The 138441-nt window shown below is 33.6% G+C and overlaps 5 protein-coding genes across 14 annotated transcripts; 4 read left to right on the forward strand and 1 right to left on the reverse strand.

The window, feature by feature from the left end:
* Positions 1–36267: 36267 nt before the first annotated feature.
* On the forward strand, positions 36268–38003 carry LOC122307020 (transcription factor MYB4-like). The gene is made up of 2 exons (XM_043119623.1): positions 36268–36624; positions 36908–38003. Exons 1-2 carry the CDS (start codon positions 36362–36364, stop codon positions 37716–37718), a joined length of 1074 nt encoding a protein of 357 aa, XP_042975557.1. The 5' UTR covers positions 36268–36361; the 3' UTR covers positions 37719–38003.
* A 37265-nt stretch (positions 38004–75268) lies between these two features.
* Positions 75269–77732, reverse strand: LOC122306823 (putative cyclin-D6-1). The gene is made up of 6 exons (XM_043119343.1): positions 77233–77732; positions 76956–77036; positions 76547–76642; positions 76240–76441; positions 76004–76134; positions 75269–75803 (listed from the first exon to the last, which is right to left on the reverse strand). Exons 1-6 carry the CDS (start codon positions 77407–77409, stop codon positions 75516–75518), a joined length of 975 nt encoding a protein of 324 aa, XP_042975277.1. The 5' UTR covers positions 77410–77732; the 3' UTR covers positions 75269–75515.
* A 28082-nt stretch (positions 77733–105814) lies between these two features.
* Positions 105815–106252, forward strand: LOC122306302 (uncharacterized mitochondrial protein AtMg00820-like). Its single transcript, XM_043118732.1, has one exon. It carries the CDS (start codon positions 105815–105817, stop codon positions 106250–106252), a length of 438 nt encoding a protein of 145 aa, XP_042974666.1.
* Positions 106253–106577: 325 nt separating this feature from the next.
* On the forward strand, positions 106578–107060 carry LOC122306303 (uncharacterized mitochondrial protein AtMg00810-like). The gene has a single exon (XM_043118733.1). The coding sequence runs from the start codon at positions 106578–106580 to the stop codon at positions 107058–107060; it is 483 nt and encodes a 160-aa protein (XP_042974667.1).
* Positions 107061–110497: 3437 nt separating this feature from the next.
* On the forward strand, positions 110498–121649 carry LOC122306792. Of its 10 annotated transcripts, none has more exons than XR_006241516.1 (5): positions 110508–110595; positions 110757–110805; positions 113176–113341; positions 119615–119698; positions 121370–121649. XR_006241516.1 is itself a non-coding variant. In XM_043119306.1 (4 exons), the coding sequence occupies exons 1-4, from the start codon at positions 110512–110514 to the stop codon at positions 119631–119633; spliced, it is 318 nt and encodes a 105-aa protein (XP_042975240.1). In that variant the 5' UTR covers positions 110508–110511; the 3' UTR covers positions 119634–120247. The 10 variants fall into 10 exon arrangements, 3 of the variants coding, with proteins under 3 accessions (XP_042975240.1, XP_042975239.1, XP_042975241.1); XR_006241517.1 differs by lacking the exon at positions 121370–121649 and adding an exon at positions 119852–120247; XR_006241518.1 differs by lacking the exon at positions 121370–121649 and having other exon boundaries at positions 110498–110611; positions 113107–113341; positions 119615–120247.
* Positions 121650–138441: the final 16792 nt, after the last annotated feature.

Raw genomic sequence — 138441 nt, forward strand, 5'->3', positions numbered from 1 at the left:
AAAAGAGGTTTTATGAAATGAGTTGATGCACCTAAGGAATAAAATGAAAGAATGAAAGTAAAGGACTAAAACGAAATAAATGTTTTGAGGTATGAATTTTCATAATGGCCATGATTGATGAATGATGATACCAAAGAACCGGACAGATTGCAATACTGAGTAAGTAGTGCTAGTAGTACACCCAGTGCTACCCCCTGATTGAGAGATTCCCAACCCACAATCATTGGTGGAATTAGGTCCAAAACACCACTAACCTCAACACACTGGGCGTAATTGTGTGTACTGGTAAGTAAGTGATAAGGGTAATTGTATGCATAAAGGTCTTAGTTTTTATGAAGAAAAGTACAAGGTCGAAAATGTTTTAAGAAATGAAAATCCTTTTTAAAAGAAAAACTCCACCTTGTAAGTTTCAAAGAAAAGAAAATGTTTTATGTAAAGTATGTAAGCGAATAAGAATGTATGAAAGAAAATGTATGTTCTTATATTTTTACGGCATGAAGTAGTACTTACTGAGTACTCAATTCATTTTAATTTTACGTATGCCCCACTCAGGGATGAAATGAGGACGAAACTTCAAGACAGACATGGCCCAAGGAAAAAATGACAGAAGCCTAGACCGTTGAGTGTAATTTTTATGAAAAATATTTATTTATTTATTTATTTATTTGTAAATGATTTCCACTGCAAAACTCTCTCTTAGCTTTGTAAATGAAAATTTTAAATCCTAACTTTAAAATCTTTTATATCTTGGGAAGGGAAAGGAAACTTTTAAAAAGTTAGTAATTCTCGTCTTATTTTCTAAAAACTATTTTTCTAAATTCTCACCACAAGGACGAGCATTATAGAGTGTTATCAGAGCAAAACCCAAGTTATAAGAGATTCTATAAATTTTCTAAAATAAGAGAGGAATTTTCTTTTCAAAGAAACAAAATTTTTTGAATGAAAATAGAAAAGTGAATGGAAAACCTAGGCTAAAGTCTTCCCGAAGCCTGTCTTGTCTTGTAGTAAGTTATGAAAAGATATATGTTTTATGATATGATGTTTAATAGTATGAAAGTGTCAATGTATGCATGTTAGGATGGCACCTACTTGTAGAAGTGAGGTTAAGTTTATGAAGTGAGGAACATTATGTGGAATGTAGGAGGTTAGAAATAGAAGGAATGAGCTATGGAATGCTAGGAATGTATAGAAGTAGTTATGTATTTATGAGAGGAATAGAGTAGAAACGATAGATAAGCTATGATAGTATGAAGTGCATGGACGATCAAAACCTAAGTTAGAACCAAGTTTGAGGTTGCGATGGCGATTTTGAACATCATTAGTGAGGATTGCAGTTTGTAAGGTACAGGTGCTATACAACTGATGGGATTAAAGAACTGAAGACCACGCGAGCATGTCGACAGAGGATTTCCAAGGCTCGAGTATGCGAGTGCTACACAAGGAGTGATGGAAGCAATGAATGTGTATGAGGGCATGAAGACGATGTGGGGATCAGCATCAAAATAGGTTCGAATCAAGCGTAAGTAAATTTCGAGGATGGAATATTTAGAAAGAGGGGAGATTGTGACCAACTGCTCTTTTTTCTCTTGATTGGTCACGAGTCTCGTCTATGCATTTTAAATATTCCATTGCATATGTGACCTCGCCTGACTCACCTTCATGATTGCGTTCGAATGGTTCAATATTCCATTCAAATGACGAAAGTTTCCATTAAATAATGACTTATGGAATCAATGGATGGCTGCAATTTTTCCCGTCAATCCTTACAAAAAAACCCTTTCGTTCGAATGCTCCTAGTATAAGATCCATTCAAATAGATCCATGCACCGTTTGAATAGTATAATATATCGTTCGAATGTAATATTTCTTCTTTCATTTTATTTTATATGCAAAATATAGTATATGCAAAATGTATATTATAAGTAGTATGTTATTATTAATATAATATAACTTATAAGTAGTATAATTTAACTAGTATAAGATTACTAGTGTAATATAACTAGTATAAATATAATATAACTATACTTTACCCTATTATTTGTAATTAGAGTATAATATAAATATACTACACTATATAACTAGTATATTATGTTATAGTATATATGCTTAAATATACTATACTATAAATTAAAATATATGCAATTAGAGTATAAACTATTCGAACAAAGTATGAGCCTATTATGGCAGAAATTACCTCCTGCTGTACGTAGATCTAAATCAAAGACTTTCTCTGAAATAAAGCAAAAGGTATGGTAGAGAGGAATCTTGACCAAAGTAGTGGCCCTTTCAATTCCCACATACTCAATGAGTTGTTTCCTTTTACCTCTAGTCTATGTTCAGAATTGGAAGTCATGATGGAAAAGTTTTGGTGGGGCCAAAGAAAGGAAGAAAGAAGGATTCACTAGAGAAGTTGGCAAAAAATGTGATTAAAAGGAGAAAGGGGGACTAGGTTTTAAAGATTTGCGTGTATTCAACTTGGCTTTGTTAGCCCAAGTTGTTAGCCAAGTAAGGATGGAGGATATTGCAACAAACAGATTCATTGCTACATAAAGTGTACAAGGCCAAATATTTTCCTAATGGAGTCTTTTTGGAAGCTAGTCTAAGCAAAAGACCATCTTTTGCTTGGCAAGGCATTTGGAAGGCTAAGAAATTGTTGAGTCAAGCTTGTACATGGAGGATAGGGGATGGTAAGACTGCTAAGCTATGGAAGGACCCTTGGATCCCAGGTCACCAATCTTTAATGCAGGAAGACATTATTATTAGGGACGAGTTCAGAGAAGCCTCTGTGGACAGCTTAATAGATACTACTACCAAAGGATGGCAAGTGGAACAGCTTCGAGCTCTCTTAAATCAAAGTCTGGTTGTTGACATCTTGAAAGTAATGATCTATCCTGCTGAGCAATTTGATAAGATGATTTGGTCCTAAGAAATGAGTGGCAAGTTCAGTGTCAGAAGATTCTACAGGTTTTTTAAGGAGAAGCTAAAGGGTGGTATAGGAGAATGTTCAAATGCTAGTAAAAAAAAATTACTTTGGAAGGCACTATGGAAAATGAAAGTTCCAAATAAAATAAAGGTATTTGCGTGGAGGGCCTACAAAGAGGGATTACCTTCACAGTAGAATCTGCACAAGAGGAATGTTAAAATTGAAGGTTCCTACTTTTTTTGCAAGCAAGGGATTGAAGACATTGCACATGCATTATTTTACTGTCAATCTATACATTCTAGCTGGTTTACATATGTTCCTTTGATGAAAAATCTAGAAAGGGATTTGTCTATAATGCAGGTATCTTTGAAGGTTTTAGAGAGGAGCAAAGAAGGGGAGCTATCTTTATTCTTTTTTCTTGCATGGGGCTTTTGGTGGAGAAGGAACCAAATGATTCATGATCAAAAGAGTATCATGGTACAATAGGTTATTTATTATGTTTTTTCTGTTCAAAGGTCATTCATCGAACTGAAGCAATTACCTAAGACCATGGTTCGAGCTTACTATGACTGGAAGCCTCTACCTACAGATTGGTTGAAATTGAATGTGGATGGAGCTATTTTTCTTGAAATTAATAGAGCAGGGGTGGGCCTGGTGCTTAGAGATGGGAAGGGTGAAGTTATGTTGGTAGCGAGCAAGGTTAAGAATGATGTAAGAGATGCTAAAGCTATTGAATTACTAGCTATCCAACGAGCTTTATAGTTGTGTGCTAACATGGGAATCCAAAGGTTACTGATTAAGTCAAATTGCTTGATGGTTGTGCAAATGCTTAATAAAGAACTCAAAGTTGCTACTATGTTAGATCCTTTGGTGCATGAAATTAGAAAGACTCAAGGGTTATATGCAGAGTGCCAAATGCAACATGTTTATAAAGAAGGAAATTGGGTTGTTGACAGGCTTGCCCATTTTGCTTGGAATGTTGAGGATATCTCAATATGGTGGAATTATTTTCCAGACTTTCTTTCTCAAGCTATTTGGTTTGACAAATATCTATAAACAACCTTTCTATTAATGAAATGTTTTTATTCCTATATATATAATATTTATATATATATATATATACTCCTTTTCACACATACTTGGTCCTCTACTGTTCAAATGCTCATAGTTTGTTTGAAATTCTAAAATCCCAATATAGACTATTCGAAGGTAATTCGTTACAAATTTGAACAACTTATACGCCTATTCGAATGTACTTGGGTCCTCGATAGAAATAAATCGTCATAGTTTATTTTCGAAGTTTCAAGCATCAATGGTTTGAACAGGATATTTTTTGTTCAAACTAATAAAACACTTCTATATCACATTTAAACATTATAAAATCAGGTTCAAGAGTAACTAGGTCCTTGAAAGATGAATCGTCTTAAGTTTGTAACGTATTCAACAAGCTTCATCAATCAACTATTTGAACAGTCACATTTGGTTCAAAAAACTAAAATAATTATAATAAACTGTTCGAATTGAAAAATATTAGTTCAAACCTGACTGTTTCGATACATAAGACCCATTTTTTTATTTTAACAGTTCATTTTCATATAAACCGCTTGAAGCCACTACCGTGTTCGCCACCACTCTTTGCTGTAGACTGACCATTGGCTATTGACTAAGAGGTATGGCCCACCATCCTTGTATCTATACTCTTCAAACTAGGGCTATTGTGTTTTGGAAATGGGGATTGGATTCTAAATTGGATTCAAACTATTTTTGTCATTTTTTGGTCGCCACACAAGGCTTTTGTCCTTAGAAATGATGAAGTAAGGTCTAAGTTTCACTCCATGTTGATTTGTATGCTTGAAACCAACGATTCTTGATGAGTTTTTAGTTTTTACATATGACTAAGTTGAATCAACCATTGATGTTCATGATTGAGATACAATCATTCGAATGGATTCAAAAATGTTCGAGTAGTATTTTGCCAAATATCATTTCCAGTTCAAACTTGTGACCATACGTTTGAATGTGAAGAACTGAGTCAAATATTTGTTTGAATCAATTTGACTCAGTTCAAACAAATAAACAATTTTTTGAAAGGTATCTCATACATGGTTCATGGCATACAATGATGCTGTTCAAACTATATATTTACTTGTTCGAATGACCATAAACCTTTCGAACAAGACCTCGTAGTTGTTTGAACGCTTTTATTTAATGTTCAAATAGGCTAAATGTTAGTTCAAACAATACTCAGTATAACATAATTACAACTTTCTATTTTATTTATATTCCTTGTTTGTTTGTTTTATGAATAGTGAATTTCTGGCATATGTTGGATTAAAATGTGGGAGGGAGGGGCAACTTAGTGGTGAAGCTAGTGAGCCAAAAAGGCCGATGTTGGTTAAGCGAGAGATCATTATAGAAGACTTTTGCAATTTTTTCTAGATGGAAAGAGCCAGTCTTCCATAATCACCGATAGAGGATAGAGCCTGATTTATGAGCAGAGGGGGGTGGCCTATCTTGATATAGTTAGTGAGTTTTATCGGGCCATATTGGAGATGTGGGCTAATGAGGACTCCTTCACGTTTGGTATTTGGAGAGTCAGTATTACTATCTCATAATACAATACCGTTGAGTTTCTAGGGGTCCCACATGTGGTGGATGCATACCTGCACAACAATAGACTATAGGGATATACGGTGAAGACGCCATCGAGGATGAGGCTTTAGCTGATGACGGTCCAGGGCATGATGAGATTCGTCTATTAATTCATGAATATTCAACTCCTCCATATAAAGGCAAAAAGGTGATCAAACAAGTTGCTTGTTGAGCATTTTTTCAAATGCTGAATTTGATTGCCTTACATAATATCAATATAAGGAAACACAAGATGAATTTTAGCATCGAACGAGCTCTATTTATGTTACGGATAGCATGAGGAGAGCCAATTGATTGCCTCTATACTACCTCATCTACATCTAGTCTGAGTCACGGTGTTTGAATAGAGGTAGTCTACTGTGTGCATTGATGATCTCCAACCTCCTAGTTAATTTAGGTGTTGATGTGCTATTGAGAGGGCGGCGGCAATCACAGATCAGGCTCCTTAACACTATCACTTTTAGCAAGAGCGAGGGTCACTTACGAAAGGCTCGCATTAATATTGCAGTGCCATGCGATACTGGCACGAAGCATGATCCAGATTCTACAGATGCTGATGCTGATACAAAGGCTATAGGGACTACTACCAGGGAGATGCGCTCCCTACTTAAGAAGCATCACAGACTTTTGATCCAGGACATGGAGAGAATCATTGCGCCTATCATGGTTTGACTGTAAGAGATTGACGAACACAATACTGTGATGTAGGACCTGGATAATCTTACATTGTAATGTTAGTTTGTATCAAACATTTTCACTTTAATTTCTATATCGTTTTTCATTTTTATATATAGGTAGCTTGTTTGTTATAGTTTTCTTATTTTCCTTACCATTTGGCAATATAAACAATGACTTTCCTTGAAAGGAAAACTTTTTTTAATTGTAATTTTTTATTTACCATAAAAAAATGTTAATTAATGTTTAAATTAATTATATAAATTTTCTAGGATGGCATATATGGTATATTTTAATTTTCCATAAATCATAAATTTGTATAGGTAGATTTTTTATCTTTTAAAAATTATAATTAATAGACTCAAACAATAATTATTTTTAAAATATTTGAATGTGTTTTAATAAATTTTTGTAACTAAATTTATATTGATTGTCTATATCATAGTTTGAACTAATCTTATAAGCATTCGAACGGTTGTACCGCTCAAACGAGATAGCAAGCATCCCCTGCCAAATTTATTTATAACTTCTCACAAAAAAAAAAAAAAATCGTTCCAAAAACTCTAGTTCGAACAACTATTTGTCTATTTGAATGCGTAAAAAATTGATTACATGTTTTGGGATGAAACTTAATTTTTGTCCCAAATAACTATTTGGATGAAATTTAATTTGTCTCTAAAATATTTCATCCCTAAAAATTAAATTTCTTATAGTGCATACTCAATAGCTTTTCCTCATTTTAGTTTGCCTTTGATCTTAATGAAATCTTGCTAGTTACATACATTGATTCAACAAACTCATATTCGTTTGTTGTCGCTACCAATGGCTTGCATCACCTTTCTCTCAGACTTTTGGCTGAAGAACACTAAACCATATCTTATTAGTATGTTCAACATTTTATTCTAAAAATTGTAGGAATTGGTTTGGGGAGATTTTGAAGGATATGCACGTCTCCATATTCTAATTATTGAGTACGGAATAAAAAAGGAAAGATTTTCTAAAAAATAATCGATTCCTTGACCCCATAAATAAGATTAGAACTTATTGGTTGGTGAGAATTAGAACCTATCCAAAAAATGCATAAAATTTTTTACCTAACCTCTTAACATCAAATTACAGCCCAATTTATTGAGTTTAACGAGATCTTCTCTCGCAGGTTCTCCTTGATATATAGGCTCTCTCCCTATCCATGTACAGGATTTCTTCTCTATACTATCTTTGAGATTTCATCTAGTGCGTGTGAGATTTAGTTGGGTGGTGTGAATGGATTTGAAGGGCCTGTTGAACCCAAGGTTTCAAGTTTCATATGATTATAAATCTACACATAGATTTTGATGATAACAAATGAATTCAAAGAATAAAGGAATTTCAAGCTCAAGTTGTTCATACAATGGAATCAAGCACATCAAATAACCAAGCATGAGCAAGAAGGAAACAAGTTCACATTAAAGTCATAGAGTAATGTTGTAAATCTCTTAAAATTCGAAATTAGGATTAATGCTCAAAATTAATATTTTATCATAAAGCATTAAAATGCATTTTCCACATGTGCATGAATATTTTTGAAAATTAAATTTGAATATTTTGAAAGATGATTGATTGTCATCTTTTGCATGTGCATGCCTTGATTAAAGGGTTGAAATTTGAAAATTTTGAAAGATGATTGATTGTCATCTTTCACATGTGCATGTTTTATTTGAATATTTTCAAAAGTGATTGATACTTTTTTAGACTTATACAAAAGGTAGATGATTTTGTTTGAAAATTTTGAAAAGTAAAGTGTGCTCATTTTGTCATATACAAAAAGTAAAAGATTAGGTTTGAATTTTTTGAAAAGGAAAGTGTGCTCATTTTGTCATATGCCAAAAGTAAAAGATTAGGTTTGATTTTTTTGAAAAAGTGAATGATGTTGTCTTTGACAATTGAAAAAGAAGAACCTTTTATTTGAATTTTTTGAAAAAGTGAATGATGTTGTCTTTGACATTTGAATCTTTTTAAATTTGAATATGAAATCTCATATGTCTATAAATAGATCATTTGAGAGCTTCACATTCACAACACCAAGAGCATACAACATTCATTCCAAGCTTTCATTCTCTCTTTTCTAAGCATTGAGCCTTAATCCTTGTTCATTTTGAGAGATATAGTTTGCGCTGTATTGTTCTTATTTCACTCATTGAGGAGTGTTTTCTGATAACCTACCCACTATCAGCTTTTGTATCAGAAAAAGGGTGTGTATTACCCTTGTGCGTGTAGAAAGTATTCTACACGGGGAATAGTTGAATCACCACGTGTAAGGTGATTGCAAGTGTAGAGGGTGTTCTACACGGATCCTTTGTAGCGGTGTTGTTCAAATGTGTAATAGGTTTCTATCTCCACCTGAAAGAGGTTGAATAGTGAATTTGGGAATCCTCAAGGGGTAGCTTGAGGCGAGGACGTAGGCAGTGGGGCCGAACCTCGTTAACATACTGAGTTTGCTTCTCTCTTACCCTTACTCTTTATATTTATTGTTATTTCATATTTTGTTTATATTTTATATTATATATTTGATTTATAATTATTATTTTTTTAATACAACTCAATTCACCCCCCCTCTTGTGTTAGTCATCTGGGCAACAGGGCCTTTACCAACACCTCTCCCTTACGGAAAAAGAGAGATGGGTCTTGGACGATTGTCAAACATCTTGTATTCTGTGAGTGAAGTGGAAGGCTTTCAACAAGTTCATCAGATTAAGATGGTTGAAGCTCCCTTTTGGGTGAGAATCCATAACCTACCCTTAATGGCTAGAAATGATTATATGGGCAATGTTATTGGGAAAGCCATACGAAGGGTAGAGGAAGTTTATCTGGAGATGAGGGAGATGGCATGGGGGAAGTTTATGCATGTCCGGGTCCATGTATATATTATTAAGTCTCTTTTACGGGGGAAGAAGATAAATATTGGCTTAGCTCAATCGGTGTGGGTTAGTTTTATGTATGGGAGACTTCAAAATTTCTGTTATGCATGCGGGATGCTAGACCATGTTCATCGTGATTGTGAATTATGGTCAAGCGGATGGATTCGTATGATACTAATATGCTCTCATATGTCCCTTGATTACGTGCTACGTTTAACAATGGTGTTCACAGAGGAAGACAAGATAATCAAAAGTAGAGGATGCAACCTCCTGTTACGGCGGATCCCGCAATGGCTGGTAGTCAAAGAGCTAATGTTGATAGTCCGAGGGAGGGCAGTCAAGGAAGGGATGAGAATCTTTTTCAATTGGCTAATTTTTAGGCTGAAAATACGAATGGGTTCAATATGGAAAGTCTTGCCTTATCGCAACTGTTACAAGAGGTAAATGGGAAGGAAACTAAAAATGGAAAGTAAGGGGTTTAAAATATGGTTATTAATTAGCCTTTGAATTTAGTAGGGAGGGAAAGCTTTGAGGATGGGCCTCACATGGACAAGTTGGTGATGGATGGCCCTCAAAGAGAAGGACTGGCCCAAGGTAATGTGGAGAGCACTAATAGTCCAATAGAGTTAGCTCCTCATAGGCAAGTTGGCACCCATAGATGGAAAAGAAAATAGCCGTTTGGTGAAGCTCATGAACAAACAATTCATACTTTGAAAGCAATGTGAAAATAGAAGTTAGTTATGGGGGCAAAAGAGTTGAGCAGATCTTCTAATCGTTTGAAGGCACAACATAGGGGAGTGAGTGGTAAGATTGATGACAAACAACCTTTATCAGTGGAGGCTAGTTCTAGCCACGCTGAGACCCATGAACCTCTTAAACTAGAATACATGTGGGCTTTAGAACCCACGTGGTATTAGAACCCTTCGTGATCTAATCAGGAAGGAAGATCTCGATGTTTTGTTTCTTCAAGAAACAAAACTGGCTACTCAGGCTATGGGGAGGTGCAAGTTTAACTTAGGGTTTGAGAATTACTTGTCAATTGATTGAATTGGATGTGGAGGAGGTAGCCAACAATTACAATTGTGGAACAAGCACAAATTTGGCAGGGTACATACATAACTTCATAAGGCAAAGCATAAGCTCCAATTGCTAAAAAAATGTAATCCAATGGAGGTTAACAGAGAAGCTCTTAACTCAGCTAGGGATGAGGTTCATAAATGGTTGGAGAGAGAAGAACTTAAGTGGAAATAGAGATCAAGAGCTATGTGGCTGCAGAAGGTGATCAAAATACAAAGTTCTTTCATGCAAAAGCTTCACAAAGGAGGAAAAAGAATAGTATCCTCAAGCTGCAAGATGACAGTGGTGTATGGCAAGTAGGGGTGGATTGAGACAGACTTATTTTGAATTATTTCATTAATCTCTTCTTTGGTTCAGTTCAGAGCGACCCTATGGATATCATTCAAAATGTAGAAAGAAGGGTAATTAGCACTATGAACAAGGACCTAACTAAGGCCTACACTGAGGAAGAAGTCTACAAGGTACTAATGCAAATGTATCCCACCAAAGCCCCTGGCCTAGACAGAATGTCACCTATGTTCTTTCAGAAATATTGGTAGACCATTGGAAAGACTTTCTCAGCTACTGTACTAAAGGCTCTAAACTCTACTGAGTTCCCTCATAAAATAAATCATACATTTATCACCTTAATTAAAGAAGAAAACACCATTGAAAGTTATTGATTACAGACTCATCTCAAAGATGTAATGTCATCTATAAAATCATCTCAAAGATTATTGCAAACCGATTGAAAATGGTTTTACCCCATGTGATTTCTGATTCTCAAAGTACTTTTGTGCATAATAGATTGATTTCTGACAATGTATTGATCTCTTATTAATTGATCCATTATCTAAGGAACAAAAGAAAGGGTAAGAAGGATTTCATATCCTTTCCATGCTGAGAGGTTTACAGATTTGTGCAAATATGAGAATGAACAATCTTATCCCTGAAAATGATTGTTTGGTGATGGTTTTTGAGATCAAACAAAGTAGTGATTCTTTCATGGACCAACGAGTACTGGTGCAGGAGACTAGGAGATTAATACAAATGTTTTAGATTTGTAATGTTCAACATGTAAATCGCGTTGGTCATGAAGCTGCTCATAGTCTCAACATAGTGGCAACATGTCTAGGTAACCAAAGTGAATATAGAATTTTCTTCCTTGCGGAGAATGGGTGGGAACCAATTTCTTGGTCTTGAAAACCGATCTGTTTTTCACTTTTGCACTGTATTTATTGTAATGGAGTGTTTCTTACTCCTCATATGTCTTGAGCTATTTATGTTAATGAAATAATTACTTTAGAAAACTAAAAAATAAAACAAGCCCACATCATACTGCGAACATTCATGTTACCAAACAGAGTTTCAGCCTATCCGCCAAATTGACTTCTTGACCGACATAGTGAAAAATCTAATCCAGTATCTCCCTAGCTCCAAGGCTTATCAACCAAGACCACATCCTAACCACTTGTAAATTTTTAAGTCAACCTATTGAGGGCATGTTTCACACCATGTTCGACAAACTCAATTAACCTGCAATACAAGAAATGTTAGGGCTCGGTGGGTGAGAATTCTTCATCAATACTTTTCTCTTAGTCTTAACTGTACTTTGGGTTTTATATCCCCCTCTCCAGCTTGGGCCCCTATTGCCTCTATGTCTGGGGTTTCATTTAATTACACTTGGAGTCATGCAACCACATTTAATTTAGCGGCTTCTGTCAGACCCTTGGGTCATGTAGCCCATAACTGGCGGTGAGGCATTGCCTTTCTCTGGGTGCTAATCCTTCGGAAGGATTTCTTGCCTGTGACCCATATTAGGTCATTTAATGACTTCTCATGAATTATCTAGACACTAAGTGTGTTCGTGTGAATGTTATCCCATCTTTCCATGCTGGTCTAGGCCTTCCTTTTCTTTACTATTGTTGGGCTACTAATACTTGGTCTTTGGGCCTTTCGTGAGGTGGATCGGGCCCACCTTGGTGGGGGATGAATATGCCCCTCTAAATACCCCACAAATTCCTACCATATAAGTGTAGTGAGAATTTCATTCTTTACCCCGCAGTGCTTTAGTGTGTTGCGTTCATTGCCTGCAAAGGTACACGTTCCCATGCCTGAGGGGTAACATGTGATGGCTCAATTTCTACATCTCATTGTGGGGATCGTGGGATTTGTTTCTGACATTTCCTTTCCAGTGACACTTGTCACCCATCTACTAAGAGTTGTTCAATCAACACTAACCTTGTATTTAAACCCCAAGTCTTGGCCTTTACTACTTCTTTTCCATTGCTCTCTACCAATTCTTGCTTTTTCTTCAAAAATCCCTAGCTTCTCTTTCTTCATCCTTTCCTCTCCCTCGAAAAACCCTCTGGCACTTATCAAGCCCTAAGGGGTCTTCCTGATACCCTAGGATAGCCCTTAGTATTTTGACGAAAACCACTGGTCCACAATCACCACCTCACTAGATCTAGATATGGTGAGAAGTACATACAGAGTGCCTAACTCCATTGTCTTGGAAGTTTTAAAGGCTTGCTACGAGGCTATAGACTCAAAGTGGTTCCTCGAGAAGGTCACATTGTACCCTTCCATGTTTTTTAATGGTCTGTGAATTTCCATTTCTAGTCCTATAGCAGCTTTATCCCAATGCGTGGAGGATTTTATTATTGTGATGCACTGTTTGGCGCATGGTTATGGGAGCTGAGGGGAAAGATTATCCCAGCCTGACTGCCAAAGATTTCTTTTTTACACATAAGGTACGACGCCACAATGGAAACCTATATAGCTTTCATGCTTGCAACAAGTACAAGGTTACCCATCTAAAACCTCGCTTTTCCCGTGTTAAGGATTGATTCAAAAGGTTCTTTTTCATGTGGTTGGAAATTTCTTGCTAATGAGATCGTCCGTCAAGAGTTTCTTATTCGAGCTGTGTGGGGACTCATTCCTAACAACAAGGAGTTTTCTCTTAACTTGTCTAATATGGAAAAGGATCATTTGAGGACTATCTATTCCTAGGTTAAGGGGCACCAAAAGGAAGTTTGGACTAATGCTATGTTGACTAGAGCCAACATTAACTTGTTTTGGTGATGCCAGACCAATCTTGCTTTAGTGGCTCTGAAGGGTTCCCATGAACCTAGTGTGCCCTTTAAGGATGCTATGGAGGTGCCCACTTCCCAAGATGATGATGTTGAGGCATGCATAACCACCTTCGAGCCAACCTTTAACTCGGCCGTGGACATATCCCCAGGCAATGCAGACGGGGTCATCCTTTCTCCTTTCTATGTTCCTTTTACAATCTCTATTGGAAGTTGGCAAGATGTCCACTCTTCCTTTTGACCCTAAAGTTTTTTCCCAAGACACCCCCTTAGTTGTGGATCTATGCGATAATAGGGTCTCTATATCTTCTTTGCCTTTCAGCAACTCGTTCGAGCTGGAGGTCATTTCGTTGGTGGCTCTAGAGGAGCCCATGCCACTAACTCCTCCTGCGTGCGATGCAGACTCTGGGTGAGAAACTGACTGAAGCGGGTGCCATAGAGACCTCGGTTAAGCAAGTGACTAGAGAGGGTGCTTGTGGAGGCCTCTAGTGAGCAAGGGATTGATGCATGTGTTGCAGTGGCCCTGGGTGAGTAGGTGACCAATTTAGGTGCTGCGGTGATCCCGGATGAGTAGGCGACTGAAGCGGGTGCTGTGGAGGCCCCAAGTAAGCAAGTGACCCAAGTAAGCAAGTGACCGATGCGGCTGGGGTTGCTGACTTCCCTTCCTAAGCCCCTTCTCCCCCTTCCAACTACCCAAGTCTCCCCCTTCTTCCTATCCCCTTGGGTAGTTGGAAGGCTTGAAGCAGCCCTTTGGATCCCAACCTTCTGGAACCGGTCCAAGCATTGACAAAGCTCGGGTTGAGTTTGTGAGTGACACAGCCAATAAGTTCAAAAAATTATTGACCACGGTAAGTTCTTGCTCTGCTTGTCCTTAATCTTTTTCCTTTATTGTTCCTCCATTCACCAATATGTATTAGGCTGTTAAGGAGTTGACTTGTTGGCTACTTGGACTGTCGTTGGGACTGGTGAGTTAGAAGAGGAGGTTTGTGTGCTATCATCTTTCATTGTTGAAGCTCATCGAGTGGTTGTCATGGTGCAAATCGAGAAGGATGAGACAGAGGTCACCTTTGCCTATGCACACGCCCATTCCTGACATTTAAAGAAAGAGGCCTTTGCTCTCCGTAATGATGTGGCATACCTCTCAGTAATGATGTGGCATACCTCCAAGTCAGCCTAGTAAAACCATAGGATGAGGTAGCTCGCTATTATCTTGAGGCCAAACTGTTGGAGGAGGAGCGAGATACTAGGTAGGATTTGCTAGCCCAAGTAGTTCTACCGGGACCTGAGCCTGAATTTTGATCACCTTAGAGGCGAGAAGGAAAAGTTGGACAACCAACATGAATTGGTCCTAAGGGAAAACAGCAGGTTGTAGGAGAAGTATGTGAAGCTTAGCTACTCCTGGTTACGTAAACTGGACGATATTAGATACCGAGACTAGAAAATTTTCTCTAAGTCCGAGTTGGCCTCTGTAAGTGGAGAAATGATTTCTTGGGATTGATTGATATACACTTTGGAATCTGAGCTGATTTCTTTCAAGGAAGACCTGGTTTGGACTTCAACTCAGTTGACGGCAGCCAAGGTGCTCCTCAACAAGGCTTAGGGCTACGGTTATAAGGAGGACTTGGAGTGGTTAGGGGACCATTTGATGGAAAATCCACAAACTAACTTGAATACCCTTGTCTTGAAGACCCTTAAGCCCAACCACCAATCCCTCCAATTCCTTACCACTTTGGGCAAATATCTGATCCTTGACACCTTCCCTAATCTAGCCTTGAATCCTTGACTTGCACATATATAGTTATTTATACATTTTTATTTTTTTTATTTTTTTTATGGAAATGCATTAATGCCATGAACAAGACCATAATAGATATGATTTTATTAATTTCTATGTGCTTGTGACTCGCTTTATTTGTTTACTCAATCTTTATTGATTTTGAGTGCCCTGGATGATTCTGCTTGTTCCTTGTCTTTTTTGTTTTCTTGTTTTGCTTGCTCAGGTACACTGTGCTAGGAGGCGAAGAGGAAAAAGTTTTAAGAAAGCTATTTCCTCATTTACCGTTGGGCAAGTGAGGAGCTCGGCTTTCAGAGTTAGGCAAGAGAAGGACTCGACTGCTCTAGGGGACAAGGAATGAAATACTTGAGGAAGCTTTTTCTTCCTTTATTGACAAGTGTGCTCGGAGCTCAACTTTGAGAGCTAGGCGAGAGATGGACTCGACTGCACTAGGGAGTGAGGAGTGAGGAAGGAAATGTTTAAGGAATGTGCTTCTTTCCTTTTCTTCCGGCAAACGAAGAGCTTGGCTTTGAGAGCTAGGTTGGAGACGGATTTGACCATGCTAGGGGTAGATGAAGGAAACGCTTAAGGAAGATGTTTCCTCCTTTATTGTCGAGTGCACGTAGAGCTCGGGCTTTATGCGTGCTATTTTAATGTTGTAATAATTATTGAGATATAATCCAAACACAAAATAACTTTATTGAAAATGTGGGCTTACATGGTCACCTGAAACATTTTTTCATGAAATAAAATATTTCTTGAGATGCTCTACATTTCACAGGCGTTGCAACTCTTTTCCCTTTGCATCTGTTAGGCACTAGGCTCCTGGTTGATGGCAGATTGTAACCACGTACGGTCCTTCCCATATTGGCCCAAGTTTCATTTCCTCTTGGGAGGTTACTCCGGTTTCCTTTGGCACTACATCTCCCTCTTTGAATGGCTTGGGTCTCACTCTCTAGTTGAAATATTGCTTCGTTTTCCTCTTGTTGACTGACGTCTTTGCTTGCTTCATCTCACCTCCCCTTCACCAAGTCCAGGTTCTTCCATAGCACATCTTCATTTGGTCATTTGTTGAAAAGTTAGAATCTGTAGCTAGGTATCCCTATCTCCACTAGGATCACCACTTCATTTCCATAAGCTAGTGTGAATGGGGTTTCCTCGGTTGGGTTTTAACGGTGGTTCGATATGCCCACAAAACTTCTTGTTGTTCTTTTGTCCATGTTCCCGTTTTGGCCGCCAACCTCTTCTTTAAGATCTCTACCAAGGTCTAATTGCTCGCTTCAACTTAACCGTTGGCTTCTAGTGCCTCGGGGGTGGAATATCTGGCCTTTATGCCTAACTCTACTCACCAACTCACTAGTGGTCGGAGTCAAAATGTTGCCCGTTATCCACAATGATGATCCTAGGTATGCCAAACCAACATACTATCACCTTCCACATATAAATCTATTGATGCTAGCGGCTGTTATCGTTGTGATGGGCCCAACTTCCAGCCTCTTTGTGAAGTATAGGGATGTAAACAAAATTTGAGAAACCGATAAACTGGACTAGACCAAACCAAACCAGCGAAGTCGATCTGGTACCTGTTCCTATTTAGCAAAACCAGTTGAAAATCAATCCAATTCTAATTTTGGTATTTATAACATCAGTTCAAACTAAACTAAACTGGTACATATATATTTTATTTTTAATTTTTATATGATTTTTCTATTATATTTAATTTTTTTATATTACACGCTAAATTGCTAGTTGATATAACATGAAATTTTAAAATCTTATTATTCACGTTTATTAATTTTATAACATAAAATTAATCTTATAAATCTTAATATAACATTTGATATAATATAAATTAACCTGATAATTTTTAATATAATATTTGAATATTGATATAATATATAAATTTTAACTTTATAATATAAAATTAATATAACATAAAATGAGGGATATGGGTCAATCACTTGCTAAAATTTTGTTAGAGTATGATTTTGTTTATCCTTAAAATCTTAAAAACTAGACCAGACCAAAACTGGAAAGGCTAGAAGTTCTAGTTTCAGTGGTGAATTGATCCAATATCAATTCTTAAAATTTCAAAACCGGTGTCTATTTGTTCGGTTCTAAAATATATTCAAAACGAACCAAATCAGATCAATTACACTTCAAGTGAAGTAGTCCATTACTACTATGATGAACTTCACTCCTCATTTTTCTAGGGGCATGGGTCCTATGATGTCCAATCCCCATTATGCGAAGGGCCACGTGAAAGTGATCGACAATATTTTTTCAGGCGGACAATGTGGAATTGGTGCATCTATTTGGTACTTCACACCTTGAGGAATTGCTCCACATCTTTGAGGGCTTGGAGCCAATAATAACTAGTGCTTATCACCTTTCCCACCAAAGGTTCTTCTGCCTGAGTGGTTCCCACATATCCCTCGTGCATCTTTTTCATAACATATTGTGCTTCTTTCGGGGAGATACACCTAAGGAGGGAAGAGGAGAATTCTCATTTCTATAGTTTTCCATCCAAGAAGATGAATTGAGTAGTCTTATTCTTCACCTTCCTTTCCTTTTCTTTTTCACTCGATAGCTCCTTGATGGTTAAGAACCAGGTTATCCCACGTGCCCACTTGGGTACTCCTTTCCCCACCTTTAAGGCTTCAAGCCCATCGGCAGGAGTCTCTAATGTTTTGGTGACCATAGCCCACAATAATGTCGTGTTGTCGATGCCTGATGTGGCTCGTGCTAGTTGGCTTTCCTTTCAATTTTCATTCTGGGTTATTTGTCTGATGGTGAAGCTTTAGAAACACTCAAGTTCTTCCCATACTCGCAGTAGATGGAGCTTGGGTATTTTACTTTTCACCACATACTCCCCCTTGACTTGATTCGCTACCATTTAGAAGTACGCATTCACTTCTACTTCCATCATGCCTAGCACCATACTAAGGCTTTATATTCTGCTTCGTTGTTAGTGATTTTGAACTTGAGCCTTATCTTGTAATAGATTTCTTATCCAAAATTTGATATTATGTGTACCCCTACACCCTTGCCTGGTTGGCAAGATGAGCCATCAATGTACACTTGCCAGTGACAATTGGTTGGCAAGATGGGCACATCTTTGCGCTTATTTATCAACTCGAAAATGAAGTCTTCTAGAGCTTCTCCTTTGATGGTAGTTCGAGGGATGAAGTCAATGTCAAACTCACTGAGTTCAATTGACCAGTTCACCAGGCATCCAGATGGGTCTAGTTTTTGTAAGACCTTCTTGAGTGGGGCTTCCTTCAAGACCTTTATTAGGTGTGCTTAGAAATAGGGCCTTAGCTAGCGAGTGGCTACTAGTAGTGCAAACACTAGCAGCTCCATTGGTGGATATCTAGTTTCAGCTCCCCTTAATGCCTAGCTGGTGTAGTAAACTGACTTTTGTGTCTTATCTTCTTCTCGCATCAATGCTACCAATACACCTTCTGCCATGACGAACAAGTACAAGTATAAGACCTCTCTTTGTGCTGTTTGGCTTAGAAGGACATGTATTCTTTAAGCTGAGTGAACGCTTCTTCACACTCTTCATTCCACTTGTGGACCTTTTGCAACATTCAAAAAAAAGGTAGGCACTTGTCCGTCAACTTGGAAACAAATGTGTTGAGCACTACGATCCTTCCTACCAATCTATGTACCTCATTAAGGGTTGTGGGAGACTTCATGCCATTAAGGGCTTGGATCTTCTCTAGGTGGGCCTTGATACCTCTTTATGAGACCATGAAGGCAAGGAATTTCCCTGATTCTACTCCAAAAGTGGATTTTTCTTGGTTGAGCTTCATTTTGTACTTCTAGAGGATTATGAAGGCTTCTTGTAATGAGCAAGTTGTTCAGGTAGACTTCCATGTTACGCCCTATTTGTTCCTTAAATGTTCAGTTTACTAATCTCTAAAAGGTAGCCCTAACATTCTTTAATCTCAAAGGCATTATCTCGCAACAAATACAGTCCTCGGTCTATTGTGGAAATGAATTTCACCTTATCACCAGGACATATTCAGATTTGGTTGTATCCAAAGTAGGCATCCACTAAGCTAAACATGTTGTACAACCATTGAATCCACGATCAGGTCGGTGCGTGATAAGGGAAAGCTACTTTTGGGCCATGCTTTGTTTATGTTGGTGAAGTCGCACACATTTGCTAGTTACTGTTCAGTTTCCAAACCATGACCACATCAGAGATCTATTTCGGAAAATGGGTCTCCCTAATGAACCCTGCGACAAGTAGTCGATCAACTTCATCTGCTATTGTGGCGTACTTCCCAGTATTGAAGCTCCTCTATTTTTTTCAAATCATTTTAACATCAAGATCCATGATGAAACAGTGTTCGATCACACCTAGCTCTATCGATGACGCCAGGCTAAGATGTCCTGGTGCTTGGCGGGTAGTTATATCAACTATGGTCTCATCACGAGCTCCATGCTTGTGACTATCCTCATCTTCCTTTTCTGGTGTGCACTATCCAACGCTACCAGTTTAAGGGGTTCATCGGCCTCTTCCTGCTTGAGATTTCATTCATCTCAGGTTTTCACTTTTTGCACTATGAGTTTAGGGGATGGGGGTGGGGTTTGCAACTCCGTTACGAGTGGCTACACCATACGCACCACCTTTCCCCTTTCTTTAAGTTCCTGTACGTAGCATTCTCTTGCTAGAACCTGTTCACCTTGCACCTTCCCTATGTTTACTTTAGTTGGAGATTTCCTCTTTAGGTGATATGTAAAAGTCACGGCCATCAAATTGTTCAAGGTAAGTCACCTAATGATCTCGTTTTGACCACTAGAAAGTCAGTCGTGGTGGTAGCTTTGCATGCATCTATTCTGGCTATCATTTGTAGGGTTATGGAACCCACGGGCTGTATAGTCTCCATCAAGAATCCTTTTAAAAGTGTTGGTGAAAGGTGGAACTGGCCTTGGTCAATGTCCATTTTCGCGAACACTTCAAAAAAAAAGTATGTCTGCCAAACTCCCATTGTCTATTAATACCTTTTGAGTGGTGAAGTTGGTGACTAACATTGTTACCACTAAGGCATCATCATGGGGATAAATTATCCCCCATAGTCATTTTCATCAAAGCATATCGCCATGGCCTTCTGGCTTCGAGCCTGCTTGACCAATCTCCCAATGCAAAAATCTTTGCATATCTTGCCCTCCTAATGTACGGCTTCCAACTAGAGGTGGATGAGCCACCCCCAACAAATCCTTTGGCAACGGTTTGGATTTCGCATAAGGGAACATTATCTTGATTTCTTAGGGGGGTGTTCTCCAAGATTTTTCTCGTTGCCCTTCTTCTCTTTGGGTTCTTGTTTCTATGGGGCCTCCAATATTTAAGGTCTCTTTCCCTTTGTCGGTTTGGGTGGAGAGGAATGTTGGACAATTTGTCACCTTAGGTCTCTATTTTCCTATAAGTCTTCTATCTGCCATTTCAAGTGATGACGACCCTCTGTTTGGTGTCCTTCCGTTGTTGTGATACATGCAATATTTACGAGCCTTTCATCTAAGGTTGCTATAGGCTTGAGACTATTCCTTGTCTTGCACACTCATGCTCGAATGTGTTTTCCTAGATAGTGCCCCACTATCCTCTCTCCTGTCGTACTGTCCTTTCTCTTGTCTTGGGCTCCTCTTTTTGGCTTTTGCCACCACTGTTTCTTTTGGACCTACTCTTTGCCTATTCTAGCTCAAACTTTCTAGGGGCAATTAAGGCCCAAAGGTGCACTCTGTATTAACAAAGTCATCAGCTCGGTCTATGAATTCTCAAGTGTGACGAGGGTCTTTGTCTACAACTCTGCCATGAAGGGACTCCGGGGCTAGATACTACCCAAGAGTGCTGCTAGTATAATCTTTTCATTCTAGTCATCTGTAGTCATGTGCTCTTTTCATTCAAGTTCTCATCCTCCCATTGTTTTACGACGAGAAGGTAGGCGGCCGATCGCCTTCTTCTCTTGCTGGGCATGAACTGTGTAAGGAACTTCATGCCCAGCTCCTCAAAACTATTGATGGTGCTGATTGTAGGACCTCGAACCATCCCCTGGTGGGTCCTTTAAGTGTCAAAGGGAAGGCTTGACATACAATCTCTCTAGGGAAACTATGGAGTGTTAGGTAAGTTTTAAATGTCTCCTGATTTTTGGCTGTAGAACCTTGAACTTTGGTAAGAGTGAGGTGTCCATCACCTCGGCACTGTAAGGGATGCCCATATCTTCTTGACCCTCTCCTTGTATTTATCCATGAGGTTGCGCAACTCGTTGTGCATCCTCTTCTTCTCCTCATTGTCAACAGTCCCGACCGATGATCTTAATCAACCTGCAATACAAGAAATGTGAGGGTTCGGAAGGTAGGTGACACCTTTGATGCCTAAGTTAGTATATCTTTTAGAGAGAGTTCTTGATAAATACTTTTCTCTTAGTTTTACATGTACTTAGGCTTTAATATCCCCCTCTCCAGGTTGGGCCTTTGTTTCCTCTGTGCTTAGGGTTTCCTCCAATTGCACTGGGTGTCATACTTTCGCATTTAATTAGGCAATTTCTGTTAGAACCTTGGGTAATGTCGCCCATAGAAAGCAGTGAGGCACTGCCTTTTTCTAGGTGCCTTGTGAGGGACAGGATCCTTCGTCAGGATTTGCTGCTTGTGACCCATATCGAGTCATTTAATGTGGCATGGATTCTCGCTAATTATCTGGACATTGGCATGTGTCCGTGTGAAGTTTGTCCCATCTTTCCATCCTACTCAGGGCTTTCTTCTCCTCAATCATTCTTGGGCTAGTAATACTTGGTCTTTGGGCCTTTCGCAAGGTGTATTGGGATCAGCCCGATAGGGAATGATCATGTCCCTCCACAACCAATTTCTGTACTCACATCAAATACCTATCATATAGATAGTTGCCTTGTTGAGAATTTATCTCATTTTCTTTGAAGGACTTGTATCCACTAAAACCTTATACCTTATACTCAGCTAAACTTTTAACTACATGATCATATGAAAAATAAAAAGAAATATTTTCATCCCCCGACTGTCTCATAAGGAAAGAAGAGACTAGAGAGAGTGATCGGGGTGGCGGAGGGAAGAAGTTGAAGGTTAATATTACACGGTCAAAACGCACATTTTAACCCCTTTTTTAACAGTTTGGGCTTTGACTTTTGAGTCTAAAATGGGTTGACTTGAAATTTGGGTCCGTTCAGGACGAATATACTTTCCAATAGCCCATGGAATCATTTCTTTTACCAAACAGTCAATATATATACGTGTGTGTATATATATATATATATATATCTGTGTGTGTGATCGTTTTGGAGTGAAAAAGGAAAAAGAGAAATGCTACTTGAGCACTCAAGTGGCCATAAACCATTTCGATTTTCATGTGTACATCTCGATTTTAATTACCTTTTCTGAACTATTATCAATTACACTCTTAACTAGATGTTAGAAACGTGAGGATCTTAAGTATCTCCGGCCAGTAAAGATATTATTGATAGTTGCTTGTCACATTCTTCAAAAGAATTAAATGATTATATATATATTTTTTTTTTTTGTTTAGGAAAAAATATTGTTATATACTAAATGTATCTATGTATACTTGAAACAAATGATCGAGCCAACAAGTGTTGTGATGCTGTACTTTGATATCAAGAAATTGGGAGCCCAGATCCACTTGGGAAGCGCGCATCTACAATAGCTTTTAGAATACAAACCCAAGGTACAGTACTATCCTCCGGGCCTTAAGAGAAGCTTGAAGGTCCACCACTCTGGAGACTGTGACTTAATAATAGCTAGGGCCTTAATCTGTAAAACAAGGAACTGAGGAACCAAGTATATATTGTCAAAAGAATATATATATATATATTCATTAGAATATTCATGAAATTTTCAAGTGTATGGAGTTACATCATTGTGACACATTATAATATATAAATCGGTGATTTCAGGGTGTGGAAAAAATTGCTAGGGTTTCACATTATTGGAATATTATTTGTAAATTGATTGTTAAAGTCAAATTTCATCGTCTGCATGCATGCATGCATCCATCCATGCAAAACACAACGAAAGAGGGCTCGAATGTGACTTGCTAAAATACAATAATCGCATCTTGCATTAACATAATGAGCTATTTTTGGTTGACCTATCCCTAAATCCCCATACAAATGCATATATATATATATATATATATATATATAATTTGTGTAAAACCGCATATTGAGAATAGGATTAATTGAGGTGTGAATAAGATATGATCACGTTATTAATTTAAAAACGAGAAGTTTTTGTTCTTTATAATAATTTAAACATTATTCAAATTATAGCAATAAGTATTTCTTTCAGAACATATATCGCGCGACTTCGATATCATGAGTCAGAATCAGTCATTGGCCTTTGTAATGTGATGATCCATTGGATCAAGACTTGACCTTTCGAGTCAATCTGTTTGTACCACTAAAAGAGCGTATAACTTATAAAGACTTATAAAAGACTGAATCGATCTATCACATTATAATATACATACATGAGTTCTAGCTTTAAGCGTGTGGAAAGATTAATTGCATTGACGTTGCAGTCACTCAAGCTTCATAGTCTGCGAGTTTACACTACAAAATACCAAGTCATAAGTTGGGTTTCTACAACACTAGAATCGGGTTAAGAATATATAAAATAACTCAGTCAGCCACATGTTTTGAATTATTGATCACTAGGGTTGACCTATATATCTCTAAAATAGATCGAAGTATACAGCTATTTGGCTCCCTGTAAAATCACGCATGCATGCATGCTACTTGTACTTCTTTATTCATTCCCTTTTGTTTTTTGTATAGTGGCTCAAAGATTAAACTATATATAACTAATTAAGATCTGTATCTAACAATTGATGCTACTGCATGCTCATATAAAAAGATTCAATACTGGCCAGATTCTCATGATCAGAAAATGGACGTAAATATATATACGGTTCTAACGCTTTAGATTGAAGGTAGAATTGAATTATTATACCGTTCGAATGCCTAAAATTAGCTGTTTAAATAGATAATACCATTCGAATGAATAGATATATATATATATATATATATAGACTTGGACTACTCTCGAGTTTTCTTCGAAGACTAATTAACATCTTTAAAAAAGAATAATTTAGTTTCTAATTAAATATATTATCGTTTTTGAATAGTAAACGATCATTAGAACACTATTATATAACTGCTTAATTTACAACCAAATTAAGGATGATGGGGAAAGAGAGAAGAAAAGATTGAGTCTAATATATAAGTATTAGATGATCATCATACTGACAAATTAACATTACATGCATGCATATTGTTAGTCAATACTCATCATGTCATGCAAGTTGCAAATTAAAATATATTATGAGGTTAAGTACGAATGATTCCAAATAAAAAAAAAAAAACTCAGGATGCATGCATGGGGTCGAACAATGACAGCCAATTTTTTCAACCCTATTGGTTCGATCAATAATACTTTACTACAATTAGTGGTGGTTTAATTTCATTGGGAGCAGTACTAGAACTCTGTTTTTGGGTGATGGAGCAGCCTAGATAGGAAGACAAAATACCAACGAACCCCTACATGAAGCTGGGAATATTGTAGATTAAGGGGATATTTGGATAGTGAATTGAGATAAGATAAGTTGAGATGAAAGTTAAATAAAATATTATTAAAATATTATTTTTTAATATTAGTATTATTTTAAGATTTGAAAAAGCTGAATTGTTTATTATATTTTATATTAAAGAGTTAATTGAAGTCATTTTTAATTAATTACTTCAATTAACTGTAACTCTATTAGTTAAGTTTGTTATTGTGATTTTACCTTTATAGCCTCAGTTACTTACTTGTATAAAAGTAGAGTTGCTTGTAATATGCAGGACACAATTTTCCACAATAAAGATTTCTCTATTCTTTTCAATTTCATTTCTTGTATCCTTCTTCTATTTGTAATATTTTACGTAAAAATTTAAAAAAGTTATAATGATTAAATGAGATGAATTGTATGTGGAGACTTTTATATCTAAACGGGTCGCCGTACGGACTATATCTATATATGGGTTGAATCCACAAAGTCAAACTTGGCAAACTAGATGGATGAAACACAAGATTGAGATTTCATTAACAAAATACATTAATTTGCAATCATGTTTAGTACTAGTTAATATGCCAAATGTATATGCTGATAATGTGAAAACCTAGATCACCTTGTTTGATTAATATTTAGCTGTTTAAAAATAAAATCTAATTAATTGAACTTCAACCCAAACATGTTTCAATCTAAAAGGAAAAACCCTATTCCAACTTTTCTTTATAGATTTTTAATGTAATTATATGCCTAGATTTTAGTCATGCAGAGGAAAAATATACAAAAATCAGTACAAAAAAAAACATACTGATCTAATGAATTATATTTACTTAACTTTTCAACTCATCTACCTATCTACTTTAATAATTCTCAATATAAAATATACTTAAAAAAAACTTTTATATATTCAGATTTTTCTATCTATTTTCACAAAACCAAATAAATAACCCATCTAAGAAAATTCTAATAAACTCTCAAATTACATTCTCATTCTTAGCCAAACATACTAGCTATATCTAGCTAGCTCAAAGTGCTTTGAAGCTTGAATCTTTGTCTTATTTTTATGATATGACTAGCTGTGCTATATACTACAATTTCGACTTACTTTTACTTATTATATATTATACTGACCATGTGACATTAATTGTCCATGAACATTTAAATTTATTTTATTTTAAAATAATGGCTTGTGTAATGTTTTATGAATAATAGCGTATCAAATTATCAATATAGTGATCTGCATATATATATAGACATATATATATATATGTACATATATGTGTATATATCATGTGATGGGATTGGAGATAAGAGAGTGTAACATCGTCATGATAGATAAAATGAATCGTCTAGATAAAATGAACCACCTTAAAAAAAATAAATAATTTTCTAGAAAAATCAGAAGTCTAACCAAACAAAACATGCATCACGGGTAACTTGACTTGACTTTAAGGTCAAGTCCCTTAATATTATTAATTTAATTTCTACTACTCGTGTACGACCATATATATATATATATATATATATATATCTCTCTCGAAAGTTTACAGTATCAGATAATTAAGGAATAAAACGTTATGTTAATATGGTCTTCCTTTAATTTCTTATACGTAATGATATTCAAAAAGAAAAAAAAAAAGAAAAAAAGGCACTACAAACATAACTAATATTGACAGACATGGAGCTGAAGATGTCTAATTAATTGCGCGTGAATATTGGTAAAAGTCGATCGCGTGGAATGTGGGTAATGAATTTGTAGATCGTCTGTCTCCACTTACAATGGTGAAAAGCCAAAAATAAGAATGGTTGAATGGAAGAAATTAAAGCGATAGAGTTTTTTACTTTAATAAAAATAAATGTTCGATCAGAATTTGAATCCATATTTTAACACCCATTCTTTTCTTTTCTTTTTAATGAATTTTTTCGTAACTTGTACTTGCATGTCAATTAATTCAGCCACGTGATTTGAATTGACGGCTGAGTCGCTGACCTATCGCTAAAGTTTTGCATTTATAGAAGTTTATACATATTTTAACTCGTCTCACCCTATTTTTTCCATTGTCTATATCTCATTAAAATTTATAAATTGATTTTTTCATCAATCTTTCATTTTTCTCCGTTCACTTCTTAACATACCGAAGGCCAAAGGTTTTTTTTTTTAAAACATTTTTTAAACGCTTTAAACATTTTTAAAAAATTACAAATTTATTAAGAAAAAACACTTCCTTAACCTTTAAATAAATTTTTTTTTAAACAAAAAAACAACCCAATCAAAGGGTTTTGTTCATGAGTTTTATAGGTGAAAGTACGTAGTGTTTTCCAAGTAGATAACACTATTCTAACTTCTAAAATTGACCATTCATATGGACGATAGATATGATAGTTCAAACATCTAAAAGTTGACTATTCAAATAGGTACCACCATTCGAACCCCTAAAAGTGAGTTGCGCATGACCATTTGAATTGATAAGCATTGAGTTCAAATAACCCCTACATCTTTTTGCAAACAAATTTTAATCTAGGGACAAAACAATTTTGTTCTTTATAAAATATATTACAATTCGAACAATATATAATTGTTTGAATGCTAATTTCAACTTGTGTCGTTTTAATTGGAGACGAAATAGTCCTAGTAGAAAAAATCTTTGTCCCTAAAAAATTCTATCCCAAAAACACAAATTTGTTGTAGAGTCTTTATACAACAAATCTAGGATTTTAATTATAAGTTCTTGTATGGGTTTGTTTGATTGCTTTTTGAAGCTATCTCTATATAATTGAATCAAAAATTTTATATGTAATCACTTTTACATATTTTTTACGCACTCTACTATTGTATTATATCTAGAGATGTAAGCTGGTCGGTCCGGACTAGAAAAACCGACCAAACCGAAGTTTAGACCGGTCGGTCTCGGTCCAATAAATTGTGGACCAAGACGTTCAGTCCCGTCTTAGAGTCTATAAATTTTAGATTGGATTGGACCGAATCGAATGGACCGAACTCCTATATATTTTTTAAAAATATTTTTAATAATTTAATATATTATTTTTATATAATAATTATATAAGTTAATAATATAATTTTCATCTAATTTATTATCATTGATTATATAAAATATTTTTTTAAAGAGTTAGTTACATAATCTATATCAATAATTCACTTAATTTTAATTTAGTAATTTAAATAAAATTTTTTATTAATTTACTTGAAAATAAAAAGAATAAGAAAAAAATGAAAAATAGAATTGGGCCGGATCGATTGCTACCTGTCCGTATGGATGTTCGGTCCAATTCGAGAAAAATGATGGACTGAATATTCACTCTCGGACAGGACCAGACCGATTTACACCTTTAATTACATCCATATCGCTTTCAATCAGGATTCATGCTATATATGAATGCAAGTTACAACCTAGTATATTATAGCTAGCATATAATGCAATATTTGTGTTTAAGTTTTTTACTTATATTTTTTATAACTTGAATGAATCCATAATAAATTATGTAAGTAATAAAGTTGTAACAGCCCGTTAGAAATTCAATTGTGAAATTTCTATTAACTTTAGGAACCTCGTGAAAATCTCATAAGTTTTCACGAATCCATTAATCGTATAGGTTTTTGTCTAACTACATAGTTAGTGTTATTATTTACTATGGTATCAGAAGTGTGTTTTTGATTATTGGAGATAGTTAGAAGTGTCAAAATGTATTATGATTTGTGCCATTAGACTCGGAGGGTTATTTAAAGTCTTATGGCGCAATAACATTTTTTCATATTTTTGGACAAAACGTCTGATCAAAACTGTAGATATTATTGGGTAAAAAGAAATATCTTGAGGTAATTTTGATGAATATTATTGGGTGAAAATATTTTGAATTGATTTTTATAGATATTATTAGATAAAAATATCTTAAGTTGATTTTTTGTAGATACTATTGGATAGAATATTTTGAGATAATCTTTTATAGATATTTTGGGTAGGAGAAAACTACACTCAACTCTCAACTCCAGCCTCATCTCTTCCATATCTCATCCATAAGTATCTCCAGCCACCTCTCCCCACGAAATTATCTTCATTTACACTTTCCATTTAAAGAATATCAAACACTCTCTCTCGGACAGCTTTTAGGAGGTCTTTTGCACACCCATTTCGAAGCTTTTGTAAGTATTTTATCATAAAGTCTCCTTCATATAAGTTGTTTCTTTTTTAGTCTAGTTTACATATTTAAAGATCATTTGGTCAGTCAAATATTATGTAAACTATAGAAAGGTCATTCTGGGAGATAAACTGAAGAATATGTTATAGTTTGGCCTTTTTGACCAAGCTAATGGATAGATATTGGTCCGAAATTTTTATGGAGTATTGTTAACATGTATATGTGACTATTGGTTGAGGATTTTTGCATGATTAAAAGTTTTGATGAAAGATTTTCTTAAATTTAGAAACTTAGAAACTGGAAGAAGAAAAACAGTTTCTGTTTTGAGAAAGTTTAACTCTTTGGTGGTCTAAACCTATTCTAATGACTTTAATAATTTTATTGGAGGATCCTAAGTATCTTATATACATATTATATTATTATTTTGAAGATATTTGATGTTAGTTTCAAAGATATGAAATTTTATGCAAAGAGATATTCAAATAAGCCAAAGTGTGGATATTCTTGGCTAAATTTATGTTTTGGTTAATTTCTAACCATGTGATCTTGAATTAGAAGCTTATATATGTTTTAGGACATCTTTTTAAACCATTTGATGGTTTGGTTTGAAGATCATATATTTATAAGTCATAGATCAAGAGATTTATCAAAACTAGTTGAGGAAAAAGTTTCTATTTTTGGACTAAGTGTAAAACCAAAAACTCCAAATGTTATTTTGTGATTTTGGTGACTTTAGTTTGATGATTTAAAGCATGGTTGATGTTAGGATGATATTATGAATATGTTAGAAGTAAGATTTGATTTTTGAAATTCTTGGAGATGTTTTGAATTAAGGTCAAAACTTGTGATTCAAGTGTTTGGATCTTTTTACAAGAAAGTTTGGTGTTAATTATTAGCTTTTTCTAAATTGTTGTTTTAAATATGGTTTTGAACTTAGAATTGGAAGATGTTTGTTGCAAAATTTTGGTTTAAGCATGAGTTTTGAAGTTGGAAGGAATTGCAACAAAAATCAAGAGAAATGGCCTATGGATGTTTCGGCCATAGTGTGTTCTTCATAGTTGTGTTTTGTTTTAAATTTTTCTGAGTTGATATTTAAGTTTAGGACAAAATTTACATGAGGAATGTAAATTTTGGAAACTTTTGGAGTTAGTATGCAAAATCCTTAAGTTATGGGTAAAACGGTCATTTTCCCACATGTAGAGAGTAAAATGAAAATTTTATTCTTTAAGTTAGTATTTTCCATATTTCAAATTATTAGTGATTTAGTTCTAACTTCTAGAATCACTAATTACAGTTCCTCGTGGTCGCACTTGAAGTTTTATAAGAAACGCGGAGATCGAGGTAAGTTAGTTTTTAACTTACTAGCAGTCTACTGTGTATGTGTGCTAAGTAAAGGAACTACAGTGTATGTATGTGTGTTATCATATATGTCATGCCATGCCAAGTTATCACGTAATTGTCTATTATACAGAATTTATTCTGTCGTCAATTTTTATCTGTTACATAATATATATTCTGTCATGTAATACTGTACCTTACAAGTACGTCATGCTATGTATGCCATCTATTACATATATGTCAAGTCATGTAATATTCACTGTTGCAAGTATGTCATGTTAAATATGTTGTCTATTATATGTCATGCAATGTTACGAAATATTTCTAACTCAAGTTAGTCATGTATTTCAAGTTATATTCAAGTCACGTTATGTTATGTCAGGGCTTCAGTCATTTCGTATTCCAGTCACGTTTCATCTTGATTACTTATGTATGGGATCACAGCAATTGTGACGCATACACTACGTGAGACACAGTAATTGTGACACGTAGAATACATGGGGCCACAACAACTGTGGATTATGTATTTAAGCAGTTAAAGAATAAATTTCCGTAGAATACATGGGACCACAACAACTGTAGAGTATGTATTTTTCATGTTAAGTCAAGTTTGTGTAGAATACATGGGGCCACAACAACTGTGGAGTATGTATTTACACGTAGAATACATGGGGCCACAACAACTATGGAGTATGTATTTTTCATGTTAAGTCAAGTTTGTGTAGAATACATGGGGCCACAACAACTGTGGAGTATGTATTTTTCATGTTAAGTCAAGTTTCAGATCAAGTTCATGTCAAGTCAAGTTCAGTTCATGTTTCAATTTAAGTTATGTCAATTATGCTATGTTGTACGCCAAGTTATGCTTTAATTACTTATGAATTTGATTATGCATTTATGTTTTTACTGTCATCCATGCATCATTAGCTTGTATGGAAGTTTTTTGTTAACTTACTGAGATTTGTAATCAAATCTCACTTTGGTAGTCCCAACTACCATTCCTCCCGAATGGTAGATCTTGTTACAGGACCTGAAGGAGAATCAGGAGCTGATCAACTAGACACAGTTGACTAAGCAACGGTATGACGTCAATGTTAATATAGTAGTTAACGTAAATTACTACTTGTACAATGGAGTTGCATCTTTAATACTTTTTAGATCATAACCATTTTGGACTAGTGTTGTGATCTATTCAATGAGTTTTTATGTATGAAGTATGTTTTAAGCATTTGGGATATTTTCAATTTGGTGCATAGTATTGCTAAAGAAAAAAATTATCCGCTGTGAATATTGCATAATGTTATATGTATGTTAGGAACATTGCATCTTATATATCATGAACGGGGGCAGGTAACCTTATGTTGCATGTCTCGACGCTTCAAATGTCCGTCCGATCCCAAACAGAATTTGGGGGCGTCACAAAAGTTCTTCAATAAATAGATATTGAACTAAAAAGAGATCGAAAACAAGTGAAAATAAAGAGTTTTGAAGGTTAAAATTAGGCCAAAATAGATGGCATATTTTTATGATCAATTATATTATAGAGTTTTGTTATATACAGTTATTTTTATATATTATTTACACACTTTATTAATATGATTGTCAAAACATTTATTTTATATTAAAAACAAGTGATGTAGTCAATCACAATAGTGAAATGTATAAAAAAATACATAAAAATAACTACACGTAAATTTTTTTATATATTATGTGTTAGCTATAATTTGATCAGTATCATAGTTGATGAACCATACCACATCAATATGAAATGATGGGAGTGAAAAGAGAGTGAAGTATAATATATATATATATATATATAACCTATTTATTTACGACATCATAATAACTCATAGACAGCATTAGAGCTTGTTTGGGCACACACAAAATTTTTAAAATTTTTAAATATCACTTAAACACATACAAAATATTTTTTAATTTTAAATTTTTTTATTTAATCATTATGATCAATACAATTTTTCAAATTTTAAAATAAAATACAAAAATTAATATGACCTTTACACTATTAAAAACAAAAATTATATTCAAACACTTTTTTAACTTTATCATATTTTTAATTATTCAATTTTCTCTCACTTATTTTTCAAAACTCATGAATAAAATCATCTTTATTAAAATTATTTTATTATTATTTACAAAATTTTGAAATACCGCTCGAAGTGTCCAAACATGCTCGAAGTGGCCTTATTTTGACAAGTTTGCAACTTTGCATGTGGGCCTAAGTATTTTTGGCCTAGTAGTACTCCTATATATATATATATATATATATCCACTGGTTCCTAAATAATTAATCTATAGTCTATATAAACGCGTGACATGCATGTCAATTTATATTCTCTCATCGCTTTTTTGTTGTTTGTTTTATCTTGTCAATTCGTATAATTACTATCATGTGATCACATTTGAAGGATTAATATACCAAAACTAAATTCTATATACTTTCATGATCGAATACACTAGCTAGCAAACAACGTACACGTATGCTAATTTTCAGTACATGCCACGGCTAATTCTCTTTGCCGGCCTGTAAATTAGCACTGCATAGGGTTATTAATTCCTCATGTGACCCTGCCATATATGCATATTGAAAGCTTACAAGAAATAAAGAAATAAAACGTTATCTTTGTACCTTGATATAATATGGCAACAACAACAAATTACAGCAATATATATCAACATATTCATCTAGCCTGAGATTGTCTAACTTGCTACCCACGAGAACTGTAATAGTAGATCATGATTCATAGATAATGATTTTATCTCTCTATTTGAAATTAGAATAACGTTAGATACAAAATTGTCGTCTAATTTTAAATAGAATGTGTAATTGTCGTGTACTCCATTTAAATAATAGTGGGACACCATCAAAGAGTGGGTTTTTCCATATGCGTCCAAGCTAGAATATTTATCTCTTTTTTCAAAGATAATGCGTGATATTATACAAATTATTTTCCTTGAAATTATGGTCATGGAGAATAGAAAAAGCAGAGAAAAGCAAAAGGATGTTGAATGGACTAAAGGAGATTGGAGGAAAACTTTATATAGGACAATAAATCTTTTTATCTTTGGAAACTTTTTGGATCAAACTCTTGAATTAAATAATTAATAGAGTTTTTAAAGAATCGGGCATTATTTTTCTCGATCTAGTTTATGGAAATATATATATATAAGAAACACTATTTCTACTGGAAAAGTGTCCTGCATTTGTGTCTCAATTCTATTTTTATTTATTTTTTATTTAGTGATTAAGAAATATTTTTTAAATGTTTATGATGATTAAAAAAATGTATAAAAAATTAAAAAAATAAATTATTCGGGAGCTTTTACTGGAATGGCTTTTGGTGAGTGTAGAATTACTCGATAAATATTGGATGAAAATAAACTTATTGGATCAGATTTTAAGTTTTTGGAGGAATAATTTTTTTCTTTCAAATTTCATGCGGTTAATTAAGGTATCATTTAAGGGTAATGATATCCTTATGCATCTTCAGTATTACTTTACTATTTAGTTATTTTTTTCCTTTTACTATTAGAATCTGGATTAAAAATTTCAGAATATGAAATTCTTGCATGCATAATCTAGAAGAAAATAAATTTAATCAACTAACGTAATTATGTAATTTAATTACAAATAATTTAATTTTATAAAAATAGACTCAAAGAGTAAAAGAAGATCAATTTTTATAAAATTAAATTTATTTTTAATTAAATTACATAATTATGTTGGTCAATTGGATTTCTTTTCTTCTAGATTATGTAAAAAAGTCATGTTTTGATATTTTTAATCTAAATTCAAAAGTAAAAGGAAAAAAAAAAAAGTTAAGTAGTAAAGAAAGTCTAAATATATTATTATCCATCATTTCATTTTCTTGAGGGCCAAGTAATAATTTTATTTTTATTTTATTATATAAAATATGACATATTTATTATTATTAAATAATTTAATAAAATATTATATATATATATATATATATATATATATATATATAATTTGGATTGCATAAAGAGAAATTAAGTTAGTCTTTCCGAATAAAACTATCTAGTTCCGCTCTTGCTGGCCGGAGCTGACGGCTGGGAGCTGCCGGCCGCCTTGCATCGGGCAACCTCCTCCTGAAAATATAAAACCACGTCAGCTCGATGCCAGCTACAGCCTTCACCACTGGTTGCCTGATTCCCCTTGAATATATCTACCTTTTATTTTTTTTCTAAATTAATATAAATGTGAATACATTGACTTCCAGCTTGAATACGTTGCAATCATACGTCATAGCCGTGAGGAAGGCTCCCAATTATATAAAAAAAATTTCTAAAGTTTTTCAAAGTCCCATTTCAGCTTTAATGACCACGCGATTCAAATGCCTCTTTTGATCCATTTCTTTCCATGCTGTGTCAGTACCATGTCTAGTGTCTACTTTCAAAACATGTAAGTTCTCAAAAGTGAAAAGTACGAACACAATTAATTTCCTATTGGAAACTGCTAGGATCGTCGAGTAGTGATCCATACAAAATGTAATTTTTTTTAAAAAAAAAATTAATTATAAGCATAATTATAATATTAATATGTGCATTAATTTAATATAATTAGTCAAAAAATAAATTTTATTAAAAATAATATTAATTTAAATTTTAAATATAAAAAAATAATATTAATACGTAAATTTATATGTAACTTTACTTGTATGTAACAAATTTTTTTTTTATTATCTATGTTTTCTTTTGAAGTATTTTTTTAATTATTTTAAATATATATATTTTTTTAAAAATTCATAAATACATTAAAAACCACTTCTTTAACTATTAAATAAAAAAATAAGATTAATTTTTAACAAATTCTCATTTTCCATACTGTATCCTATGAATTCATTTATTTATTTTAGTCGTTCATGTATTTTAATTTTTTACTATTATTAATATTCACTTAATGATAAAGAAAATAAATATTAATATATTGATATTTAAAAAATATTTTTAAATATTTTTAAAAAAAAGAAAAAAAAAAAAAAAAAAAAGACATTTAGCCTCTGAGGGCGAGTGAACGGCAGACAAGCATTACCCTTTCGATATATATTTTGTCCCCACCATGATGACTTGGGATGGATCCCATAATTTTCCGTTCAAACCTTTGGCTCCTCCCTATTTCTAGTGACTTTTCATTGACTAGAATATGATAGCTAGCCAGCTACTAAACGTGAATCAACGCGGCAGGACAAGTCCTGTTCTTGGATTCACACGTACATCCATTCTGCATAATGTGAAAACTACCCATTTTTGTTATATATAGAATATTGTTAATTCCTAAGCCCCCCCATGTCACCGGCCAGTTTAATTTTTAAGGTCGCCATGGCCATGTGTACACTGTATGGTTCAATAACTACGTTTTGTCCTAATATATCTTGCTTTTACACCCAAAAGCATCCTTGACCACATGATATTAATATGATGTTCTATCACGGTCAACCGATGTAACATGATATGTTTGACTTTCTGTGCCTGCCCCATATTTGTGGATACTAATAATTAACCTGGTATATGTATATGTGTGTGTATGTATATACACATTGATGATATGATGCCCCCAAAGTTTGTGTGTTTCTGATTCATCTAAACTAACCTATCTGAGCTATCCCTTTCTTTAAATTTATTATTATCAATGAATTTAGAGGGGGTGGGGAGAAAAACAATATGAAATGCCCTGGCGAAGTACTTATATGGGTACTTTACTTTCATGACTCAAATCGAAGTAAAATATAGACAAGAAACCGTGCAAAACGTGTACTTAATTGCATAGATAAACACTAATTAAAAGTCTTGTAAACAACAGCCCAGGCCATGGTTGATGTTTCTTAGGAAGCTAGCATCCCGTTTCGTCGAACCTATAATATGGCAGTCATATGCCTTTATGAGTAGGAGTTGCTAGCTTTGGTACCACACGGTTAAAAAAAAAAAAAAAAAAAAACGACCTCTAGTCAAGCTTCCTGGAGGGACCCATATAATTAAATGTAGTTTTCGTTTGTTTAATGAAAGTTTTCCCTTTAAATATCGAGCATGGAACACTTTCGGTCCCCAAGAAATGGTATAAATAAGTACTCCACCGAGAGCTTCAAACTCTAGGGAGATCTTATCTATCTGGAGAGAGAGAGAGAGAGAGAGAGAGACGGAGAGAGAAAGAGATTAAAGATGGTGAGAACTCCTCGGTGTGATAAAAATGGATTGAAGAAAGGAACATGGACACCAGAGGAAGACAGGAAGCTTATAAGTTATGTTACTAGGTACGGCTGTTGGAATTGGCGCCAGCTTCCGAGGTTTGCAGGTCTATCAAGGTGTGGAAAGAGTTGCAGACTTCGATGGATGAATTATCTAAGACCCAACATCAAAAGAGGGAACTATAGCAAAGAAGAAGAGGAGAAAATCATCAAGTTGCACGAATTGCTGGGGAATAGGTATGCTTTAATAAATTACATTCAATTTCGAATCAAAGTAACAAGATGATGAGAAGGTGGCCAGGCTTACTAATTTGACATGAGCATTGAGCATCACTCCACCAAGATGAATCATGCATGATGATCATACAGTTCTTGTACAAAACTTTTTGTTACCTGAATACAGTTTGCCTCATTTTTCTATGGTAATTAGTGCAATTAGCCGTTAGTAAGGCATGGATACCCTCAGATTTTTGTATGAAGTACTGGACTAAGGCCTCTTACATTTTCTGATCACTTGCAGATGGTCTGCAATTGCTGCTCAGCTACCAGGAAGGACAGATAATGAGATCAAAAACCACTGGCACACCAACCTCAAGAAACGCTTGAAACAAAACTCTATCCCCCATGAAGAAAAACACGACTCAAATGATCAGCTTCCTAGGGGTGAAAAGAGACAGAAGAGAAAGGAGCCAAGTCATTCTCTTAAAAATCCAGAAACTACGCAGACAATTGATGCTGCAGTACTTGATGCGAGGACAAACGTGGTTGCAGGTGATATTAATCATGGTACTTTCACAGAAAATGCAGAAACCGATGGTAATAGTTTTTGGACACAGCCATTTTTGACAGATGATTCCAATATTACAAGTTGGTTCCCTTCACCATTTATGGGCTGCGAGTATTTATGTTCAGTGCCTGATGAATTGTTGTCATGCCCTTATGGTTTGTTCGAAGAAGAAGACAAGTTCTCAAACATGAATCTTTCCCGGAGCGAGAAAAGACACAAGAGGCTAAATGATCAGCCAAATAAACCTCTTCTAAATCCAAGTACCCAAGTAATTGATAGCTTACCATCATCACCACAACCATGCTCAAGTGAATTATCCTCCATCACCAAAGATACAGCAGTTAAAACTAGCACAAATATGGTTGCGGACGAAAACGTCTTTACTTCCTTTGAAGCATCCACGGAAATCGGTAGTAATTTTTGGGCAGAGCCATTTTTTGCAGATAACGCCTATATTCCAAGTGATTTCTCAGCACCATTTATCTGGACTGATGAAGAGTTATCTCCAGCATTTGATGAATTCTTGTGCGCATTTGTCCTGTAAGAGGAAAGTGAGGACTTGAACCGATAAGTAAGCAAATTATGGATGGAGAACTTCATCTTTTCCCTACGTTGCTTGCTCACTGGTTTCTAGTTAGGAAGATGTTAAATGCAGTACATGTTTTACTATAACTATTGTCGTGGGAGTGATACATTCCCAACATATATAATAAGTATATCTTTAATTAGCCTTTTAATTTGTGACACATAGCTTGTCAAATTACCTATATATGTAGCAAAACTTTTAGACAAATGCTTGGAATCCCGATAATAGGTTCCGAGCATTTCTTGCGATACTCTTGTATTTTTGTTTTTACTTAATAATTAAGTATATTTTTTATTAATGTTGTGGATTCTTTTAAGAAAATATTTAAGTGTATTTTAAAAATACATACAAAAAAAAAAAAAAAAGCAAAAAAAATATATATTTAAACACGTCAACACCCAAATTTGGATCGCCTGTGGAGGTAGAGCCACTCCTTTTAATATCTCTAGCATTTCTCTTTTAGTAATAGTAGCTGCTTTCCTATTATGACCACTCCCGACATGATGTGATGTATGGATTGTAGAAAACTAACGCATCCAAGGGAAAATAAATTCATGATCAATCATTTTATGGGTTGTGTCCATATCTGACGTGATGGAGTTGTCACAACCCAACCGAAGCTGCAAAGGCAGCGCAACTTCGTACTTAGGCTGCCTTGTAGATATGCGTATAGTAGGTCAAGCTCCCCAAATTAGAGTCAATAATCATACCATACCTCTAGTATGATATCGTGTTAATTATCATTTACCTCAAAAGTTTTTATTGATGAAAAGATATTAATCTAATGATTTAGACTATATAAATTGGCACGTAAGATTGCTTGATTTAACCTATGAAAAACCAACCAACTTGCATGGTCGAAGACCGACCTAGAACAAGCATATAAGATCGTATGACACCACCTATTTTTCTTTCGCTGTAATGGCCAAATTTTAACGAGGAACAGACTAAAAGTTGTATTCCAAATTATAGATTAGTGGTTTTGTTGCAGCGTCATTAGATCGATATAGCTTGAGGGGTAAAATCAATATTGAAAAGTACTTCCGTGAACATTCCTAAACTAAGAGGCTTTGGTTTCAGTACTGCATCCATCAGCTATATATATATATATATATATATAATATGCTGTCCGCATGCAGACAGCTAGCAACGTTGAATGTGAATGGTGGCCGTGGCCCTACATGCATGGGCGATGCGAACTTTTGGGCTAATTAAGCTTCAAACTTGCAGGTATAAGGGGTGGTATACTGGCCTAGCTCTTCCCTGACCATGACTTTTCTGTGGCCAAACTATGATTTATGCATGGGGAGCCAGAAAAGTGAGCTAGCTAGGCCAAGGACTTCAACGCGATTACATGATATACATACATGCATATATATATATATATATATATATATATATTATATCATGACAAACACATGGACCCATAGTACAAGCTGGCACAAGTAGTACTAGTCCTGAGAAATTTGTCTCTACTGCGCCTTAATCCTATTTTGTTTTTCTTTTTTATTTATTTATAAATTTAACAAGTTTTTTCTTCATTTTATTGGGGGGGCGGGGGTGGTGGTGGTTGTGTGGGGAGCCAGACAACCTGCATGTATGTTTGCCATTCTGAGTTTGTTTCCTGATCAGAACTACCGCGTCGACCCAGGAATCACCTTAATTTGTCAGTACTCCGACGTTGTTTAAACAAGACTTCGGCATATTCTGAGAAACGAATCTTACGTACGTACGTGTATTTTGTAGCCGTCATATTTGACTAATGATCAAATGTTATTGATCATGTTTTTAATGCTTTCTTAATTATGAAACATCCTTATTCTAATGATCGATCATATCCTATTTTTTTAATTCGATCCTCACGCTTTAGTAGTGTTAATTAAATTGAAATAAATAAGGTTAGATATATGCCTTTACTCCCCATATTAAGCGACCAGAGGTTTTATTATTTTCGCCCGAATCTATCAAATTATATGACATACATACATATACATGGCAGTTAGAAATAGAATTAATCTTAAAAAATAATTCTATTTCAAGGTCCTATTTATACAACTATTACAAGCAATAATAAGTATATTATTCAACATGGAAAAGAAGACTTGTAGAAGGTCCTGGAATCAGGAGGTGTGCGCCTTGTTCATGAAGTTAAAGTCTCGTTTGGAACTTAGATTAAACAGTCTAATTTTAAATTGGATCTAACATCTAAACATTTAACTCTTAAATTACTAAATTCGTCTCAACTCAAAGTATTCTTACACGTGGAACCTACAATCTTTTTTAACTTAACACATCTTTACACGCGAGACCTAGCTACAACCTTTTTCAACTTCCTATAAATACATTTAAACTCATCTTAACATCAAAACACATCTTAGGTGGGTCTCATAAAACTCACTCCACTATCTTTACGTGCTACTATTCATAAAAAAAACTTAACTCAACTCAACATCCAAACGGGGCATCTAGGAAATTGGTATCATTGGAGAGCTAGTGATTTGTAGCTTTGGAAACTTTGTATCATTGGAAGATTTCCCTGGTCTTGGTTTGGAGACTTTGAATTTTCTTAGTCTTGATTAAGAAGTTTTATATAGTTGGAGGTAGAGGTGGGCAACAAGGCCCCGCGTGAAGTTGCCCTTTCCCTGCTTGCTTGTACCATTGGAAAATTTTACTAGTCTTGGTTTGGAGACTTTGAATTTTCTCGGTCTTGATTAAGAAGTTTTATGTAGTTGGAGGTAGGGTGGGATCCCCTTCTTCATTTGGGCAAGCGGATCCCCATTCTGGCAGATGTGGGATGCAAGTGGCCTCGTTCGCATCTGGCCCCCTAGGGAGGCAGGGGTGGGCAAGGCACAACCCTGACCCGCTATATATATAATAAATATATTTATGTTTATTTATATATTAAAAAAATACCTCATAGATAAAACAATGTTGTTCTGATATTGGGTGTTAAGTTCCCCTTGGACCCCCACCCCACTTCCCCTTCTTTATTTTTACTCTCCCTTCTCTCTCTCTCTCTCTCTCTCTCTCTCTCTCTCTCTCTCTCTCTCTCTCTCTCTCTCTCTCTCTCTCTCATTGCTGTCGCCTTCAATCTCCCTCCCAGTTCATGACTCCATTATACACCCACTACAACAAAAATGGATTTCTGTGACCAATTTATTGCAACAAAAAGACTATTCGCAACCAATGTCGTCACCGTCCATATGCATCTTTGTCACCAAAGGTAAGTTTCAAAATCGATTCTCAAACTCTCACTAAATTTCACTTGATTTTTTTTTATTTGCTGAGATACAGAGGATGAGATTAAATGGAAAAGTTGAAGGATGAGATTGTGAATTGTGTGCCGTGGAGAATCAATTTGTGTATGTGTTTTGAGGTTTGTATTAATTTCTTGTGAGATTTGTGACTTTAGGGTTTCGGATTGGAACCCTAAATTAGTTTAGGGTGTCAATCCAAAACCCTTAGTTATTTTAGATGTTTCGATCTTGAAACCATTAAATTAACCCTCAATTGATTTCGTCAATTTATTTGCATGATAAAACAGTGAAACACATCATATAGAAGAATCTTTATTATTATTCTATTTTTTATTTAACTTTCCTTAGCATTTTAGATGATTTATTTGAAAATTCTATAAAATTTGATTATATCTAACAATTCACGCTACTAAAAATTTTAGTTTTAGGGACGAAATAATTTGATCTCAAAAAATGGATGAATTTGTAAAACGTTCAAATGGCTTAAAATCCATTCGAACTATATTTTCGGTGACAAATTAGAGCATCTCAAAGCATCAAAACCATTGAATGGTCAAAAATACGTTTGAATCCGGAATTGATGTTCGTTCGAATGGTTTATAATTGGTTCGAATGGTAATATTGGTGGGGAATTAATTTACTACGCCAGCAAAAGTTCAAATACATTCGAACATAAAATTGATTAGTTCGAACGGTAAATATTTGGTGAGAAATTTGGCGGGAAGGTTGCAAGCTCGTTCAAACATAACATTTATGCATTCGAACGAAACATTTGGTGGGAAATTAAATTAAAATTGGTGGGGACTTTTTAAACCTTGTTCGAACAAAACATAAAATATTTACGAATTCATAATTAATTTATGACCATTTGAATATTTAAATTAATTATATAAAAATACAAATAGTCATGATTGTCTGGACAAAAAAGCACATTTAATACAAATAAAAGATATACACTGCTAGGCTAGATCATGTAACACTGTCTCAACTCCAGCAATGCGTGCCTCAATATCAGTCACCCAAGACATGAGCTTCGACTCAGTCTCCTCGAGGGGAACCCAGACTGCATCAATGATCTCTGATGTTTGTGAGCGCATCTCTGCATGCACGATATCTGCAATCTCCTCATGAGTAGCACTATGTGATGCATCTTGTGTAGATGACTTACTAGATATGCCCTATGCACCTCCCTGAGTGTCGACCGCCTCTGTAGTGGGTGCACGAATACCAAATCTGGAGTGTTCGGTGCTATGAGACAAGGTCGTCAAGTTGATCAGTCTATTTGGCTCCTGAATATGCTCAAACTCATCTGACCTGACTCCATTTGCTAAAAGAAATCGTGTGAGCATGACTCCAAATGGCAATATATCTATCATAAAATTATTTTGAAAGTACAAGTATTATATATATCAAAATAAGTAATCAAGTACACTAAATAAAATAAAACTCTACCTGTCGGAATATAGGTGGTCTCTGATCGAATTCTAGAAAAGTCCACCCGTTTGATGTTATAATGTTCATAATCTTGAAAAAACTAGAAAAGTCTACTTGTTTGATGCTCTTTCTCCCATCATAGGGAGGAGCATATGGACCCACAACCAACTAACAAATCTCATGATCAGCCAGGCCATCAATCTCATCAAGCATCATAGTATCCTCTTCATCTACAGTCTCCCCATCGCCTGCTGGTGTAGACTCTCTAGGCACCATGTTAGGATATGCAATGGGCAGTCGAGGGATATCTAGAAAATCAGTAACTGCATCAACTGAAAATCATATTGTGACGCCTCAAATGGAGAAAGTGTATGCGTCATCCTCCTGGCTGGCACGACCAAGTTCTCTTTAGAACTCAGATACAATATTGATGTAGGCAACGATCTTGTCCATCCATTCATCCTTCTGGTCGATGATCAATGTCCAACCATGATTGAGAAAGACAGATGCAAATGAATGTCTCTCCCATAGAAGATCTTTAAAATCATCTATCTTCACTTGTTACTCCAACAAAACAGTCCTCTCTCAGACTTCTTTGCTAGAAGATTGCCCTGACTTGGCCTTCTTTTTTCCCCGAGAAGCCATTGAAATTATGCTAAATTTATGATATAAAATTTAGAATAATGATTACAAAATATCATAATTATAATTAGATAAATTATAATTATATCTAACAATAGAATATATGTTACATTATCTATTCAACTCTATAAAAAAAAATTTAAAATAAGAAATGTACCATTCAAATGCTTAAGTAAATGTTCAAACTATTATTTATTATGTTCGAACGGTGCTAATCTACCATTCAAACAATATAGACTTGGTTTGAACAATACTTGTTTAAAATTTGAACGATCTGCTGTTGGTTCAAATGTTAACCATTCATGTGACGTTTCCAACGAATATCCCCTCTTCGAGCTCAGCAATGGCTAAGTCGACTCAACCATTACCAAAATCGAAAGTAATTCACCAATTCCTTTCAGTTTTCCACATACAACAAGAAAAAGATGTAGGATTAAAAGAAAAACACCATTTTTATGGACATTTCGAGCAATTTCAAAACCCCATTTTTCCCCATTTATATCCAATTAAACTAACAAGGGAAGACAAAAGTTCAAGGTATGAGGCTTACCTATTGCAGGTTGAACTTTGGTGGTTGAAGGTGGCGTTGACGGTGGCGTGTGGAGAAGTTTGCACAGATTAGGAGTGGAGGAGAGAAAGCTCGAAGAGGAGATGGATGGTCCCAACGCCTAATATTTAATTTTTATACATTCGAACATGCAGTTATCATGTTTGAGTGTATTTAATGATTAAGTTATACGTTTGAACGTAATAACTACACATTTGAACGTATAAAATACCATATTTATATATATACTTATAATTAAATTTAGACTTATTTACTTATATATTTATGAGTATCATATAATATATACTGTTATTTATACTTAATTATATACTTATATTTATATATATACTTATATACTACTATATATTATATAAGTATATTAATAGTATACTTATAATATAATAATACTTATAATATATTAATATTATTTCTACTTAATTATATACTACTTATATATACATATATATAGTTGTACTTAAACTTATATATATACTTATGAATAGTTGTACTTATATATAAACTTATATATACTTGTACTTATATATATATATATATAAACTTATACATCTTAATATATATATATATATAGAAACTTATATATAGTTATACTTATATATATACTTGTACTATATATATATACTTATAGTATATAGTATATTCATTTGAATGGTAATTGTTAGAGTTCGAACGGTACAATCATGCGTTAGAATGAACATTTAAAGAGTTTGAACGAATTAAAATGTTGTTGGCGCCAGTGATAAGCAGTGGTGGGATTATTTTCTACCAAATTACCAAAGGACTAACACGTTCTAAAACTACAATAATTCACGTTCAAACTATTTTAACATTTTCCCGCTTCACTGCTTTCACATTCGAATGGATACTTTTTAACGGTCGAACGGAAAGTCAACTGTTCAAACTAACAATTGACATTTGAATGTGTGTGAGCTGAATTGTACTAGGCGGGAAATATTGACTGCTTCACCATTTTTGCGTTTGAACGGTTAATGAAATTCGTTTGATCAATAAAACAAGAAATAAGACATCTAGAATCACAAACGTTCTGGACATTTGTTGTTTTTATGAAAACTGAGAGCTTGAGAAAGAGAGAACCAAAGAGGTGAAATCGAGTGTGGCTTAGCTAGGTGAGTGGTAGTGAAGGTATTCTTCAACTATTTCTATCCCTTGCATTTGGTAAGTTATTTTACATCTATATGGTTTATTCCCATGGAATTATTTGTTCAAAAACTCAAATTTATGGTTAAAACTATTTGTGGTTTAGGTGAGTGGTGGTGAAGGGGTATTGTTGATTAGATTTGCAATTAAGGTTAGTATATTTATTGATTGTTTGTGTAATACTTGTGAAATATGGATGAAATATGTGTGAAATATGTTTGGGTGTGGGAGCATGGAAATATATATTTGGTATTTGACCCCATATGTGTTTTTGGATGCATCTTATGAACAATACTCACTTGGAATGAGAACTAGAATATGATATTGTGTAGTGAATTTAGAAAACACAAATTGTATTTGAGATATGGAAACTAGGCATATATCGTTCGAATGGTTAAATATGATCATTCAAACGATAGTAAACACCGTTCATGTGTTCAAACGGAAAGCACTGTTATAGAAATTGACAATATGTAATTTAAAACTAAATTCTGTGAATATTTAATTTAATAAAAAAAATTAATTTACAGTTTGAATAATGTTAAAACTTAATGAAAAAATACTTTAATTAATAAATTTACAACAAAGATTTTAAAACTTAATTAATAAATATTTGTGCAAATAAATTAAAACTTGGTTTTCATTTATATATTAAAAGGCATTATAAAGTTTGTAATAGTATAATAATACATAAAATTCCATAAATCATTTAAAATACTCAATTAACTAGCCCATAAAAAATGATAGGATTGATTACCAAAGCTATTATAAACATAAGAATGGTTAATAATTAAAATATACTTATAAAATATTTAATTAAAAAACTACAATCTATAATTAAAACTCTTTTTGCACTCTAATTAGTATTATTTATACTTAAATAATAATAAACATAAGAATTATTAATACTTTAAATATACTTATAAAATATTTAATTAAAAACCTATAATGTATAATTAAAACTCTTTTTGCACTCTAATTAAAATTATTAATACTGAAATAATAATCAACATAAGAATTATTAACTTAAAATATACTTATAAAAACTTGAATTAAAAAACTCTAATGTATAATTAAAACTCTTTTTGCACTCTAGCTAAAATTATTAATACTAAAATAATAATAAACATAAGAATTATTAATACTTAAAATAAACTTATAAAATATTTAATTAAAAAAACTATAATGCATAATTAACACTCTTTTTGCATTCTAATTACAATTATTAATACTTATAATATACTTATAAAATAATAATAATAATATAAGTTATTTGTAATGTAATTTTGCAATATATTTGTGATTTAGAATATGGTTGATTTACTACTTAGCTCCTAGATTTTAGAGTTATTTTTACTTGCAGGGAAACCTTAGATTCGTTCGAGAGTTATGGCCAAATATTCTCTTAAAAAATGATTGGATACAACTCTTGATTTGTCCAAAGTGGATGGTTTGGGATTCTATCATCTATATGGCATATATATTCAGTTAAAATTCCTGTGTTAGTTAATTAAAATTTTGGTTTAGCATTTTCTTACATTTTTCGGGTATGTGTTTCATAAGTTTCTCAGCCTATGAATAGGGTCGACAACTTTTCGTGAATAGCGTACTTAGAGACTTAGAGGAAAATGTTGTCGAAAGTTTTACTAACATTAGAGTTTTGGACTGAGTATATATGCGGTATAGATGATAGTCTCTCAAATAGGATATAACCAATTACCTTAAAAATATATGGTAATTAAACACGTATATTGTAATAAACTCTTGATAGTATTTATCCCATGAATTGGATTTTTTATAAATAGATAAGAGTTGGATACTATTGGAAGATAGACTTGGTCGAAATTATAAGGAGTATGCGCAATGGGCGAAGTCTTTTGTAGAATTTGCTCGCATGAGTGTTGATAGTCAAGAATTTATAAGATGTCCGTGCAAGAAGTGCAAAAACTTTAGTTCATATAATTTGGTCGTAGTGGAGGATCATTTATTCGTAAATGCAATCGACCCTAAATACTCATATTGGGTCTTACATGGTGAACCATTTCTTAAAAGAATTAGATTTGGCAGTCAATTCAATTAGATGGAGGAATGTAATGAGATCAACATGAATGACATAGATGTTGATGTTTCTGATAATAGTAATAATAATGGAGAGGATATAACTGAGATATTAAGGGATCTTCGCACTGGCATATTTGGTGCGGAATGAAGAATGATCCTTATTTTATGATGACTCTACTGATCACATGGGCAAGATCACTAGGGAATGAAATGGACATATATTTACACCCAATGATGGCAAAGTTGAAAGAGTTGTAAGAACAGGGTGTCAGTATATTTGATGTAGCCTTGTTGCGTGAATTCAATATGCATGTTGCAGTACTTTAGATAATAACTGATTTTCTAGCATATGGGAACTTATCTGGGTGGAACACAAAAGGCAAAATGGCTTATCCTGTTTATAACAAAGATACACAGTCTTAGTAGTTAACAAATGCCGAAAATTATGTTTCATGGGGCACCGTTGATATCTACCTAATGATTAGAAATGGCATTCAAATATAGCAATGTTTGATAGAAGAGTTGAGCATAGGTCATCATTTACCAGAGTATTCTAGTGGTGATATTCTCACGCAATTGAAAAATGTTCTAGACAACAGGTTTAGGAAGGATGCAAGAGCTCGAAAGAGGAAATGATAAGCAGTGGAATTTGAATTGGACAAAAAAAAAGCATTTTCTTTGAGTTACCATACTAGTTTACCTTGACACTGCACCACAATCTAGACGTTATACACATTGATAAAAAAAATGTATGTGAGAATATTTTGGGCACTCTGATATCAATACAAGGGAAGACAAAAGATACAGTTAACTCTCGTAAAGATTTGAAGGAGTTGGGAATAAGATCGGAGTTACATTTGCAAGATAATGGGTCGTTAGCCTATATGCCCCTTGGACGGTATACACTTTCAAGTGATTAGAGAAAGAAATTTTGTGACTAGTTTATGACAATCAAATTACCTGATGGTTATGCTTCGAACATGTTAAGATGTGTCCGAACTCATGATTGGAGGATAACTGGTCTTAAAAATCAAAATTGCAGAAAGCTTACTCGAGATGTTCGTAGAGCTCTCACAAAATTAAGGCGATTTTTCAGAGGTATTTGCAATAGAACGTTGAAAGTTGATACCTTATTAAAAATAGAAACTGACATTACAGTGATATTGTGCAAGCTGGAGAGTTTGTACCCTCCTTCATTTTTTGATTTACTGGTTCATTTGGTTGTGCACATACCTTGTGAGGAGCAATCTGTGGGGAATAAGGCTGGTCCGAAAGGATCGATCGCAGAGTCATACATTAATAATGAGTGGTATACATTTTCTTTAATGTATTTCCGTGGGGTTAATACTAGATTTACGAGATTGGATTAAAATTATGAATGTGGAAAAATGAGAGTTTCATTAGTAATTACTGTGTTTTTCTAGAAAGTAGATCTCATCGGTGCACAAGGGGGCAATGGTCTATGTGGGAGAAAGTTTGAAAGAGCTCGATGATATGTCTTAAATAATTGCGAAGAGATTGACCACTATTTGAGGATAGTGATAATCATGTAAATCAATAATATTTTTAGTGTATGCATAATAATATGGTATAACTTGATATAAATTAATAGTTCACATTAATATGCACAGCAAACATATTCAACTATTCCGCACGAATGGTGTAACTGACGTAGAAAAGACACACGAAGAAGAATTTGCCTCGTGATTTGAACATACGGTATTACTAAAAAAAACATGCACAATTTTTTCGAACTTCATACCTTGAATGTCACCATATTTATATCTAATATTAATATAACTAGAACAATATTTATTGATATAGGTTGTATTGAAATATAGTGAAAATTCAGGTGAAATCTCACTATAAATGTATGCTTTTGCATGTGGTCCGTCTAAGCAGGCCATCCAATATCTAGAATGTTTGATATGTGGATATAAATTTCACACAACAAACAGAGAACAATATAGGAAAACTCAAAATTATAGGGTCGTAGACGAATGAAGCCATAGGGATAATAATATTGATTTTTGTGAAATTGTGTAAGATATTATAACATTAAAATATGTAGCAGGATATATGATCTGGTTGTTTAAATGTAATTGATGGGATGTCTCAAATCCTAGGTTACGAGTACATAACAATGAATATTTTGTGAGTGTCAATATATCTCACAAATGATATGAGGACAGTCTTTTCATTCTTGATTACCAAGCAAATTAAGTTTTTTCTTTAGATGATCCAGAGTATGGAAATCCATGGCGAGTAGTCAAGAAGTTTGCACTAAGAAATGTTTATGATTACATTCTAAAAACAGACAAACCACATGAAGAAGTTGATAGTTTAGACCATGAAGAAGTATATCAAGAAAATGAATCAGGCATCAATATATTTGTTGATCTAAGCCAATATGACATGGTCCCATTGCACAGAAAAGATGTTTAACCCAAAGTAATTGAAGTTGAAGTGTCGGAAGAACATGAATCAACTGAAATGTCTACTGAGGATGAGAACGACTGGTCCAACAATCGTGATATTGAATGATTCTCATAAAGATATTTGTGTTTGTATAATTCTTATAAAAATTTATAATGTACGTTGTTCAAAAAATAAGTTATTATAATTTCAAATAAAAATAGCTCCCAAACGTTAAAGAACATGTGAGCTATCAACATCCCTTACTAACTCCCCGTGTGGTTCATCTGCCAAAAATAGTTGGCCAACATTACCTGACCCAAAATAAGGTATTTTATCATTGTATATCTATAAAATAAAATAATTTAATTAAAATATATACTTTAATTATTATATATATAGTTGTTATAAACCAACGCCGAGGTAGAGGCACTACAAGGGGTGTCTGCATAGAGAAAGTAAGAAAAGTTAGTAAAATTAGAATTGATACACTTAATGATCACATCGGTGGCTCCGGAGATTCAGTAGCTTGGCTTGCTTCTTATGTTGGTACCCTTACTGACATGTATCCACCGATGGTTACATCTTCTTGGGCTAAAGTTTTTCAAGATATGAAAGACTACATAAAAAATCATTACCTAGCAATAAGCTACTTTTTATAATATGTTAATTTAAAAAATCTTTGTATTTATACTAATTGTTTATAATTTTTTGAAAAATGAGTTTAAACTAAATTTTGGCCGACGAGAGGATTGACTAACAGTTGAGGAACTGAACTCACATGCATTCCGGAGGTACAAAGGTCAATGCCATGCACACTGTTAAAAGTTTAGTACTACGATAGAGGCGCGTCAAAGCCCATTCCAAGTGTTGAACCCAAGATTTCAAGTTTTGTGTAATTATATATTTACACATGGATTTTGATGATAACAAATGAATTCAAAGAATAAAGAAGTCTCAAGCTCAAGTTGTCTATACAATGGAGTCAAGCACATCAAGGAAACAAGCATGAGCAAGAAGGGAACAAGTTCACATTAAAATTATAGAGTAATGTTGTAAATCTCTTCAAAATTCAAAATTAGGATTAATGCTCAAAATTAAGATTTTATCATAAAACATTAAAATACATTTTCCACATGTACATGAATATTTTTGAAAATTAAATTTGAAAATTTTGAAAGATGATTGATTGTCATATTTTGTATGTGCATGCCTTGATTAAAGGGTTGAATTTTAAAAATATTCAAATAAAACATACACATGTGAAAGATGACAATCAATCATCTTTAATATTTTCAAAGTTCAACCCTTTAATCAAGGCATGCACATGCAAAAGATGACAATCAATCATCTTTCAAAATTTTCAAATTTAATTTTCAAAAATATTCATGCACATGTGGAAAATGTATTTTAATGTTTTATGATAAAATATTAATTTTGAGCATTAATCCTAATTTCGAATTTTGAAGAGATTTACAACATTACTCTATAATTTTAATGTGAACTTGTTCCCTTCTTGCTCATGCTTGTTTCCTTGATGTGCTTGACTCCATTGTGTAGACAACTTGAGCTTGAGACTTCTTTATTCTTTGAATTCATTTGTTATCATCAAAATCCATGTGTAAATATATAATTACACAAAACTTGAAATCTTGGGTTCAACAATCTCCCCCTTTTTGATGATGACAAATACTTGATAGAACCTAAAACCTGTATTAATACTTAAGCTCCCCCTGAGAATGTGCGTTAGTTTTTCAAGCAAAAGTATAAATATAATTCCAAGCATATATAACAAGTTTAGCAATTTAAACAATACTTAAGCTCTCCCTGAGAATGTGCGTTAGTTTTTCAAGCAAAAGTATAAATATAATTCCAAGCATATATAACAAGTTTAGCAATTTAAACAATGTTAATGTTCTAGTCTAACACTTCTCCCCCTTTTGGCATCATTAAAAAGGATCCGCAACAAGTAAATGGACCTGAAGAAAACGGTGCGTTAGTAGACACTGTAGATAGTTAAAAAAAAAATAATAATAATAATAATAAATAAATTTCATCCGTCCGTGACCCGACAAGTGCGGCTGGAGATTTAAAAAAAATTGCCTGATGTTGTTGACAAACGAGATTGAAGGCTCCGAGTTTCTAAAAATGTCATTTTCACCGATCAGAAAAAAAAATACATTGCTCTTTGACTTGGATGATAGTTTGTCTTATTCTTTATGCTATCTCTATAAAATCAGTCCTGAAGTTCATCCAATCCGCATCAAGTTTTCTTCCCATCTCTATAACTCATCTGCATTCCTTCAACATTCTCGTTTTAAGCCTTCTATTCTTTTCTCAATGGCTCATTCTTCTAACATTTCTCTAGATCCATCCATGAGGCATTCTGCATCTCAACCTCCTGTTCTTTCTGCAGCTACCATTGGTGCCATGTTGCAGCAAGAAAATAATAATCTGACTAATAAGTCAGATTCTGATGCTATTTATGACTTGGTGAGTCTTGGGACTCGCTACTCTTCCTCTATTGTTGCTTTTTCTCAGCGACTACAAGCTAAAAATCATGAAGTTGAAAGGCTCAAAGAATAAATTGTTGTACTTCAACGAATTGTTCAAGAGTCTCATACAAGGAAAGGAATCATTCGGCAGAAGAATAAACAGTTAAAATCTTTATTAGATTCTTCATTCCGCTTGCCGGTTCCCATGAATAAGAATGACATGATATTGTATGAAGAGAATGAGCGTCTCAAATATGAGGCTAAGAATCTCAAGTTTATGTAAAAGTATTTAAAAAATCTATCTCTATTTTTATTGACTCTGGTCTATCTTTTAAGAGATATTCATAGCATGCATCATACCTATTTCTCTTCTGATCATACATAACCTATCTTCTGGTAAAGGTTTTGTGAAAATATCTGCTAACTGATCGTGTGTGTTTGTGAACTCTAATATTATATCGCCTTTTTGCACATGATCTCGAAGAAAATGATACCTTATTTCAATATGCTTAGTTCTAGAATGTTGTATTGGGTTCTTTGAAAGATTTATAGCACTTGTATTATCACATTTGATTGGAATGTGATTATACTTGAGTTTAAAATCTTCAAGTTGTTGCTTCATGTAGAGAACTTGAGCACAACAACTACCCGCAGCAACATATTCTGCCTCAGCAGTAGATAGTGTAACATAATTTTGTTTTTTACTAAACCAGGAAACTAATGCATGACCTAAGAAATGGCATGCTCTACTAGTGCTTTTTCGATCTGTTTTACAGCCAGCATAATCTGCATCTGTGTAGCTGATTAGATCGAAAGATGTGTGCTTAGGGTACCATAACCCTAGGTTAATTGTACCACTAAGATATCTAAAAATGCGCTTAACTGCAATTAAATGTGATTCTTTTGGAAATGATTGAAAGCGTGCACATAAGCACACACTAAACATAATATCTAGTCTACTGGCTGTTAAATATAATAAGCTACCAATCATACCTCGATATATCTTCGAGTCAACTGGCTTACCGGATTCATCTTTATCAAGTTTAGTTGATGGGCTCATTGGTGTTCCAATTTCCTTAGCATTTTCCATCTCAAACTTTTTCAGTAATTCCTTAATATATTTTGATTGATTGATGAATGTTTCACTTTTTGCTTGCTTAATTTGCAATCCGAGAAAGAATATAAGTTCACCCATCATGCTCATCTCAAATTCTTCCTGCATAGTCTTAGCAAAAACTTGACACATATTTTCATTAGTAGCACCGAATATTATATCATCAACATAAATCTGAATCAAAAGAATATCATCATTTTCATATTTAATGAAAAGAGTTGTGTCGATTTTTCCTCTTGAAAAACCTTTTTCAATCAAGAAACCACTGAGTCTCTCGTACCAAGCTCTAGGAGCTTGTTTAAGTCCATATAGTGCTCTTGTGAGTTTGAAAACATGATTTGGGGAAATATGATTTTCAAAACCTGGAGGTTGCTCAACATATACCTCTTCATTTATAAAACCATTTAAGAAAGCACTTTTAACATCCATTTGAAAAAGTTTGAAATCTTTATAACAAGCATATGCAAGTAGCATTCGAATAGCTTCTAATCTTGCGACAGGTGCATATGTCTCATCATAATCGATTCCTTCTTCTTGATTAAAACCTTGGGCTACAAGTCGAGCCTTATTTCTAGTAATGACTCCAGACTCATCTTTCTTGTTTCTAAAAACCCATTTTGTTCCAATAATAGTATGATTTTTGGGTCTAGGAACAAGTGTCCAAACATCATTTCTAAATTGATTCAACTCTTCTTGCATAGCTAGAATCCAAGATTCATCAAGAAGTGCGTCATCAATATTTTTGGGTTCAATTTGAGATAGAAAAGCAGTATGATTACAAATATTTCTAAGAGATGATCGAGTACTTACACCTTGTGAAGGTTCTCCCAAAATTTGTTCCACTGGATGATCTTTCACAAATTTCTACTGTTTGGTTGCATCTTGTATTAAATTTTGATGATCTTTCCTGATGGCTCCATGTTGAACTTCCTCTATTGCTTTCTCTTTGTTGAGATTGAGACTTTCTATGTTATTTATACCTTCTGTTTTTTCATCAATAGATTTCTTGGAGAGTGGAGAATTAGATTCATCAAATACTACATGCATAGATTCTTGTACAGTCAAAGTCTTTTTGTTGAATACTCTATAAGCTTTACTATTAGTAGAATACCCGAGAAAGATACCTTCATCAAATTTTGCATCAAACTTGCCTAAATTATCTCTGTCATTCAAAATAAAACATTTGCATCCAAATACATGAAAGTAACCAATGTTGGGCTTTTTCTCATTCCAAAGCTCATAGGGGGTTTTATCTAACTTAGATCTTAACATAACTCTATTTATAACATAACATGCAGTACTTACCGTTTCGGCCCAAAAATAACTAGGCAAGTTATTCTCATTGAGCATTGTTCTTGCCATTTCTTGAAGAGATCTATTTTTCCTCTCTACTACCCCATTTTGTTGAGGAGTTCGAGGAGCAGAAAAATTATGTACAAAACCGTTTTCATCACAAAATGTTTCAATATTTTTATTAACAAACTCTTTTCCCCTATCACTTCGGATACTTGAAATAGTATAGCCCTTTTCATTTTGAATTCTCTTGCATAACTTGGTAAAGGCATTATGTGCCTCATCTTTATGAGCAAGAAAGATAACCCAAGTATATCTAGAGAAATCATCAACAATAACAAATGCATAATATTTTCCTCCTAAATTTGCAACTCTATTTGGTCCAAAAAGATCCATGTGTATCAGTTGCAATGGTCTAGTAGTGGAAATATGTTTCTTAGTTTTAAAAGAAGTTTTTGTTTGTTTACCAAATTGACATGCATCACAAATTTTGTCTTTAAGAAAATATGTTTTTGGTAAACCTCTTACAAGATCATTTTTTGAAAGTTTGGAAATAAGTTCCATGTTGGCATGACCTAATCTTCTATGCCATAACCAACTAGTTTCATTTTGAGCTGACAGGCAAATAGCATCTTGTGAGGTAATTTCTTCAAAATCAATTGTATAAACATTATTGTTTCTAAAAGCAATAAAACAAATATTACAATCATGATCATTCAAAATAATGCATTTATCCATTTTAAAAGTAACTGTAAATCCTTTATCACATAATTGACTTATGCTCAAAAGATTATGTTTTAAACCTTCAACAAGTAGAACATCTTCAATTATGAGAGAAGATTCATTACCAATTTTACCTATTCCCACGATCTTCCCTTTCGAGTTGTCTCTAAATGTCACGTGTCCTTCTTCTTTAGATCTAAGATCAAAGAACTTAGTCTTGTCTCCCGTCATGTGTCTTGAACATCCACTATCTAAAAATCACTTATTTTTGCTTGTGGATGACTTCATGCATACCTATAAAAACAATTAAAATGATTTTTCTTGGTACCCAAGTTCTTTGGGTCCTTTATTTATTAGTATTAGAAGAAACAAGATTTTTAGGTACCCATATGGCCCTAATAGTCATTGTATGATTTCTTCTAATAGGACAAGTATGATAATTATGACCATTTCTATTACAAAAATTACAAATAGCATGTGACATATATGAAAAACTTGAATGATTATAATAATATCCTTTTTTGACAAAATTATTTTTATGAAAAGAATTTTGAATACTAGTCTTTGAGGTAGAATGATTATCAAAGAAATTTTTATAAGGTTTGTATTTTTGTTTTGGCATATATCCCAAACCTGCCTTGTCAAAAACACATCTTTGACTACCAAGAAGTTTTTCAAAATTTCTTTTTCTATTCGTAAAGTTTTCAATAATATTTTCTAAATCGGTTTTCTTCTTATTCAATTCAAGATTTTCATCTTTCAAAATGATACTTTCTTTTCTTAAAATTTCAATTTCGTTTGTTAAAGAAGAATTTTTCTTTTTCAAAGCAGTATACTTGATACCCAATTTTTCAAATTCCTCATAAATCTCTTCTAAAACATTTTGCAATTCTTCATATGAAGGATTTTCAATATTATCAAGATTTGTTACCTCAATGTCATCTTTAGCCATAAGACAAAGATTTGCTGATTCTTCATTGCTTGCTTCACTATCTGAGCTACTTGAATCATCATCCCATGTAGCTTTCATTGCTTTCTTGCCCTTGTTTCGATCTTTCTTTAGCAGAGGACAATCTGGCTTGATATGACCAGGTTTATTGCATTTATAACAAATTAAAGTGTCGTTTTTACCTGAATCTTTCTTGGAAAACTTTTTGAAAGATTTCCTCGGAGGAGTTCTATTTTTCTTCAAGAACCTCTGAATTCTTCTTGTTATCATCGCAACTTCTTCATCTTTATCGTCATTTTCCTCATCTTCATCACTTTCACTTTCATGAGGAACAGCTTTAAGTGCTAAGCTCTTCTTTGGCTTTCCTTCTTCTTCTCCTCTTTTCAATGTGTACTCATGGGTGATAAGTGACCCGATGAGTTCATTGATTTCGAGCTTCTTGAGGTCTCTAGCTTCAAGAATCGCTGTAACTTTTGATTCCCAACGTTTTGGTAAAGAGTTGAGAATTTTTCTTACTATCTCCACCTTGGAATAAACTTTGCCAAGAGCTGTCAAGCTGTTTATGATATTAGTAAAACGAGTGTGCATACTAGAAATAGATTCATTATCATTCATCTTAAACATTTCATATTCATGAGTAAGAATATAAATTTTTGATTCCTTTACTTGCGAAGTTCCTTCATAAGTTACTTCCAAGTTATCCCAAATTTCTTTTGCCGTAGCGCAATTCATTATTCTATTAAACTCATTTCCATTAAGAGCATTATATAATAAATTCATAGCAGTTAAATTTAAAGTATAAAGTCTATCGTCTTCACGATCAAACTCTTCTTCTTCCTTTTTGACCTTTACTCCATCAACCACTTTTGTTGGAATATAAGGTCCATTTACAATACATTTCCAGATTTCTCTACCTTGAGCTTGAAGAAATATTCTCATTCTAACTTTCCAGAATGAGTAATTATCTCCACAAAAGAGTGGAGGCCGACTGCTAGATTGACCTTCACCAAATGAAGCTGCAATGTTAGCTATAAGATCTTAACTCAAAAGATAGTTAATCTTATAATAGAGCTCTTAGCTCTGATACCAATTGTTGCCCAGATGACTAACACAAGAGGGGGGTGAATTGAGTTGTATAAAAAAATAACAATTATTAATCAAATATATAATATAAAATATAAACAAAATATGAAATAACAATAAATATAAAGAGTAAGGGTAAGAGAGAAGCAAACTCAGTATGTTAACGAGGTTCGGCCCCACTGCCTACGTCCTCGCCTCAAGCTACCCCTTGAGGATTCCCAAATTCACTATTCAACCTCCTTCAGGTGGAGATAGAAACCTATTACACCTTTGAACAATACCGCTACAAAGGATCCGTGTAGAACACCCTCTACACTGATCCTTTGTAGCGGTATTGTTCAAAGGTGTAATAGGTTTCTATCTCCACCTGAAGGAGGTTGAATAGTGAATTTGGGAATCCTCAAGGGGTAGCTTGAGGCGAGGACGTAGGCAGTGGGGCCGAACCTCGTTAACATACTAAGTTTGCTTCTCTCTTACCCTTACTCTTTATATTTATTGTTATTTCATATTTTGTTTATATTTTATATTATATATTTGATTTATAATTGTTATTTTTTTATACAACTCAATTCACCCCCCCTCTTGTGTTAGTCATCTGGGCAACACCAAGCAGTGCCACCAAACGAATGAGAGAAAGTTTGTGATATGTTTGAAGATCCTGTTTATCAAGTAATTTCCCTGCTATCTTTTTTTAATGGTAAATGATAGATGTATTAAACATATAGTTATAATACTTTTTTATTAACAAAGTACGATGAATAAAGCAAATAAATCAAATTTAACGATACACTATCATGCAGGTTCTTGATCTTTTCATTGCTTATCTAAAAAAACGGAAAGTTATTCTCGTCTACTTTAAATATTAACATATACACTTTTCTTATTTAAATTCTAATATAGATTTTCATTTTACAATAAAAAAGAAAGTCCTACTGACTATGATTTGACCTAATTGTATGCTAAAGCACATAAAAATCGTGGTGGTGTTTGGAGCAATCCCGAGGTAGAGGCAAATTATCTAAATTTAAGTTTGTTGAACCCAAGGTTTCAAGTTTCATGTGATTATAAATCTACACATGAATTTTGATGATAACAAATGAATTCAAAGAATAAAGGAGTTTCAAGCTCAAGTTGTTCACACAATGGAATCAAGCACATCAAAGAACCAAGCATGAGCAAGAAGGAAACAAATTCACATTAAAGTCATAGAGTAATGTTGTAAATCTCTTAAAATTCGAAATTAGGATTAATGCTCAAAATTAATATTTTATTATAAAGCATTAAAATACATTTTCCACATGTGCATGAATATTTTTGAAAATTAAATTTGAAATTTTTGAAAGATGATTGATTGTTATCTTTTGCATGTGCATGCCTTGATTAAAGGGTTGAACTTTGAAAATATTAAAGATGATTGATTGTCATCTTTCACATGTGCATATTTTATTTGAATATTTTCAAAAGTGATTGATGCTTTTTTAGACTTATACAAAAGGTAGATGATTTTGTTTGAAAAATTTGAAAAGTAAAGTGTGCTCATTTTGTCATATACAAAAAGTAAAAGATTAGGTTTGAATTTTTTGAAAAGGAAAGTGTGCTCATTTTGTCATATGACAAAAGTAAAAGATTATATTTGATTTTTTTGAAAAAGTGAATGATGTTGTCTTTGACAATTGAAAAAGAAGAACCTTTTATTTAAATTTTTTGAAAAACTGAATGATGTTGTCTCTGACATGTGAATCTTTTTAAATTTGAATATGAAATCTCATATGCCTATAAATTGATCATTTGAGAGCTTCACATTCACAACACCAAGAGCATACAACATTCATTCAAAGCTTTCATTTCTCTCTTTTCTAAGCATTGAGCCTTAATCCTTGTTCATTTTGAGAAATATAGTTTGCGCTGTATTGTTCTTATTTTACTCATTGAGGAGTGTTTTCTGATAACCTACCCACTATCAGCTTTTGTATCAGAAAAAGGGTGTGTATAACCCTTGTGCGTGTAGAAAGTATTCTACACGGGGAATAGTTGAATCACCACGTGTAAGATGATTGCAAGTGTAAAGGGTGTTCTACACGGATCCTTTGTAGCGGTGTTGTTCAAAGGTGTAATAGGTTTCTATCTCCACCTGAAGGAGGTTGAATAGTGAATTTGGGAATCCTCAAGGGGTAGCTTGAGGCGAGGACGTAGGCAGTGGGGCCGAACCTCGTTTGCATACTGAGTTTGCTTCTCTCTTACCCTTACTCTTTATATTTATTGTTATTTCATATTTTGTTTATATTTTATATTATATATTTGATTTATAATTATTATTTTTTTAATACAACTCAATTCACCCCCCTCTTGTGTTAGTCATTTGGGCAACAAAGTTTTTTTAATTCCATTGACTAAAGATATTTTTATTACTCATACTAACTTTAATTTTTTTTTTAGGACAAGATAATATCTCTTAAGGGAATTGCGGCGGATCCATCTGATAAATCATCTATCAACAATGCTCAAATCTTTTCTCAAGTTCTTGGATCAAGTTTTGGATATTTGAGGGGTTTAAAATGTTGCATGAAACCATCCTCAACATCATCATCATCTTCTAAAGTAAGATCAAATGACAACAAGAGTAAAGAATTAGAAAAAGCTGCACTCAAGATAAAACGATTAAGGTCCAAGGAAAAAAAGTTGCTGATTCGATTAGATCAAGCAGTAGATTTAGTGGTGAGATTAAAAGAGAGGCTGCAATTGAATAACAAAAAATTGTTTGAATAGTTCCAGTCAATAATATCCCAAAACTCCATGCCACCACCACCACCACAATCATAATTCATTTATTTTTTCTTTAATCGCCTTTATGTTATGATGTTAGCAAACATTTGAATAATTGATGTTTGAATTACAATTTGTGTAATATTAGTATGGTATTTGTAATTAAATTATGATTTGTTTAATTAATACCATTCAAACGATAAATAACCCGTTCAAATTGTGAATTACCATTTATAAATTCATTCGAACAAAAATAGACTCATTCAAATGGTATCCAAGAAATACAGTCCGTACGTCAGTTCAAACAATATAATATTTCTTTGAACACCATTATTATGCAAAATCCCGCTTGAACAAACCAAATTTCTGAAAATAAAATGTCTGTTCAAATGGACATAATTTATATTCAAACAAAAGTCACTTGAAAAATTTACTGGTTTAAACGCATAAAGTTTGTTCGAACATGATCAAATATGGTTATTAGTTTGAATAAAAATTTCATATTGTTCTAATGGAAGCGTCGGTTAGAACCTAGTTTTTTCCATTCAAACAGATTTTTTAGAAGTCATTTTTTTGTCTAAAAAAATACTGTTCAAACTGTTTCGACTAGTTTTGTCCAATTTTGTCCCTTTTGAGACTTTTTGTCTCCAAAAACATTTTGAGACAGTCTTTCAGAGATAAAATAGAGATGAAATTTTTTTCGTCTCTAAAAAATTTTAGAGGCGAAATTTGAGTTTTTTGGGACAAAACTTTTTATCTCAAAAAACCCAATTTCTTGTAGTGTCAATTTGATGGAAGTTCAAATTGAAAGAAATGATCAGTAGTTTTAGGTACTACTGTGTTGATTTAATATAATTAATCACGTAAGTCAAACTCAAACATTTAATATAAGAATGAGGATTACATAACATGTTTATTTTATTATATTAGTAACTATAATTTTGTCCAAAATATGACATAATAATAACACATCTACATGCTGTATAATTTTCATTTTTATAAACACTGTTTTAGCTTATATAATTAAAATGTCTGTTGGCTTACCTGTCACTATTTTTGTACCTATTATGCATGCTTGCTTGTTCGAAAAATGAGTTGCTCTTTTATTTTTAGAGAAAAGGATAGTATTTCAATTTTATTAATTATGCTCGGATCAATATATGATACATAAAGATAGAATTAAAAAAAGCATAAAGATTATAAAATATCTTAAAAACGTAAGGGCTCTAAAAAATATATAATCCTGTTTAAAATATATTCTTTTATTTTTGAAGTTAGTATTTGATTTTTGGCTAAACAAATTGTACCTGAATTTCTACCTTTCCATAGGTGATTGTTGGATAGTTTTAATTGTTGTTGAGATATTTGCTTCATTTCAATTTTTTTTTTTTTAAGTTTTGGAAAATTTCTTTTTCGTCAGATTTTAGTGATAACTCTCATACCTATCCTCAAACACCTAACCCTATACCTGCTACTAACCCTACAGAGCCTTGCCTTGCTCAAATAAAGCAAGAAATAAGTTTCTATAGTTTGGTCTAATTTTACCAAATTAGAGGGTAGTGACCCCCATAACCCTCAAACTAAGTGTAAGAGCACTCTCAATGGCTCATGAAAAAATGTATAATATTATTTATCCAATTTTTTCATATTTGATTTTATTTTTAATTTTTATTTAGCTTATTTAATTTTATTTTGTGTATAGGACTTAATTATATTATATTGTATATAATAATATATTGTAAATGCAAAAAAAAAAATATGGATATTACAAATTTATTAGTAGAAAGAAAATGTTTAAAAAAAATTATTTAAAGGATATGAAGAAAAAATAGATTAACTGATGTATGATATATTGTAAAAGTCATAATATAAATTAGAAAAAGTGCATTTTAGTGATATATTTTAAAGGATGAGATGAAGAATCCATTGAAAATGCTCTTATAACCACCGTAAAGTCTATAGATGTTATTATATATAGGAAATATGGTACATCATAATTAAAGATCCACTTAGAAGAACAATATAAGAATAGTCAAATATTAAAATTCTTACAAGAGAATAGTCAATTTAGACTAAAGATGGGACCCAAAAAAAATGGTGGATGAGAATGGTAGGGATTTAACATTGAAGGGGTATAATAAATATGATCTCGATGAGTGTAAGAGAAAGTTAATTAGTTCATATGGTGATTATGGACAAGCTACATTTTTAGTTTGTAGAGAGGAGAGGGTTCTATGAATATTCTAATTATTTGGAATCTAGGTTTAATCTTCCTTCTTACCACACAATGGCAAATGATATTAAAAAACATTATAAGAAAGAGAAATATTTATTGAGAGGTCAATTGGTGGGTCAAGTAGCTTGCCTTACTACCAATACTTGGACATCCGTCTAAAATTATAATTACATGTCTTTAACTGTGTATTTTATTGATTGTGGTTGGACACTACAAAAATATATATATATATATATATATATATATATATATATATAAAGTTTTAACAAATTTTCAATCAAAGGGTGAAACGGCTAGGAAAGCCTTGGAGGTTGGAGCAAAGGAATGTGGGTTGAAGAAATTCAAGGTTGATATGAGGAATACGGGCATAACATCCAAGAAAGGCTTTTGTACTGATATTATTTCTACAAGATGGAACTCAACTTTCTTAATGTTGAAGGCTACCCGATAATATAAGGTGGTTATTGCATTATTGGGTGATCTAGATATTCAATATGTCAAATATTTTTATAAGCATTAGGGATTATGGAAGCCTATTGATGATGATTGAGAGGATTTTACTACTTTTTTAGATTTTTGTAAGCTTTTCTACGATATGACATTGAGGCTATCTGCCTCTTTTTACCCTACATTTAATGATTCCTATTAGCAAATATGTAAGGTGAAAAAAGAATTAGATGAAATGTGTATGGGTGACCATATTAGGATGCGAGAGATGACATTAATGATAAGGGAGATTTTAGTAGACTAAATAGTTTTTTATATATAGTCGTTGTACTTGACTCCCAATATAAGATTGATGGCATGATGTATGGCTTGGGACATGTGCACAGGAACGCATGGGTTGAGCTTGTTGCGATAAGGGTTAGAGAAACACTTGTTAAATTGTTTGATGAGTTTACCATGAAAATGAGTGGTTATACACCTACACTTACACCTATATCACCCCCCCTTCCCCCCGCGGGGGGTCTCCTTTAGAAGCCGGGACGGGGAAAAGGCGTTGGTTGGTGTGTGGTGAGAGGTTGGAGTAAAATCTCCTACTAGCCCGTCAATCTACAAAGGCTCAGTTTGAGGTAGACAGATACTTACTAGCATATCTTCACCCATATACACGAGACTTTGATATATTAGCATGGTGGAAGACAAATACCGTGAAGTATCCCATTCTTGGAGAGATAACTTGCAATATTTTGGCCATCTCTATTAGCAATGTTGCCTCAGAGTTAGCCTTTAATGGCAGAGTGTGTATATTAGATCCATTCCGGAGTTCATTGTCTACTACTACTATGGAAGCATTGGTTTGCACACAGAATTGGATCAACATGACGAAAGTTCACGTTCCTGATGTTCTTGACTATGAGGAGGTAGACGAGGAGAAGAGTGGTGATCAACCAGGATCTGGTAATTGTTGATTTTATTTTCTTATTTTGATTTATTTATATTTTTTTCATGAATTTTCTTGATGTTGCAAATTTTATACTGCTAGAGGTACGTATGGTCATGAGAAACAGTTTTTTGCAGCCAATTTTTTATTTGACTTTTTGCAATAAAATTTTATACTACTGGAGGAATGGTCATGAGAACTGTTCTCGAGTTTATTTTCGACAAAATTATAGTCTAAAATATGTATGTATTAAAGCTAGAATTAGTTAAGGATAAGAGAAGCTAGAAATGTTACCGTTGAAAAAAAATTTATGTGCAATCACTTTTACGTATTTCTTGTATAAACTACTAATATAATTGATTGCGTCACTTTTTTGAAGTAGATAATAACTATTTTGACCAATCACATCAATGAAATGTATAAAAAAAATATGTAAAAGTAATTATATATAACAAAATTTCCATTAAAAACCGAGTATAAAGAAAAACGGATGTCTTGAAAGACATATAAGAAGGTAAATGCTAAGGGAGTCTAAAACTTACTGCTCAACCTTATCTCACATGTATTTTAATTTTTTAAATAGATTATTTTTATTTAATAATAAGGAAGTGACTATTAATTAAGTTGTGCATATAATTTTTTTATTAATTAAAATATTTATAAAAAAAATAATGAAAAAAACACATTTTCTATATTTGTGCTAACTGTAGTATGCTCATGTGGTAAGCGCTCGGCCCGCATATATGAAAGTGCAGTAGGAGACCCAAGTCCAAGTCATAGAGGAATACATGATGACGATGAGAGCTTTCACATATTGCCATTTATTTAGCTCCTGTTTGATAAAGTCCACATGGCGTTAAAATAATTAGTTGTTGACCAAAATAATTGGACACGTCGTAATTCGAGGCCATCATTCAACACGCTTGGTGTGAAATCTGGTTGGGTACGTCTTCGAAGTTCCACTCCTTTCCTTTAATAATACTGACGTTTTTTCATTACTATAGTCTATAGTCAAAGGGAAAAGGGTCTTTTTATGTGTATTGATGTTATTCATAATGACGTCAGACATCATCCATAAAAATCTCAATGCATGCATTCGTGTTGACCCAAAGTCATCGGACTACACAAGCCGTAGATAAGTAGTCAGCTTCGCCGAAAATTGGTACGGTACTGTAAAAAATATAATTAAGACTATATAATATAATTTCAGTGAATTGGATCGTCTGGATCATGGGTATTCTTTTTTAGAATTTATAGGCATCTTAGAAGAATATTTTAATCTTTGAATGTATTTTACTCAAGAGAATTCGATCCAATGCTTATAATTGAAATTTATATTATATTCTCTTCTTGACAATTTTTATTCTCTTCTAAGGATGATCAGTGGGATTAATCCATGTTTTCATCATGCATCTATAGATTTGGTTTTTAAATTGGATTAAAACAGCATTGATAATATTTTTTTTATATAGTAATGCATAAGAATAATATATATAAATATATATATCACACGAATGATCTCATTGGCTCTATTTCCGAACCTAAGTTTAGTTACATTCTCAAAAAGTCAAATTGCCAAGCATAACATTTTTTGAAAGAGATTTTAGCCATGATTACACAAATAGAAACCCATAAATTCATAACATAATTTGATGTAATATTTTATATTATAAAATTTTTATTATAAAGTAAATTGGACGGAATATAAGCCATGTGTTCAGTTTGTGGCTGGTTTACTTTTGTGTATGCACAGCTCTTCTTGAAAGTTGAAAATGTAGATATAGAAGCTGGAAAGCGCACCCCACAGAGACAGAGATTCCACATGAAATTGATGTAACTCGATCCTTTCAATATCAGGTACGCAACATGCCTCCAAACATAAATGCGTTCATGTTTACTGAAGAAAATATACACTGCATGTGACTAAAAGGACTGTACTGTCGCCTTGACTAGAACACATGGTCTTAATAATCCCTTGTACACGCTGTACTGTCGCCTTGACTTGAACACGGAAGGGTTTACATACATCCATGCATGCAGGAGGACGGACGTTCACATGATCTTCTTTTTCTGTTCAATTTTTTAAAAAATACATGATCCTTTTTATTTTTGCTTTGAAGATCAAAGTATTCTTAAGAATGCAATGCAGAAAGACAATAATCTCCATCTGACCAAGAACGTACTACTGCAAGTGTGAGAATTTTCAAGTGCTGGTCACAGATCATTATAATGCATCAGATTAATATGTTAATTTTTGTATTAATAGCGTTGTTTGCTGCATAATTAGCATATATTTATGTTTTTCTTGATCAAGATCAAGTTAACATCGTAGCTAGATGCGTCGACCTTCTTTCAGACAGACATGGAAGACTTGGAAGTTAACATCCTTACAGAAGCCGACACCATGCAGGAGAAGCTAGCTAGGGCTTTCTAAAACTTCGTTCAAAAGAAGAGGCAAAAAAATAGTGAGAAAGAACATAAAATCATTGTTGACTAACTTGCTTATGTTAATTGCCTTACCATGGACGCCAAAGAGATCAGGTTAACTTCGAAAAAGGTTTCTAGATTTGAAGTTGGAAGCGAGAATATAAGGAAAAATGTTCCACTAATGCCTTTAGTTGTCAAAATGGGCCTTGTAAGTAACAGCAAAGCCTGGCCCACACAGCTCGGCCTTGACTAGTAATCCCTTCATGTTTGCATCTTTTTTTTACCATTTTTCTTCTTCTTTATAAATCCTAAGTGCTTCCTATTCAAAAGAGGTTTTTTTTTATACGTAAAATAATAATAATAATAATAATAATAATAATATTACTCATCATCCTAATTCTTATTTAATATTACTAAACATGTATCGAGAGTAACTCAAACGTACCACCTCATTCTCAATCCCACCAACTAGGGATGAAAATCAATCGAATTCGAGTGAATAGTGACTGGTCAAGCATTTTTTATTTAATTTTTATTCGAATATGAGTCAAATTTGAACTTTTTATTGAGTTAAATTTTATGCTTACAAACAACGAGCATCGTTAATATTCGAGCTTGTTTCCATCACAAGCTGTTTATTTAGATAGAATAGATTATTTATATTGTATTTTATAATTATATCTAAAGTTTTTGACAAGCAAATTTTGACTTTTTGCTAATTATATCATTATAAATGTTGTATATATATCGTTAATTAGATTCATAAGAATTCAAGTAAGATGATTTACTCTAATCTCTTTAAATATTTTAAATATTAATCTCATTATAGGTATGAAGATAATACTGTAAGAAACGACAATTAAATATGAAACTATTCGAATTTATACACAAGCTTTCGGGGGTTGAGCCATGTTTTATACGAATTATATCGTTTATTAATAATCGATCACAAATTTATGTCCACGAAAAATTCAATTTAATTAAAACCGATCGAATTATTTGAGTCTCATGATATATCGAGCCAAAGTACTACTTGGATATATATATGACTAAAATTAAAGCCAATCTCAAATGGCTTGTCCAGTACTAGTATTGTTTTTGTAAAGACGCACCGACCCAACTTGGCAATTTCATTTAATTTCTTATATTTTTGTTTCCACTTCTTTTTTTCTTTTTCTTTTTTTAATTTGTGAAAAGTACGGCTTTATTTATTTATTGTTTAAATTTAGGTCTCTGTAGTTTAACATTTTAATTTATATTTTTAATGTTTCTAAAGATTTTTTTTTTTTTTAAGTTTTTAAAGTTTGTATATATAACATTTTTCCTTTTTTTATTTATTTTTTTATTTTTTGGACATTTCGAATGAAGTTTTTGCTTTTTCTAATATCAGTTTAACTATGTGTAAGGTGTTGGATAGTGAGATGAGATGATTTTAGATGAAAGTTGAAAGTTAAATAAAATATTATTTTTTAATATTATTATTGTTTTAAAATTTAAAAAAATTGAATTGTTTATTATATTTTATGTAAAAATTTAAAAAAATTATAATGATGAGATGTAACCGTTTTTGTATTCAAACTAAGCCTAATTTTTTATACACAATGCATACTTTGCATATCAAATGTCCCATGTCAAATTTTTATTGGAGTTGACGTGACATTTGTAAAGCTTAGTACTAAAGAAAAATTATACTTATTATTCCTTACATTACACAGTACACACCAGTATATGACTTATTATTTTTGTCATTCTATTTAAATTTACATATATAGATATGTAAATATGCGTGTTTAAATAGAAGAAGAAAAATAACAAATCACATATTAATATGTATCATGAGGATGATACATAACATTTCTCTTTACTAAAATAAATCTAATGAAGGGACCGATTTGATCGTTTTTACAATCATGGGGAGTAAAAAGTTTAATTGAGATATAGAATGAATGACCAATTGAACTTTGAAACAAATTACCAAAGCTCTACGCAGCTCCCCTTGGTTAAGAACATGGACTTAATCATGAAAAATGTAAAAAATAATCTATTCTTTTTTTAACAATATTCATTTTTTTAGAAAAGGCTTGCGCGAGATTTATGAATTTAGAACTTGTATTTAACATTACTCTTTTATATTATAATTTGGAAAACTAAAATGTGACCAAAACAAGTTAGGCTTATATCTAGTTGAAAAATCATTTGACTTGTTTTTTAAAAAAGTAGATAGATAGTACCTACTCATTTATTCATCTTAATCAATTTGATGTGTCGATTTAGATGGTAAAGAACTTCTAATAATTTTTTGCTAATAGAAAAGACGTGAACTTGGGTAGAAGCTCCATTTTATTTAGGGGTGTAAATTTTAACCGGTAAATTGGAAAACCGGACCGGACCGGTTGTGCCGGTTTTGAACCGGTCCGGTCCGGAACTGGTTTCATAAAATGAAAAATCGGCCGGAACCGGTCTGGTTTCGGTTCTGGCCATTTTTAGACCGGACCGGTACTATTTAATATGTGTATATTTTTTTATTTATTTAATGTTATATGTTATATATTTTATATTATATATAATTTTTTATATATAATATATAATAATATAAATTATAATTATATATAAGATAGTGTTATTTTAATTTATAAAATAAAAGTTTAATCTCAAACATGAAAATTTAATTGATTATATGCTTTAAATATATAATATTATAAATATATATTATTTATTAATAACATTTTATCATAGATTCATAAGAAGTAAGAACCTAAAAAGAAAGAAAATTACTCAAATATTATTACTAAATTTTAATGGCCTAATACACTTAAAACTCTTTATATTTTTTTTGATAAGTACATAAGACATTAGTAGATAAATATAAATTATATATATTAGCATATAATTTATATAAAGCCATACCAAAGCTATACTAATAGCATAAATTTTTTACATAGCACTTTTTTTTTTTGCATAGCAGTCTTTTTATATAGTAGTTTTTTTTTTTAAGTAGAATTTTTTGACATAGCAGTTTTTTTTTTTTTTATAAACAGATTTTTTTTATAATAAATAGATATTTTATTAAAATCGGAAAATCGGACCGAAAACCGGTAAAACCGGAATACCGGTTTAGGAGGGTAATCGGTGCGTAATCGGTTTTGAAAAATGTAAAACCGGTGCCTACCGGTTCGGTCCTAGATTTTGTCTAAAACCGGACCGAACCGGACCGGTTACACCCCTAATTTTACTAAGCGGTGGGCTTTGACTCTGGTGGAGTTAAAAACCTACCTTTAGGTTGTGTATAGATGTTGAGATATTTTCAATATTTTTCAACATACTTCACTATTTTTCATTATTTTTTATTACTATTTAATATTATATTATTACTTTTCACCTACTTTTTCATTATTATTCACAACATACATTAATATTTCTCAACACCCAAACCCACCCAAGCATTATATTTGGCATGATTCTAATTTCGAACTCTTACTTTTTTTATTTCATCAGAGTTGAAGTCGGAGCGCACATCTGCCCAAATCGGAGTCGATGGAAGTTTTGCACACTCCTAAATTTTTACCTTTGGGAGGGGGTTGGATAGGCCTATTCATCCAGGTTCCGATTCGGATAGACCCAATCCCAAACCCGGATTTCAAATTTGGGCCAGAACCAGGACCGGGTTAGCCCGTGTCAGAAACGGGCTGGAACCTAGATGAATCCAGGTTTTTGAAAACCCGGATTCCGGTTTCCGAATTGAACCCGGGTCTTTTTTTTTTTAATACCCATATAAAAGCCTAAATGTATCCAATATTTTCACATATAGCTTTGATTTTTTTTTTTTTTTAAAAAAAAAAGAATAAATTTGATTGTGCACTTTAGAGGTTGAAAAATATCATCAACTTCTATATAAAAGTTCCACTTAATTTGCCTTGCAATAAAAATGCATGTAAAACCAAAAAAAATTTCAATATTCATCTATGCAAGTATGCATGCATTACAATACAATCCACTACATATTATATTATTTTTTATTTATACATTACATTACAAAATACTAAATTACAATATATGAATTACAAAATCAATGATTTAATTTCCACACCAAATAGCAACTTCAAAGTGATTAGCCTGAAAGTGATCCTACAAAAAACAAAATAGAATAAAAATAGCATAAATCTGAAAGCAACACATCCTACAAACCCTATTAAATTGGAGAAACTAATAAATTAGCACAAGTCATGGAAACTAATATGCCATATACAGATATTACTTATAAACCTTTAGGTCAAAACTAAATATCCACATTCAGAAGTAATTCTTGAAAAAGTAGGAGACAATTGATATATACTTACCAGTACTGATTGTAAAATGTTACTGAATCTGTCTTTGCTTTTTTCCCATCATCATTTTGATTCCAATGGTAAAACGCGTGGGTTCTATTCCTCATCTCCAATGTAGAATGACCATAACTAGCTTCACAAAATGCAAAATAATCTAGTTGTGGGTCCTACCACAAAATCTCAGTCCTTATGCAACAAGTATTTTGAAGTCAATGATTGATACAGTTTATTTATTCATCCAAGAACCATCATACACAATTCTAAGTAGTATATTTATCATTGAAAGAGCTCCTGTTTTATATAATATATCTTTTAGTCTCTTCTTTTTGACAAATCTAAGCCATTACTTTTTGCCTATTGGGAGAGAGAACAAGTGCTTAATTCAACCATGTGATCATCATAAAACAACTTTTTTCAACTTAAGAAACATTTGGGACCATAAAGCACAACTATGTTTTTCTTCCACTCTACATTTGTATCTGTCTTGAGTTATCTTATTTGATATGGGTTTTACTATTAGCAAGCATGAAGCAGCACTAATTGAGGAGCCAAAATAACAATATTATTGTCATTATCTTTTTCTTTTTGGTGAAGGGGTTGGCTTGTATGTCCAAATTAGTACTTGCCTTCTAATTAGTTGCCTAAAAGAACTACTCTATCCCACAACCCCATTAATTCATGGTCCTTTACAACTTGCCTAACAGAGTAACATCAAACTCAGATTTCCAAAAACATGCAGTTATAGACATAGCACATCACTGCAGATTTACAACGACGGAGCCAAAAAAAAAAAAAAATTGACAACTACCAATCAAGGAAAACAAAAGTGTAAAGGTAAGAATAGATACTGAGATGGATAGGAACAGGAGAAATTTGCTTTGTCTTCCCAGTTTGTAACTAAAGTTACTTGTTTGCACATTTTAGTCTCAAGAGACCAGACCAACAACAAAAAAAATCAAATAATTGTATCTGGCTTCAAACAAAAAATCAAATAATATAAAAACACTTGATAAAAATATCATGCTCTAGACATCAAAGAACTCATTTTTGTCATTGGTAAGATCTCTATTACTCATTTTTGGGCTAGCATCATTTTGTAAATTTAAATCACCGAAAATGATGGCCAACAAATTCTACAATATTACTGTGTATGTAAGAAATTAGGGATGATGTAATTAATCCATCTAGAATGCAGCTAGCAATCAACTAATTAATGACTTGTGGAGGGATAGAACCAAACAAATAATAAAAAACACATTACATCAACTCATATGACAGATAACAAGTATATAAAACTATAACTATATTTTTTCTAATTTTTATATAAAAACAAATAAAATAGATAACTTGTGGAGGGGTTTGAGCTTTCATGGGACTTATTTTTGTGAACTCTATTAGGGAGATGGCAAATTGGAATATGTTTGGTGGTGAAGATGGAGGGAAAGAAAATATAAGAGATTTATATAAAAGAAAAATCTAGTTGTAAGGATAATTGTACACTAATATGTGCACTAATCTATTGTGATTGGTCATTGGTCAAAAAATAAATTTTATTAAAAATAATACTAATTAAAATTTTAAATACGAAGTAATCAGTATTAATATACAGATTAATATGTAATTTTATTTGTATATAACAAAATTATTATATAAAATCTGCCCGTATTAGCAGTCTTAGGGTGGGGTGCGTGCTAAGGCTGTTCGGCTCGGTGTTCTAAGATTTGTAATCATGTGCTCCATTGTTACTAAACAACTTTGGTACAAATGGACACCGTCATGAAGAGACAAGCTCTCCAGACTGAAAGAGAAGGGCCCAATCGAACTTGGACAAAAGTCACAAAACCCACAAGCTAGGCTAGAGCCAAGCTCCATAATAAACGAAACTCATATTATAGGAGTACGTGCATGGGCCCTTATCAAACTTCAGTTTGCAGTGTTTCGCGAACCTCTGGCTGATCTTGAGTCACAGCCCATGCAACTAAGTGGAAACGAGTTATATTAATTATAATATCAATAATGTGATCGCTTTGTCAACGAGTATATTTTTAAATGGATTTTTTTAAACGAAAAAAGTGTTATCTGTGACGGGTGGTTAGCAATCCTTGTCCTCATTCCTCAAGCAATGTACAGAGGACAATAGAGAGGTGTTAAACTGGCAAGTTCCTCCCACTACATCAACCAATTCCTACAACTAGGAGACAAAGCGCCACCCATACATTTAAGCCAAGCTAGCGCGCGGTGCTTTAAAGCTCTGTACGTCGCACGTGTACGTTAAACCTCTGGAACATATATAGAGACAATTAGCCACCCTCACATTTATGAGCCTTGGAGGCATATCATTGTGACCTGTACTCTCTCTCTCTCTCTCTCTCTCTCTCTCTCTCTCTCTCTCTCAGGTTACATGTGACTGATCAGTACTGCGTGGGGGGTAGCGGGGGAACCAGAACTTAATTGCACTGCATGTGGTGCATGGCTAGCACGGCCTAGCGCGCAGCTTGTAAGAGAACCACTGAAATCAAGAAACTTCTCCAATCCAAACAACTCTTTTACAGTCTCTGTCCCTGTTTATTGCATGTTTAGTACTGTTCAGTGGGGGATGAAAATTGGTAAGGCAGATGTTATAATTAATCGTGGTCCCACTCGAACTTTCTTTACCACGATATGTCCTTTCGAAACGTTGAATTTTGTCTCGCTAATTGTGGTCATATTGGGATATTACGACATTGTTTTAGCTTGTAAAATCAACCTCATTGTAATTTAATTATGTAAATCAAAATCTTCCTGCTTTCTGCTTTCCAAAAAATTAAAGGTTCATTAATTATACATATATATATATATATATAGTCAGAAGTTCACATCTGTGGAAGTGTGACTTTGCATCAATGCATGTAGCAAAAGTTGTTGACTTAAACTGCAATTTGGCATAGCAGAAAGAGAAATATTTTACTATAAAGAAATTTTACAAAAGTAAATTAATAACATGAGGTGGCTTGATTATATATTTATTTTAAAATTAAATTTTAAATTTTAAAAATATATCTAATACATTTTACATGAATTCAAATTAATTTATAAATTTAGTTTTATAGAACATCTTTACAGCTATTATATTTATTTTATATGAAATATCAAAATAAATAAAAAAGTGTATAAAATGAAGAACTTTAATCCAGTAGTTAGAGAGATGTTAATATATTCTTGAGTTTTGTTATGTATAAATAAAATTATGTACTAATTTGTATGTTAATACTGATTTTTTTATATTTAAAATTTAAATTAGTATAATTTTTAATAAAAAATTATTTTTTAATCAATTACATTAGGTTAATGTACATATTAATATGTAATTATATTTATAACTAGACTTTTCCTTCGTTTAAAGCGTCTATCCGTACGTCTACATTACCTTGGCGATAATGGTAAATGCAAAAGTCTCCCTGGCCTAGCTGTTGGGTGGTGAAGACCTGGGCTTCAGATTTGTGGGATCGGGAAAATCTACAAGGGAAAAAAATGGTGAAAATAAATTACTATTAGTGTGCATTATTAAATCAGGCCAAAGCAACCTCCAAGCTGTAGGAACCGAATAAAAAACAAGTAATAAACATAATAATCATGTAATAGTCCTGTTTGGATATTGAGATGATAAGTTGAGATAAATTTTTTATAAATAATATTGAGTTAAGATAGTCAAGTGAGTTTTGTGAAACTCACCTAATATGAATTTAGATATATTTAAATGTTAAAATGACTTTAGATGTATTTATAATAAATTAAAAAAAATTATGGGTTCAACGTGTAAAGAGGTGTTAAGTTAAAAAAAATTATAAATCTCACATATAAAAAGCTTTTAAGTTGAGATGAGTTTATTAATTTGACAGTTAGGTTTTTAGATGTTAAACTCAATTTAAAATTAGACTGAATTAAGTTGATTTCAATTGAGTCTAAAACTTCCAAACGTGAAACGATAAACACAATATTTAGATTCTATTTTATTTAATATTAATTGGAGTACATTATTCACAGTTAGGCCGATTTAACGCAATGAAATTAATTCACATATTGTGTCTATATATTTTTTTTTTCTAATTGTAGAAAACACTTGATTAAACAATTTGCAGGAAACCTTGATCCAATGGAAATAGCACCATGATAATATACGTACATACAACAAGTTCTTCTATTCAGCAGAATTTTTCATATACAACAGGAGTAATAAAGATTTTACCTTATCCGAGTAGTTAGTTTCACAAATAGAACAAATTGATATGACTTTATAAAATTTGTTAGATCTATTTTATAATAAAAATAAATTCACAATCTGATGTACCATATTAAGTTATATCAATTTATAAATTTAGTTTTATGTAATTCTTTTTTTACTAAAGTATTTTATGAGATTAATTTTTGGTTGTAAATTAAATTATGGATCTTTTATACCTAAGATGCACTTAATAGGCCATGTGGGTGGCACCTTGCAACCATTCATGGAGAGCCACAATATAAAGTTTTTGAATATTCAACCTTGACTTGTAAAGAGAGAGATAACTCTATCTAGTGGTCCAAAATTCCCATGTGCGGTTGCTTTCATTTTCCAGGTACAGGAACAGAGATCTCCAGATTATATCTTCGATAATGATATCTCATTAGGCAGGGGACCATCGATGGGTTTGCACCAATCCATTAAAAGATTAAAAATTTTCACGAGATTAGAGAGTGAGTCTTTAGAAAAATGCTGGGAAGAAGTATGTTGGCAATTAGTCCCATCTGACTTGCTAATTAGGTTTATTATATATTGTATTAAATATTTGTATGGTTGTTGTACTTTATTTTTTATTATCACTTTAAATAAAATTTTTTACAGTCCTGTGAATGTATGCAAGTTACCAAATCTGTAAAACTATGTCTTAAATCTGAATATTCCACTTTAATAATATTACATATAGTCGTACATTATATAAAATATTGCATAATTTTAATTATTTAAAAAAAAAAGAAGTTTATTATTATAAAATTAATTTTTTTTACATAAATTTCATATTTAATCATTTTTTTAAAAGATTGAACGCTAAATATCTTTCTCTTTATTTTTTTACAATACAAAATTCGTTTGTCGAAGGACAATATTTTTTTGCTGCCAATATTATTATTCCTTTTCCAGAAACAAACACAAGTTAACAACCACACTAAAGCCAAAGCAGATACTAAAAATTCAACCATACAATTCAAAGTTGTGTTTTGTCTTTTGTTTGGTCCCTAGAAAAACAAAAATTCTCCTTTCTTTCTTTCTCTCTTTCCTCATCAATGATCTGTTGTAGCCAAAGAAATGGGCCATGCAGAGATAATTCAGCAGTGATTTTGACCCTTTTTCTTTCTCACCTTCTGTTTGTTACTCGAAGCAGGTACTGTTACTTTCTAGTACAGAAACAGTAAATTAACTCTGGAATCGGGCTTTCCTCAGCATTGTTGAATCCGAAAAATTAACCTGGATCGTGAGATTGTCACAGTAATTAATGATTTTCCTCCTCTTGACGTCCCTCATCTCTGCTGATCTAATGGTAGTGGTTGGAGTTGTGCCATCGGTTTCTCCATATTCGGAGCTTGAAAACTGCTGCTTTAACACACTGACCGGTGTGATTGAGCTCGATGCCTGATCGAACACTGACACGTACCCATCCATCACTATGTCCTGCATTGCATTGTAGCATTGCAACAAGTTTTCCTGCAACAATTTTGTACCATTTTTATAGTGAAAACATCGGAGAAAAGAGCATCATCCCTTTGGTAACTTTATAGAGCATGTTTCCATCTTGCTGGAATGCTTTTGAAGAATCTTTGAAATTAAGCGAGAATAAGTTTCAAAATGCTGATCAAATTTACCAAAATGAAAAGAAAATTTGGAAAGGATGAGAGAATATTTACTTTATTTGCATATGAAGAACAAAATATTGCTTTTCTGAAGAACGGATATTGCAAGGGTAACAATTCATGAGCAGCGTAAAGAAGCGCTGATGCAGCAATAATAGAAGGCTTGAACTCCAAAAGCTTGATATCTGATAACGAAATAAAGATTTGTTAGTTGAATCAGAGGAGAAGAGCCCAGTGCCAATGGCATGTTGACTTTTCTTTTTGTGAATATTTCTTTTATGGTCTCGTACCATTTTGAGATTTGATTATGATTTCAGTAGCTCGTGCTTTCAGAGACTGCCACAATGATGGGTCTTGAAGTTGGAACAAAGACATGTAATAAGAAATGAAAGAAAAGGGTGTGATTGAACGCATTCGCCATTTTAGAGCTCCCAAGATGAGGATCTCCATTCTCTCTATTGTTTGTGGGTCAAAAATAAAACCTCCATCACCCTATTCCAAAAAACCAAAAAACAAAAAGGGTTAGATAAGCTTTTCTGAATATTGAAAGTTTTTCATCAATTATTTGGTTTACATTATGTTGGCATGTAGATTTACCTGAAAATCAACAAGGGAAACCTCTGCTTTCATCATCTTGGCAGCTAGAGAAATGCAGGAGATAGCAAGAAGACTTGGGATCCATGGCTTTGGTTGCTGTTATAACAAGATCATTCTTAGAATATATCAAAGCATTTGAACCCTTAAATAATGCAAGTAATGTGCCATTTATATATGTTGGCATTCCTGAAAATACCTTTTTTGTTCCAAAAAAAATACTAGAAAAAATATCAATACGACATGTTTTTTTTTAAGCTTCAAAAAGCTATAAATAATAAATATACACTCACAAATATCTACTTTCAAACTGATATAATTTTGAAAAAACCAAACATAAAAAAATAGTACAATAATTAATGACAGATGAAAAACTGTTTTATGTCTCCAGAATGTAATTAAGTTTCTTTACCAGCATCCCTTGGCTAGACAAGAACCGATCAAGATAATTAACGGCAAGGTACGATAAGAGCGGATCGAACCTGCAACAGAACTGGAAAAAACAAACATAGATCAGTACCATAAAAAAACAAATGCTTTTGGTTTTTTGAAGAACATGAAGATGAAGTATATAGATTTCCAACAATATATACATTTCCAACAAAAATTCAAACACTGTACGTTTTCCTCTTATGATAAAAAGGTGAAGATATCCCAACAAATTAACACGAGCAAAAGAATGAATATACCTTTAAAATTTCAGAAATGATTTCATGTCGAACAGAAATATCAAAACCGTTGGGTTGGAGACTCTGAAAGTAGTTTTCTAATGGCATGTGATCACATTCAATAAGGAAGAGAGAAGCGATTGTGTCGGAGTTGGGTTCGTGGAAATTAGTCAACGGGTTTTCAAGATTGAATTCCATGGCCGTGAGTCCCAGTACTGTGAGGATCTCAGAACTGGGGTTGAGGCTAAAAGAAGCAACACATGATTGTTTAAGAAAAAAACAAAAGGGATAAAGAAAAGCTGGGAAAGTTGTGTGTTTTATGGTAAAAGAAGATGCGTGGAGACTTGAAATTCACTGCTTCGGTTGCAGCTCGATCTCTATCTTGTAGTGTTTTTCTTTCATTCTTTTTTGGATCGATGTCTGCTAGCTCCTCCAGTGCTCTCTCTCTCTCTCTCTTATTGGAAAAGAGAACGAGGAAGTGAGGGGGTATGATCGGACGGTTCAGGAATTCACGGAGAGTACTGGAAGGTTAAAAGATGAGCTTAGTTTTAACTGCCTTTGACTCTTGTTCTCCCACCCAATTCATTTTACAGTATATATGTAAATATATTTTTCATGCAAAAAATAAATTTATTAATGAAAAGAAAATGTGCATCGGGAGAGGTAGAAAGACGTTCGGTTTGGAAATATTAAAATATTTTTTAATATTTTTTTAAATATTAAAAAATACACAAAATACACAATCGGTGTATTATACTATCGGTTCATTAGGGCATTTCTCATATTTTTAGATACACCGGCCTACATTGGGGTTTGGAAAAGTGATGGGACCATATAAAATATATTTGGAAAGAAAATTGTTGTAAAAATTGTTTTGAATTTTGTGAAATAGTTTTTTATCTTTTATGAAAATTTAGGAAAAAAATTTTAATAAAAAATATTTTTGAAACATTTCTTTGTAAATATTTTTTGGATTTAGAGTAAGAAAATGAGTAATTTTTTTGTGTTTTAAAAAAAATCTAATGCTAAACACCACTATACCGTTGCTATTCAGTCCCAATTATTTTTATTTTTTATAAATAATATCATATGTTATAAGTTAGAGAAAATCCATTGATCTCCGATAATAGATGAGTACACCAAATACTAGAATCCAGTTTTTCCATGTCCTTAATTAACAGCATTACAAGAAAACTGCACAATTGTAACAGTTATTTTATATGAAAAATATATAACCATTTTTTTTATGTCGTAAATTATCATTCTTATCGCATATAATCTATCAAAATAAGCAATTTTCTTATAATACAGGACCATATGAGCTTGTTTTCGTGCCTTTTATTCAATTACAAGTAGAAGCGGCCATCAATATATAGGACAAATATTTAAGCATAAATTAATGCATGCATGGCACTATTTTATGCATTGAAATTAAAAGGCTGTATTACTTTACATGTCTAGACTGATCTTAATTAAACACGAAATGTAGAACGTGTTTCTTGGGGTTTGATTAACAAGGAATTAATCAATCAGGAATGCCAGCAATATTCAGGGCTCAGACACTAGCAATGGGACGTACAAAACTCATTTTCGTAGTTTCTATGTGTATGCTAATATAATATATAAAATCGCCAATTTTCCATATTATATATTAAGCGAATTAGGGGAAAATAAGAAGTCAAAAAGGGGCATGAATACGGAATAACTACATATATATGTAGAGAGAGAGAGAGAGAGAGAGAGAGAGAGAGAGATGACCCCTCTTAAGTTCTTATCTGGATTTGAAGTTTCAATTGAGAGAATTAGAAAGATACACATATGATGGAGTGGGTTTTGCCAAAAATTTTGAACATTAAGCAGTGTACGAAAAATCCATAAGGTCAACAATAAAATGTTGTATGGTCCACTTATTCATATTTAAGCAAGAATTTGAAGGAATCTTTTTTGAAGTGTTAACAGATGGCTGTTAGATCGAATAGTCGCTAGCCAATTAAACGGACTTCAGAGAGTCGATCAACAAGTATATTGAGTTTTTGGTTCTTAGAGTCGATCAACAATTATATTGAGTTTTTGGTTCTTTGTATTGTAAAATGGCTAGTGCGAGGGCTTTATGCATGTGTTAGTTTCAACTAGTTAAGCTTATTCTAATTGAGAATATATTTATTTATCTAAGGAGAAGGCTCCAAAGTAATTATAGGAGAGAAACAATATCCAAGGTTCAATACAGAAAATTATCACCATAAACATTCGGGACCATTGCTGATATTAGTCATGATATATATAAGCGCAAATTTCCAAGAGGTACGACGTTCGTGCTGCATGCATTGACCTCTGCATTCAATATTCGATCGAGCAAGCTGCTAGCATATATAATTGCCGACATGCATATGCGTATTTCATAAGATACATGATTACCAGTATGTATTATAGGTGAGATGTTTGGCGACTAGGATACACTACTTTTAGACTTATTTGGCTGAGATATAAAAGGATCAGAAAAATGTGGTTGGAACAGACATGCTCATGTACGATCATTTAGAACCATAAAAATAGAAGCCTATATATATATATATATATATATATCTTTGTCTGCGTAATAGCTTTAGTATCTGTTAGCTAATGGATGCCAGAGGTATTTTTTTTTTTTAATATCTCAATCTCAATCAGTCAACCTAAAGGTGGGTGCATGGGAACAGAAACAATTATAATTCCCACTCTTAAAGTCATGTGTATATAATACACTGCATGTCAATATGTCACACACACACACGTACATATATATATGGTCATTGTTGAGCGAAAATTAAAGGCTTGGCAAAGGCACCTACTTTTGAAACTACTAACCACTTCTTTAAAACTTTTGACTTATTGCTTTATATGGTGCCTGATGATCATAAGCCCTTTGAGTTTGAGCAACTTCCTCTTTGTAGAAAAGCAATTACAGCTGTTGGGATTAATGTTTTCTACTCTCTGCATATCATCAGCATGCATGATCAGAGAGGTATTCTGTATCTGAATATTAATACAGAGTACTGTTGATAAAGATCAGTTACACACATATTATGGCTTAATTTTCAAACTTAATTCTTTATTATGACACTGATCATCAATACATTTCTGATGTAAAATTAAAGTAAGTATCGTTAAAGGCTTCTGGGAAAGTAGCATGATTCTTTTACTTTTGATATTAGGAGCCATTAATGGGAAGAAAGATGCCAAGATAAACCTCAATTAAAAGGAATTAGAATATGGGGAAGTAGCTAGACACAACCCCCGTCGAGAAGAAAAAATTGATGGATACTGCTTGCGGGATGTAAGATCTAATAAATGATGTGGCCGCCAGGCCTTGATCACAATGTCATGCGCACAGGGTGTTTGAGGGTGAGACTGACTAGCTATATGCGCTTTTCATGATAATTATTAGCTAGCTTTCCATCACATGAAGCATCACTAATAATGGAGTCTTTTGGGACCCCCTTCTGCATTTAATTTTGCCTCTTATGTAGTTATAATAATAATGTTTCGTGGGCGTTGCTATTGGAAGATTATTAATTAAGAACCTGTATTCACTATTTCTCTCTCCACTTTTACAACCCGCACATCACACATTACACTTATTTTTATTTATTTTTAAATTTTTTTGATTTTATTTCTCCTAAATTAATTGAGTTATTCTACACACCATGCATACACTATATATTTGTTAAGGGAGAAAAAAGTAAAAAATTAAAAAATTATGTGTGGTATATGGTGTGTAGTATGATAATGATAAGTAGAATTTTTTTTCTCTTAAATAGTGTACAATTATGCATGTAATTATAAAAGGTAATAACTTCTGACGTGTCAGTCCATTAAAAGGTTAAAAATAGCTTCCAATGTGCTCCTGCCACGTAGCCCACCCATTATACCTAGCATGTGTTTGCACCACACCGAAACATCTTTATCCCACCCTTGCATCTTTCCCACCAAAGCCAGATCCCTCCCCTAACCCTCATCTCTCTCTCACCAAACTCACCCACCGAGGCCTTCTGTTTTCTTTTTCTTTTCTTTTCTTTTTCTCTTTGATTTTGTATACTAATTTTTAAGGTTTAAGGTTCATTGAGTACTGGTAAATAGTAGATGTCGGCTGTAGTTTCACCGAAAATTAACTAGTAGATGCGGTTTCTGTGGCCCGTCTAGGTGGTTCGCACTTGTTCTGCTGTGGCTTCGAGGTTGAGAACCTAGGCAGCAGGGTCGTGGCTCACGACGGAGAATGCAAGCTCTATTTTTCTGTGGGGGAATAAAGGCTTTGTGGTGGTACAATTGGGTGGTAATGGTCTGCAGGGAGAGTCTCACAGTGACAACGACGTGGTGTAGGGTGGAGGTTTAAGCTGTGCTACGCAATATGGGTGTTGGGTGTGGACTTTGGTGGCTGTCACGAGAATCAGTGGTTATGGAAGGAGTCATGGAGAAACCACTGAACGTGGGTTTTTGTGGCTTGTGGAGGTGCAGTAGCCTAGCTAGTCTTTGGGTTGTGGTTGGCGGCAGCTACATGGAGGAGGTGATTCACTGAAAACTTAGGTAGCGGCACAACAGGTAGCAACAAAGAGAGGGAAAGGAAAATACATAGGGCATTTTAGGTAATAATCTAAAACGGTCTAAAACGGTCATGACCCCTCCAAAGTAGTTTTGATTATAAAAATGCCATGAGTAGAAAGGCTTAAATATACACGTATAAGACCATATGAGTACTCGGCATGATCTCGCTCACTTTACGATAAGAGTCTTTTTTCTTGTTGACTGTCTATACAACGCTTTCTTACCCATCCACTAGGGTTGTTTAGTTTGTTTTTTCTCATTCATGGATGAAGACATCTCAGAACAGTGGAAGTCTTTATCAATCGTTGTAAAAAATGGAATAGAATGAGATTGTTATCCAAGATAGTTTGGGATTGAATACAAAGTTTTAGGTTGAGCACTGTTTTTTCAAACTAGGACATGTGCGAAAAATCTTCTTTATGGAATTTTTTTTGTTGAAGGTGGTAAAAAAAGAGTGCATGATTCGTAATGGTCCTTGGATGTTTGATAAATGTTTGGCGGTGAATATGGCAGAAGATGATGGTTGTCTTCAACTCTCCCATAAACCAATATCTTCTGCGTCTTTCTGAGTTCGTATGTATTATCTTCCTTTAAATCCCTACAAGAAAATTTATCTTTAGAGACAAAATATTTTAGAGACGAATTAAATTTTATCTCTAAAAGTACTTATTTGGGAGAAAAATTAAATTTCATCTAAAAATATGAAAGTAGTTTTTTACGCATTTGAACAGATAAATATCTGTTCGAACTAGACTTTTTGGGACGACATATAACGTCTAAAAAAATCATTTTGTAACTCACGTTCGAATATTTACAAAATTGTTCGAATAATAGTTGTGGCGTGAAAGTATAGACAATTGTGTCGAGGGAAGGTAGAAGCCTTTTGAACGCGATTTTAATCATTCGAATGAATTTTTTTGTGGGAAGTTTTAAATAAATTTGGTGGGGACAATTGTTATCTAGTTCAAATATTCTCATACACGTTTGAATAGTATTGTAATTTACGTTTGAATGTTGACATAACTGTTCGAATAATAATCGTGGCGGGAATGTATGCACAATTATGCCCGAAGAAAGTTAGAAACCGTTTTACCACGATATTTAATGGGCCAATTTTCTAGAGAGAAGTTATAAATAAATTTGGTGAGGATAGTTGCTACAACATTCAAATGGTACTTTTACATTCAAATGGAGTTATAAACCGTTCGAATTCTCATAAGAGTAGTTTGAACGGTGGTGTAGACAATCGAAATAAGTTTAATTATATAAATTTATTGAAAGAGATTCAAATATTTTAAAAATAAATATTATTTGAGTCTATTAAATATCATTTTCAAAATATGAAAAATCTACATATACAGATTAATTAATATTTATGGTAAATCAAAATATATCATATATGTCGTCCTAGGAATTTTATATAATTAATTTTAAAATTCATTAATGACTTGTATTATGGTAGATAAGAATTTGCAATTAAAAAAATATTACCTTCTAGAGAATGTAATTTTTTATATTATCAACTGGTAAGTAAAATAAGAAAAATGATTTTTGATAAGAAACAAGCTAACTAGTATATATAACAAATAAAAACAATATAGTAGTGAAAGTGATCATGTTTAATACAAAACAAAAAGTCAGATCCAATACTCAAAATTGTTGTGTAAAACCATCCAAGTCCTCCGGGATAGCAATAACGCATCCCTCAATATCTTGCAGTCAAATCATGATGGGTGCAATGATCCTTTCCATGCCTTGGATCAAAAGTGTATGATGCTCCTCGAGCATGAATCACATCACCGTGGTAGTAGCCACTGCAACCTGTCTATCAACACTGGTATTAGTAGAAGTTGGATCAAGCTCTATGCCATTATATATCTTATGCCACTAGAACATTAATGCGAGCCTTCCACAAGTACTGGCCCTCACTCTTGCTAAATGTGATCTTATTAAAAGGCCCGATCTGTGGTTGCCTCTACTATGTCATTAACACATCAACCCCCAATTGGACTAGAAGGTTAGAGATCATCAATGCATATGGTAGACTACATTTACTTAAATACCATGAATCAAATTGGATGCGGATGAGAAAGCATAAAGGCAAATCAATCGACTCTACTCATGCTATCAGTAACATAAATTGCGTTCGATGCTGAACTTAGTCTTGTATTTTTTTGGATCAATATTATAGGAGGTTATCAAATTATGCATTCAAAAAAATGTGATACAGTCAACTTGTTTGATCATCTTCTACCATCATATGGAGGAGCTGAATCATCATGCATAAACTAACGAATCTCATCATCAGTGGGACCTTCGTCTACTGGAGCCTCATCTTTGATGTCATCTTCACCATCTGTCCTTGTAGCCAGTTGTTGTGCAGGGTATGCATCAAGCTCATGAGGGATCCCAAGAAAGCCAGAGATAATGTTTACTGAGATAGTAACGAGTGAGAATGATTCCTCATTAGCCTCCATTTGACTCATGCGATAAAACTCATTAACCATGTCAGGATAGGCCATCCCCCTCTGCTGAAAAATCAAGCCTTAACCTGTATCACTGATAATAGAAAATCGGCTTCATCCTTCCAAGACAAAATCACAGAAGTTTTCTATAATGATCTCTTGCACTGCCAATATTGGCCTCCTCATCACTAGCTTCATGGCTAGGTTGCCTTCTCTCCAACATTTTCTTATCATGTATGCCATTAATTCACCATTCATAAAATAAATAAAAAACGAATATAATAAAAATGAAAAGTTCTAATTATATTATATACTGTGATATTCGAATAGAAACTACTATGTTCGATTAGGAACTACTCTATTCAAACTACTAGGTATTTAATTCAAATGCCAAATAATATCGTTCGAACAATATCGATCCATGTTCAAACAATTTATAACCATTCGAACAAAATTAGGACTTATTCAGAAGGTTAATATGGATTCGAAAGGATAAATATATGGTTCGAACAATATAAATCCTATGTCCATCAAATAGCATAAATGTTCAGTTCGAATAGAGAGAAAAATCTATATTGAACGGTTCATCAGCTCACTTTTTAACGGTCGAACTCGTTCTTTCATGTTCGAATACAAAAATATCTATTTGGCAAATGCTTGTTCGAACAACTTTGAAGCCGTTGATTCAAATAGTTTCGAACAGCTTTGAAGATCCATGGCTAAGTTGATTCAAAATCGAACGTGAAAACCAATATCATCAATAATTGTTGGTTTTAAGTAAAAAAAATTAACATGGCTTCACTCCATTTCTGCAATCAAATGCCATGTGTGGCGGCTGGAAAACACCAAAAAATGGTCGGATTTGATTCGAAATCTGACCCTCATTTCAACCTGTTTTATCCAAATTTCAAGCACATAGAGACATTGTGTGATGGACCATACCTGTTAGACGACAGCAAAAGGTCAAAATATGGCAGAGTTGGTGGTGAGTGATGGTGTATGATAGAGAAGGCTTCGAACGGTAGTTTGTGTAAATGTGAACAGCTTGACATTCGAACTAGATATTTTGTGTCGAGTTGTCATGTCTGAATGCATGTTTTCTAGTTCGAACGAGATATCTGTTTTAATCTACTTAGTTAACAGAAATTCACTATTCAAACAAAGTCTTTAGTTGTTCGAACTATGTACGATCCCATTCAAACACGTGGATTCATGAAACTTCTAGAATAAAATATGATGATTCATTTCTGTCAATGATCCTGGTTCGGTCGAAAAGGCATGTACTCGGTTTGAATTCCTATATAAGTATATAACTACATATATATTAGTATACTATATAGTATAATACTTAACTATATACTATACGACCATGTAACTATATACTATACTATATGCTACACTATAGACTATGTAACTACATACTATACCATCTAACTATGTAATACTATGTAATATTCATTGATGATAGTTATAATTTTATATTAGATTTGTGAGTAAATTAGTATATATGTTTTACATTTGTTAATGAAGTAGATTAGTGTTTGCTCTTTGTGAATGTTATTATTGATGATAGTGATAATGTTATATTAGAAAAATAAAAGTCACTTATGGTAAATAATAAGAATCTAATTGAAATAATATGAATCTAAACCATAAATTACCCTACTTTAAATAGAAACCAACTACGTAATTAACTATTAATCTGGGAACTACATAAAATATTAGTGTTATTTCCATAAATTATCTAATTGAAATAATATGAATCTAAACCATAAATTACCCTAATTTAAATAGAAACTAGCTATGTCATTACCTATTAATTGAGGTGAATTGAGGGGAATGTTTTTGAGAATCGCTTTCAAGTCCACAATGCATCAGTAGAAAAAATGGACAATGTGACAAATTGTTCGTTGTCAAAATAGAGCAATGACAAACAAGTGAAAGCAAACATAATCAAATTAATCACATGACATAAAATTAATGTAGTTCGGTATTGTGTCTATAGGTTCAGAGAGTTGCAGAGGAATCACAAAAATACACTTTGGAGCAAAATCTCACTGTTCAGAACACTTAGGACGTACTAAATTGTTCATTACGTACATAATTATAGCATCACACATCAAAAACCCTAAGTTTCACTTTTTTGCATAATTATAGCATCTCTTTATCCGATGCTCACTTAACTGACCCATCAAGCATGACTCGAGTGGACTTTTTTTCTAAGTTTCGCTCGAGTTATCTGTCGTGTGAATGTCGAGCAAACTTTCTGCTTGGCAATTTTTTTACCCGACGCTTTTTCAGTTTCCCCCAGGACCCCCACAAGGCTTTGTCATGTTCCCTCAGGCTTGGATCTAAGCCTACACTCAACAGCCGAAGCCTCCTTGCAAATCTGCTAAAAAACATAACGTATCATTATTGAGTTAGGTCATCAACTCGAGCTGACACACCAACAAAACTAGGCTTTATAAACCCAACATTGTTTAGATGATTCGAATTACATATTCAATGAGTGGCTGTCGACTAAGAATGTAGCCATTTTTTAAGTGATTTAGAAGGGAAAGACAAGTTACAAACACTGGACAATTGGGACAAATGATTGAATTCAAAGAAATCACGGCTACAGAAATACCCATATCTCTACAAGCCATAAATAGGCCTAAATTTAATGCATTTGTGCTAGGCCAAGATCCTATCATGACAGAGGCCCATGACTAAACTGGTAATTTTCACTTACTTGGTAATAGTGTTAGGCCTTTATCTAAGAGTTTTGTTTCTTAAGTAGGGGCTTGGCATCATAAGACTGAAGAAGCACATTAGAAAGGGAAGAAGGCCAATTCAACAATGGTGCCAACTAAATGGTCTCCTAAGGAGCAATCTACTAAGGAAATTCTTTCCCACTCCCATTTGAAGAAACATAAGTTTCTTGATTATGATTCCCATTTTATCATCAGAGGATGAAATTCACACCAACAACCATGAGAATCATGAGTTGGAAATCTCAGAAGTTTTGAAACCCTCGAAGAGGTTCGTGCACTTTGTGACTTAGTCTGAAGGGAAGATCCCGATATCATTTTTGTGAAGGAAATGAAGACTAGTAGTCAATATATGGAAGGACTAACATATAAATTTGGTTTTACTAATTATCTAGCAATCATAGTGAGGGACAAAGTAGTGTAATTTGTTTAATTTGGCAAACAAAAGTTGTGATACCTACATATGATAAGGATAAGGGTAGGTAGTGTATGAGATCTCGCATTGCTTGGGAATGAGAAGTTATTGCTCTTTATAAAGTTCCAATGAGACTCTAATTGTATCACTAACTAGTCCTTTCGTAGTATAGGCCATGTGGTTTGGGTATTCCATTGGGGCGTTACAAATGGTATCATAGCCTATCCCAACTAGAAATGTGGGACTCGAGCCATGCTATCTAAAACGGACAAGCTTGACGAAGATGTCGGGAATTTAAGGGGGTTAATTGTGATATCCCCATATGATGAGGATAAATGTAGGTGGTGTATGGGGTCTTTCATTGCTTGGGAATGAGAAATTCTTGCTCTTTATAAGATTTCAATGGGGCTCCAATTATATCATTGACTAGTCCTTTTGGAGTATGAGTCATGTGGTTTAGGCCTTCCATTCGAGCTTTACAAAAGTAAACTTTGTCTTGTCATCTTATTTGAAACATCATTTTGATGCAAGAGTTCCAGATGTCAAGCTAGCGTTGGATTGGCAAATAACTGCAATTTATGGTCACGCTGAGGTCGGTTATAGAAAAGAAATTTGGTGACTTATGCGACATTTAAAGAATTTTCAAGATGGGCCTTGGTTATGTTTTGGAGATTTTAATGATATTATCTCTAGCTCCGAGAAAGTGGGAGGTAGAGAATGACCAGCTTAGTAGATGCAAGATTCCATGTACACTCTTGACTACTATATATTTAAAGGGTTGGATATTGATGGTTCTTTATTTATATGGAATAATTTGAGAGAAGGTATTACTAAAATAAAGGAGAGGTTGGATCGATTTTGGGAAATCTGGATTGGTTGGAGTTGTATCATTTATGTACAGTTAGGAATCTAGTTACTTCTATTTATGATCATAGTGGTCTATTATTGGTCACTGAACGAGTTGATTGTAATATTAATTTTCAAGACAACTATTTTAATTCCAAAGTATATGGCTAGGGGCATCAGGACATGAAGATACAATTGCAATAGTTTGGAGGCCTAATGGTGATTATTGAAATGTGCTTAACCTGGTTGATACCATTAAAGACTGTTGAAGCAAGCTAACCCAATGGACTATATCTCAGTTTCTCAATATGAAACAAGAGCTAGCTACTAAATGAAGAGATCTAGCTTTATTTCAAGAGGGTTAGTTAACAACTTATCCTCCCTAAGCTATTAGAGCAGTTATGGAAGATATCAATCTACTCATGGAACAAGAAGAGTTGATGTGGAAATAAAGATCAAGAGTATCTTAGTTAAGTGTGGGTGATCATAACACAAAATTATTTCATTATAAGGCTTCAGAGAGGCAGGGTTGAAAATTTGTTAAAAGTATTTGGGATAATGGGGGAACTTTAAGAGAATGGAAGAATATGGAAGTAGTCATTAGATAATACTTTTCTAATATGGAGATCTTATGATCTCCGTCCAACCAAAATTTACTGCTTCAATGAATGCAAATCTTCTACATGAGTTTTCTTGTGAGGATGTTAAGAAAACCTTATTTCATATACAACATCTAAAAGCTCTACGTCCAATTGGTGTGCTTTCTTTGTTTTGTAGAAAATATTGGCACATTGTAAGAGATTATGTTCCTTGCACAATTTTGCATTTTTTAAATTCTGGCTCTATATCGCATGATCTTAATCATACATACATTGTGCAAATACCCAAGAAGAGAAACCCTGAGAGAATTACTAACTATAGACCTATTAACTTGTGTAACGTGATCTATAAAATTAATATAAAGGTGATTGCTAATAGATTCAATCAGTCTTGCCTCAAGTTATTTCAAATACCTAATGTGCTTTTTGTACCTAGAAGGTTGATCGCAAATATTGTCTTGATTGCATTTGAAACTATGCATGATCCTAGAACCTGGAAAAGCAGTAGAAAGGGTTGCATGTCCATCAAGATTGAAATAAGTAAAGCTTATGATAGAGTAGAGTGGAATTTTATTGAACATGTTAGGTAGAAATTGATATTCAACTCCAGATCAGTTAATCTCATTAGAGCATGTATCAATTCAGTCTCCTATCAAGTTCTACTTAATGGTGCTCCAACTTTTACTATTGAGCTTAGAAGAGGTCTGAGAAAGGGTTGCCCACTTTCTCCTTATCTGTTTGTGTCATGTGCCGATGTCTTATCTTTTATGCTACAAGAAGCATAATTACAAGGAATATTATAGTGGATTCATGTATGCTACAAGTAGTCATTTATTCTTTACTGATGATAGTATTATTTTTTGCCAAGCATCAAAGGCTGCATATGAGAAACTTCATAGCATTTTATCAATTTATGAGGTAGCTTCAAGGAAATAACTTAAAAACTGAGTTGTTTTTCAATCAAAACACTGAGGTTAAAGAGGTGAATAGTATCAAAGAAATCTGAGGTGTGTAGTTTGTTAGACATCATGATAAATATCTTGGTTTGCCTTCTTTTGTTGGTAGATCAAAACATCACACCTTTTGAGATATCAAGGAGAAATTTTGGGTAGAACTACTAGGGTGGAAGGAAAAGCTTCTATCATAGGCAAGTTGAGAAATACTCATAAAAGTAGTTGTGCAGGCTATTCCAAACTAGACTATGAGTTATTTTCAATTTGCTCAAAGGCTTTTGCAGGGAGTTAGAAAGTACATTTGCAAAGTTTTTGTGGGGTCAACAAAGAGACGAAAGAAAAGTCAATTAGGTAAGTTGGGATCAATTGTTTATCTTAAAGTTCAGGGGAGGAGTAAGTTTCAAGAATCTCAAGGTTTTCAATTTGGCTCTCTTGGCAAAATAAGGATGGAGACTTACTCATAATACTAATTCCTTGTTTTACAAAGTTTTTAAAGCCAAATTTTTTCACAATGTGATTTTCTACATTCGAATTTGGGTTGTAATCCTTTTTTTATTTGGAAAAGTATTCGTGAAGCCAAAAGACAATCAGGTTGCTTATGGAGGATAGGACAAGGGGATAGGATCAAATTTTGTGATGATAACTGGTTACCTAATTCTCATTTCAAGAAGTTCTCACCAAGTGTAATACATTATCACCATATCTGCAAGTTGCTGAGCTAATGGAATTTTCTTCAGAAGGGTGGAACCATGATTTGGAAAGATGTGTTTTTATTCCTATTAATTAAGGCTGCTGAAATTCAAAAAATCTCATTATATTTATGTAGGAGTGAAGATCATTTAGTTTTGTGTTTAAATAGGAATGGTTCGTTCAATGTTATCATGAAAACTTATCATGTTGCTTTAAATTTTAAAGATGAGGTGGAGGGTGTTGCTAGCTCTAATGGTCAAATAATAATCTATTTTGGAAAAGTTTTTGGAATCTTAAGCTTCCATATAAGCTCAAGAATTTCATATAGAGAGCATGTGGTGAAAGTTTACCTACCAAACAGAATTTCTTTCATAGGAAAATCATTACTAATGGTATATGTGATTTTGTAAGGAAGATGTGGAGGAGAACCTTCATGCCTTACGTAGATGTCCTATTATTAGTCAAATTTGGGTGGGTAGATTTGATTTGGGTGTGGTCTCTCTCTAAACCAAATGTTTAGATTTGATCCTTTGATCTATGAAATTATGCAACATGATGATCTGGTCTTACTTTCGAGACTTTTGTCAATTGCTTGGGGAGTATGGAATTGTATAAATTTGAGATTATTTCATAAAGTTGATATTATGACAAAAGTAATTAATTATAATTGATAAATGCCTTGCACATGTAGTAAGTTATCGGTTTGTTAGAGAACATCAGATGGTTCATAAGGAGGAGGTTTTGCTGTGTTGGCAACCTCCACCTGGAAAATAATGGAAACTCAATTTTGATGGGATTGTCAAATAAATCTGGTGTAGTGGCTATTTTATATATATATATATATATGAAATGGATAACATGATTATGACTACATGTAGAAAAGAGGAAGAGTCTTATGAGGCTCTTGCTGCGTTAAGAGACTTACAGATGTTCCTATGTTTTCGGTTTCAACCATATATTAATTCTAAACTTCCACAATTTATACATATTGGGTATGTTTTGAACCTGTCCCTTCATTTGTACTTCCATGCTCTTCATACTTTCATTTTCACGCATATTACATGAAAACAAGGGTAAATATGAGCATATTATGGTGATTGAAATATATTCAATTCAACTCAGCTCAAAGTACTATACAATCTCATGGGAAAAACATGTAAATTCACTGCATGATGAATGTGGATGTGACGTCTACCTACGAACCCTTCAAAAATACAAAAATATATACATTTAAATAAATCATATATATATATTCCTTCCAAATTATAAAAGTTCAAACATATATATGATGGGTTTTAGAAAATCCAAAATTTTAATACCTAGCACGATTAACAAAGTTGTTATGATGAGGACAAAACCTATGTTTTGAAACCTGCCCCTTGACTCCCATGCACATACTTCATAATATATTATCCCTCGACTTTATATGGATGGTTAATGAATAAAATTTTAAAAAACTATTTTTCTTGATTTGATCTCACAGGATGTCCCATGTGATTGCAAACAAATCAGATGTAGCCTACTGTGAGATTTTTTCTGTGTTTCCTCAATTTGATTGGCATGCCATCAAAGAACGTTCTTGCCCTCTACTTGGGGGCTGTGTAAAGCTTGCTCCTTACAGCTCGTACACTCTACTTTTTTGTTTTTTGTGTTCATTGTCATTATGTATCTTTACATATTTTTTGACCTTTTACTTTCCTTGTTAGGTGTCTTCTTCTTCTCTTAAAGATAACAAAGGATTCTCCTTTGCTGTATTGGTGCAAGAGAAAGCCTAAAGAAATCCATTTTATTACAGGGCATGCTCGGAATGATAACCTGAGGAACGGTCAGCAGAGAGAGAGAGAGAGAGAGAGAGAGAGAGAGAGAGAGGGAGAAAGAGAGAGATGCAGATGTGATCAGTGCATGTTTCACGACTTAAGCCCATGCACATAACACCATGATTATAATTTGAAAATATTTGGTTATAAGTACAATTATGTGTTAATATGTGCATCAATTTAATATAATTGTCAAAAAATAAATTTTATTGAAAACAGTATTAATTTAAATTTTAAATATGAATGAATTAATTGTGATATGCATATTAATACGTGATTTAATTTGTATGTAGCAAAACTCTTATAATTTTGCATTGGCATGCAATCTAAAATTGTACACGAGCAAGCAGAGGGCCATCTTCTACCAGCTATATATCTAGGGACAAAATAAAAACCTACTAGCAATTATTTATCATTTTAAAAGGCAATGGCACTACGTGATATGCTAACCATAAGCTAATTGGTGGCCAGGGAGATAGTTTCATGATTTGTTAGTTAGATAAAAGTTAAAAGTTAAATAAAATATTATTTTTATTTTAAAATTTAAAAAAGTTAAATTATTTATTATATTTGTATGGAAGTTTTAAAAAGTTATAATAATTATATGAAATGATATAGTTTGATTTATGTAACCAAACAAAACCTTAATTAGAGATGGGCAGCGAGGACAATCCGCCCTGCCCCCGTGTAGAGGGCAAATTACCCCATCCACATGGTAGGGGGTGAGGGTCCCCCTACCCATATTTGGGATCTATGGCAGGAGCGGAGGCAAGATGGGGTGGACCCATGCCCCGCCTTTTTATAATATTAATTATATAATTATATATAATATATATTTAAAAAAAAATCTCAGGTGACCAAAACGGCGCCGTTTTGGCACCTAGGGGGGTTTTTTTTTTAATTAAGTTAGTAAACCCAAGTATCTATAATTTTAATAAATTTATTAAATATTTGTCTAAAAGTTTTGAGAACAATTATCTTTATATTTTATATATTCACGTACAAATCATGATTATATTTACAAAGATTCAAGCTATCTATATCCTACCACAATCATGATTTTATTAGAAGTTGAATAAAATATTATTATAATATAATTTTTTAATATTATTTTTGTTTTAGAATTTGAAAAAATTGAATTGTTTCTTATATTTTATCTAAAATTTTGAAAAAGTTATAATAATAAGATGAGATAAGATAAGATAATTTGATATGTGGTAAGTGGTAACCAAACCAAGCCTTCCTCTTATTTTCCCTAAATATGTGCGATATTATTTATAAAGTTCAAAACTATACTATAGAAGCTAATAAATATGAATATTCGAGTTTATACCAACTTCTACAAGTCAGGTTGAGATTTATATCATTAATATTATTTATTAATGATCATGATTTTGTATTTATGAATTATAATTCATTTAATAAATTAATGGAATCAAGTTGAAATTGAGTTTGGTTGAACCGATCATTGGGCCAACACGAGTCCATTTTATGTAAATTAATTGAACTAACTTGTATAACTCACTTTACCTGATTAACATAATTTAACAAAAAAGATAAAATCTATATTTATTAGTAGCCAAAATATAAAAAATAATAATAAGACTACCTACTAACAAAAAATATTAATATTTTTTAGATTTTAACCTATAATAAAACTAATATATACTATAAACTCAGCAATAATAAATATAAGCATATGTCCACAATGACAATCTTAATAATAAAAAAATAAGCAAATTGAGAAATTTCAATATTACAACTCAATAATAATAAAATTGTAATTTGAAATAAAATTTAAACGTTTTATTGCAGGTTGATCCGTTATTGACCTAAACTCATGATCTCTCATTTCTTTCCATATATAGTAGAGGTCTGAGACCTTTTTTCTGGAGAAGACCATATTATGGATTGCTTTGAGGTTAAATATGACCTCTATGTTCTCGTAATAGTCGCCCCACATCTCTCAGATCTTAGATCTCTTTTATTGTGACCCTGTCAATGGTAGGTGAGGAGGTCAACTTTATATCACTTTTCCCTCACGTGTTTAACTTAGTCTCTTTTTTCTTTTTTCCCTCTTTCCTATTACCTCATTCTTTTTCCTCTTACACTTGCTTTTTCTTTTCTCCTCCTTGTCTTTTATTTCTCTCTCTTTCTGTTACTTTTTTATTTAACCTTATCCCTTTTATCTTCTCCCATTTAGTTCCCTGATGGTGATTTGGCTTAGTGGGTCTTAGGTTGTGCCAAGTATATTTACCCTCCAACAATTACAACTTTCTCATACTCCAAAACAAAATACAAAAAATAATACCATTTATTCAAATTTTAAAATAAAATTAATATTAAAAAATTATATTCAAATAAGTTTTAAGTTCTTAATATTTTTATCTAACTTTCACTCTCTCATTTTCTAAAGTTCAATAAAATATCTTAACTCAAAATATTTCATTACTATTCATAAATTATTAAGATATTCTAAGCATCCAAGCTGACCCTAAAGTGGTACATTAGTTTTAAGAGTTCAAGGTAAAACCAATCCCATCAAAAGCTCCATGCATTCCTTCCATCTAGCTATGGTTAGATCCAATTCTAATGGCTTGTTTGGATGTAGAGTATTTCAAAATATTGTAAATATTAGTGAAATTGTTTGTAAATAGTAATAAAATGATTTAAATTAAAAAAATTTACTAGGTTTTGGAAAAGAAGAGAGAAAAAATTGAATAAAAATATTATAAAATTAAAAAAATGAATATAATTTTTTAATATAATTTTTGTTTTGAAATTTTAAAAATTATATTGATTTTTGTGTTTTGTTTGAAAGTTTGTAAAATTTGTATTGGTTAATGTGTTTGGATAATGATTAAATGAGAAAGTTCAAATTTTCAACTTGAAAAGTGTTTTTGTGTTTGAGTGATGTTTGAAAAGAAAATTATCAAAAGTTTTAAGACCATCTCATTTCATCTTATATAAGAATACGCAAGTTTTGACAAAGATAACTTTGATAGGGCTAATGGCATGGCCCGATTCAGATACAGAAGCTATCACAACTCATTTCATTTAATTATTACAATTTTATTAAATTTTCACATAAAATATAATAAACAATTCAACATTTTCAAATCTCAAAACTATGGGTGAGAAAAAAAAAAGACGGTGAATCAGTAAACCAGAACGGACTGAATCGAGTTCGGTCTAGTATCAGATTCATTTTTTTTCAAAACTAGTAAAAATCAGTCTGATTCTGATTTTCTTTCTTAAACATTATACTGGACTGGTTTATATATATATTTTAATTTTTTATATTGTATAAAATATGTTTTATATGATTTTTATATTATATATAATTTTTATATATAATTATATATATAATAATTTTGTATTATATAATAAATTACTAATTAATAAAATATTAAACTTTTAAAACCATATATCAATAGTCTTTTGTATTAATAGTTATACTAAACTATATTACTATATAGTACAATATATTATAAGATATCACTATAGTCTATAATATAATTATAATAAATATTATAATATACTACAATATAGTATCACTATATCACTACAGTCTATAATACAAAACCGGTATATATCGGTTCGGTTCTAAAATATATCCAAAACTAGACCGAACCAAACCTGTTTTACCCATACCTAAAACAATAATAATATTAAAACATAATATTTTAACAATATTTTATTCAATTTTTAATTTTTATGATCTTAACTTATTTCATCTCAACTCACTATCTAAACCTAAAAAGAGGGGCCACCCATCTTGATTATCTCTAACCTGGTTTTAGCCATCCTATCTTTGAGTTATTTTGTAAATAAAATTATCCATTAATAAAATAGTTCTAAAAAATACTACATCACCTAAAATGGTTCTATTTCTATAATGGGCGATGCTACAATCATGGAGAAACGGCACTAAGAAATGGTAGCAACTGAGGTGGAGGCCACCTTGTGGCTATTAATTAATAAAAAAATTAAAACAAGAATCCAATAGTCTCGCTCATAACCCCAAGCCCAGTATCATCCATCCTCCCTTTCCTTTTTTCCATAACTCACATATTCAAAATTTTCTTCGAGTGGTACAAATTCACCAAAAGATTTTTTCAATTCTTCACAAACATTGTCCTCTAAAACTCCTCCCACAAAGCTGGCTAGTTCGTTCTCCAGAGATTTGACACTTTGACTTTGCCACTGCAAGCTGAATATATATTAAACTTAAGGCAAAAACACCACTATTGAAGCTAACGTTTATTTATGATGCAGTTAATTATTAGTCTTTTGTTATTGTAGTCAACTCTATTATCGTGCATCCTGGGACAGCATGACTATTAATACTTTGTAATTTTCAATGACGTTTATATAATGTACTTATCCATCTGAAATTCGTAGAACATCAGAATCAATCAACAAGTATTTTGGTTGAAGTTCTTCTATATTTTTCATCTTTTTACCACACCTCTGTACCAAAAATACCAACAATTGGTATCTACCCAAGGTTTCGGTCTCTTTGGGATATGATGGTTGTGCATGGTCATCTACAACTCTTCCAATTTTTTCTAATGAAAACTATGACTATTGGAGCATAAAAATGAAAACTCTTTTCCTATCTCTTGATATGTGGGATGTCATTGAGAATGGAGTCTCTTCTACTACTAAAGGCACGTCTGAAGGGACTTCTAATCTTACCCGAGTCAAGTCTGATAAGTAAAGGGAGGCAAAAGCCTTGTTTATTCTACAACAGGCTGTGAGTGAGTCCATCTTTCCAAGGCTGATGAGGGCTTCTTCTTTCTAGCAAGCTTGGGAGATCTTGCAGCAAGAATTTCAAGGTAATACCAAAGTTAAAACTATCAAAGTTCAAAGGCTAAGAAGGGAACTCGAAAATCTCAAAAAAAGAATATGAGAATATCAAGGAGTATTACTCTAGAGTCATTGAAGTAGTGAATCAAATGAGGGCTTATGATGAAAGGATTGTTTAGAAAATTCTCATAAGTTTGACTGAACAATATGACCATGTGGTGGCTGCCATTGAAGAAGCTAAAGATCTCTCTTCACTTTCTGTCACCGAGTTAATGGGCTCACTTTATGCTCATGAACTACGGGTTGGCAAAAGGAATGAGGTGTCTTTGGAAAATGTATTTCAATCCAAAGTTAGTCTAAATAATCAAAAGCAAAAGGACTTCAAGAAACAGTTCAAGGGCACAAAAAAAGGAGGAGAAAATTCTCAAAAGAAGAAAGGAGAATTTTTAACTTGTGGTGTTTGCAAGAAGACTAATCATTTGGAGAAAGATTGTTACCACCAGGGCAAGCCACAATGCTCAAATTGCAAGAAGTTTGGGCATGAGGAGAAAGATTGCCGGTTCAAGATCAAAAATCAGCAAGCAAAGTTCACCAAGGATAGGGAAGAGCAGTTGTTCTTTGTTTGCCATGTTGCAGCCGAGCAAAGAAAGAGAGTGGTTTCTCGACAACAGGTGCAACAACCATATGACACCAGATAGGAGCTTATTTTCTCAAATCGATAAATCTGTATGTGTTAAAGTGAAGCTTGGAAATGAAGATTTGGTTGAGGCAAGTGGCAAAGGTACGATTTCCATGGAAACCAAGAGAGGGACTAGATTCATAAAAGATGTTCTCCATGTTCCTAGCCTTGATCAAAGTTTGCCAAGTGTTGGGCAAATGATGCAAAATGGCTACTTACTTTACTTTGAGTGAGAGCTATGTGTCAGTCTTGATTTGAAGAAAAACAACCAAGTGAAGGCAGAAGTTAAAATGGGAAATGGAAGAAATTTTCCCATTACTTGGCAGTACCTAAGAACAATGATGGATAGATCTGATGAAAAACTCTTTGGCATCAAAAGTTTAGTCATTACAACCTAAATGCCTTAAGGATGTTAAATCAGAAAAACATGATACGAGATATGCCTTTGCTAGACCAAAACATGCCTACTTGTGAAGGATGTATGATAGGAAAGCAACATAGGTAGCCATTGCCATAAGGAGAAGCTTGGAGAGCAAAATCAGTACTTGAGCTAGTGCATACTGATCTGTGTGGTCCCATGAGGACACTCTCTCAAAGCCAAAATAGATACTTTATGCTCTTCATTAATGATTTTTCAAGAATGACTTGGGTCTACTTTCTTAAAGAAAAATCAGAGGCCTTTAGTGTTTTCAAAAACTTCAAACTGCTGGCTGAAAATCAAAGTGGTCGAAAGATGAAGATCTTGAGAAGTGATAGAGGGGGTGAATTCAACTCAAGAAAGTTTGATGAATTTTGCCAAGAAGAAGAGTCGGAACACCAACTAACAGTTGCCTACACTCAATAACAAAATGGAGTCTCGGAAAGGAAGAATATGACTATTATGGAGATGGCTAGGTCCATGCTAATGGCAAAGGGTATTCCAAAAAAATTCTAGGATGAGGATGTTAATATAGCAGTATATGTGCTAAATAGATGCCCCATAAAGGCAGTGAAGGATATGACTCCAATCGAAGCATGGAGTGGACACAAGTCAACTGTTAATCATTTCAAAGTATTTGGATGTTTGTGTTACATTCATGTACTTGAAGAAAAGAGGCACAAACTTGAAGAAAAGTCAGAGAAAGGGATTTTTCCTGGGTATAGCTCTCTAATGGGCCCCAAGGTGGACCAAGTCATAAAAATATTTCGCAAGTTTCAAATTGGGTAATTACAAGATCAAGAGTTAGGAAGATCAAGGAAGCCATGCAAGGATAGGTAAAATCCACTTGAGACGTATTTAGCAAGAGCCCGACATTCAAGATGGCTTGAGAGGAGGAGATCCAGTATAGTACCCACAACACTATTCACTTAGAATTTTTTAGGGGTTGTTTATTTAAATCACTTGTAGCCTCATTTGAGGGGTTAGACAATATTAAATTTTCATTGTGAGTTGAGTTTACTCCTCTTGTTCTTGATTGAACTTTTGAACTTATCAAAAGTAAATCACAACCTTTGTAGCGTTCCTCTTTTGTAATTTGGGTTCTTGCAACGGGTTCTTCAACGGGTTTAGATTTTAATATAATCTACGTTCTTGAAACGAGTTCTCAACGGGTCTAGATTCTCCATCTATAAACTTGAGTTTGGCTTTCTAGAGTTTATTTTTCAATATTGTTGTTGGGTCTCAAAACTAATCGATTGGGGTTCACATCATTTGGTATCCAAAACAAGGTTTCCAATCAGGTCTAATTCTATCTTTTATTTATTGTATTGTTAATTCTAGAGCTTCAAAGTTCTAAGGTTGCAAAAAAAAATGCAAAAATTTATTTTTTCCTAGGGCTGCCAAATTACTCTATCATTTGGGTTTCATATTCATCATCATAGGGTGACTAACTTTTTTGTTTGAGAGTTGCCAAAATTTACACCATCTAGAGTTTGAAATTTCTAGGGTTTCTTACATCTCTAAGTTTATCAATTGCTTATAGTGTCGTTTTATTGATTCCCTTCAAATTCATATAAATTCTTCTTGTATGTTGAATTCAATTGTTTGATTTTTACAATTGAAACAATTTTTTGTAATTGAATTGGTGAGAAAAGAAAAGAAAAAAAATGAAATGAAATGAGATAAAAAGAAAATTTCAAAAAATAATATGAAAAAGAAGGAGTAGAGAAAAAAAAATTTGGATTGAGCTTTATCATCAAAGGGATTGAATACATTATAGTTGCTCTTGCGATTACTCTTTCCCTCGTATCTTTTCCTTAAGTCTCGTGTCATTTTATTCTTTTCGTGTTTTCTCTTATTCTTGTTTCTTAAACCTAATTACTAGCTGGGATAAAATAAGATTATATTGTCCTGATTGAGTTCATTTAGTCCTTAAAGAATTTGAGTGGGAGAACTCTTGAGTTAAAAGGCAATAGAGTGTGAGATCATTATAAAGAAAAAGCCAATTAAAAATGAAACACGAGTGGAGTATCATTATTCGTAAACACGTAAGAGAGTATGTGAGGTTTTTACTACTAACATTCTTTTTGTGCAGCACATTACAATATCTCATAATAGTGACTCGACATCGAAGGGGGTGGCAGGAAATTCATTCTTTATATTGTAGTTCATGCAACAAAGTTTGAAAGGTTAAATTTGGTGTTGGGGGAAGTGAGGAATATGATGGATCAACAAAGTGCAGTAATTAAAAATCTGCAAGGTGTGAGATATTGGAGGAGACGTGAGCCTAGTAGTATTGAGAATGAGTATGAGTATGAAGAGTATGGTGAGTCTCTCGTTGCCAAACGTGCTCTCAATGCACAAATTAAAATAGATGATATCGAGCAGCAGAGAGAATATTTTTCATACTAGATGTCACATCAACAACAAGGTATCTAGTATCATCATTGATGGGAGAAATTATACTAATGTAGCTAGCACTACTCTAATTGAGAAATTGAATTTACCTACCTTGAAACACCCTAGACCATACAAGTTGCAGTAGTTGAATGATTGTAGGGAGATTAAGGTAAATAAGCAAGTGCTAGTATCTTTTTCAATTGGAAAGTATCAGGATGAGATGTTTTGTGATGTTGTGCCTATACATGCTGGTCATATTTTGTTAAGGAGGCTGTGGCAGTATGATAGGAGGATGATCCATGATGGGGTCAAGAATATATACAGTTTTGTAAAAGATGACAAAACAATCAAACTTGATCCTTTAACCACAAAACAGGTCCATGAAGACCAACTCAAGTTGAAAAGTAAGGTTGAGTGTGAGAGAGAGAGAGAGAGAGAGAGAGAGAGAGAGAGATTGATTGATAAAAAAAGAAGGAGTAAAAGTGAGGTTGAGCGAAAAAGAAAGAGTGTGAATGAGATTGAGGAAGAAAGAAATAATGAGACTAAAAATGAGAGAAGAAAGAAATGAGGGTGAGGCTGAAATTTCAAGAAAAAAAAGAGAGTGAAAGGAAAAAAAATAAAAAAAATAAAAAAATAAAAAGAGTGAAAAGAAAAAAGAGATTGAAAAGAAAAAAAAAGAGTGAAGAAAGTGAGAAAAAAACAAAGAGAGAAGTGAGCTTTTATGTTAGGGCGAATTTTAATACTAACGAACTTAACGAATCTTTGCCTAGTATTGTTATCTTTTTGTTGCAGGGATATGAGGTCGTGTTGCCTAGCGATGTTCTTTGTGGATTGTCACTTATTAGAAGAATAAAGCATTAAATTGATTGTGTGACAACATTGGAGAATTTGCAACTTTACCTTTGACCAAAAGAATTTGTCCTACACACCAAATATAAGTCATTGATACACTTGAAAGGACAAGGTAAGTTTAATAGAATGCATGCCAAGTGAGAGGAATATAATGAGACTTTTCTTCATGTCATCAAATATACACATGGTAAGAAAAATTTTGTGGTTGTTAGAATATCAAGAAGGTATGTCCTTATCTTCATTTTGGATGCAAAGTTATTGAGATTTGAATATGATAAGAAATTGCATGCTAGTGATGATGACTTTGATAGTGTGTATGGAATATGTGAGAAAACATCATTTGGTAAGTTCTACATACTAGATTGGGACTTATTTAGAGATAATAGATTTTTTGACTTGTGCTTGGAGTACATGGAAATGTTTTGATTGGACATTTTGGTGTAAAGAGGACTTTAGAAGTGTTGCATGAACATTGATGGGAGTATTGTTTCCCATTCATTGAGTTTGCATATAGTTGGAGTGGTCATTTGGGTGTAAAAAAGAATTTAGGCATATTGCATAACACTTTTGAGAGTACAATTCGCCATTCATTAAGGTCGCATATAATTGGAGTGGTCATTTTGGTATAATGAACATTTTAGATATGTTTCAATAACATTTATGGGAATATCATTTTCCTTTTATTGACTTGTTGAATGAACGTTTGCTGGAATATCGTTTGCTTTTGTTAGAGTTTGCATATAATAGACCATGCATACTACCATTTTTTATTCTCATCTTGAAATTGTATATGGTTTTAATCCACTTACTCGTTTAGTATTGATGTTTTTGCTTGTTGATTATAGGAGTGGCTTGGATAGACCTTTTCACATTCTTGAGAAAATTAATGATAATTCATATCAAGTGGATCTTCTAGGTAAGTACTATATTTCTACTACTTTCAATGTTTCTGATCTTTTTCCCTTTGATCCAGGTGGAGATTCAAGATCGAATCCTTTTGAGGAGGGGGAAATGATGGGTCACAAGGTGGACCAAGTCGTAAAAATCTTTTGCAAGTTTCGGATAGGGAAATTACAAGATCAAGAGTTAGGAAGATCAAGGAAGTTATGCAAAGATGAGTGAAATTCACTTGAGACGTGTTTAGCAAGAGCCCAACATTCAATATGGGTTTGAGAGGAGGAAATCCAGTTTTTATCCATGTGATACGCTATGGAAGACACGAATTGAGCCTATTATTATTGAAGGCCTTGGACTTATTTATTTAATTAAAAGAGATTATTTTATTAGTTTAGAATAAGTGAGCTTGAGGATGTTTAGCCTACATATGTCTTATTTTTAATGAATTGGAATTTTTGGGAAGGCCTTCTATTTTGGCCAAGGATTTATTTATAAAGTTATTATTTTATGTGAACTAGGGTTTTAAATGTTATTGTAGCACAATACTATTCACGTTATGGTACCTACAACACTATTCACTTAGGATTTTAGGCGGTTGTTTATTTAAAACACTTGTAACCTCATTTGAGGGGTTAGATAATATTGAATTTTCATTGTGAGTTGCGTTTACTCTTCATCTTCTTAATTGAACTTTTGAATTTATCAAAAGTAAATCACAACTTTTGTGGTGTTCCTCCTTTGTAATTTGGGTTCTTGATACGAGTTCTTCAACAGATCTAGATTTTAATATAATCTAGGTTCTTGAAACGAATTCTCAGCAGGTCTAGATTCTCCATCCATAGACTTGAGTTTAGCTTTCTTGGATTTTTTTCCAATCTTGTTGTTGTGACGCCCCCAAATCCCCCCGCCCGAACACGGGGAAATCGAGACGTCCGGATGGTGACAACCCGGACCACCATCCTAACGACGTGTGTCAAGTGTGTGCAAGAGCGACAAAGTGCACAAGACAAACGCAGCGAGAAGCAAGTCAATAATTAAGTACCAGAATTTTTCTTAATGTAATACAAACTGTTTAAAACATACTTAAATAAAATATTACAAGAAACACAAATACAAGTTTGAAAACAGATAAAAAACACAGCATCAGCAACCCGGCGGAGCCGCATCCTCGGGCTCAGCCTCCTCCTCCTCTTCCTCGAACTCTGCACCAAAAGCTACGGAACCAAGAAAGGTTCCGCAGGTAAGTATGACCCAAACACTACCAGATGAAAATACATACAACCCAAACAACAAGAAAACAAGATCAAACAAACACACGCCCCGCTACACATATATTTTAACACGCACGCCAAAACCCAAAAGGCCCACCAACCTCCATAAAGCCACACCCCGCCATTATCCCAGATAATGGCCCAAACCACCATTTTTCCCAGAAAATGGATCATAACTGAAAAACCATACCACAACCCGCTCCGTATGCACCATGATCTCCCCTAGGGATCATCCGCACACCCTGGCTCAGTGCCACACCATAGAGAACGGCTACGCGTGCGACACCTAAACGAGCGATGCCCAGACTCGTGCCATACACGTACCGGGCCGGGCCATCCTCTAGCCCTCGCCAGCGAAGGGCCACGGGATCGGTGAATAGAGCGATACCTGGACTCGTGCTCAGCACGTACCGGGCCAGACCCATCCTCTAATTTCCGCTCCCGGAGTCAGTGAGTAGAGCGATGCCTGGACTCGTGCTCAGCACGTACCGGGCCAGACCCATCCTCTAATACTACTCCGTCATCGCGCAGGGCCTCAGAATCGGTGAATAGAGCGATGCCTGGACTCGTGCTCAGCACGTACCGGGCCAGACCCATCCTCTAGTACCGAACTCGTCAGCGCCCAGACGACTACTCAGGGGATGTCACTCAGTATTGACCGCTCCCGAGTGACCAGAGGAGCTCCACCGTGATAATAACCCATCACGGCTTGGGCTCGTGAGACACACGCACCCAAACGCCAAAACGCCGATAAACATGATGCACATGCACGCGATATGCAACGCACACAAATAAAATGCAACGCACACCACACGGCCCAATCGAAACAACCAATAACAACCAACCAAACAAACACTCCGTCCTCAATCCATCCGACCCCCGAAACTCCTCGGACTCAGTCCGGAATCAACAACCAACAACAATTTAATAAATAAATAACTAAATAAATAAATCAATTGAATGAGCAATATATATTAAAATCTGAAAATAGGGTTTGGAAAATACTTACAGCGCTATACGGTATTTTTAGAAAGCTCGCGGCGTTGCTAACGGCGGAAAAACAGCAACGTCACAGTGAAAATTCACTGTGGCCGTGGGTCCGAAAAACCCACTTTTGAACGGGGACAAACTAGGACACGAGATTGATAGAGAATGGTCTAGAGGTGGTTGTGAAGCTAATGGAAGCGACGGACGGCCGTGGGTGGCGGCGGAATGGCCGGAAATGGCCGAAAATGGCAAATCGGAAAACAAGCTCGTGGGAGCTGCTCCGGTGGTCGATGGAGGCCGGAAATGGGTGGGTTAGGACGGCAAGAGGTCGGTGATGAAGTGGTGAAGAAATGGTGGCCGGAGGTGGAGCGACGGCGGCGGATCGGAGTGAAATCCGTGCGCCCTTTGGAAGCTTTTTCCGGCCAAATGGCCGGCCGGTTGGGGGTGGTTTTCGGTGGGGAGGTGCACCGGAGGGAGGGGAAGAAAATGGGACCGGTGGGAGGTCGGGAGGTGGCCGGACGGCGCTGGGCCGGAGGAGAGAGAGAGACGACGCGGGAGAGGGAGGGAAGAGAGAGAGAGCACGGGGGGGGGAGCCGATCGGGGAGAGAGAAAGGGAGGGAAAAAAAAAGAAAAGAAAAAAAAAAAAAAAAAGAAAGAAGAAGAAAGAAAAAAAAGAAAAAAGAAAAAGAAAAAAGAGAGGAAAAAGGGAAAAGATGTAGGGAAAAGATGAGGTCCAAACCTCATTCCGGAAAGCAAAACTAACCCGCCAAAAAGATTAAAAAAACACAAAACAACTAAATAAAACACAACACCAAATAAAATAAATTAATTTAAAAACCAACTTTAAAAACGCAAATAAATTAAAATAAATAGCTAATATATTAAGTAAAATAAAAACAATTATTTCAGCGAAAATACACTCAAAAACGGGTCATCACAGTTATTGGGTTGCAAAGCGAGTCGATTGAGATTCACATCACTCTCAATCCAAGGGATACCGGATTTGCAATCTCAGAACTTAAGAACTGGTTACAAGTAGAGACGTTCAGTTTGATGAGCATTCAATCTGGAAATGGGAAGAAAAGCATGAACCAGATTTGACTCTTCAAGTTCCAGTTATCGAGCAAGTTGAAGAGAGGCTAGAAGCATCAGCTCCAAATGATCAACCTTCATGTCATTCTCGGTTTCAGGAAGTAATAGCAACTCTAGAAATTCAGCACCTTCATCGCCTGAGACTCCTTCAAGAAGATTCAGGGCATTGAACGAGATCTATGAATCTTGCAACTTCACTTCCATAGAGCCTAAAAATTATGCAATAGCCTCTAAAGAACAAGTTTGGGTGGATGCAATGAAGGAGGAGATTAGAATGATTGAGAAAAATAATACATGGGAGCTGGTTGCATATCCTTGCAGCAAGGATCTTATTGAAGTTAAGTGGGTATACAAAACAAAACTCAACCCAGATGGTTCTTTAAATAAATGTAAAGCAAGATTGGTTGCAAAGGGCTATTCACAATCGGATGGGATAGATTTCAATGAAACCTATGCACCTGTAGTTAGGTTGGACACCATCAGAACAATAGTTGCACTTGCAGCTCAAAGAAGTTAAAAAATCTCACAACTTGATGTAAAATCAGTTTTTCTTAATGGAGAACTCGAGGAGGAAGTATATGTTCAGCAACCCGAAGGCTTTATGAAGGAAGAAGGGAAAATATTTAAGTTAAAAAATGTTCTCTATGAGCTTAAACAAGCACCCCAAGCCTAGTACAACAAGATGGCTATTTTTGTGATCATGGCTTCAAGAGAAGTGTTAGTGAACCTACACTTTATGTCTAGCTCAAAGGTGAAAGTTTCTCATTGTCTCCCTTTATGTTGATGATTTAATTATAACTGGAAATAATTTAGTTATGATTGAATCATTCAAAGAAGAGATGATGACGACATTTGAAATGAGTGACATGGGACTAATGCACTACTTCCTTGGAATGGAAGTATATCAAGAAGGAGGCATTTTCATTTCACAAAGAAAATATGCTCTTGATTTGCTCAACAAGTTCAATATGGCTGAATGCAAATCAGTAGCCACACCTTTGATAGTAAATGAGAAATTGAAAAAGGAAGATGGTGCAAAAGAAGCCGATGTAGTAGCATATAGGAGCTTAATCGGAAGTTTACTCTACTTGGTTACCACTCGGCCTAACATCATGTATGCAACCAGCCTCCTCTCAAGATTCATGCAATGTCCAAGTCAAATCCATTTTGGAGCTGCTAAAAGAGTGCTGAGATACATTCAAGGCACAAAGTATTTCGGTATTTGTTATAAACCAAGTTCTCATTCAACTTTGACTAGTTTTACTGATAGTGATTGGGCTGGTTATGTGGATGATATAAGAAGCACATCCGAGTATTTTTTTTAATCTTGGAACTTGTTTGTTTTCATGGGGATCAAAGAAGCAAAGATCTGTAGCATAATCCATAGCTAAAGTAGAGTATGTGGCTATTGCTGGAGCTACAAATTAGGGTTGAGTAGAAATATGAAAATCCGACTTCGACCCCGACTCCTCTCAGGCTCCGCTCCGACTCCGACAAGTCGGAGTTTTTTTTCCAATGAAAGTCGGAGTCGGAGTCGGAGGTGATGGTGATGGTGAACCGAATCCGATCTGCTCCGACTCCGACTCAAATGCCTGGCTCCGAATCCAATTCCAACTCCGACTCCACTCCAACTTCACTCTGATATTGTACATATTTAATAAAAATATATATATTAATCATATAAATATAATAACATGTAATAATAATGTATAAATACTAAAATGCATAATAATATGTAACACCAATGGATAAAGACTAATATATATATATATATATAATAAATTTATAATAACATGTAATATTAATGTATAATAACTAAAGTATTGATTATGTAGATTTTATATAACTATATCTTATATAGTTAGTTAAACTCAATAATATATATACTAGCATGAGTTAATTATTATTATAAAAATATCTATATTCTTTATACATTAATCATATATATTTTATATAATTATAACTTATATAGTGAGTTAAATACTAGTATGAACAAATGTACCTAAAATAATACACTTTTACTATAATAACATGTAACACTAATGTAACTAATATACCATGTAGTAGTAATGTATAGACTATAGTAATCAATCTATAATTCTATAATAACTTATAACGTGTAATACTAATTTTGTTCTTTTTACTTCATGCACAAGTTAGAATGAAATTCGTTACAATTTGTATTAGCTCTTTTGTTGCAAGTTGTAACGTGTTGATGGAATTAGAATTTGATGGATGATGAGCCATGAGTTGGTTGGATAATTTGGGAGGATAGATGATGATGGATAATTAGTTTGTAATTTTGGTATGTATTTTTATTTTATAATTTTGTATAAATGATTTTAATTTTTAATTTTGGTTATGTATTTTTAATGTGTGTATCATAGTTAAGAAATTTCTTCTTGCAAGTTTGAATTTTGTTTTATTTTACAGTGTCCAAGATTTTAATGTGTGTATCAAGTTCTAAGCATCTAAGGATGAATGATTCTTGTGTAAATGATTTCTTTTTACAAATTTGGTTAAATAAATTAGAGATTAGAAATTATATTTTAAAAAAATTGATATGGAAGCCCAAATCCATTAGACTCCAAAATTGTAAAATTAAAATATCAAATGGATTAAGAAAAAAAATCAAATAAAAAAGTCTAACTCCGACTCCGCTTCGACAAGTCAGAGTCGGAGTCGGAGCAAAGCCTATAGATGTTGGAGTCAGAGGTCGACAATACCGACTCCGACAAATCAGTGCTCAGCCCTACTACAAATCAAGTAATTTGGCTGGGTAAGATTCTTGAAGATATGGGTGCAAAATAGCAACTACCAATTGTGATTTATTATGATAACAAATCAGCAATAGCCATGGCAAAGAATCATGTCTTTCATGGCAGAACTAAACATATTGCAATTAAGTATCATTACTTGAGGGAAGTAGAGGCAAAAGGAGATGTGAAGCTAAAGTTTTGCAAGTTTGAAGAACAAGTTGATGATATTTTCACAAAGGCACTTTCAAGAGACAAATTTCAGATGTTGAGGCTCAAATTTGGAGTGTCAAAAAATGCATCAAGGAGGAGTATTGAAGCTAACGTCTATTTATGATGTAGTTTTTCAATAAAGTCTATTATTAGTCTTTTGTAATTGTAGTCAAACTATGTTATCATGCATCTTGGGACAGCATGACTATTAATATTTTGTAATTTTCAATGTTGTTTATATAATGTACTTCTCCATTTGAAATCCGTAAAACATTAGAATCAATCAACAAGTATTTTGGTAGAAGTTCTCCTCTATTTTTCATCTTTTTACCACACCTCTGTACCAAAAATACCAACACCACAACCAAAGCTCACAAGTGTTTGAAGTGAAAACTTTGTTGCTTTTACATGGCTGTGTTGATACATACTATTTTCTTCAAGCTAAGCAGGGAAATGTTACTGTTTGGTTGATGGTGAAGTTCAGGAAATTAAAAAGAAAGATGATTTTGAAGTTCTTAGTTGTGAATCAAACATTAAAAATTCTTTATTTCATAATAATTTGCTCAGTTTTCTCATCAAGCAAATAGGACGTTTAATTAAGAAATTTCTGTTTACAAACTTTGATGAGGTAAGTAAAATTATGTTAAATTGCGTTTTGGGTTTGAATGGGAAGTTTTATTCCAGTGGAAATGTCTAACGAAGCAGTACCAACATCATTTACTGGTCTGAATGGTAGGAAACCATGCATAAGTATGATTAAAGAATAATTTTATTTATCATCTTCATACATCATATATTATATTTATTTATTTTATAATTAATATATAGTATATGGGTGATAAATAAAACAATTTAATTAGATTAATAAGAATAAAATAAAATAAAAATAATTTTAAAATATATAAAATATATGATGTGAGGTAACGAGTAATATTTTCGTGATTAGAGGCAGGAAGCAGAGTAAACTTTGTATTTTTTTTAATAATCAAATGCCACCTCAATCGGTTGCTTTTGTCGGATGAATTTTCGGTAGAACTAGCATTTTTCTTCGACAATGTAAAGGCAGATTAATCTCTCGTCCCTTTACATTTTTATACTGTAGTGGAGCTTTTTTTTTTTTTTATTCGAGATTTTAACTAAAGAAATGATACTTATATTTTTAGAATATGCAATTTTTATGTCTTTAAAAAAATTAGTATATACATAAAAATAATTAATTTTTTAATCATAAATTCTACTTTTTAAAAAGAATATTTAAAACTTAAACACTCTCATTAAATAAATAATTAATTAATTATGCAGGTGATAAGTTGTTAATAGATTTAACTGGAGTTTCACGAAGAAAATTAATTACCAAAATTTCCAAGCAGAGATATACGTTATATTAAGGGTTTATCTAGATGGTGAGATAAATCATGAAATGATTTTATATAAAAGTTAAAAATTAAATAAAATATTATTAAAATATTTTTTTAATATTATTATATTATTTTAAAATTTAAAAAAATTAAATTATTATTTAAATATTTTTAATTTTTTATTATATTTTAAATGAGAATTTAAAAAATTATTATGGTGTAATAAGATAAGAAGATTTAATTCAAGAAAAAATATAATTGTAAATATAATTATGCATTAATTTATATATTAATATAATATAATTAATCAAAAAATAAATTTTATTAAAATAATATTAATTTAAATTTTAAATATAAATAAATTAATATTAATATGTTAATATGCGACCGCTTATATATAACAAAACTATTAATGCAAACGCTTTTAAAATGAGGATAACTTTTTCCAAATGATTTTAAATTTCCGTTCCTGCCGTTCTGCCAACTCGCGAAACCAGGCTGCTAGCTCTGCTCCGCCGATGTCGTTCTCTCTCGTCTCTGCCGATAATCGTTTGTTCTCTCTCTTGTGTCTGTTTTCCTTCTTAGGAAAACACTTCTTTCCTTTTCTTTTAAAAAAAAAATCTTTTTTGCTCTACATGAAATCTTGTTCGAGGAAAATTTGATGAAATCGTTTTGGTTTTGTTGAATCTCACAGGACACAGCAGAAAGAGTTGGGACTATTTGCATGCTGCCCGAAACGACTGGTGCGTTTACTTTCTTTGGCGTTGCTTACATTTTTGTACGTGTGTGGGTGTCTGTTTATTATCTGTGTTTTCCAATAGGATTTCTTGATTCAATTACTGGGAGGATTCAAGCATTGAATTGGGTGTTTCTTTATTGTAGAATCTCGCTTGGCTTTGCTTACATTTTTGAACGTGCGTGTTCTTTTATCGTGTTTTTTTTTTTTTATGAGTTTTCTCATTAATTTCGGAAAGCATTATAAATATGCCCTCTCAATTGCATAACTGTCTGAATTTTGTGCAGTTTGACTGGTTAATGTGGTTGTGTGTTCTGTTTCGGTTTGGCTAAAACAATATAGACTAAGTTACGCTGTACCCTTCAAAAAAAAAAAAAAAAAAAAAAAGTTACGCTGTACTTTGTGTGTGTGTGTGTGTGTGTGTGTATTGTGTTGATTTCAGAGATTAGCAGCTCCTATGTTAGGTAGGACTTCTTAAAAATTTTACTGCTGGTCTCAAATTATATATTTGATTCTGATTTTTTTTTGTTCAACACCATTTCCCTACTTGTTGAGCTATTAATTTTGGTTCTATGTTGGTGCTCAGTTTTGGTAAGCTGATAATGAAATGATGGAGTACTTGCTGAAAGCAAATATCGGACTTATATTCTGAACTTATCATTTCAATTTTTTTCCTACAGTACCTTTCTCAATATATGGTGCTACACTTTTCGGTCTTATATATGTGTGTGTGTGTGTGTGTGTGTGTGTGTGTGTGTGTGTGTGTGTGTGTGTGTGTGTGTGTGTGTGTGTGTGTGTGTGTGTGTGTGTGTGTGTATAAACACTGGTGATATTTTCTCATATGTCATGCATAATAATAAATCTAAAAAGTGTCAGTCAATATGTGGCATACTCAATATCAAGCTGGTTTCATTAAAAGACTAGAGTTTGTGGCTGCCGATTCCCATATAGAGGATCAGGTTATGGAGGGAAGGGACCACAAAGCCCTGTAATGGCTAATTAAAGATGATCTAGTCCAAAAATACAGTTAAGAAATGCAATTCTGAACTCAAAAAGTCAATGACCCAAAACCGACAAAGCTGGTTAGATTCCCAATCCATTCTTGTAACACTGTCATGAGAGCTTGTATTTCCCTTCTCAGAGCAGTATCATGAGATGTTATAGGTAGCTGTACTTGACAGGAAAGGAGAAGTTAAGGGCTATTTTATGACATCGAGTTATAGGATTTGCCTAACTACTGATTCTTGAATTTGTGTGCAAAACTTTAACTACATGTTAGTTAGTAGCCCACTTTATTAATAATGATTAGAATTTGCATAAAAGAATTAATAGATTCGAGGAAAGTTTCTAATCATAAGGATTGACAATAGGAAGGGAGATCAAGTCAATTTTACATGGTTAGCCTAATAGGGTATAAATAAAATTCTTTCCATTACCGTTGACAATGTCTAGGCCAATGAAATAGCCATTGACTATTTTATGGAAAAGGGTCCAAATTAGAGTGCATGATATTCTACAATGAGTTTATGCACCTAAGGTATTGTGCACGTATATTGAATCTCATTGTGAGTGATGGTTTAAAAGAAGTTGATGACTTAGTTACAAAGGTGCGGAATGCAGTTAAATATATGAAATCTTACTCCATAAGTTCTGGTCATCCACTGAGAGGCAAAATATTTCTGGTGGTGGTCTTCTTCTATCTTGATGTTCCAACTCAGTGGAAGTCAACATATTAGATGTTAAGTGTAAAGCATAAGTATTAAGGTTCTTTGGAGGTCAGAAATTTCCTACATTGACCCACTTGACTTTAGTTACAACATCATTTCAAGATTCCACCAATAAAATATTGACATTATCCAAGAACTCCCAAACATCCATAGGATGTGATGGCAACTTCAACCAATTTTGCACACGCACTGGGAAACTCAAGGCTGACTCTAAAACAACAATACAAGCAGGAATGTTTTAACCCATCTCATCACATTGCATAACCTTTTGATTGCATCATTGTAAGCCATCAGCTAATCACTCATTAAGAGGTTCCTGATATGAGCACACCAACTCATATACAACTTTGATATGAGTTGTATCTCCTTGATTTGAGTGTTGGGAGGACATTCACAGTCACTGTGGATAATGCTTCTTCAAATGACTTGACCATTTAATATTTGAAGAAATTCTTGGTGAAATCTTGTAATGTCATGAACATTTGGTTATTTATTTCCCCATTTTCTTGTTATAACATATTGAAGAATATTTGTTTTTTTCTTCATTTTTTAATATAGAGATTTTTGTTAAACTTATGTAGAGAAAAGCTGAATTGTCCACTGTAATCCCAAAAAGGCGCTAGTCATCTTCATTTTTTATTCTTCAACAGTCTTGGATAGCGTGAAGAAGAATAACAAGAAGAATGAGAAGGAAAAAGTGGGATGTAGTACTTGCTGCTGCACCTGCACTCCAGATGGGATCAGGCCATCCTGGCTGAGGAAGAGCGACTCATCGTCATCCGTTTTGGCCCTAACTGGGACGGGACCTGCATGCAGGTACTTTCCTTCTTTTTTCCTCTCTTTTCCGCTCTCCTTTCAAGCAATTTTTCTGATCTGTTTTATTTCAAGTAGTTATTCGGTTCGTTTGAGTAATTTATTTGTTGGCTAAAACTTTTGAAATCTTTAGGTTAGTGGGTGCTATGGGAAGTTAAAAACTGTTGCCACATATCCTGTGTGAATCCCATGAGATTCATAACTAGTAATTCCTTGCTAAGGTGGTATAGAGATTGGAAAATCTTGTTACAAGCTGTGAAATCGGCTTGGTGGGGTATTGGAAATGTTTAGCAAATATAGAGAAAGACACAAAAAAAGAGCATTGTGCAATACTGGCAGAGCTTCAGCAAAACGAGGTGTGTAGCTTTCGCTAATGAGAGATGGGTTTGGGGTTTAGGTCTCCTAATTCATGGAATTCGTTCTCTTTATCATTATCTTTTTAAAGCAGCATTCTCCCTTGACTCTATCCCAATTTTTAATCATGGAATTCTCCCCCAGAGCTGTGTAACTAATGACTAATAAAGCAGAATTACCAACTTTTACATGAATTTTCAAGTGAATAAGATTGGTTGAGTGGTCTCAGTTGGAGATGGGATTGCACATGTTTATGGATTAAACGAGATTCAAGCTGTGTGCGAAAATGGTTGAATTTGCCGGCGGTGTGAAAGGAATAGGCTCGAATCTTGATGTTTCCAGATGCAGTTGTCGGTTGACATCTCTTCTAATTTGTCGATAAATAAGCAAATTGTTGTGTACCACGATGCACAAACTATCCACATACGAGAAAGAGCTTCTGTCCTTGGTGATTGCAATCAAGAAGTGGAGTCCTTACTTACTTGGAGGATCTTTCATAGTCAAAACTAATCATCATAGTTTAAAATACTTGTTAGATCAGAAAGTTGGCACACCAGCTCAACAGAAATGGCTATCGAATTTACTGGGATATGAGTTTTGTATTGAATATAAAAAATGGATAGAGAACAAGGTGGCAGATTCCTTGTCGAGAAGATATACTACTGATCACTGTCCCAAATCCAACTTGGCTTGAAAAAATAAGGAATGCCTACAAGGAAGATCCAGTATCACAGCAGCAATTGACCTCACTGCAAGAGGACCCTTCCTCCAGTTCAACCTTCTCTCTTAAACATGGAATCTTGTTCAAAAAGGGGAAGATCTACATTCCAAATTGTATAGAGCTGAAATTAAAGATACTGCAGTCTGCACTTTATCCATGCCAGTACTTTTGCTAGTCACTTAGGTTTCATAAGTCTCTACATAGAGCTAGAACAAATTTTTACTGGCCTGGATTGAAAGCTGAAGTTAAGAAATTTATCAAAGAATGTGAAATTTGTCAGAGAAGTAAGGTTGAACATGTGCATCCAGCTAGGTTATTACAGCCCTTACCAATTCCTCAACAAGTGTGAACATACATTTCATTGGAATTGTGAAGGGCCTACCTGTGTCAAAAGGCTATTCTGTAGTCATGGTGGTAGTTGACAGGCATGGTGGTAGTTGACAGGCTGTCTAAATATGCTCACTTGCTGAAAATACCACCATTCACTCTTCAACCAAGCTCACACCATATGAAATAGTTTATGGTGCTCCACCTAAAAGATTACAAGCATACATACCTGGGTTATCACCCAATCAAGCAGTTGATTAAAGACTCGGGAGCAGATCATGATTACCTTGAGGAAGAATTTGATGGCTGCACAAAAAATGATGAAATTACAGTTTGATAAGCATCACAGTAAGAGGGAATTTGCCGTGGGAGATTGGGTTTATCTAAGGCTTCAACCTTGTAGACAGAGTTCATTAGTAGTCAGAGAAGAAATTTGAAATTATCACCCAGATTCTTTGGTCCATTCCAGATAATAAACATGATTGGACTAGTGGCTTATAAACTCGATCTTCCATCCCAGTACCAATTACATACTGTGTTCCATGCTTCATGTTTAAAAAAGAAGTTGAGATAGTATGTATATCCACTCTCTACACTGCCACCAATAGATGTCCACGGTGAGCTTATGCCTGAGCCTCAACAAATTATACAGCATCGTAGCAGGAAAGTCTACAATAGAGCCTTGATTGAGTTCTTAGTACAGTGACAAGGGACTGATATTGAAGAAGCCACTTGGGAACCTTATTGGCATCTTCGATAGAAATTTCCTCACCTTGTGGAAAAGTTGCTTTGAAAGGAAGGGATATGTTGTGTGGTAGAAGCTAGTCCAGAAGGGTATGTTATGTAGTGGGGAATTGAGTCAGAAAAGCCATTGAAGTGAAGGGTAACAACGCAGAAATAGGAGGAAGAAGATGATAGTTAGAAGAAGATGATAGTTAAATTCGTTAGCCGTGTAGAGACCTCAAAGTCGTTTTGGGTAAATGAACATTGTCATTTTATTTACTCTTTGTGAATGTAAAGTTTGTGTAAATAGAGCAGCACCGTTTTGAGTATTGAATTATTGTAGAAGTATTTTTAATGGATCCCATCACTTTCACAAAATCCCATTAATATAGACCCATCCTTAAAAGTTTTCTAAAGGGTTCCATAAATTCTCAAGAAAATTTCACATCCAAAGTGGATGGCATTAATCTTTTCTTGGAATCCTAATATTTTTATGCCTGAATGAATTCAAAGGGAGAAATTAGTAAATTACATGCATATCGAACTATGGATTCCTTTCAACCCCATTTTCATGGAAATATGGATTACCTAGTCATGCCTTTTTTTTTTTTTAAATTTTTTTTTTTAACGGATCAAAAACACAATTTATTTAAATTTTATTTATATGTAAAGCTAAGGTCTTATCTGTTACCTTTTTGCATTTGCCTCATTGACTAACTTTTTTTCTCTTTTCATGTGCACTGTAATTTTACGAATGTTATTTTGAGATTCACTTTTTATTGTTTAATTCTTGCAACCATGAGCAGTAGACAGCTCCTCTAGGAGCATTAGCATTGGCTTGGCCAAATGCATATCTAAATTTAGCCAATATCAACTTGAAAATACATTTGCCTATTCAATCTAAATTCAAGTCCCACATTGAATTAGCCATCCATTCTATATATAATAATAAAATAATATTTTTTTAAAAAAATTTTTGTTTTCTCACATTTTATAATTCTACCAATTTAATATTAAGCAATATTATATTATAATTAAATTAATATTAAAAAAACACATTTTCAAAGCTCATTTAGGAATAACAAAATTCTATCAACTAATTTTTTTACTAAATATCTTAACCAAATATCTAGCAATATATGAGAAGTCATGCAAAAATAAAAAACTGCACTTACATAAATCAAAAATAAAAAACTGCACTTACATAAATCAATATCAAGAAAATCTGCACTGCAGTTACATAAATCAATATGAAGAAAACAACAACTTAAGGTTACATAAATCAATATGAAGAAAATCTGCACTGCACTTACATCTACATAAACAGAATTAGGAAATCTGCACTGCATTCTTAACCTTCTTAATTACAAAACATATACATAAACACCTAGAGGAAATATACACTTCCTCCACCATCTAAATTACAAAACACTTACATAAACACCTAGTGGAAATCAAATATTCAAACACCATCTTAATTACAAAAAACACTTACATAAACACCAAGAGGAAATACATAAAATAAGCACCTAGTTATCATATACAGCAGTTCAAATATAAACCCCTATTAACATATAATAGCAGTTACAAGTTTCAATATACATCCAAAAAATCAGTCAGTGGGTTCCAAGCTGTCATGAAGTTCCAAAAAGTAGACTTCAATGCAAAAAATAGTCTTCCATTTCATAAAGCAGCCCCAACTGCAAAACAGATAGACAGAGCAATATTAATCTGTGTTTTTTGATCCAAAAACAGCAACTAGTAATTGTTTTCAGGTGTGCAAAACCATCAACTATTCAGTTTATTAACAAAAAACAGCAACTACCAAAAATGACCAAAAAACAGCAACTACTCACTTCTCCCTCCTCCAGCTACTGCATTTCATTCAATTCAGTCCTATGTTTCTCTAGGATCTCAATTTGAATTGACTTGAAGTATTCTCGCTGCACTGTATTCATGTTATCAACATTCAACATCATGACTTCCATCTCCATCTTCTTCTTCTTAAGTGAGATTATCTCAGCCCTGTCCTTTTCAGCCTTCATTGCCATCTCCCGTCGCTCAATCATCATTATCCTCCTATCAGCTTCCATGTTACTTAACTTTTCATCAAATTGACTATTACAAGATTCTTCATGTTTCCTTTTCGTTTCCCTTTGTTTTTCAGATTTCTTGCCTAGCGGCCTCTCTAAATTGGTAGACATGCTCTCATTTTCCTCAACATCTATGGCAATGGCAGCTGGAACAGTAGGGCAACCCGTCTTTCTCTTTGTTGGCAAATTATCCATATGCACTTGCCACTTTGGTTGGTGCCTCAATAAGTTCCAACAATGATTCAATTGTAATTTCTTTTTTGTGTCGATCGGTACAATGCCTTTGCCTTGTCAATCTAAACACCAATCATAAAAATATTAGTACATATTACAATCCAAATTTATGATAATTAGAAACATACCTTGTCTTGTTCATTGGTACCGCTTGGATGCATTGACTCGACTTGGGCTAAGAAACCACAAAACTTATTTGTGGCTTTTTGGATAGTTGACCATCGATTAGTCAACGACTCCACAGAACGTTCAGGCCAATTAGCATTTTTATAAGTATTGAAGTAATCATGGATTCTTATCCACAATTGGGTGGACTTTTGATCTGTCCCCCTAATAGCGTCTATATTAATATTGAGCCACCCTGATACAAGGAGGTTGTCTTCCTCCACGGTGAAGGACACACCCCGTTGGGATAGTTTAGTTCGTGCCCTTACTTGCCCTTCGGGTTGTGTCACTTCAACCTCAGGAAACACATTATCATGCAAAACACGAGCCATGGGGGGGTTAATAATACCTTCTCCACCACTTTGCAATAGTGTGGTGAAAAATGGATCGTATTGGCAGTGTGAATCCATCCTAGATAAAATAGTCACCAAGTAATAAAATCAACAGTCAGCAAGTAAGCATGGAAGACAGTCAAAACAGTATGCCAACACACACAACACAACATCTGAAAAGTTACAAGGTTGACTATTAACAATGAAAATGCAAATTGGATCACTATCACTCTGCTGGCTCTGTAATTTTTCAGCAGCTCTAACAACAAATAAATGAGCTAGTTTGATTGAGAAGTGTTTTGATTGAGAACAGTATGATAGTCTCTTCTTTCTCGCTTTTAATACAATCTTGATTACTTATAAAAAAAAAAGTATGATACTCAAAAAAGTATGATACTTAATACCTGATCTTTAATTTCCTAGAGGAATTCCAACCTTAAATCTAAAACTGGTTATCTCCAAAACAGGTTCTATTATAACCAAATACATTATGCTTTTCATCATGTTTGCAGCTTCCAAGTGTTTGTTATATTTCGGGCACTAATTTTTTCAATTTTCTCATCTTGAAGGCAGAACGAAAACAGAGCATGCATCAAATAATAGAGCATGCAAACCTTGTTGGAGTTGTGAAGTTTTCTTTCTTTAGCAGCAGCTTTTATAATTAAAGCTGTGTGGTTTGGGTCAAAGACTAGTTTTAAGTTATACCCAAAATGCATTTCAAATATAAATAGGCGGAGGATGTAACAAGCAACAAATTATATTATTTGAGGGGCTCATCTTGATGGTTATTTAGATGTTGTAATCCACAGTCTGATCAATGAGGACAAGGCTTTACAACGATACAATGTCTATGAAGTCCAAGTGCAGACCAGTGCATGATCTGGCTTTTTCTCTAGGTTAATTCCCTCATTAGTTTCTTGGTATTTTAAATATTTAAATAGCACCTCTTGGATCCCATACCCCTGGATCTTATATATAGGAAGTAACTAAAGATTACTACAAAAGATCAATGTAGAAAGTCTGGATGATTTTGTAAGTGGACCATCTATATGCTGTGAAAAAGAAAACACTGATCATAGGCACTAGCTTCATTTCGTTGTTGCTTAAGAGGTGTTTAAAAAAGTGTGGTCATATTTTTCCTACAAACTTTTGTGAATAATGATAGTGATTTTAGTTCAGCTTTGGGATATTTAACTAAGAAGTCATGAAATGTTTATTTTAAATGAAATACTATCTCTCTATTACCTTGTTGTGGATTGATTCTCTGTGTTTGGATTTTTTTCTTTCACTTTTTAATGGAGTTGTTCATTGACATTTTATTTCCCAGGCTGAAATTGGTTCCATAAGTTCAGACATAAAAATCCTACAAGAGAATTCTATGGAGATGGGCCTGAAGCTTAAGAATCGCAAGGTATTCTTTTAAAACAGAGCTTCAATTTTCTGTTGGGTTTTCAGTTTTGAGAACCACAGAAACATGGATTGTGGATTAAATTAGATTTTAATGATGCTTTCTCTTGGTAAACGGTAAAAACCCTAACTGCAATCAAACCCTAACTGCATACAGCCACTACATCTGAGAGCATCCAAGAGCATAAACGGTAAAAACGATAGACATGGATCACAGAAAAATCGAGAGCATAAACTGTAAAAGCCATGAGAAAACTTACAGATCAACCGTGGGAGTGAGAGAGAGAGAGAATGGGGAGGCGCAGCTGTGGGAGTGGACATGTGCAACCGTGGGAGTGACCGGGCGCAGCCGTGGGTCGTGGTTAGGTGCCGTGTATGCGAATCGGGAGAGAAGAGAAAAAGTTTAGGGAGAAAGGGGGGACGGTACCGAAATGGAGGGAATGGGATTTTCCTTCCCGCGTTGTCCACTTCTCACTTTTCACTTCTGACTTTCCTGTAGAGATAATATTTGTTTATTATTTGGTGAATGAATTTCGACTTCCATCTTTGGCCATGGACTGTAGCAGAAGTCTATAATTTTTTAAACATGTCCAATCCGATGTGATGACTTTTTAAGTAAATTTTTCCAAATTTAGCCAAGCATCCTCATTTGGCAATGAGGATGCTCCTAGCCATCACTGACGCCCTGCCCATACCCGCTGGATAGGCAGGCAAATTTCCAAGGCTACCATTCGGGCCACAGCCCATCCAGCCTTCTAAAAATCAAATCTAGAAACCAATTAACCAATACAAATCAACCAAATTTATGGCCCACATGCTGTCGTGAATCTGAGCAGCAGAGATCCAAGAAGAATAAATAGGACAAGAATAACAAGCAAGACGATGTGGGCGACTGATTTGATTCCAGAGAAGTGAGAAGGAAATCGTTTCATAGGAGTTGAGAGGAGAAGGAAATCTTCAATGAGTTATTTATTTATTTATTTATTTTTATGTTATAACTTATTAGGCTAAAAAGGGAAAAGGCTAAAAAACATATTTCTTTCGCATATTGTGAGAATCTTGTTGTAATTTATTTCACATCTTGGCCAAACCACAAGTTTATTTTGCATCAAGGAGAGTGGAATGAAACGTTATTGTGTAAGAAAACAGACCAATTCTACCACAAATTGCCTGCTCTCATTCCCTAGATTACCAACCCCATCTCTTTGTCCTCAATGGAAAAATCATGATCGAAAAATCTCTACATCTAGTGAATTTTAGGATCCGTTTAGAATTTGGACTAAGCTTAATTGAGTTTAATTTTAAGTTAAGTCTAACACTCATATACCCAATTCTCAAATCACTAAATTCATATTAACTCAAAACCTTTTTATATATATAGGAATCACAACAATTTTCAACTAAACACTTCTTTACACGCGAAATTCACAACTTTTTTTCAACTTCTCATAAATATATCTAAATTCATCTTAACATCTAAACTCATCTTAGATAGGTTCCACAAAACTCACTCTACCATTTCAATTCATTATTATTTGTAAAAAAAATTCAATTTAACTCAACATCCAAATGGTTTGTGTTGTTTTCAATCCTCTATAAAACTGGTTGGGTAGCTATAGCTGCATTAATGATAATATTTTGATTGTGTATATCTTCCCTTTTTGTTTTTATTTAGACAGGAAATTGGACATATGAGTATTCTTAACAATGAGAATGTTAGCGAGTAAGGCACAAATGAAGATGGAAGCACTTGGATTACTTTTTATTATTATTTTACTCCAACTCTCTATCCATTGCTTGCTTGTGTGTGTGTGTTTTTTTTATTTTTTATTTTTTGTCAATTTTCTAACTAGGGCATTGTCGTCTTTGAATTTGGTTTGCTTCCTTGTTTTAAAATAATATTTTTATAGTTATTAATTGTTTTGAGAAAAGAAAATTTGGTGAATAGTGACTATTATATAAGCAACTTTGTTACTTTTTTAAGTAGAAAAACATAGAAAAATGAAAGGATTTCTTACTTGGCATGAGACTCTTAGTAATATACTAATTATCTATTGAATACATAAAATATTGAGTGACTATTAGAATATGGTCTACTAAACCGGATAATGTTTTCATTTAATATATGTTGGGACAAGGACGAGTGTAGATATTTTTAATGGATAGACCCCAAGAATGAAGACATTGGAGAACCAATTGAACGTACAATGCAAGAGAAAATCAATTGATTTTCACCATGGTCATGTCCTAGCTTGTAACTCTTGCTATCATGTTTATGTGTACTTGGATCAGATAGTGACGAGAAAAAAACCGAAGATCCTCGTCACTGAAGACTGGACATCAAAGCAACCATTGTTATAGCAATCTATCTTTCCTGATTTGAATTGGTTTTAATGTATGTATTGTGTCGTCGAAAAAAACCCTTTTTCTTATAGTGTATATATATAATCTCCAAAAAACATTAATATATCAACTTCTCATCTAATCATTCTCTTAGGTTTTATTGACAAATTAAAAATACAAAAATTAGAACAACTTTTACAAAAAAATAAAAAATAAAATACCCTAAAAAAATATACATTTCTACCTATCAGATTTTACAAATTTCAATACAAAACATTTGAAGAAATCAGATTTTCTAATTTACTTTCACAAAAGGCAATAAATCCAAAACCTAATTAAAACTCTAACCAAAATAAAATCTCATCTTCCAAAAATGCTTCTGAGTGAATAGTAGTCTACAGTAACTTCTTGAAACCTTAGTTCAAGAAAATAATAACTTTCGCAACAAGCCCTTAAGTCATTCTTATAATAAAACAAATTATTCTAAAATGATCAAATAAGTCATTTAAATGAATTAAATAAGTTGAAAGCCTTCAAGTGCCCAAAGCCTTTAAGTCATGTAGTTGCCTCTTCCATTGCTTGTATCAAATTAATCAAAACTGGATTTTTATCCTTCAAACTCATCTTGAATGTTGGGCTCTTGCTAAACTCATCTCTAGTGGATTGCACCAATTCTTGCATTGTCTTCTTGATTTTCTTGGCTCTTGACTTTGTAATTGATCCATTTGGAATTTGCAAATGATTTTTAAGACTAGATCCACCTTGGTGCCTATCAAAAAGCATTTCTATGTATAAATTCATTTCTTCTTGTCTATATGAGCCAAAAGACTATAGCAGACTCCTTAACCTCCTCATGCTCCGAGGTTTTGATAATATGTTTCTAGAAATTCATAAAGTAGTCACTATGGCATACCATCTTTTGAATTTTCCTGCAACTATGACTCCACACATCTTGAGCAGCTCCACAATCTTAGAACATGACCTAAACTTTTTGTGTGCAAGCCACAGATAGAACATACACAAGCTTATATGAGAAGTATCCAAAATTGGTTCCCAAAAATTGTCTTAACATAAAGACTTTCCTATTATACTTTATCCAATCTCACATATATATGTATAAACAGAAAACATGATAAATCATAAACTTATTTAAGAAAGTCTCAAAATGTACAATGACATAAATTAATAGCATGCAATCCATAACATAATGGGCAATCTATTACATTCATGTAAGCCACCTCACTCATATCTATCATTTTAAAATTCTTTGAGAGAAATTTTTGAGTTTTGGGCAACAAATCAAAATCAATTTTAGCAAGCAATATATCGTCAACATATAAATCAACATATAAATCATAGATATAGACGCATTCTCATTAGTTTTCAGATATATACACCAATCAATGGTGTTTTCCTTAATTCCAAATGAAATAACAGTATCATCGAACTTAAGACACCACTTTCTACAAGCTTGTTTAATTCCATATATTGGCTTCTTTAATTTGCAAACCTTGCGTTTTTTTTTTTTTTTTTTTTTTTTTTTTTTTTACCTTTATGGAAAAACCTTCAAGTTGATCCATATAGACATTTTCTTCTCAACTCCTATTGAAAAGAGCATTTTTCATATCCATTTGATGTAGTTCCAAATTAAAATGGGCTACTAAAGCCAAACTGATTCTAAGTGAGTTTTTGGGTATATGAGAGAATGTCTCTTTACTGTTAATGCATCATTCCTGAGTGAAAACTTTGGTCATAAGTCTGGTTTTATATTGTTCAATGTTTCATTTAAAGTTTACTTAGAGTTGATGTCCCACTTACAGCAAACTGTTTTAAATCCTTCAAATAGCTCAACTAATCTCTAAACTTTGTTTTGGTCAGTTGATTTTCACTCATCATGGCATCAATCCATTTATTTGAATTATTACTACCAATAGCTTGTGAAATTGAAATTAAGTCTTTACTCAAATTCTTGTGAATAAACCAAATAATCATAAAAAATAGCAAATATATGCTGTCTTTGAGAGCTCTTTAATTTTATTTCTTGTGGTCTCGGATAATTGATTTGTTGGTTATAATCTCAACATGGGGTTATTGATTATTAATTTGATGTTCAATGTTGATAAATGAATCTACAATTCTTTAAACAATAACTTCCACGGGAAGTTATGGATAATGGGACTTGTACCCTAATTTCTTAGACAATTATATTTCGTGATTCATCACTTCCATTGATGATCTCACCATTCTTCAACAAATCCAGCATTACTCGTTTCAATTATTTTCGTACTATGACTAGAATAGTAAAACCTATATAATTTGTGTTTTCTAGATAGCAATAACATAACCACAACTAGTTTTGAAATCTAAATTATTTTTACATGGATTATAAGTTCTAGCCTCCACTAGGCCACCCCAAACATGCAAATAGCTCAAACTTGGTTTCCTTCTTGTTCAAAGTTCAATAGAAATCTTTCAAATTGCTTTAGTTGGAACCCAATTCAATAAATAAACAACAATTTCAAGGCCTTCCATCCACAACGAAATCGACAAAGAGGAATTATTTAACATACTCCTAACAATAAGGAAACCAATACTCCATTAATAATAATTACACACCTTTCAGCTACTCTATTCTGCTAAGGCATTCTGGTATAGTGTATTATGCACATATGCCACGCTTTCAAGGAATTTAGCAAATACGCCATGGCATAGCGCAATCCATTGTACATTCCATAATTTTCACCACCACTATCTAATTTTTTTCACTTTTCTATCTTATTGTGTTTCAACCTCAACAATGTATATCTTGGTGTCCAATTCTTGAGTTTTTTCATCGGATGAATAGATATAACGCCAACAAAAAATGTAATCAATAAAGGTGATAAACTAATTTTCTCTACAAAGAGATGAAGAGTCCAAAAGTCCAAAATGTCTATACTAACAATTTCAAGTAGTCCTCCACTTCTTTTAACACATTTATTTGTGTGTTTAGTTTGTTTTCGCTTAATACAATCCACATACGTTGAGATTAGTAAAATCTAGGTTTGGCAAACTCTCGTCTTTTAGTAATCTCTCCATTATTTCTTTAGATATATGACTCAAATGGCTATGCCACAAGATAGAATAACTTTCATTCATTAGGTTATGTTTAGTTCCAACGTTATGATGTAGGGTTACAAGTCTTTCAGCAAAACAACTATTGCAATTTAATTTATACAAACAATAGCATAAATTTTAAAAACTAACAAAAGAGGTTATTTTAAATAAACTAAACTAAACTTCTATTGCAAAATGTAAAACATTCAATACCATGTTTAAACAAAGAGGCCAAATTACAAAAACTAAAAGGAACATAAAGTGTCTGGAATATATCTAGGTAACATTCAGTATCTAAATATATGTGAAAAATCTCAATGACAACAACCATAACTTTGACTCCATTTCCCATGACTATGAAGTATTTGGCTTTGTGATATAGGTTGTAAGGAAGCCCTCAATCAATTTAGAAACATGAACATTGGAACTCAAGTCAATCCATCAAAAGTTGGAAAGAATTTTAGTAAGATTGAATTCAAAGCATACACGTCTAAATGCTTGCCTTTCCCTCCAAGCAGTGTCCTACGTTTATGGAAATCTTTTTGAACATACCTAAACTCTAAGGGAAACGATACTTAATATTGTTTTGTCCCCTCTCATGAATCTTAATTCTTTGAGGAGACCCATTTTTTTGCGGCTGTTCTACCTGGCTTTTGCTCTTTTTAGGCTTCTTCTACTTTTTGTTGGCTCTTCAGCTTATGAGGTGAACTACAAAATGATGTCCTTGTTGCCTAAGACTTGTCTCTTATTGAACAAACATACTAGCTAATTCATTCACATTTTACTTATCTTTAATAGTATCACAATGACTTTGAAATATCCCATACTAAAGAGGCAAGGAATTCTCACTACAACAAATACATACAATTTCCGCAAAAACTTTTGGCGGCAATAATTGAAACTTTTGCAACAAATGACCATAAAGCCACATAAAAGTATCGCCACAGGTTTGCAGATAATAAATTGCCAATTTAGCTACTACTTTTGGCAATCTGAAAGTTTGACGAAAGTACCTACTTATCTTGGCAATTACATGCTGTTGACATAGGTAATTTATATTGTCAGAAATACAGCATACATACCCTCTCAATCTCGAACAGGAAACTCAATTCCTAGAATGTAACCTTGCCGCTAATATGCAAAATCATCAAATTATAACTTGGCTACTGTTTACTTACTACACATATATATTGTGGGAAACATATAATATTGGAAACTCATGTCGACAAGAAAATACAGCTTTGGCAACTGTTAAGGGTCACAATAACTTAATTACGATGCCTTTCGAGAACTTCAGACTGACATTTTTTTGCTTTTGGTAGAACTAAAAATCATTGTAATAGGGATGTATTGGCGACTATGTATTCTGGAAAAATACCTTTTAGCAGCAACTTTGGCTCACACCTATATTCTCCAGATCTTTCTTTTTCGGCAATTGAGCAAAGCCAAAATAATATATTAATGGCCATTATTTTCTTTGCTATAGCACAATCTATGCAAATTGCATATACACCTATATATATATATGTATATATATATTCCGAATATATATCCCTACATTCTTTTGGCTGAAATTGAAGTGTCCTGGTGATGCATTATTGCCAGAAATCCTCATTTCTGGCAAAACTCAACAATCTTTGATAAATGCATATCAAGATGCATGCAACCCCGCGCAAGTGCAAGTTTAATTAGCATCTCTTTCTTGTACGTACTTTCCTATACCGTACCGTTTTTCCACTACAATATACAACAATTCCATATATCTGTAATTTATAAAATTACATACACAACGATGAACTAAACCAGAATTTGATGCATAAATTAATCCACTAGTATATAAAATTGATATACTTAATCCCATGCATGTTGCAACTGATGATAGATCAAAGTTTGACTTGCGAATACTGCTAGGAGATTGTGTGCCCAGCAGTATAAAACCACAACTGTCAACATGCATTTTGGTTTTATAGACAAACACAATACTTTAATTTCCTCCTTAATTTAAAGCTGTACCTGTCCATAATATACAATTCAAATCAAGTGGACAGAAATATTTGATTCCCAAGGAAAAACTCCCAACCAATAGAAGTGACAGATGATCATCATCTACATTGAATTATCACTTAGTTCTCCCTTTCACATACAATTTCCATCCAAAAAAAAAAATCTAGTTCAGTTAGTTAATATCGAGCCAACTTAAACCACAAACTGCTAATGATCAGATCAACACATTTCACTTAACCATTACTGCTACACTTGCTAATTACATGATGATGCCAAAATGTACATCCTGTTCAATCTGACATGCCTAGCCAATATACAAGTTCTATAAGTCTCATTTCTATGTCCCAAAACATAACCTTTACATATCAATAGATACTAGTTAATGGTTTCTAAGCTCCTCCTTTGTCAAATAATTCTGTGTCCATCTTCACTCAAAAAAATACAAACCTCCGTAAGTCCACAAAGATGGCAAGGTTGGCCTCATTGTGTCTAGTGAGAATCAATGCCTTCAAAGCTCCTCTTGCTGCCAGTCTTGTATGTCTCCATGCACATAGATTTGAATAGAGTCAGCTTATACCATTTCTGCCAGTTGATAAAACTTCCTATATAGCAGAGCTGATTAATTAACCCCAGAACATACATTATTGGACACTTACAATGTACCCTATGGCATCATGCAATTCACTCCACTCAGATACCACCATTTGCATGTATTAGTCTCCATCGCAATCAAACTATAACTATGTTAATCTAAACAGATAGTTAGCAATACACCCAGGAATACATGCAAAACCCAAACAGCACATATTATTTTTATAGCATCATGGAAATCCAACATTTTCACCTTTCAGTCCCTTCTTAAATAGTAGGGCGGAATAAATGACCAAACAACTTAGAATTGGACACTTACTAACTACTCTAAACAACCATTAAAGTGACTGTACACTCAGCCACCAATTCCTGGGCTTGGAAGTCCAATCATTCAAACTATTAGAATTTGATCTAAACCAACTAATGGACAGTTTATTTCATTATCCAAATTCACCATAAATGACCATTCCTCACAGAGGTTAAATGGATGGGGGAACAAAATCGAACAAATGTATGTGACTCAATCATCAATATTAACTGTAAGAATGGTGTGGAAATTGCATACCTTACTCAAGGTTTTGTTGGAGACTTCATGGCAGCAAGTATTCCCATTGTCAACCCATACTATGCTAACAGTTTAATACTTAGACACAAACTAAAGACTGACCCCACATCCAGATGTATGCACAGCAAAAAGGACCAAAATATATATACTCCTTCATCTTAACCTTACTTGTAACATCAACTAGGACTTCTCAAAAATCAAAAGCTGGGCAACCAAAAAAATAGCAGAATACCCAGGATGCCTAGGCATCCATGCCTGTCTCCTGAGGAGACTCTCTTTGATTGCATTCCAGGTTAGCTACACGATTGTTCATCGATTTCTCGTAGTCTTTAAATTGATTCTTGAAACTATGCAGCTCATCTCTTAGTACTTCTAACTGGCTCTTGTACAAATTTGCTTCATTCTTGTTCCTTTCATTCTCTTTAACAATCCTAATATAGTCCCTATTTTTTCGCATTACTATCGAACCTTCAGGTATAACCGAGTGTCCAAATCCTGTTGCATAGCCTGGTTTATATCCTAACACCTCCTTGAAAACTGCATTGCATTTCTCATTGTTGTTTTCTATATTCACCTCAGTCTCATCCAATTTCTCAAGCATTAGTTTCTACATCCAAGGATAGGAAAACACCATTAATGCAAGCATTTATACCTGGATTTAAAGACCCTACATGAAGGGAAAAGTAACTTGAATTTGCTTACGTAGTTCTGTTTTGCTTGGCCACTTACAAAGCAGCCCTTCTTTCTTGACCAATGCACTTCTTTGTAAAACATAATCAAGTTCGAGTCTTCTTCATTCTGGACCATCAACATATTTGTAAGTTAATGTGTTAGGATTCAAGTCAAAGCATATGTGGCAAAAATAGAATCAGAAATTCATCTAGACTAACCATTTCCTCCAATATTCGTACGAATGGCTTTCTCCCTCCTGTATGGTTCACATTTTGTTTCTGCCTATTTCTCTGGTTTCTCTTTGACATTTTCTAGACAGTGTATTGAGAAGCAAAGTTTAATGAGCTATACTTTTAAACTATTATTCAGTTTAGAGATAAGCTAGGAAAATGCCTCTAAGTACTGTTTTAATTTTATAAATAAAGCGCGAGGAGTAGCTATTTATTTTTTACACTTTAACCTGCAAGTGTAATTAAGGATGGGTGCAATTGCCATAACACTTTATGGACTCTATTATAACCATGCACACAGGAATGAACAACAATATTTTCAAAACTGCCATTGACTCCTAATTGTATTTGATGTTCTACATGCCAATTCTGCAATTAATTCCACACAATTAAAAGTGTTTTTAACACAAAACTGGTTAAATGTCTTATTGCATAATTTCTCCCATTTCTCATTTTACACAAGTGGTAGCCATACACATACCCATTTTCGCATATAAATCTACCAATCTGTCCGAAAGCAGATTGCATGCCAAATCTGCTTTCAGATGAGCACCCTCCTCGTTCTATCCACGTTGTTTTAAGAGGCATGCAAGTTGTATGACATTCATGTTAAAGTAGCAATGTCAACTTGTCTATCTAACCCTCTAGCACCCATACATCTGGTATGACACAGGTTTTAATTTGTACCACGTCTTAAGTCTATCAAAACAACTTGAATTCTATCTTTTTTAACCCAACCAGAATGCTACTTTGACAGATGTGACTTATAGCAAATCACTTTGTATGAAACACATAACTGCAATAGCACCCAAGTGTAGTGGAAATTCAGATTTCTGTGTCTACCACCCATACATCTGGTATGACACATGTTTTGTACCATGCGAAAAGTTTATCAACTAAACAACCATTCTTTCAATTTTAACCTAACCAGAATGCTACTTTGACAAATGTGACTTACAGCTGATCACTTTCTAACATTTACATAACTGCAATAGCACCCAAGACACAGAAATTCAGATTTCTGTGTCTACCACCCATACATCTGGTATGACACATGGTTTGTACCATGCGAAAAGTTTATCAACTAAACAACCATTCTATCTGTTTTAACCCAACCAGAATGCTACTTTGACAAATGTGACTTACATCAATTCACTTTTTAACATTTACATAACTGCAGTAGCACCCAAGACACAGAAATTTAGATTTCTGTGTCTGGCTGAGAATATATAAGGCAGTTTTCCATTTTGCTCAATCATTCAAGCATTTGTATTATTATACAGATGAGGATATACCTCGAAATCCTCGCTTGCCCACATTGCACATAAATGGTTCCATACCGACTTCTCCACCCACGATGTCCCGTCAGAAAGTGCCGCTTCTTTCGACCCATACCTTATATATTGCTTTCGCAGTAAATAGTGAAATCCATTATATTTTCTGGTAACTGCGTTTGTCACACACTCACGATGCGAACTTTTTGTCCAATCCAATTTAAAATCAGCCTACGATGAGGTCAAACAGTCAAATCAGGGAACTAACCCCTAAACTCTTTGTGTTGACAAAACACACACAATTATGTATTGAAGTTGAGCTTCGCTTAAAAAAAACCCCCTCAGAGGGGTGCAAGCACAGCACTCTTGCACAATTACTTACCTTAACACGGTCGAAAAGCTCTTCTTTCTCCTCTTTTGGCACAGCTTTCCAGCTTGCGTGGATCATGTTGGCATGAAATCTCATGATCGTGGTCACTCGTCCAGAAAATATGTTGTAATTTTCGTACGATGGACCTCTTTGTCCATCCTTAATAATCAGGGGTATCAGACCAAATTTTCAGACTCTCTCAAACAAAGTGTCTTTTGCTGGGCCTCGAGCACGTTTTCGGGAAGGTGCATCAGCTCCTTCTATCCACCAATAGCATAAAATCATCACCAGCTGATTATAGTGTTTAATGTTAAGTAAAACAATCAGTACAAAAAGATTGATTATAATTAGTTACTCAACTTACGTGCATTGTTTTCTGCAATTACAACAGGAGTTGCTTCATCCCTGGCCTCCTCTACACCCACATTTGGAGGTTGAGTGGATTCGTTTAATACTTCATGTTGTTCTGTATCACACAGAAGTGGTGGCCCATGACGTAGCCGTGGACCATGCCCCCTGCGTCCATATCGTCTAGGGAGCCTCCCTTTTACCCATCTCACCATTGAAGAATTTTTTTACATGTCAATCCTACTAATACATGCATACACAAGACTTCCAATTATTTTTCATTGAAATAAATTCTTCCAGGGGAAGAATTTGACATTTACCATCTAATGCATCACATTGTCAATGAGTTGACAATATTGAATTTTTTAAATGAACCCTAGGCTCAAACCACCTGTTACTTACATTCAAATGTTGTATAAAAAAAACTCGGTCAGAGAACAGTAGGGGCTATTGCAGCAAACCCTCACTCCTATTTGTTAAAAAAAATAAAGAGCTGTATTCTACTCTAGATATGGCAACAGGGGAAATTAATAAGTGATAAAGGTGTATTGTTCTTTGCTTCTTGCTTGTAAGTTTCATGCATTACTTACATGAAAAGTTACTTGCAATGAAAAATCAGACCAGAGAAATGCACCATAACAACAGTACCCCCTCTAGGTATTGCTACAACAGGACCATGCATTCCAGACTTCCAGTCTACATATGGCAGCAGGAAAAATCAGCACCATTGAAATCCCTTCATGCATGACCATTTCTGGACAATTAGCATTTGTTGAGATTTGGTGTGTCGTCTGACACATGTATAAGCTTTAAGTACAAATCTTATGTTCCTTACATTCAAACACTAAGTATAAGTCCCATTATGAAATGAGTTAGAGTAGTATATACATGTCATTATACAAACTGCAAAAGGAAACAAAACTAAATCTCCCCAGTGTAGATAAGGGAGCAGGAAAAATATTAATGATTCCTCTCTTTAGAGATATGTGTTCACTATATGCCCCTACAAGTTTACTGCAAGGGGTTAGCATTCCAACTTTACTCAACTTGGTTTCCCATCTATTACTAACAACTCAGTGAGAGAAATTAGCATTTAAATAATGTTGCTCCTCACTATAAACTGCCACACTTTAAGTCAGTCATTGTAGTCTAGATGAGGGTAGACTGAACAAGCAGCAGCAAACAACTTTATCTAATGGAATTAAATCATTTCCTACCTTCAGTTGTGTTTACAATATTGGATTACTATATACACCCTAGTAAAAGAAGCATGATCATTACTCACCTTCAAATCTATAAAGGATAACTCAAAGAAGAAATGAGAGTGAGAGTAGTATTCCGTGACATACTTTCAACTGTAAACAAAAAAAATAATCTTATTCTGTCCATGAGTGACTAGATATTGCAACAGGAAACCAAAAAAAGTAAGCTTTCTTAGCTCTCTATAAACGTCTTCACCCAGTGTTGCTTAAATACACGTAGCTTACTTTGCATGCATTACTTCCTCTATGTAGCCTTTGTTATGAAAAACACAGAGAGAGCCATGAGATTTCTAGAGAGCATTACCCCTCACTACAAACTGCAATACAAAAGGTCCGTGGTTTCCTAGTCTAAGGCTAGCAACATGGGCAAAAAATAGTGTTTTCTCTATAATAGACCTTACAATGTGGTTGTTCATGTGAACTATTGGACAATATTATACCTTCAACTAACCCTTGTGTCGACTTACAGCATATCTTACATGCAAAGCTTTTAAGCATTTAAAGTTGCAGAGAGAAAAATGACAGTTAGAGGTTTAAACCCAGAACATGTGCATTACGAGTTGAGAAGAGGTGAGAAAAATTTAGAGGAAAAGGAGAGGAGGCAGACCTATTCGTTAGCCCAAACTGCAAAAAAAAAAAAAAAAAAAAAAAAAGAATCCCAAGATTCTACTCCCCTCGTTGCTTGGATGATCACAAGTGTAGTGGAAAAGGCTCGGACATGTGATTTTGTAAAAAAGCTCAACTTCAAAATGACTGGCTGATTTCACCTTTGGTTGGTCTCCTCTCTCACAAAACACCTAGGTATGCCTTCTCTGGGTTCTGTAAGCAATGAGACAATATTAGTTGCAATATAGTGTTTGAAGCAATTGGGTACGGGCTCCTAGAAAGTTGGCAGGAGTAAACAGGTGATTAGTACTGCTTTTGAGTTGACAACCTTGCTTGTCAACCCCGCCTCCTTTCAATCCCTTCCCGCCCAGGAGATTTTTTTTGGAATACTATATTTTTATTATGCATCAACCCCTATCTGCATTTGCCATATCTAACATAATCTACATTGCTTTTCCCTTGCTGATTGTATAAAAAGATTTGGTGTGTATCTTGGTCAGCATTTAATGATCTAAACAAGGGTATAATTTCTGCATAGGTTTCCTATACAAGCAGATTATTTTTTATATATAATTCCCCCTGTCAATTCCTATATACAAGTGGCATATTCTCTTTTATCATGCAACACAGGTGTCAGCTGAATTAGAAGTGGCAGGTTATTAAAGTTGCCCATATACATGGCAATGCCAGGTTACATACAAGTGTCAGATTATTGCTCAATATAGGTGTCATATTGATCGGTGCAAAACTGCAAGTGCATAGTATCGTAGTTTTATAATAAAGTGATAAGAAAATATCGTCTTCAGGGATTGGTACCTTACTTTTGTCAAATACCAAAATTATACTAATTTCGATTTTATCTAAAGGAATCACTAAGATTTTTGTAGTTGCAAATTAAACTAAAATCAACTCAAAGAGAAATACGCAAAGGAAATAAAACTGACGTTCAAAGATCAAATTTATGGGAAAGAAAACTTTTAGGAAATCGATTTCACCTAATTCTTCACTATGCTTTTCTCATCCAGCTAATTTAATTTAATTATTTTCGTTTATTAGCAAATTTGTAATTCATCCAAAAGCCTCTTCAATAGTCAATTGGAAATGACTCTTGTTTATCAATTCACACAAGAATATACAAATTAAATAATCAAGAAAGCAATAAGATCAATGATTTAATTACTACATAGGTTCATACAAGTCTTTCGATCTCTACATTTACCTATGCTGAAATATTCAAGATCTACCCTATGATTCCCTCTTTCGATAGTAAATCAAAAGAGTAAATATCATATAATCAATGGCCAGTTAATTAGAAGCAATAAACTCAGAATAAATCAGATAAACAAAAAGAGAATTGCCTTAAATTAGCATAGACAATCAAGCATAGTTCGGAAATAGGTTACATCGTTTTCCTAGAATAAATAAAATTTAGCTCATGCTAGAAATGGAATTCAACATAAACGAATTCACCATAATTGTTTTGAGAATATTGGAAGAAAATAAACGCTGAAAAATACTCCTCGCAGCCACAACTCATCTTCAAAAAACTCAAGGAAATGATTCAATGCTTTTCTCCCGTCTGTGCTCGTGTATGATTCCAACGTACGTGCAAAATATGGAATTCCCCCTCCAAAACAGATGAATTGAATCCTTTTAGCTGTGTTTTTCTGTCCCAAAAAGTGTTCTTCCGTCAACAACCGCAGCCATAGAGTGAAAAATCCCTTTTATATGGTGTGACGGCAAAAAACCTTAAATCTGTCAAAATACGATGTTCGCTCGAGCGGGGTGTCGAGCGCACATCGAGCGTTCGACTCTGCCTGATTTTGCTCGAGCGTCCTATCGAGCGCACGTCGAGCGTTCGACTCTACCTGATTTCGCTCGAGCGGCCAATGTCTCCGCTCGAGCGATCTTTGTCTTCCAGCAACCAGCTCGAGCTCACTGTCGAGTGGCAGTCGAGTGTTTGAATCTGTCTGAATTCGCTTGAGCGGCCAAAAACCTCCGCTCAAGCGATCTTGTAAAATCTGCAATACAAAATTTTGCAAGTCATCAAATACCCCCAAACTTACAACTTTGTTTGTCCTCAAACAAAAAGAAAAGCAAATGATAGTTTAGGCAATATCAACTCGACCCCAAAGAGAAGTATCATCACTCACCAAACTTTTATGAATTTAGATTTCATCTCTAGTATCTTACTCTTTTAACGTCAAAGATAGCAAGAAAATCAATCAAAAATTTTACAATTTGTCAAGCAAGAGTCAGGCGTTTACTTTAACCTAAAGCTAAGATCTTGAGTGTGTGTGTGTGATATAGTCAATTTAACCTCAAACTACCTGCAAACTCAGATAAAAGTAGAACAACCAAAATCAGAAGAATTCTCTTAAAACTTAACCCCATTATTCCAATTTTCAGAAATCCTCTCCACTAATGTAGTCAACACCAAAATCAAAGATCAAAAGATCTTTAATAAGGTTGTAATGATAGGCCACAGGGTGAGGGTTAAGAAAGAACTGGATATGGAAAATCAAAACAAACTGAAAAAATACTTGGTGAAAAGAACATTAAAAGAGAAACCCACATGATTCAAATCATAGCTCTTTCTTGGCAATATGCTCATACTTGTGGCATTATTATTGCTGTAATCACTGATGCAATACCAACAATTCCCTTAACAAAATCTGAGGTAATTCACACTCCGCTTAGCGACTTCTCTTTCTTTTTTTTTTTTTTCTTTTTTTTTTCCAGATCTTCCTTTCTTCTTCTTCTTCTTCTTTGATCAAACAGAGCAAACATAATACGGTTCATCATGAAACCAATTTTCTCTTTTAAATGTACTCTCTACCAAAGTATTTTCTCAAACTATCAAAGGTAGATTCATTGTTTTTCAGGCTTAGAGCGGGCATGGTTTATGTAATTCAAAGAATAAATAAAGGCTTATGAGGGCTGAAGAGGGTTGACTATGGAAACACACCATGTAATGATAGCATGATATTTAGGACGACTTGGAAAGCTTTTTGGTTATGCTAAAGAAATGCCTAGATCAGTTCTCTAATATTTAGTCTCAACTAGGATTTCGCCTCAAGGACCCATCAACGGATTCTAGAGGAAAGCAAAATTGAACCTCTCTCTTTCAATTAATTCAACTTCTTCTCTACATAAGGAAAATGGAATAAGAGAAAAACGACTATGTGCTCAATTATGTTCAAGATCAAAGATTTAAACCAAAGTACTCACAAAACTCCACTTGACATAAAAGAAATTTTTGAAAATTTTTCTCAAAACCATCTTCAATCACAAATTTTAGAGTCATAGAGAATTCAATCTTACTCCAATGCATGCTTGGTAAGAGAATCAAACAACCCATCAACAACCCAAGACTTAGAAAACAAGAGGATCAAATGACTATAGGAGTTTACACCCCCAAACTTAAACTAAACAATGTCCTCATTGTGATGCAAAAGTAAAAAGGATTGAAGAAATAAAAGGAACTTCCTTGGTTGCATGATGAATCTTCCGAGGTTTAAAATTTTTCAACTCTTTATTCATGCTAAATAAACCTGCATAAAAAACCAATTTATTAAAACTAAATAAATAAAGATAATAAAATAAATGAAAGAATGAAAGAAAGATCTATGGGTTGCCTCCCATAAGCGCTTGTTTTAAAGTCTACAGCCAGACTTTTCAATCATCATCAATTAGGATCTCCAAGAGGAATAAATGCATAGTTCCTCTCCATTTGTTCTCCATAATAGTGCTTTAATCTCTGACCATTAACTCTGAAAATATTCCCTGTCTTATCTTTCAAATCTACTGCTCCAAAAGAGAAAACTTTATGAATTATGTAAGGACCTGTCCATCTTGATTTCAACTTTCCTGGAAAGAGTTTGAGTCGTGAATTGAAGAGTAAAACTTGTTGTCCTGGAGCAAACTTTCGCCTAAGAATCTGTTTGTCATGCCACTTCTTCGTCGTTTCTTTATAGATCTTTGCATTTTCATATGCATCATTCCGGAACTCTTCCATATCATTCAATTGAAGAAGTCGCTTTTCACCTGCTGCCTTCAAATCAAAGTTAAACTTTTTTACAGCCCAATAAGCTCTATGCTCCAACTCCACAGGAAGATGACATGCCTTTCCAAATACTAATCGGTATGGAGACATCCCGATAGGTGTTTTAAAGGCTGTACGGTATGCCCACAAAGCATCATCAAGTTTCTTCGCCCATTCCTTTCTATTGGTTTTGATCGTCTTTTCAATGATGTTCTTGATTTCTCTATTTGAAATTTCAGCTTGGCCATTAGTTTGAGGATGGTAAGCAAGTGCTATCTTGTGCTTTACACCATATTTAGAAAAAAGATTTTCAAACAACTTGTTGCAAAAGTGAGTCCCTTCATCACTAATAATATTTCATGGAGTGCCAAATCTTGTGAATATATGCTTGTGCAAAAATTTGAGCACTACCTTTGCATCATTTGTTGTTGTAGCAATTGCTTCCACCCATTTTGACACATAGTCAACTGCTAATAAGATATAAGCAAAACCAAAAGAAGGAGGAAAAGGCCCCATAAAATCTATTCCCCAAACATCAAACAACTCAACTTCTAAGATACCTTTCAGTGGTAACTCATGATGCCTTGAAATATTTTCCATACGTTGGCACCGGTCACAAGTTTTCACCAAAGTGTAACTATCACGAAAAATAGAAGGCCAAAAGAACTCACTTTGAAATACCTTAGCTGCTGTACGGGTGGCTCCAAAGTGTCTTCCATATGATGATGAATGACAATGATGGAGGATGTCTTGCATCTCTTCTTCTGGCACACATCTTCTAATGATTTGATCAGGGCATCGTTTGAGCAAGAAAGGCTCATCCCAAAGATAATAATTCACATCATGCAAAAACTTCTTACGTTGATGGTAAGTAAGATCAGGTGGTAAAACTTTACAAGTTAGGTAGTTAACAATATCAGCATACGGAAGCTTGATCTCACATGCAAACAACTGCTCATTAGGGAATGCCTCTTGGACCACTGAATCTGTTTTTTCTTCCTCTTGCTCTAACCGAGAGAGATGGTCAGCCATTAAATTTTCACTTCCTTTCTTGTCTCGAATCTCCAAATCAAATTTTTGAAGAAATAGGATCCAACGAATTAACCTAGGCTTAGCATCCTTCTTGCCAAACAAATAGCGAAGTGCTGCATGATCAGTGAACACTATCACCTTTGTACCAATGAGGTAAGACCGGAATTTATCACAAGCAAACACCACAGCAAGCATCTCCTTCTCAGTTGTTGTATAATTTAAATGAGCTTCATTCAATGTCCGGCTTGCATAATAGATGGCTCTAAACATCTTGTCTCGCCTTTGCCCCAACACTGCTCCAATTGTAAA

Source organism: Carya illinoinensis, chromosome 4, assembly GCF_018687715.1.
Source record: "Carya illinoinensis cultivar Pawnee chromosome 4, C.illinoinensisPawnee_v1, whole genome shotgun sequence".
NCBI classification, from domain to species: Eukaryota; Viridiplantae; Streptophyta; class Magnoliopsida; order Fagales; family Juglandaceae; genus Carya; species Carya illinoinensis.

What these genes read in the sequence shown, in the direction of transcription:
- LOC122307020 (XM_043119623.1), top strand. Translation starts at nt 36,362, where the DNA reads ATGGTGAGAACTCCTCGGTGTGATAAAAATGGATTGAAGAAAGGAACA. An exon ending in CACGAATTGCTGGGGAATAG is followed by an intron (nt 36,625 to 36,907) that starts GTATGCTTTAAT and finishes GATCACTTGCAG; the next exon opens with ATGGTCTGCAATTGCTGCTC.
- LOC122306823 (XM_043119343.1), bottom strand. Translation starts at nt 77,409, where the DNA reads ATGGAATTCAATCTTGAAAACCCGTTGACTAATTTCCACGAACCCAAC. An exon ending in TGTCTAGCCAAGGGATGCTG is followed by an intron (nt 76,643 to 76,955) that starts GTAAAGAAACTT and finishes TTGTTATAACAG; the next exon opens with CAACCAAAGCCATGGATCCC. An exon ending in CATAATCAAATCTCAAAATG is followed by an intron (nt 76,135 to 76,239) that starts GTACGAGACCAT and finishes TTTCGTTATCAG; the next exon opens with ATATCAAGCTTTTGGAGTTC.
- LOC122306302 (XM_043118732.1), top strand. Translation starts at nt 105,815, where the DNA reads ATGTCATTCTCGGTTTCAGGAAGTAATAGCAACTCTAGAAATTCAGCA.
- LOC122306303 (XM_043118733.1), top strand. Translation starts at nt 106,578, where the DNA reads ATGACGACATTTGAAATGAGTGACATGGGACTAATGCACTACTTCCTT.
- LOC122306792 (XM_043119305.1), top strand. Translation starts at nt 110,512, where the DNA reads ATGATTTTAAATTTCCGTTCCTGCCGTTCTGCCAACTCGCGAAACCAG. An exon ending in CGCCGATGTCGTTCTCTCTC is followed by an intron (nt 110,596 to 110,756) that starts GTCTCTGCCGAT and finishes TGAATCTCACAG; the next exon opens with GACACAGCAGAAAGAGTTGG. An exon ending in GGGACGGGACCTGCATGCAG is followed by an intron (nt 113,342 to 118,856) that starts GTACTTTCCTTC and finishes CTCATCTTGAAG; the next exon opens with GCAGAACGAAAACAGAGCAT.